Here is a 144179-nt window from a genome sequence, read left to right on the forward strand (position 1 = left end):
AAAAAATCTTGAAATTAATATGATTCATTATTTGAATATATGACAGTCTTTGTTCCTTTTATTATTATAGATTATGCAGGGGCCTCTGAATACTGACTGTATCAAAAGCACTGTCGAGCTTCTTCAGTGTTATTGGCTTCAGCTTTTCTGAAGATTAATCTAGTTCAATGTTTTTGCATGGTTAAGTTGGGAACATTGATGTGATATCCCACTCTACAGGACTCCTCATCCTTTGAACTCGGCGGGGGTCTGTTGAAGTGCAGGGGGACAATAAGCTATGAATTCAACACATTGTTCTTTTGCCTGCTGAGTCAGTCATTTGTTCTCTAGCGCAATTAACTGTTTCCAGGGGAACAGTGCAAAGGAACACACAAAAAATAACATTTGAAACATTCTGAAAATGCACGCATGTATCTTAAGTCATGCTATATATATCCTGAGTCAAAACCGTGTTGTCCATTTTTTTTTAATTATAATTTTTTTTTTATCAAATAGAACTCATGTAGTCTCTAAATTGTTATTGAATAAGGCAGTGCTTGTTGTAAAATATAATGCACACCTGTTAAACCAGTTGTTGTTCAGAAACCATGAACAGTGTAATGAACTACAATACTTAGAAGAACTGTTTAAACTTATTGTTTATTAATTATGTCTTTCATCATGCTGCTATTGAAACAGTTTTATAGAGACAATGCTGCTTTGCACTTAGAAAGATTAAAAAAAACATTGTAGTAGTAAACATATTTTATTGAAATCAATGACGCATGGACATTAAATATCATAACTTATACTGTTGGCAGAATCTGTTTGAAATGTGATGATAATACAAAACTGGGAACTTTAAATGATTTAGAAGATGATGTTTCCATTGGTTTTTGATGACAGGATATTGGCTTTTGCCATTGGTTTTCTTGTTATGGTCACATACTCAGCTATGGGGAAATACATTGTGCAAACTCAATAACTCAATTTAAAACCACCATTACTGGGTGCTTTGGAGTAAAAGGAAAACTAAATGACAATGAAAGACCAATAGACCACTTTAAACTGATGCACAATTTATAAAAATAAATCAGATAAAGCACGCAGTCATCTTTTTCACATTCTTATATTGAATGCAGAATAGTGTAGAAGGTTATTGTATTATGAATATAAAAAATAGGTGGTAACTCATCTGGAATAAGAAAGGCCTTGTGAAGTGTTTTTATTTTACCCTGTTTCTAGTTGTTCCATGTGCTTTTACTGAATGGCTAATGTTATTCAGGGTAAAAAAAACAAAAAAACATTCTGCTTCTCTAATCTATCTATAACACTCAACATATCACACATACTGCAGTCAGAAGGCAAAATACATGCGGCCAGTTCTATACAAGGCAAAATATATAATTACAAAGATTCTTATGACCTGATATTAAAATGCATTTGATTATTAGCTATAAATAAGAAACCCAGAACTATCAACTGTTAAATACCAATCGCCAATATCATACTTTCTCAGTAGCAGACACATGCGTACTTAGTTATAACAACTTAAAATTTGTTGAGATAACTAAAGTTAACTAAACTTAATATTTTAAGTCAAGCATGAATACATACTTTTTTTTTTTAAGTTAAAACAACACATTATTTCTTATTCTAATGTTGAATTTTAAGTTGTGATAATCACAGCAATCCATTTTTTACAGTGCAGAACATGCTAAATAAGCAAACATTCACGTGCGCGCACACACACACACACACACACACACACACACAGGTTCAAATCACACTAATGCAACTGCGGAAGGTTTGAGGTGACAGTTTTGTGAGTATTAAGTCTATTTGTTAGTAATTGTGCAAAGATAATGTAGGTAGCAGCACTGAACGGAAAACATTTGCAGCTCATTTTTACACATAGTATAGATAAGTTGTAAATTAGCCAATAAAAGAAACATAGAATCTGCTAACAAAACTGTTCTAATGCCAAAAATCTATCAAATATTTAAGTGCCACTTTCCATATAGGGAAGCCTATAATGTCTCACTGCTTTTTAAAGGCAGGGCACAAATCCAATGTTTTTGTAGGGAAAACTATTTTATCTAACAAACATGAAAACCTTTTTTTTTTTTCATACTTTGTAGCTGCGTCACATATTTTACCAAATGATTCCCACATTACAAGAAGGGGAACATTAATTGTAACTGTGACATCCCAATCATTTGGAAATGTTAACTTTTACAAAGAATTGTGTTGACACTGACTACATTTGTCAAGCTCAACCATTCAAACCTGTTAGTAATAAAGTTATTTTCAATAATTTATGACAATTAAAAGTTTATCAATAATTACAAGTCAACAATTGGTCCCAAACAAGCCAAATTCGCAAGCCTGTAATTTTTATTTTTTATTTAAAAATCAAATAAATTAGCCTTGTAAACAAATAAAAAATAAAATAAAAAATATGAAATAAAAAACAAAATAAAATATTTTATAAATAGTTTCAGGCCCTTTTGTCCCCTATTTGTGGAAAGTGGCATGTGAATTTTAACATTTTACATATTGTAACTATAAACAGGATTTCAGTGAATGAATGAATGTTTTATAAAAGTATAAACCCGTGGAATGCCATCATCTTTAGGGATTACAAACAGGAAATGGGAACTACTGGGCTGCGGTGACTATTAAAACAGTCAAAAGTGCTTCTGATCCACTAGTTCACGTCTTTGAAGTCAGGAAAGCCGTCGGTAAGAACGTCACACTTCACACAGGCTTTCTAATCTGATCAGCTCTAGCCGGTGCCAGCAGGGGCCACACACTCCTCACACACACACACACACATACAGCAGCCCATCTGAAGAGTCTCCAAAGAGCTCAAGACACTTGGCTACCTGCTGCTCTTGGCAATACTTCCAAAGACCGAGAGAGTGTGAAAGGGGGAGTGAAAAGAAAAAATGTGAGAAGAGAGAAATAGGTATAAGAGGGGAGTTCAGTGATTTTTCCTTTTGAGTCGAAACAAAGAGGGGATTTCATTTACGCACAGGAGCCATGGAAACGGATTTGGTGTCCAGACCATAGTCTAAGATTACAGCAGGATTCGATGTGTCTGAAACTAAATGCACAGTTCAATGCGACAGTGGAGAAGAGCAAACAGACCTCTATCAGGATTTCTGTGTTCTAGATTACGGTAATGGAGGTTAGATTCGATCTAGAACACCGAGGGCCCAATTTGACCTCAGGTTTGTTTTTCTAGATACACCAATCAGATCCATTCAGATGTACGAGTGAAACATTTTCACCCAAAATCACAAGGAAAATAAAAAATATTTTGCATAAAGAAAATAAAGCCTGCTTTATTAGGAGGATATCTTAATTTTTTCATGACATTTAAAAAAAAAAAAATCCCCCAAAATGTCATTACTGTAAACACAGTATTTACTGTTATTAGTATAAAAACAATGTAATATTATTGATGGACCAATTTGACTTTAGTTTTGTTTTTCTTCCTGGTTATACACCAATCAGATCCATTCAGATGTACGAGTGAATCTCACAAAAACAGGCCATCTCCATCCAAAATCAGAAGGAAATATTAATATATTTTGCATAAAGAAAATAAAGCATGTTATTAGGATAATTAATTTTAATGACAAATCCACCCCCCCCCCCCCCCCCCCCGTGTATTTAAAATAAATAAATAAAACAATATAGATTTAAAGTGTTACTACATATAACTGTATAAATACAATATAATATTAGTTTTTCTCATGTAGGAAATGTGCTTAATTGCCATGAAAAAACTTTCTCAAGATAATATAAAAATAGGCTTCATTTACTTTGAACAAAAAATATTTTGATCTTGGGGTGAAATAATGACATGGACATGTGCATGTCCTCATAATACATGGATCATAACACACACACACACACACACACACACACACGTATGTATAAGTGTGTGTTTGTGTGCGTTTTATTTATGAAGGTGTGTGTGTGTGTGTAATGATTGTTAGACTAGGCATAATACTATGCCATTATACCCTTTGATATTTCTTTTAAAAACAAAATTTGAAAGCATTAAACGTGTCATTTCATAGTTCATGATTGAAAGAGTAAAGCTTTCAAAAAGAACATCCAAAACTGCTGCAATGTGAATTCTCAGGACAACAAAGATTTATTAATGGCAACATGACATCAAAATTATGACCTAATTTATTTTCCTTTGCTCCTAGTCTTACTGTGATTAGGATTAGATTAGGATCATGAATAGAAAAAGAACCCCTGGTTTCACAGACAAGGCTTAAACCTAGTCCCAGATTATAATGCACGTTTGAGCTGTTTTAACTGAAATAAACTTGCACTGAGATATATTAAAATATGTCAGTACCATTATTTTGTCTCAAGATGCACATCAGTAATGTTTTTTGTTCTAAGGCACATTTAAAAAAGCTGCCCTGATTGAACAATACCTAATCTTGGATTTCAGCATGGCATAAATGTCTGTCTTTGTAATAATTCCTCAAATTAACCGACTAAATCAACGGCCCTTTTAAGCTAAAGTCACCAATGCCACTTAAATTGCATTCAAGTCTGGCTCTATTCTGCTATGGAACATCAATTCCCAATAGATAAAATTAGTCCCAGCCTAAATTTTCTCACTGAATATCCTGTTTCACTTAGGAATATGTCACATTCCACTTTAAGCAAATAGGTTGAGAATGCCATTTCATAAATATGTTATATAACTAGTAAATGAATAAAATATAAATTATGCAATATAATAATAGCTGGTAACAATAGTTTGATGCAAAGACTGCTTTAAATCTATAATGAATACAAGACTTTGCTTATGCATTAATTATCAATTTTTTTGTGTGTGTGTGTGTGTGTGTGTGTGTGTGTGCGTGTGTGTGTGTGTGTGTGTGTGTGTATATATATATATATATATATATATATATATATATATATATATATACACATACACATATAAAACAATTACATTTTAAAGCATGCCAATCTAAAATATTAAAAGCAAAAGCTATATTTGATATTTGTTGATGGTTAGCCTTGCCAATAAAATGACAAAGTGTGTTCTTAAATAAAAACAATATTAAAAGCGATAATTAAAATAAGCTTTCATATGCATGGTAAGAAGGGAAATCCATCTTCCAGTAACTTAACTACATCTCAATATATAATGCACTGATTTTGCAATAAACTATGTTCTCAGAAAGAACATAGCATCCTTAGAAATATTCAAGTTATATTTAAAATATAAGACAATGTATACAAGACAATATAAGTAATAGTGTTACTTTTCCTAAACAGCAGTTATAGTTTGGAGATCAAAATCTAACCAAACAATGAATGAGCACCATAACCCTCAAGAGAGACACCAAAGTCATGCCTTTGGAAGACAGATTTTTGAGAATAGCATTTCTTACATCACCACAAGACGTTGAAGCCATGGTGTATGTGCTGTCTCTACCCTACGACAAAGAGGTCTAGCATTTGATGTTTGACGTGTAGCTCCTGAACCCATTGAAGAGCCGGACTTCAAGTTGACATTCATTGGAGTCCCCCTTAAGCTGAAGATATGTGTCCCCGATGGGCACCGGACATTGTGCCCACTCACCCTGAGCCGCCCCACCTCTATCTGATCCTGCTCGGTCATCGCAGATTTAGAGACAGGGCAACAGCCAGGATGACGCTGGTTAAGATGCAGAACGGAAGCCAGGTCTTCAGCAAGCCAATGCAACTGTAGAAAGACAGAACAAAAAATGTCAGTGAGAGGGACACAGGAAGCGAGACAAATTAAGCAAAGATGAAAGCGCAAAAGAAACGTTTTCGTATGCTAGTGGTGTTTGTCTGTGCAAAACGTGCCGCCATGATGCGAAGGTGTTCCGGGTGGTTTCTGAATGGTTCGTAGTTTGCCAAGGCATTGATGTGCTGTTGGTGGTTGCTATGGTGTTCTGGTTGCTATGCAGTTAAGAAGGTGTTCTGACTGGTTTTAGGTGGTTTCTAACTGGATTTAAATAAAGAGCCCACCCCAAAGTCTCTGTATTATTCTGGGTCCGGATTCACGGAAATCAGCCAAGAAAGTTAAGATAAATTCAAAGAAGTTTGTAAGAATGTTCCTAAGTGCAGAAGTTCTCAAATATTTTCTTAAGAAAATAACAGGCTTTGGTGTTATTTGATTGAAAGGTGGATAATGCTGAATAACCTAAAAAAGCCTGTCTTTTTGCACTGCCTGCAGATTACCATAGTTAGCATTATAAGCATGCACACCAATAACAATAACTAAAAAGATAACTAACGATAACTATATTTGCGTCCACACCAACGGACGATAACGGTCCGTTTATTCTAAGCTTTAACCAGCAGATGTCCTCAGCATTTTCAAGTGAATCTAGCTTGTAATCAATCTAATCTAACCGTGAATTTAGCTGACGTAGTCAATATAGTGGAATAAAAACAACGGCTAGTCTTTTTCACTGCAACTTCAAAGGAAGCAAGACAATGTTGTCGAAATTAGTGCTGGATACCTGAGGTAATTTTATGTTAGGCTACACTGTTTGCTACTTGATCGCATCTCGTTAATACTTTTCAACATTAATTCAGAGAGTATGACTGATTGTTTTCCATATATCCATTTTCTTTAAAGTATCCTTGAAAAGGGGGTTTAACTTGTCAAACAGTGAGGGATTTTTCTGGACCTCTGCAATGAACTTCTCCGCAATGTCGTCTGCCATTTTAAATGCGCGAGCCCTTAAATTCGAATGGATTCTGATTGGCTGTCGTGTTTTATCATTGGGAAAAAAATCGTTCTGAAAGTGACCCCAACTATATCGTTCCTCTATATCGTTATCTTTATAGTTATTGTTCTTTGTTGTTCTTAATCACTCAGCACCTTGTTTTTGAGTTAAAATGTGCTGACAAGCATTTATGGTAAGCTAAAATATAGTTTAATGTTATTTCTTCTAAAACATGCAAGCCATTTTTTTTAAATCAATAATTACATATCGAGTTGCAATTTAGCACTTAAAGTTAAACATATTTTAACTTTAAAAGTAATATTCAATAACACACTACATACAAAAATTATATTAAAGCACTTTAGATGTTTTTTTAGTATGTTAGTAAATACATCAAAATAAGTGTACTTTAAAGTACAACAAAATATTATTAAAAAACAAAATACTAGATTTTAGTAGAATTTTTAGTTTGGCATTATTACAAAGTGCACTTTTTAAAAGTCTACTTCAGTGTGTGTTAAGAAACAGTCATGGAAGTTTAAGGTAAAATTCACGTATGCTTAACTGTTATTTCATTAATATATTATCTGCCAGTCCATTTTTTTATTATTATTTTTTAAAATATATACTTTTAAGATTTAAGACTACAAGTGCACATTCAATACAATTAAGCACACTTTTTTCACAACACTATTAAATCACATATAAAACAAACAAAACAAAACAAAGGTGAAAAACAAAAATGATTACTGTGATATCACATTACATTCCCCTAAACAGCACATACACCATTTGTTGATTTAACAATACAAGACTAGAATATGCTGCAAAATTAGAATATGTTGCAAAGTGGACCAGACTTCATACTGATAGTCAAAATTCTGTCTCTGTCTGACTTCCAATTACTCTATATTCTGATGCAACCACAACAATGTGCTTCCCCAAGTTGGAGGACAAAATAGCTGCATCATGAGTTCATACCGGCAGTTCCTTTTAGTGACTGACAGTAGAATTCTCATAATAAACAGTGATGGATGCACACTGAACACTTTTGGCCAGGAGAAACATGCACTCAACGCACCGCTTTCAATTACACCTGGGTGCCAGTGAGAGACGCCATGACAGTCTATCCTTGCGTGATTCCCTCTCAGTCCCTTGGGGCCAATGCACATGCATTGTGTTCTCAGAAAGCAACCAGTAGGCTGCAAAAAAAAAAAATTGTGTCTGAAACAATCCCTTATTAGACTTGAGTGGACAGCTTCAGGTGCCATGTAGAAATCTTTTTAGCTGACACCCAAAACAGAGCTCTGGGTCCAATCTCAGTCCTATTATTATGCAATCCTGCAGCAGATAGGATTTAAAATTGAATTTAGGATATAAAATGGCCACAAACACATATACTGGAGGAGTGATACAAACAATGAAAAGTTAAAAGAAATCTCTTCATTCTCTAGCATAGCATATAACAGATGCACGTTATTTTTTATGACCACACTTGAATCATGAATCTAGAATCAAATGACATCTCAAATGGCCTAGATATACCTGAAACGAAATCAAAGAATGAACTGGTGTGGCGTCATTTCAAACAAAATTGGGCAAACACGAAGCCTGCTTCGGGAGTTCGAAAAAGCTTGCCAAAAAGAATTTCTGGAAATGTTTGCTCCAGCTCGAACACCTTCAAACTACCATTGGCTTGAGGCGATTATGTAGGTGTGCTCTGAGGTTCTGCAATCTTCTCCAGTTCATTTCTTCTGTTCACGACACGAGTAAAAACATGAGGACAATTGAGATCTGCTTTATTATAGAAATTGAATTTGTAATTCTAATTGAAAGTGACATAAGTCTGTCTGTCTGTTTTTTCATGTTTAATACTGTAAAGCTGCTTGCTTTAAAGCAATCTATTGTATAAGTAATGGATAATCATCTGTGCATTAAACCATTTTAATGCACGACATGGAGTCAAAGAACCATCCAATGCGAAGCGGAGTACATTTAAATAGTTTAATACACAGTTAGCCGTAAATAAACCCGCTTATACACTGTAAAAAATGATTTTATGTCAAAGTAAATAAAACAGGAAAAATCATGTATCTTTTGCTAAGAATCATTTTGTAAAAATGAAAACTTTAGTATATTAAGTAAATCCTAATTATATACTCATTTTTTACTTGTAAATATTAGACCTCTAACAGACAAGTAAAATTGACTTCTGACTCTCTGGCATATTTACATGCATTAATTAAGTACTTGAAGCAAATTAAAAAAAATCAAGTAAAATTTAGTCCTTGAAGAAAGGAATCTGCGCATGCGCAGAAAGAAGAACACACGCGATGACTAAGGGATTTCAAATCTCCACTCCAACGGCTCTCGACAGGTAAGCAACAGTAAAAAACTGCATTATATTACGGATTTTTGGATTAATTCAACGATTGTCTTGTCATCACTTCATTCTATACATTTGAAAAGTTTAGTGTTGTTAAGTTTAGAGACGTGCTCCAGAAAAAAAGTTCACGGAGACGTTGTGGCAGAGGCAGAAAGCACCCTGTTTATTTTCTTTCTTTTACAAAAACACAATGTTTTATTTCGATTGAAAGTGGAAAAAGTAGACATTTAACAGTTTATTTTTTCATATTTCTTAAGTCTGTAATCTTTATGACCAAAAATGACGGAGTATTTTAAGTCTATTTTGCTGCTATGTGAAAAAAAGAGCAAAAAACGCTGGCGCGTTTGCCGACCCAAGAGGATTAATGACGAGTTAGCTTTGTAAGACGTTAGCCATATTTTTTTCCTCAGTTTTAAACTTTAAGTTTTACACGAATTATCAGTAATTACGCCTAAAAAACATGAATATGTTACTTAAATCATGATCTTTTTGTTTAATATTTGTTATTTTGTGTGCAGTTTTCTTTATAGATGACAAATATTGTCCACAAATGAACAATAGGCCTAAGTGAGAAGGTTCTCGTTCCCTCATCGTGCACAATATAATTCATTCCCTCATTCATTTGCTAAATCGTGCATACTATCTATTAAATGGTCCCTGCTTTTACTAAATCGTGACCACGTTGTAAATGACAATAATTCGTTGCCTTGCTTAAATCAAAACGAATGAAAAATTTGTACTCCCAAATTCCTAATTCGTGATATCTGCATGCTGTCACATGTTAGCATTAATGTGAGGAAATGACTATGAGAGTAAGGTCATGCAGGATGTTTTTAATGTTTTTAATGATTTGGTATAAATTAAATGAATAATGTGAATGCAAATTAATTAACTTTTAATTTAGAAGTATTTGCTGTTTACTGATTATTGTTTTTTTCTCTCTCTTAATTTCAGGATATTTCTCAAATGCATTCAGCCCTTTGTGCCTCCGTTGCTGTAAACCGGTTGAGAGGGACAAAGAGAGAGACCGAACACATCCGAATTGTTATTATTGTCATTATAGGTTTCTGTAGATGCTTATTTCTTAATAAATTACTCTTAACTGCACATTGTCACAGTATTATTTTGTCACATTATAAGAGTAACATTTAATTTAATTTAAAATAATTACCAGCACTGCATAAAACAAGTAAAATGTATTTAAAATATCAAGTGGTTTTACTTAATTATATTTTTATATCAGATTTGTAAGTAAAAATTACTCAATATAATTTAACAGGCCAAGTTATATGTACTCATTCACTTTGTGAATTTTACTCAGCTTAGTTAAGTAGATTTACTTAATTTCCATAAATGTGAAATTTACTTGAAAAATATTCGTGCAAAAACTTGCCAAATAAAAATTGAGTAAATTCTACTTATTGTTTTTCTCAGTGTACCATGGTCGTTTGTTATTGATGTTTGCAGTGCAATATTTGACCAGAAGGGTAAAAATGACAGTTATTTTTGTCAGTTACAGTTAGATGTAGCATACTGCCTCTTTAAATCAGACACAGAGATAGACTAGTGCAGTAAGATTACATTTATTTGAAAGCATTTATATGAATTAATGATCGAGAGAGAGAGAGAGAGAGAGAGAGAGAGAGAGAGAGAGAGAGAGAGAGAGATATGCTTGTGTGAATTACCTGTATCTGTGTAGCGTTTCTCTCTACTAACAATAATGTTGTGAGTTTAATTACTTCAAAAACAGCGACGTTACCCCCTCCTTGCTGAGAAATATAACGTAGCAATACACTAATAAATTTTATTAATAAAAGTTACGGGGCAGTGGTGATAATTTTCTGTGCTCTTTCATGAATATTTCTGTGTGTGAGCTGCGCAATTTCTGTGTGCGAGTGATGTGTGTGTGGGCTTCAATGAAAGCAATGCATTAATACAGAACAGTGATTCAACTGACTGGAACTACCTGTGTATTAAACAGTTTTGTTGCAAACCTTCCATCCAATCAGAATCAAATATTCAGACAGACCATGGTATAATGGTATATGCATAAACATGACATGACTGGAGTGCCGAATTGCAGAGCAGATGCAAACATATCCACATTAATATGATCAGATGCTTTCTTAACTACTGTTTTCTAACCACAGACATTTTGTTGTAATTATTATTTTTTTTGTTATTGAGTGGAAAGCGAGTAGCACATATTATCATTCATCTAAGCGCCATACTTAGTGTGGGCGACATTGGGATGTTCATTAATAGTATATTGCTGCTCACGTATTTAAAACTTCTTTTTACCCCTAAACGAAGAATGAAAAAGAACTTCGCCATGAGTATATCAGGGCCTTAAGACCTCATATCCTCACATCTGTTGACACAGTCAGTAATAATGATCAGACCTCAAGATCTGCTTGACAATTACAAGAATCCCTGTAATCCATGGAATAAATATATTCATAATATTCGTTCATGTTTGTTGCATATTCAACTCAGAGATGATGAGGTGCACCTCATAGTAACCTTATTAAAACATACTACATCTAAACTTAGAGTTGAAATGATAAAATACACTGCAGTGGTGCTCTACTTTAGGTCTGTAGGTTCCTTTTTTGAAAAGCATTACTAGTTCAAATGAGGACATTTATCACAAAGTTTTGAGCTTACATCCAGTCTACACTGTGCAGTGCTACTCATATTGCAGTAAAAGTGAAAAAAAAAAAGCCATTATCATTAGTGATTATGAGTGATATAATCAGTGTTTTTGAGGCAGATAAAAACTGCTCTAAAAAAAAAAAAAAAAAAAGGCATTATCTGATAGTTATACTTTAGAAAAGACATTTCCCCATCTAATTATGTTCAGTGTAATTATCTACTGCACAAGCGTTCAAAGTTTGGGGTCGGTAAGATTTTTTAAAAGTCTTTTATGCTCACCAAGGCTGCATTTATTCGATCAAAATACAGCACAAAAAGTAATATTGTGAAATGGCAAAGCTGAATTTTCAGCATCATTACTCCAGTCCTCGGTGTTATAGGTGTTATAGTCCTCGGTGTTGATGAATAGAAAGTTTAAAAGAACAGCATTTATTTGAAATAAATCTTCTGTAACACTATAAGACATTTGTAACAGTCTTTACTGTCACTTTTGATCAATTTAATGCGTCCTTGCTGAATAAAAGTATTAATTAATTAAAAAAAATAATGACCCAAAACTTTTGAAAGGTAGTGTACTTACATTTAGTAGCCTGGTGTGTAGCTAACTACTTTTTAAAAAGGATAACTTGTCATAAGTTGAGTCTAGTCATATATAATAATGTGTCGCTTGTAATTTGGCAGTATCCTAAGTATCCTAATCTGGACAACAGCAAGTTGAAAACCTATTTGTAAAGTTGCACAAACCAAACAAAAGATTTTCGAATGTAGAAATCTGATCAAAGCACATATAGCAAAAACATATATTTGAAAGCAACAGTGTGAATGTTCACAGCTCTATTAATCTCACCTGACGTGTTTGCCATGAATGAGTGACAGTAGGCAGAGATTCACCATATTCCATGAGGTGCTGTTGTCATATTGCATCAAGTTCAGTGCCATGGCAACATGTGAGTGACAATTGTCACAACAAAGGTTGTGCTGGAGGGAAAGCAGAGATAAATGTCAGGATATAAACAGCAGTTTTTCTGAATGGATGCTCAAAGAATTGTTTTCCCCACTAAATCATTCTGTAATAAACTGTTACATAGGATATCAACATAAAATTGCAAAGGAACATTTACTGTTTTTGATTTTCTGACTGTAGTACATTACTGTACAATATAGATTTCAACACTTTTAATGCAAAATAGGGAAGAAACACATATTACCATTCTCTGTTTATACTCTTCTGATGCATTGTGAACTGCTGTGTCCCAGGTGTTAGATCCACTACTGGCATGCACTTTACTTACATCTAACATCCAGTACCTGGGAATAAAACAGATAAATACTGCAGCAAATACATGGCCAGTATGTATCATGAAGCACATGTATCAGGAAAAGCCTAACCCCACAATGCTGTTGAACAAGCCAAGTCATTTCTTTTATAACCACTTTTGGAGGACCTTAAAAGTGATGTGTAATTTCTTGGATCATAAATACTTTCTTGTTTTCCAGCTTAATATACAGAGGGAACTAGTAGTAAGCCATTCGTAGGTTGATTCCCAACAAAAAAGTAATGTTTTATGCTGACCAACTCAACACAGCAACATTGACTCACTTTGTTGGTCTTCCAAACGCCATGTTGTCTTCCTGCAAGAGCAGCAAAATAGACTGTTAAACTCTGTATGCGTGTACAATGTGACAACTAACAACAACAAAACCCAAAGCCTAGGTGTGCGTGCTTTAAAAATAAAATAAAAATCATAACATATGTATGGAAGCTTGTTTTCACCATGGAAAACAACTTTTTATCTCAAAATTGTGAGTTTATATCTCATAATTCATACTTTTTTTGTATGATGAGTCCATGTCTCACAATTCTTAGGAAAAAAGTCAGAAATTAACTCAGTATTGTACATAAAAGTATATAAAATATAAAAGTCAGTATTGCAAGATATGAAATTTAGAATGGCAATATTTGGCAAATTTAAGTTTATATCAAACAATTCTGATGAAGAATGTCTGAATTGCAATATATAAACGCAATTCTGATAAATAAATAAATAAATAAATACTATTTTATTTTATTTTTTTATTCTGTGACAGAAACAAAGTTCCATACATATCCCTCTTTCCTGACAGATATTAGATATCACACTTCTCCCTGTGGGATCCAGTATTCCAGTGAGATTTATATTACCTGGAGCTATCCGTTAGCATGCCACTCAACTCAAGTATGTTTATTGAAATCAGCCATCTTTGCTCATGGCAGCTCAATCCTCTGCCAGGCCATGTGACTAATGACTGCAGAGCTGCAGCTGACATCATGATGACAGCACTAATTGCCTGACAGCACCACAAGACCAATGGCAACAAAAGACCCTTCAATAGCAACTGTAATAAAGTCTATTTCAGTCCATTCAAATCTATTACACGCTTTAAACGGCACTACACAATACAACAGCATCTAAAGTAACATATAATGAAATATTAGTGTTTTCAAGTTCATTGGACATTTTGGACTTAGAAATTTTGATTTTTTTTAATCTATTTTAATTTTATTTTAATACAATAATATTTTGTCTTACTGCACTGGATGATTTTTTCTCTCGTTTATACTTAAAACAAGTAAAACATTTTTTAAATCCAGTACAGAAAGACAAAATTAAATTTAAGATACATACAGTATAGATACGATTCTATGAAAATAATAATAATCTTAATATATTAGGCAGTGTTCATTCTCAAGCATATTTATCTTGTATTAAGTATATTTAAAGTGCCTCTATTATGATTTTTCGAATTTAACCTTTCATGTATTGTGTAATATAGCGTTTGTGAATGTAAAATGTCTGCAAAGTTTTAAAGACCGAAGTGGACGACAAAAAGATATTCGCTGCATCCAAATTTGCATACTGAGTATAGGTACTACATTTGAATTTATTTTGCGACAGTTTAAAAAGTATGATCTGTATAGAAAATGAAATTTGGACATACTAAATCCGCCATGTTGTTCCTGTCACGTGACCTACCAGCACCAGTTGCGTCGCTTCACTTCCATAAATCCCCTCCTGTGGCCTTATGGGATAGTAAAGTGTCCATTGTTTGAGCACTTCAGAACCTCGGTGAAAGTAGTAGGTCATCCGGGTATTTTTCAAATACTATATACAGACATACTACTCTTTTGGCGAACTGTTTTTCGCATACTATATAGTAAAGAAGTATTCAATTTTGGATGCAGCAGTTGTCTCTGAACTGCCGAAACAAGTCGTCAGTAATTCCAGTCTTACTTGTTGCAAACTAACAAGTTATTACCCGCCTGTGGCCTTCATTGGCTGCTCGTGAACAACATTTGACCCACCCTCAAACACTGTAGTTGTAGCTGAGGCCTGGAAGAGTTTGGTTTGCGTTGTTGACATGTTGAGAAGACGTGTTTTCTGCGCTGAAAAAGCAAATCCACTTGCGCTTCCTAAGGATGAATACTTGCGCTCGAATTGATACGATAAAACCGACTCCATCGTTACAGTATGTATCACTGTGTATACAAATGCTGAGGAAGCCTCCGGAACTGAAATTCAGATATGGTAATGGGTGTTTTGTTTCCGACACTCGATGTAAGTGGTAGACCAATCACAACAGACTGAGACATCTGACCAATCAGAGCAGAGGAGGCTCTCGGAAAAGAAGGAACTGGAAAGTCAAACTTACTTCAAATCAGCATGAATTTAAAATTCACCCTATTTGTGACCCTGGACCACAAAACCAGTCACAAGTCGCACGGGTATATTTGTGGCAATACCCATTGTATGGGTCAAAATTATCGATTTTTCTTTTATGCCAAAAATCATTAGGATATTAAGTAAAGATCATGTTCCATTAAGATATTTTGTATATTTCCTACCGTAAATATATAAAACATTTATTTTTGTGAATGAATGCAGCAAAATCGCAAACATAAATGGACAACTTTAAAGGCGATTTTCTCAATGTTTCAATTTTTTGGTACCCTCAGATTCCAGATGTTCAAATAGTTGTATCCTGGCCAAATATTGTCCTAACAAACCATACATCAATGGAAAGCTTATTTATTCAGCTTCCATATGATGTAGAAATATCAATTTAAAAATTGTGACCCATGTGACTGGTTTTGTGGTCCAGGGTCACATTTTCTAAATGCATATAGATCTTATTGTGAATGATTCATCCATGTATACGTTTCTTTTTTCAAATCTTTTTAAAAAAAAAACACACCAAAATGTTGGTAACCAAAGAGTTTTGGTGATCATTGGCTTACATCGTATAGACAAAAAACAATGGAACAAGATATCTACTTTTATGCTTCACTGAAGAAAAAAAAAAGTCATAGGTTTGAAATGACATGAAGATAAATACATTTTGACTTACTGTTAATTTTTGAGAAAACTATATCCTATTACTGATTTTTTGCAGTGTGCGCTCTTTTGATATAGATCAACACCCTAAAAACCAAATAGCAATGTGGTAAAAGACACAAGCAACAACAAAGCAATGTCTTAGCAACAACCTAAAACATCGAACTGTGGCAACAGATTTTGCATGTGCAAGCGTCATATACATAATCTTCTAAATTGTAATAATCAGTTTAGGAATTTCTAAAACTCTTGTGAACTCACTGTGAACTAAGCTCAACCCACTTCTCCCGCTCATTCCACATGCTAGACGTGTTTTAGTCCCTGTCAGCCACAAGCGAAGTTAAGTGCAGCAGATTGTAGTGCACTTCAATGTGCGCTGGCCCGTATCACCGCAGGTCAAATAACCACATCCTCTCATGTTACCGGCCTTGGTCTACCCAAGATATTTTACTTTTGCTCCTTTCTGACAGAGATCTGCTTAAAGGATAAATGTCCAAATCTGAAGAGAACTGCTTTTGTACTATGATAAATTTAACTTTTGTTTGAACAGCTAGTCCAAATTAGTTCAGGATTCTTATGAACAAGCGGCTGGATCTCTTTTGTGGTTCCATTTAATACTAAGTGTATTATGAGATAGAGTTGCCCTGACTGTGAACTCTAAGATACTATCATGTATTTTTTTAACAAGAAGAATCCAGAACTCTGGAAGCGGCCGAGGACATTGCAATTATCAGGACAGAAAGCCCACGGAGCAGAAGGATTGAGGTGTAGCTTTCACCACATGTCCTATTACAGACAGGATTCCTCCTCTGCTCTGCACCTTTTTTTTTGCACAGGTATAGATTTTTCTGTTGGAAATAACAGGATGTGCTTGTACAGGGTCACTGAGGAAGCTGGTGGCAAATATTGAACTTTCCAGTGATTTCTAGTGGAAGCTAAAATGATCCACTTATGAGTGGAATTTTGCAGCAAATTATAGAGACCTTTATCTAGAGGAACATTCTTCGCTGAAACCAGGAATGAACTTTATAAGGCCTTTATATGTCAACAAAAGGTTATTTGACATTGTTGAGGTCAGACAGGAGCAAAGTCTACACAGTCTACACAGGTCATTTATAACACAGCAGTAACAAGCCTCCAAGGGCTTCGAACAAGCTCATTGTTGCCAAACTGAAAGAGATCCAAACCATCTAGTGAGAGATTTAAACCTGCACAACTTGGACATTTTCCCAATTTTATACTCAATTTATGCAATCTGGCAACCGTGGGCATGCGTTCTCTCTCCACTTGTGAAAAGGTGATGGCAAACAGGTTCATTGAAGCTCAAAGAAAGTGTTTTCCTGCATGAACTTCTCAATTTAACAGCATACTCTTTTTGGAAATACTTTAAATTCAATTTTACCATGATGACTACTGTCACAACAATCAGCGTTCATTGAGGAAGCGTTAATCATTAAGGGTTGCCAGGTCTGCACAACAAAACCCAAGTGCTAATAAAACAGCCCAATCATGGCCAAAACTAGCCCAATCGCTTTCCGGAGGACTTTCAAAAGAATGAGAGAATATTAAAAATATCTTCATTTATTTTCCGAAGATGAACAGAAGTCAACAACATGAGTTGATGACAAAATTATAATTTTGGGGTGAACTAGGCCTATCCCTTTAAAACCCAAAGTATACCGGTATTTATACAAAGAGTGCACAAAGAGCGATACAAAACAGTAAACAAAAAAGCATATTTTTTTTATGCATTATGGAGAAGGCTCCATCGTTTTTTCTAAACTTAGCATGAAATCCGCAGATCCGCTACTTTTCTTCCAAGCGAATATCCTATAAATAACGACTCTGCTGCCCTCTGACGTCTAGTATAAAAAGCAATTGTACTGCGCATGTGTTAAACACGTCCAACAGCGGTTGAGTATACTATGAAAGCTGTGCGGAAAATACGGAATGAAGCAGAACGCGGAAAATTAATACTTGGGCCTTAAGAATGTGCATCTAAAAAGCTTACAACAGACAAACAACAAACAATATTTTTATCTTTCTAATGCTAACCGATAAAAGATGGAATACGGAAATAAATGAAACATTTTCATTTTCTTAAGACTATTTTAGTAATTTCTTGTACTATTTTAATGTGTTTTAATTTTTCGAGAGGCTTGAACAAAGTCAGACAGACAGACCTTAGATCATGTTATTATATCTAGGCATTGTCCTGCATTTATTCCTGTTAATTGGAGAATAGAATTGGCATTGTGCGCTTTCTCTGAAACAGGTGATGTGCAACTTGTATTTAAAATATCCAATCATGCACTTTCTCATGTATTCTTGGACAGACAAACCGTGCATGTAAACATACTTACTGAGACAAAGTATGGACCTGCAAAATCACGGATCACTCCAGTGGAAGTGCAGATGCCCATATGGCCAATGAATGGAAAAAGCCATCTGAAAGGGTAAAAACAAACAATGGGATAAATGAAAGCAATGAAAACACATTACATTCTGTTTTATTGGAAAAACATTTTTGCCCCACAGGAAGAAAAATGGTAAATGCTTAGATTTATTTGCATTTTAATAATTTTTTGGTTTTTCATAACTATATTATTTTTGTTTGTAATTTTCTATTTTATTTAAATATTTAGATTTTATATAATTTTGGTTATAAATTTAACTTTTAGGAGTACATTAGCCTACCATATAGAGACCTCAACACTAATTAGGGGCCGCTTACACAACAACGTTTTCAACTGTAAAAACGGAGATCCTTTTATGGGTTTTGGCCGTTCATTCAAACAACGACGGCGTTTTCGGGGCCTGAAAACACAAACTTTTTAAAACAGGTTTCAAAGTGCAAGTTTTTGAAAACTATACCAATGTAGGTGCATAGTGTTACTTTACACAGTGACATCGCCATCTGCTGGCTTGACATGCATATCACAGTGTTTTTAGTTTTCGCAGATTCGTATGAACGGGGATAGTTTTGACGTTGTCATCTGTACAGAGCAGGTTACTATTGGTATGAAACACTCAGCTTTCAAATTTTGTAATTTTGAAAGAAATTCAATCAATAAATACAGTTTTGTGGCTCTTTAATGTGTCGTGACAGATCGCTGTAGCAGCTCAGTTCAAGCAGCACGAACCGATCATCTCTTCCCACTAGCTATAGCACGAAATAAACATGAATGAACATCAGAAGGTATGTTTTTTTCCAACCACGGAAAGACGTCAATACACACCATTTTTTTAAGTCCACTCTCCTGTCTGGTTTGTTTGTTGGACAAAATGGCAGATTTGGAGTTATGATTGGTCAGATCGCCTGTCAATCAAACAAATGGTGAATTTCATGGGGTCTAATAAAATAAAATTATTAAAAATGAACAAAAAAATCTAAATAAAATTCTTGCATTGCACATTTTTTGCAGTGTCTGTGATGACTGCTGTTCTTTCTGTTATTTCTTTCTTCTCATATTTAATAAAGAAGAATTTAAGACTAAGGTTAAGAATTTAAATTAAGTGGGACAAAAAGACTTAAGGTCTGTGGTTAACAAGCTCAATATATTTTCACATTTTATTTTTAAATTTTTGTAAGCTGTTCCTGATGTCAGGGACATTAAACGTTGGCATGATGCAAAATAAACCCCTTAGGGGTGCTACAAGACTTGCATGGCAAGAGCAAAAATAAAAAAAGGAAATTACCTATAAAAAACCCCTGAAATTGTTCACAAGGGGTGGAATTACACATACACTTGTGTGTGTTTTGGGAAGACAGCTAAGTGAGCACAAGGCTTGATGCTGGAGAGTGCCCTTTTCAATATCATACACCTGGCCAAAATCCAGCTTCCCCTGCTGATTCATATTCATGTTATTTTGGCTTTGGAATTCAAACAAGCCGGGCAACAGAACCTGCAATCCAAAGGACAACCAGATAAGGAAGCGGATTTGACACTAGACCAAAATTTCTATCAAAGTAATTAAAAAAAGGTTTTTCGGGGTGTAATGTGAATAACGGTATGAATATCCTGGATAAAATAGCCCCAGTGGAGTTTCTGAAGTGGAGTAGGGTATACGCCGGCACCCCAGATACGGTCCTGTCCATGTGCATATTTATCACAGAGTGTCCTACAGAGCAAGCCGCTGACCCAAATACAGGACACAAACAAAACATGAGGCAAGGAACTCTCACACTGAGATAATCTGCAGTGGAAGACACCAGGGGACAGGACTAATATCAGCTGTAATCAGTGTAATCTCAACAAATTAGGAGTTTGGATTCTGATCCCAGATGAGAACATAATGGGTGCCTCCTGTTGATGTTAGTGAACTTAAGTTCCATCCAGACCAATGCATTAAAGATTCAGCAAAGGTGTCGTCTTTGCAACTAATGGTCATAAATTGTAATGCATGTTATCCAATTACTGAGATATGCATTACAAAATGGTGTCCAATCACTTTTAAATAATATGAACCATTTGAAACAAATAAAAAAGACTTAAAGACACCATGGTACTGCACTTATCAAGGTATTACTATGGTATTCTTTAAAATACCCAGGTGTAAATACCACAATACTTCAATATGGTAATCATTCAACACCATATTATGTAAAAGGCATGCTATGACCATCTGATACATCACTGTACCATGGTACTTTCTACACTACTTTTCTGTACGGAGAAGAAAAAACACTGTAATCACTTTGTTATCTGACAAACAAAAGACAGAAGCTGACCAAAAGTGTAAAATCTCATTTGATTTTACTCAAAAAAGTCTGAATTGCGAGTTTATATCTCTTTATAACTTGCAATTGTGAGTTTATGCCTCACAATTCTGAGAAATAAAGTCAACTCGAAATCGCGGGTTATAAAGAGATATAAAAGCGCAGTTGTGAGAAAAAACAAAAGGTCAGAATTGTGTACACTGTGGCGGAAACAAGCTTATGGGTTATAGTGATGGAAAGAACTACAATCCCATGAGCATGAAGCATTGCGAACAGCAAAATCAAATTATAAGAAATATAAAAATACAAAGTTAAAAATGTTGATTTTAGCCAATTAAATATTTACTGAAATTTCCATGAGTTTTAGGGATTTTTGAAATTTCCATTACTTTTGCAGGCTTGGAAATCTCAATGTAAACATGTCTTCTTATTATTGCAGAACACGAAATCCAGGGGGAGGAGTTGGATCCAGATCCAACTCCTCCCACCTTACATATACCTAAACCTACCCATCTCCACCCCCCTGATCCCTAAACCCACCCCTAAACCTACCAATCTCCACCCCTTAGATCTGGATCCAACTCCGCCCCCTGGATCTCGTGTACTGCAGTGAGGTGCTACTGTCTTATTTTCAAGTTTTCCAGGGGAACCCTGGTACATTCAAAAAGTCAGCTTAAAGGTGCATTACAGCAGGTTTGTTAAATAGAGTGCTGCAATTTTTTTTTTTTTTTTTTTTTGGAGAGATTTTTATTTAACAAGCCTTTAATTTTTTTTAATAAAGATTGAAAGAGTTGATGGAAGCTTAATGATGGTGACGTTTAAGTCTACAACCGTGGTGTAGTTTGTTTAGCTTTTTACTTCTGCAGATTGTATTTATTCATTGTGTACATTTCATTATTGATTGATCATTAGTTTATTCTGATTACCCAAAAAAAAAAAAAAAAAAAAGAAAAAAAAAAGGTCAATAGAAAAATCCTATTAGGTTTTTGTCGAGAAAGTCAGTGCGATGCTAACTTACAGGTTGGCCTATACAAAAAATATGTAATCACTGAAGAAACTAAATGATTCTTTTTTTTTTTTGACCTTCACACTCCATACTTTTATTACAAGCACATACTATTTTTAGCAAATAACAATCTAAAGTTATGTCTTTTCCTCACACAATGCTATATTCAGAATATAAAGCATGAGTTGTATGGACTACTTTTTGTCATTTTCGGAGAAGCTCCAGTCTCCATCCACTCACAATAGCGCCAGTCCCCATCCACTCTTATTGTTTCAAATTCAAGAGTGTAATAATTTTTTTAAATACTTTCAAGAACGTGTGCTCCGGTGTTCGAATTTGAATTCTGTGTTCCGGGGAAGAACTGCATGTTTGGAGCAACATTTTTATTTCATTTTAGGAACTAGGCTACTCGTTTAAACACAGCGAGCAGGGTTTTCTTGTCAGGAAAACTAGTTCAAATGCCAAATCAGTTAATGTTTAACAACACACGATTTACACTGCTGTCAACGCTACGCTACGCGACGCAACGGACCGCTGCCAAATCAACAGATCAGTCCACAGCGCAATTGCTCAATGACGCTTGCTGGTGTAATGTTTGGTGTGTAGCCTAATGCATCCATTATAAACACAAACCTCTTTTATACGGGACTGAATCGCTTTCATAACATTAACATGAAGCTGAAGCAAAAGCAACACTGGAGGCGAGAATCACTCACGATAACACGGGGATTGGCGTCCATACAATACAGTAGGGATAGCGGCTTATGCTCGGGTCTATCCTCTCAAACGCTATGTTATAATTCTTCATGGTCTCTATTTCGACAGCATCCGCCATCACCAGCTGTGAGAAATGAACTTCATTCGTTCCGCTTCCTGGAAGCTGCGGCGCGCTGGCGACACGCGCGGCGCGTTTCCGGGATCCCTTCGGCCACTGCAGACCACACACTTTATCTATGGCAAATATCAAGTGAAAACACTTCTAGTTGCCTACTAACCATTATGGGAGGACCTATTTGACAAGAATATAGAGTAAAATAAGTAATTTGACAAAGTGTGGCTGAGTAGCCTATCTGAGCATCATGTTATGTTGGCTATAGCCTTTAGGCTATTTATTACATCAATACAAAAAGAATATCAAATAAAACAATGGCAACATGTATCAAGATAAATTAGAAGATAAATTAAACATTAATACTGCTGCCAAATTATGAACTATAAATAAAAATGTATAATATTTTTTAATTGCTTCTTTAATTGTATTTTTCATTATTTGTTATCACAACTTTTTATCTTTTGTCAAATCAGCTTAGATAATTAATGTGGTTCAGATAACATAATATTGAGTTTCTATTTAATGAACCAATCTCTTTTGTTGTATCAACTTACATTTTTTTTATTTCAATGAACTCAAAATTAAGGCAACCAGGTAACTTACTTTTTTTTTAAAGTTAAACCAACAATAATGATAAAAAAATAAATAAATGTTTTTTCAGAGTTGGTTTGTTTGCACTTCATTTTGTGAATGAATCTTCCATACATAAAAAAAAAAAAAAAAAAAAAATCTAAACACTAATTGTGTTATCTTGTTATGAATTCACTTTAATAAAGAGATATATGATGATATATGAGAGAAGCTCAATTCTAACAGCCCTGAACACAATTTACTGTGTGAAAAATAGAAGCATCTATTTCTTTGGATGTGTTTAACTGTGAATATTTAAACAATGCAATTCAATATAGCCCACTTAAACTTTAGCATTTGCAGTATCTGATCCTTTTGTAAGCTATAGATCAATTAACCTCAAGTTTTCCCTCAGTGCTGTATATGGATCGCATTGTAAGAGGATCCATCTGTACTCGGGCTAGAGGAGAAGAGAGGCTCATGGGAATGCTCTGCATCCATATGTCCTCCTCACTGGCCCCCATTAGACCTGACAGGTGATATATGGTGCGCACGGCAAAAACAAACTACTCAGCAAAAGCCAGCAGACAATGATAAACGAAGGCATGGTGACACAGATACTGTAGGCTCATCATGGCCGAGCTAAGGGAGTTCTCCTGCAAAATGCCACTTCAATTTCTGCCCACATCCAACCCAATTAGGCTAGAAGATGCAGGTATAGTGTCTACGCACATCAGCTTCATAAAGTCTACTTCCAAGATGTTTCAACTATTTTTCCCTTCGAGATTATTCCTTTTCAAGGTCATTTGTATGCATGCAATTGCAATGATCTCCAAATATTCCACCTTTTCACCTCCTAGAGTGGTTGAATGTCACAAAACCATGTCCGGGTCACATTTTATACCTAATGAATGGGTGATGAATGAATGAATGAATTTGTAATTCCCATTATTCAGGATTCTTATTACTTCACAATGCAAAATAAAAATACTAAAGTAAAATGAATGAATTAACAAATGAATGTTTGAATGAATATAATTTGATTCTTAAAAGATCCTTATTACTATAATGAAAAATAAAAATAATAAAGTAAAATGAATGAATGAATGAAATTGCAATTCGATTCTTAAAAGATTTGTATTACTGTATAAAGCAAAAAAAAAACAATACTAAAGTAAAATGAATGAATGAATTTGTAATTTGATGCTTAAAATATTTTTTATTACTGTATAATGCAAAATAAAAATACTAAGTGTAACAATTTTAAAAAAAAAATCACAGTAAGGCAGAAAAACAAATACTATCATGAATAGGATAATAATTTAATGATTTTTCTGTATTATAATTAGAATGAGATTTCATTTTTTGCATTTGGTCAATGAGACATTATTATTATAATAATTATTATTATTATATTTAACATTAATAATGGAAAAAAATAAGTTTACACTTTATTTTAAGGTGATGTATTACATTGTATTTACTCAAATAGCTAAGTAATAGTACTTACTTACTATAGAGTTTTGGTTAGGGTTTGGTTTAGAGTTAGTTACTTTATTTTATTTTATTTTGTTTGGAGCGAAATAACCCAGACATGGACTTGACTAGTTTTGTGAGATAATTTTTCACCTGAGCAGTCAACGTTAATTAGCATATATTGTTGTATGTTGTTATACTATTGAAAAAATATTTTTGTTTTTTGTAGAATCTGTCATATTTTTATAGAGTTTGTAGTATTTTTGTCATGCTGAAAATAAAGCTGAGAATAATTGCAAATAGGATCATTCTGTTTCATGTGATGACCTGTCCGGCAGAACGAGTCCCTTGGAGCTGCTGCTGCCCTTTGCTTTGAGTGATTTGCTACATAGCATTTGCTCCTTGGTGGGCGACACACAGATATCTCAAGGGGAACATCCATATTTATATGGCTTAAAATAATAAGCTTCAGCTCCAAAAGTATGACATCTGGACCATATGTAACAGAGGTTAATTTAGTCTCCCTGCTGGAGCAATGCTGTTTCACACTGATGTCTGTAATGAGCGGGGTGATCTATTATAATTACATCCTTAAGTGAGAAACAACGATAAACATGAATGAGGTCTCTTGAGAAGTGGAAGGACATATTTATAAGAAAATGTCAGCACATTATCAGTGTAATGAGGGCTCATTCTTACATGAAATGAATTTAACCCGGCTTTTAGTTTTTCGTTTAGCAGTTTATTATAGTTGGTGTATAATAATTGTAAAGTAATGCAACAATTACAAGGCAATCATTACATTTATTTCAACTTTTCATTTAAATAGTACTGGATTGTAGTAATGATTGTTGTTTTATAGCATTTTGTTGCCTATATATCACACACACACACACACACACACACACACACACACACACACACACACACACACACACACACACATACACACACACACACACACACACACACACACACACACACACACACACACACACGTCGTGGGTACTCTTGTTGTGCTTGTTGTCGCTTCTATACACTGGAAGCTTCTATCACCAAGACAAATTCATTGTGTGTATAAACATACTTGGCAATAATTCATAATCATTCTGATTTTGTACTGTTATATTGCAGTTTCATACTATTATGTTGTCAATTGCTTAATCTCGTGTCTTCAGGTCTGGTGACCTTAAATAATTATGAATAATGTTTACCCTCTCGGTAAAAATAAATAAAAGTAAACATTTAAAAATGAATTGATCAGCATGATGAAAACCACCTCGCTGTACTTATGATCAGGTTTTATAAGAGAATGGCGACCTCTAGCGGATCAATCTCTCTCTCTCTCTCTCTCTCTCTCTCTCTCTCTCTCTCTCTCTCTCTCTCTCTCTCTCTATCGCTAGGACACATTTCTCAATACTTTCAAAACTCTTCATACAGTTCTCCTTATACCAACTTTCAGCTCGGCACAGCAGTAAATGTCACATTCAAAACGCGCTAAAACTACCAAAACACTTCATGCACGTCTCTAATCAAGTCATTCTTCCCTAACACTAACAAAAGTTGTCACCCAAACACACTTTGTCACCCATAAAACACTTATAGAAAAAAAAAAAACAACAACAACTAATAACAGGCCAAACAGGAAACATTACACATTTTTTTCTTTTGCAAGATGTCTTTACAAAACAGGAATGACTGTCTCTACAGTTTTGAATTTACTGCAGTATATGGTCCATGTTTACATTACAGTACAAAATTATTCCTAAGCTTCCCCTTTTGTATAGTTGGTAATGAAATTGAAAGACTAACACCTGTGTAGGATTTCAGCTACATCTAATTGTTTTGATAGCGTTTAATCTTGTGCAATTTTGCAATTAAACATTTGCAATTTGGCCTGTAGATGTTTGTCTGAGTGAGAAAGGAATTCATGTCATTTGAAAGATGTAATTTAGTCATTTGATTGAATTTTGTGCTGAAGCAATGGAAAATTATCCTCAGTTTAGCTCACTGATGTTGTGAAGAGTTTTGAAAAGATTACCTAAATATTGAGAAATGGGACCTAGTGATTGTGTATATATATATATCAAAGCTGTAATGGAGCCCTTTCTAATATTTCTGTATATCTAATCTACAGTAGATACAAATGCTATAATCAGCTCGAGGAGAAGCATGTGGGTTTATCTAGCAAGCCTTTGAGCTGTTATAAACCTTGCACTCCTTGTAGCCCCTAAACATATTGCAGGATCCCAGGGGCCTGTACCATGATGGTAGTTGAACAAACTCAGGGTTACAGGATTAGTTTTGAGTTGACAAAACCAAACCAATCCAACCAGAAGCGGCGTGATTCACTTCTCTCTTCTGCAGAGATTAAAAAAATATTACGAATTTAAACAAATGTACACAGCAAGAAGAAAATAGCTGTCTATGAAAGAGGACAACTAAAAAAAAAGTTTTGCTTTATCAGTGCAAGTGAAAGTTGTGAAGTTAGTTTATACAGTTGATAAAGGTAGAGAGAACTGAACATTTAAGCTCACATGAAGTCATTTTATAGCTTTATCTATTGATTCTAAAGCATATTTATATTACCTTTATTTATTTATTCATTTAAACTGTACGTAATAATAAATAATAAACTAAACTTTTACATGTGTGATCGATTAAAGGTTTATCTAATATCTAAATCATACAAAATTATTATTCTAAATAAGCATTGCTAAAAGCCGGACGATTTTGTCTTTAAAAATCATTTGCTATGACCTTTAATTTGGAGTAGAAACAGGTGGAGTGACTTTATCCTTTGCTTAGCCATGGAGTGTAAGTTACTATGGCAATGAACACTGCTAAAAGCCAAACCACTTTCATGATGCCTAAAACCCAGGGTTGGCTCAAACTAAACTGAAACATACCTGGCTAGCCAGCTAAACCGGCTTCATGGTATAGGCCCCAGGTGTCGTGGTCATGGACACAGATAGGTGATGGAGTGTTTTGTAGTTTTTGAGTTCGGCCTTCCCATACAGAAAAAAAAAATATTGAAATATATTTTAAAGTGTCAAAAATATATGTGGCATATATTCCAAATACATTGAAATATATTTGCATTGTTGTTCACTTATATTTATCATTTTTAAATATATTCTGAAATATAACAAAAATATATGATGTTAAGTGTGAAATATATTTACATTTATAACATGTAATGTAAAAAATATGACAAAATATATGGTCATAAAATGTTTAGCTTGCTAAAGAAGGGTTTTGATCATAGTAATTCATTTTCCCCTATACACAACAGTAGGCTACCATATTTCACTACTGTATTATGACACACAGCTATAATAAATACTGTACTTACATTTAAATGACTGCAATGTAAAATGACAGATAGTTGCTTTCCTAGGACTATTAGGCCATATTAGGTGGCATGTACCTAACACTAAGTGCAATTATTAGATTTATTGTTGTTTTATTGACATCTTTCCTGAAGTCATTTAAATATTGAAAATATGCACAATATTTATGATGCAAGTATAACAGTGACACTCCAACAGTGAAGTGCACTTAAACAATAGATAGAACTCAGTGTCTAACACTGCATACACACACTATTAAATAACTGTATTCAATTCTGTAAAAATAGGGGAAAAAAACACTGCATTCTGTGTGTTATTTCCTACATAAAATTGTTATTTTAGGCCAATAAAGTCAGTAAAGGGGCAGCTGTGGCCTACTGGTTAGGGCTTCGGGCTTCGGGCTTCGGGCTTGTAACTGAAGGGTTGCTGGTTCGATCCCTGACCAGTAGGAAAAATGTGGGTGGGGGAAGTGGTAGAGCACTGCTCTCCCATGAAGTGGTCTATCTAAAAAATAAATTGAAAATGTGTTGTTTGTTTGTGAAAATGTTAACTTTTTAAATTTCAAAATATATTTAAAATGAAAAATTTGCAAAAGTTAAAACATATATGTAAACTTATATGAAAATATATTTACATATATTGGGCCAATTTCAAATATTTGCATATATTCCAAAAAAATATTTTGAAAATATATTTCAAATATATTTCTTTTGTGTATGGGTTGTCACCTGTGGTGCTGTAAAAGGACCCCAACTCTCCAGGGCGAGGTAGCTCAGGTTTGTCTCTACCCCTACCATAGACCCCTACATGAAGAGCATTACAGATGACATTGGGGGTGAACTCCTGCATAGCTTAGCCTTAGAGAAATAAACCCCCTCAAAGACAGAAGACAGAACCAAGACATCCAAGACAGAAATGTTGATTTTATATATATATATATATATATATATATATATATATATATATATATATATATATATATATATATATATATAAATTCAAATTCAAAATTGCTTTATTGGCATGAACTTAAATAATACAATATTGCCAAAGCTTGGAATACATAGAATAATATTAAAACATCGAAATTTCTGAATAATACAATATTATAACATAGCCTAACTTAAATTTAAATTAAAATGTAACAAATTAGAACATGTGTGAACATTTAATACCACAGTGTTTTAACACACACACACACACGCACGCACGCACACACACACATTACTGAGGGTCACTGTGGTGGACAGTAGGGAAACACACTGAGGTCAGACACAATATACACACAGAGCTACCAACTCTCACGCATTCACCGTGAGACTCATGCTATTTACACTTTTCACACGCTCTCACGCCACACATCCATTTTCTCACGCACAGAAAAATCGCGAAGCAAAGAGGACACGGAGACCGACAGACTAGACAAAGCAGGTTACTTAATGATATATAAAAAATCTCAGCTCACAGATTCTGTCAATTTTATTACGAAATTCAAACAATAAAAACCATTTTGGCGCTTGTAAATGTGACGTGACAGATCCCTAGCGGCACGTGAACCGATCATCTCTACTAATAGTAAATAAACACGAATGAACAATGTTGAAAGATACAGTAGCCTAAAACGAACTTACCGAAATGTAGGCTATATTCCTCATACATATCGATCAATCAGTGTTTTTCAACCGCGGAAAGAGGTCAATAAAACAGCTGGAGAACAATGTCACATAACATTTACCTCATTTAATGACCATAACATAGGCTATAGCACGTTAGTTGGCTAGAAAAAAAGAGATACAGAGAGTATTTTGCTAAATATGTGTACTATATATTAAATATTTATTTTATTTTTTACTTATATCATTAAATAAAGTTGTTATTATAATAAATTTATTTTTAACCTTAAATAATAGGCTACTACTATTTTTTTTTCTTGAGAAAAATGAACGCCTATCTTGTGTACCTAATATTTATCCAAATGAGTCAATATTAAATCAAATCACAAGAATTGAATTGAAATCGTGAAATTTGTGTCAAGCAATAATACAACAACGTAGCTTAGGCTGCCAGAAATTGCACCATGTAAACATTGTAACATGTTGTCACTAAACCTAATAAAATTCAGTTTAGTTACTAAAATGTTTTGACAATCACAATACACTTATTGTGATGCAAGAATATATATATATATATATATATATATATATATATATATATATTATTCTTTTTTTATTTTTATTTTTTTACATCCCCCCAGTCGCATAATTCTCACTCCAAGCTAAACTCAAAAGTTGGCAGCTATGCACACATTACACACACATTTACCTGCTGTCTCTCAGGCTGTGGCACATATCTGGCAGCCAGTGCTGCTGTCTGACCCTCTCCTTGTATCATCTTTATCTGTTCTGCTTCAGTCACGGCTGTAAAGTTCTTTATTAAGTTTTAATTTAACAGAGAATTTGTTTAAGTAGAGGTCGCTGATTGAAATGTATTTGTGTAAAGGAGGAAGTGCATCTCTGTCTTGATCTCTCCTGTCCTACAGTGAACACACACCCTTTGCTCTCGAGGTAACCTGTTTCTATGTCTGCCGGTCTCGATGGCTATACTGACTCACTCAGCCATGCTCAGGATCAGTCTTTGCTTTGGGTCTCTCACACTCTGGAGATATTCTTCCAATTCATAATTTAATTTCAGAGTTCGATATAATTCTAATTTACTTTGTGTTTTAGTTTCTGCTCCCAATGTTCCAGATATGTATTTTTAGACTGTTTGATAATTTGGTTTATTTTGATGTTTGTGTGAGAAGCAGTGCTGGTCTGAGACATGGTTAGTGTAAGTACTGTAGAGTTAGCCAGGTTAGTAAGTCTCAGAACCAGCTGACTGAGGGGACTTTTTTCGGGCTTCAGTTCTTGGGTTTGTAGTGCTTTAAAATGTAGCGATTCTGCCCTACATGCATAATTGGGTGTTTTCCTTTGTAGTTTTAGAATAATTTTGCAGAATTCTGTGTGTAGAGCTTCTGTTGGATGTCTGTCCCATCTATTGTAGATCTGATCACTGAGTGGATCCCAAACCTCACTTCCATACAGCGCAATGCGCTGAATTACACTATCAAAGATTTTACACCAGATTGGAATCGGTAATTCAATGTTTTGGAATTTTTTCTTAATGGCGTTTGAACTCTTCGAGCTTTATCTTTGAGAGCATTCACTGCCATACTGACACTCCCCGATGCAGTGATGACCAGGCCGAGGTAAGTGTACTGCATCGTGTGCTCTAGGCCGGTGCTGCCTACTGAACTAATGTCTGTGGCTTCTTCTGAAAGACCATAATGTTGGTCTTTGTGAGGTTGACTGCCAGGGCCCAGTTCTGGCAGTAGTTCTCCAGCAGGTCCAGTTGCTGCTGAAGTCCCTGTCATCACCAGGTCATCTGCATACAGCAAGAGCTTGATGCTTCTGTCCTGTAGAGTGAGTCCAGGGCCCGTAGACTGTTCCAACTGCACCGCTAATTCATTAATGTAAATGTTGAACCGCGTTGGACTCAGGCTACAGCCCTGCCTCACTCCTCTTTTCTGGGTGAAGAATTCTGTATGTTTGTTGCCAATTCGTATTGCACATTTGTTGTTTGAATACATTCATTTTATAATGTCATAAACTTTACCCCCTACCACTTTGTAAAAGTTTGTAATATAATCCGTTGTGGTTAACACTTTAGAATAATGGTCCATCATTAATAAGTAACTATGCAGGAAGTAATGCAGGACTATATTATATTACTATATTCTATATTAGTTAATAGTAGTAGCTGAAGTGTTAATGTAGTACTACTCTTTAATCCTGCATTACTTCCTGCATAGTTACTTATTAATGACGGACCATTATTGTAAAGTGTTACCCCGTTGTGCCAAATAGAATCAAATGCTTTTTTGAAATCGACAAAGCATGCAAATATTTTTCCATTTTTGGCCTGTTTTACGTGTTTATTGATTAGGGTGTGTAGGGTGTAAATCTGGTCGGTATTTCTGTGATTTGGAAAGAAGCCAATCTGACTTGGGCTCAGGACATTGTATTCATTAAGGAAGCTTATTCTATTGTTTAAAATACTGCTAAATAACTTCCCCAGATTACTGCTTACACAAATGCCTCTGAAATGATTAGGGTCCCATTTATTTCCACTCTTATGAATTGGGGTAATAAGTCCTTGGCTCCAGATGTTAGGAAAACAGCCTGAACTAAGCACTATGTTGAATAATTTGAGGACCGCCGTCTGCAGCTCAGGTGTGCTGTGTTTCAACATTTCAGCATGCTGTCAGGACCACGAGATTTCTTGCATTTTTGGCTTTTGAGTTTGTTTGTCAATTCTTCATGTGTAATTAGGAAGTCAAGTGGATTTTGATTATTTTATTGTCTCTTCATAAGTTTGTAGATTTTAAGTTGGCTGATTTCTGTGTGGATGTTGTTGAGATATTCCTCGTCATGGTAATGGGATTCCGCCGGGGGAATGTAGATGGCACAGAGATACGTGTCTGTATTGAAATGCCAATTTGGTTTAGTTTTCACCAGCAATGAAATTTTCCAACTGTAATAGGAGAAATGTGTTTGGCCAGTTCCTCCCTGTACTACACCAGAATTCCTCCCGAGTCTCGTCCACGATGGACTGTACTTATTTTAACTGAGGGCACAATTACTTCATAGTAGCCTGAGGGACAGTAGGGTAAGCGCATCATTTCGACACCAGGTTTCAGTGAGGATTATAATATCAACATCTTCGATATGTTTCAGAAATTCTGGGTCTGTGCTTTAAGAACCAAATTTTGAAGAATTAAGACCCTGAATATTCCAGCAACTTATTTGAAATGAACGCATTAGTGAGAGAGAGACAATAACGTGAAGCTAGTGTACATGTGAAAACGTACATCGCAAACAAATTACATTAGTCTACTTATTTTTTTCCTTTTTTTTTTCAATAGAGCACTGTGTGTGTTCTTATCTGTTCAGAAGCTGGTTGTACAGTGGAGGTGGAGGGTGTAGCGGGAGGCCGGGCTGCATCTCTGTGCTCTCGGTTGTAGGGATTTCTCTGGGTGTGAGGGGGTTTTCGGTTTCTTCTTCCTAAATGGCCAGATGGCCAGCAGGTGGACGTGAAGTTGGTGACTGCAGGTTTACAGGTGTGTAGTGAGCCATATAGGTGGGTGTGGATGTGGTGGATGATGTGAGATGCTTGTCCAGCCAACGTCTCTCCTCACTGGGGTCGGAGGGGTGTGTCTGGGCATTTGAGGGTGAATGGGCCGGTAGTGTTCTGGAGTCGGTAGCAGATGTCTCGGTGACGATGGGGTGCGTCCCAGGGCTGCGTCTTTAAGGGTCCTTGCAAAAATGCGCACTGCATCTCTGTGCAGGTGGAGTCCATCGTACAGGTGTTGGAGGCCGATGTGGTGGTGGTGGACCAGGTGCATGTTTGGAAGTGTAGAACATCTACGGGAAATTTCAGTGTTGATGTTGTGGATGATGAATGGTGGTGTGTCACGTCGTGGGAGAAGTGTGGAGATAATAATCTGGGATTTTTGCTGGTGATTTCTGACATTTTTCTGACAGCATCAGCAGTATTGTTGCGCAGCGAGTGAGGTTCATTTGTCCCAGTGTGGATTATGACACATGAGGGGTGTCCTGTGAAGTCTCTAATAATCTGGTGGGCGTGGCCAGTTGTGCTGCATCATTTTGCAGAGACTTTCTGATGTGGGAAGAGTTTATGTGGGTCGAAGAACTTTCCATTAGAGTCCATGAGGAGAAGAGCATCTGGATCAGGTTCTGGAGGGTGGGCAGGGGAGGTTTGTGTTTCTGCATGTGTCTGTGTGTTTGTGGCAGGCTCGCTGTCTGTGTTTGCGTAGTCTGTAGTAGGAGCTGTACTGTAGTGAAGTGTGTTGTCTTCTGTGTTTTTCTGTAACTGCTCTCTCATTTCTTGCAGCTGTCTGGAGAAGTTCTTTTCTTTTCTCTCTTTGTCCTCCACTAGCTTGCATATCTGTATGCAGAGTTTGGCTTTCTCCTTGCAGTTCTCTGAGAGCTCTGTTGAGTTCAGTGATGGAGGAGTTGGTGTCTTTTTTCAGCTGCCTGAGCTTATCTTTGAGCTCTGGAATGTAAATGTTTGTGTTGCGTGTGCAGCAAACCTAAACTGTCTCTCAGTCGACGGTCCGATGGTGAAGGTGAAAGAATCGCTGGGGCTTCCTCCTCAAAGTCTGTGCCGTTTGCATGAGGCTCGTCTCTCTCCTCCTCTACTCTAAGGGGGGAAATTGTAGTATATGGTGAGAATTGGGTTGTCTATGTCCAGCATTTCATCTTTGCATATAGTTTGTCTTCCACCTCGACCGATTCCTTCTTTAAATATGTGCTTGTATTCCTCACAGATGGCTGATTTCCATGCAGTAATCAGAGTGGTGTAGAAGATGAGGTTGTTCTTGATTCTTCTCTCATTGAGTTGAATGTAGTCAGCATAGAGAAGATCAGGGTTGTCTCTGAGAGTTTTCTCTTTGTGTTTTTTTTCCGGGCCTGTACACTTCTGCACTTCTCTGGGTAAAGCACCTCCCTGCACTCTGTCTGCACCAGGGTTGCCATGGTGATCAGACTGGGCACTGAGCCAAAACTGCAGCTAACTTTGCTTGTAATAATGAGATATGTTACCAGAATAAAGTCAAAATATACCGTTTTTGTTCAAGTTTTTTTTTGCCAGATAACGCTCACCTCTCTGTTTAGTAGCTGAAGATCTAAAATTGTGTGATATTCATGTTTTTCAGCTGTAGTTCCTTTAAAAAAGCCTTTAGCGTTTTGGAGGGGAAACTCCAGTTAGCTGCTATAGTGGTGATCCAGTAGCCAGATGCTAATCCACAGGTTCAAGTCTTCTTTTTTATTAAAATGTATTTTCTATAGGGTTAAAATCAGTCTTTACCCGAATCCAAGTTGTTCCTCTGTTGTTTTTTCTTGTTTGTTGTCGTTATCTCACTCTGTCTCACTTTTTGGCTTAATCTTTTATCATTATCAGGAGCTCATCCTTAGAGTGGCTGATCAGTGGAGCCTCCCTGCTATATATATAATGTATATGTGTGTAACTTTGCAACTACATGTCAACTGACTCTCATTAGAGTATTAGTAGACTGTCTGCTTAATATCTGCTAACACTTTATTGTGATGCTCCCCCAACAGACACTCTACTAAGTAACTTTGTAACTACATGTCAACTTATTCTAACCCTAACCCAACCTAACAGTCTACAGTTACTCTAATGGGAGTTAAGTCGGGTTCACACTGGACAATTTTGGCCACAATTTGGCAATCTGAGACAAAGTTTGTGAATCCTAAAAGACTCATCTGATCCTAGGCCAAAATCTGAAGTCTTTGATCATTAGGTTGACATGTTTGCCATCAGCCGGATAATGACCACTGCGATCAAATTTTACCCCTGACAAAATTCTGGCAGACAGAAGATTTGACGCACAGTCCTGCAGTGTCACTTTGCCTACTGTCAAATCAAAAACCAGGAGCGCAAAACCAGATCACGCAATTAGTGAGAAAACAAACAAACCACTTGTTCCACATGCGCATCATCGTTTTTTCCCCAGTTTTCTTTTTAAGAAAAGCCATGATAAAAATGAATGCTAGATATTGTTTTTGTGTGCTTAATTGCCACTTGCTTTCTATCCTTAGCAGAATGTCGAAAGTTGATCATCAAAATACAGTGTAACCACACAGGCTCTTAGTTACGCAAGCTGTATTTTGTGTGGCGTTGTGTTATGAAATGTGAAACTACAACTCATTACTATACATTCTCAGCTTTTCTGCAAATGTTTGTGTTTGCGTATACTTGCCCATGTAGGCAGCAGACATCAAGTCAAAAGTTTTGAATAAGAGCTAATATATTTGAATGTTTATTTATTTAATTATTTTTGGCTAATTCTAATAATAAGCAGTGTATTTCATCGGAACTATTGGGTGTATCTGGAATAAGATAGGTTCAAAATTCTTCTTTTTAATTTTAACCACACTATTTACTTCTGAATCAGCTCACCTGCATCTCACTTTTGCATTTAGCATTCCAGTCCAACAGATAGGTTAATGTTTTGTATTACTGTAGGCATTCTTCTCAATGTCAGTCTCTTTGATATGATTGGCTGGTGATCTTAGAGTTGAAGCGAGCAGTGCCCAGCTCAGATCTGTGGCCTCATCTAAACTAGGTAGAAAAACAAAACATTTATAGGTTAACTGATGAAAAATGTTAAGCCATGACTGACGTCTTATGTTTTACGGGCATCTATTAACAAACACAAAGCATCCTGAATATGAATTTGTTAAATGTGCACTCAGTAATCCTGAAGGAACTGTTGGATGCTGGGATGCGTGAAGCAGTATGTTTTCCTTAAACCCATCAGGTTCTGTTTTCTGAAAAGTATTGGTCACTGGAAAAGTATTGTATTGGAAAAGTATTCAGTATTGGTCTCTCTCTGGTCCTTATCCATAAATGTGTCCTTTTCCAGCATATGCCAAGCTATAGTTAACCCTGAAGTAGGATATCCTGTGTTTGATTTAGTAGACCTTTCTACTTGTCTCATGAATTAGTAGGAAATAAACATTTATCTAAGGGTGAGTGGAGGATCTTTGTTGCAACTGCACTGTAAAAAATATTGTTGGTTTAACTTTAAAAAAGTATAAGTAACCTGGTTGCCTTAAAATTTTAAGTTCATGGAAATGAAAAAAATGAGTTAATACAATGGAGATTGGTTTAATCAACAGAAACTCAAAATATGATGTTATCTGAACATAAATCATCTAAGTTGATTTGACAAAAGAAAAAAATGTGATAAATCATGAAAATATTGTTTACAGTGTATTACTAAAAAACTTTTTCAAAACAGTGCAAGCCATCTGACAAAAGATCGACAAGGAGCACATGATGTGCAAGGTTCTGGATGATTTCACATATAGTCCATCTAGCTTGCTGCAACACTGTGGTAATGCACTTCACTTCTGACATGTTCCTCTTTTTGTAAGTCAAACCCATAAGGTTCAACCACCCTCTGTACATATTTGGAAGGAATTAGAGTTGCATCATTTAGCATTGAAGTGACCAAGATCTGAGCAGAGGAAAGAAGGTTCCCTTTAAAAAGGTTCAGCATTCAGTCTACAGAAACTTGGATCAGTACATGTATTGGTGTGTCTGAGATTAAAAGAGAATCTAAACACATTTAGTCTATCCCATATAAAAAGGATTTGAGATTGTTTGAGGTACTCTGGCTCCAGTAACTTTGGAAAGAGCAAATAATAAGAGCTGCAACAGGCTGAATCTCTTGTTATGTAAAATGTTGAAGATGAAAAGGAAACAAAACAATATATATATATATCGTGCAAAAGGTCATTTATTTCAGTAATTCAACTTAAAATGTGAAACTAATATATTATATAGACTCATTTCATGCAAAGTGAGATATTTCAAAATTACTCAGTACTTGGTTTGGGCCCCTTTTGCATGAATTACTGCCTCAATGCGGCGTGGCATGGATGCTATCAGCCTGTGGCAATACTGAGGTGTTATGGAAGACCAGGATGCTTCAATAGCGGCCTTCAGCTCTTCTGCATTGTTCTGTCTCATGTCTCTCATGTTTCTCTTGGCAATGCCCCATAGATTCTCTATGGTGTTAAGGTCAGGCGAGTTTGCTGGCCAATCAAGCACAGTAATCCCATGGTCATTGAACCAGATTTTGGTTATTTTGGCAGTGTGGGCAGATACCAAGTCCTGCTGGAAAATTAAGTCAGCATTTCCATAAAGCTTGTCAGCTGAAGGAAGAATGAAGTGCTCTAAAATGTCCTGATAGACAGCTGTGTTGACTCTGGACTTAATAAAGCATGGAGGACCAAAGTCCTCTTTTCTGATGAGAGCAAATTTTCATTCTCATTTGGAAACCAAGGTCCCAGAGTCTGGAGGAAGAATGGAGAGGCACACAATCCAAGATGCTTGAAGTCCAGTGTGAAGTTTCCACAGTCTGTGTTGTTTTGGGGAGCCATGTCATCTGCTGGTGTTGGTCCACTGTGCTTTATTAAGTCCAGAGTCAACGTAGCTGTCTACCAGGACATTTTAGAGCACTTCATGCTTCCTTCAGCTGACAAGCTTTATGGAAATGCTGACTTCATTTTCCAGCAGGACTTGGCACCTGCCCACACTGCCAAAAGAACCAAAACCTGGTTCAATGACCATGGGATTACTGTGCTTGATTGGCCAGCAAACTCGCCTGACCTTAACACCATAGAGAATCTATGGGGCATTGCCAAGAGAAACATGAGGGACATGAGACAGAACAATGCAGAAGAGCTGAAGGCCACTATTGAAGCATCCTGGTCTTCCATAACACCTCAGTATTGCCACAGGCTGATAGCATCCATGCCACGCCGCATTGAGGCAGTAATTCATACAAAAGGGCCCCAAACCAAGTAGGCTACTGAGTACATATGCATGATTATACTTTTCAAAGGGCTGACATTTCTGTATGTAAAATCCTTTTTTTAATTGATTTCATGTAATATTCTAATTTTCTGAGATTTTGAATTTGGGGTTTTCATAAGCTGTAACACATAATCATCAAAATTATAACAAATAAGGCTTGAAATATCTCACTTTGCATGTAATGAGTCTATATAATATATTAGTTTCACCTTTTAAGTTGAATTACTGAAATAAATTTTGCACGATATTCAAATTTTTTGAGTTTCACCTGTATGTATGTATGTATATATATATATATATATATATATATATATATATATATATATATATATATATATATATAACCTATATGCTGCATGTGTTAAGCCATAATTTGAAGTGATCTTCTGAAGAGAGGCTTACAGAGGTGAAATTCTACATTAAAACAAAGAGCACAAAATGGGACATCTAATAAACAACAATCTAATCAGTAATTCTAACTCACGTTTTTATTGCTTTAGGTTTTTTTTATATTATGTGTCATCAAAAACAAACGTTTCAGGATAGATTATCACAGCAATGTGAAGAAATATGTTCTCTGACTGACAGCGTTTTTGTTACGTCCCATCCCATTGCAGTGCCGCCGACACAAAAGGCGTGGCTAGCGAGAAACATACGAGGAAGAGAACAGCTAGTCACTTAATATCCAGTCAGTTTCCACTCGGGAATTATTTGCGCTGCCAGATTTGCGGAAGACACCAAAGAAGGTAAATACAGACATCTGTGCTTTTCTATTCTCTGTTCGTGTTAGGAGCTGCTCTGTGGCGCATCTCATGTGCTTGTTTGTGACTCACCGACACTCACCGAGTTGTCTTAAGATTTCATTTGATTGTAATTTAGTAAATTCGGCCTCTTTTTCACGCATGAATGAAATGCTGGAATACACTATTTACGGGTGTCAAATCGTTTAGTTTTTTACCGCAAGAACCTATGATTCTAGCCTATAGAACTAAATGATTTCCATCAATATGAAGAGACTTGACTACCTGTTGCTAATGTCTAGAAAATGGCATGCCAGGTCTTATCTAATGGGTAGAAATGTCATTTGCCTCCAAATGGTTTTTTTTTAATGTTTTTTTTTTTTGTCATTTTCTTAGTAACACTTTACAATAAGATGCATAAACATTAGTTGATGCAAACTTAAAAGTTTTCTTCAGCAGCAAGTGAAGAGCTGGAAATGTGTTCAATGACAAGTTAACAGACAAGACCATGACTCTATGGACTTATTATTCATTTTAGTTTGGCCTTGTTGCCAATTTTCTTTTAGGTTCAATACCATTTACTGCAAATCACAGACTCTATTTTAAATGAATCCATGGGTTCTGTAAAGTTGCTTACAATACTACACATAAAATGTCCACGCATGAGGTATTATGAACTAGCATTTATTAATTTTTCATTGTTAGTTCATGATACCTAATGCATAACTAATATTAATTAATTTAATCTTATTGTAAAGTGTTCGGTCTATGTTTATTCTTCCTTAAGTGGAACAGAAATAGCTCTTTTCCACACAGAGAACTTACAGATATAGGAAAAAAATTAAAGTTCATATTACTCGTGCTATATAAGAACGAGTATTCTGAAACCATACATATATGGACAAACACGTGTGTGTGTGTGTGTGTGTGTGTGTGTGTGTGTGTGTGTGAATGAAATTTAGAAAAGTTGTGGTAGATGAAATAACATTTTTTCGGTAAATAACAATTTTTGTTGTCAGACAAATTGTTACAATGTTTACATCAAAAGACTTGGAATAAAGTACCTGAATCAAATGTGCTATCTTTTCACAGCTTAACAGTCTATGGTTTTATTTTATAGAAAGATTAGCCTGAACAAACTTCCTCTTGTTTTGTTCGGTTTGAACAACTTGATGGTGAGCAAACGGCAGTATATTCAGTTTTGGATGAATTTGAACCGTCATTAACTCATAATAAGAGCTTTAAACTCTAAGTGAACAATTATGTAGGTGACTTAGATGTTTCCTTTCACCAAACCCCTTAGCTCTTTGACTACAGAAACTGGGAGGGATTGAGTGTCACAATGTGGTTTCCTGTGTGTTTTTATTTCACCATGACAACTCTCAAAATATTTTTATCACGTTAATGGATATGACAGTGTTAATGTATTTGGTGGACTATCTACTTTGCAGGCTGCAGCTGCAGAGCAAGTATGGACTTATACTGCCATTAGATACACTGACATGCTGCTGTGAGCATGTAAAATGCTGCTGCTGGATGAATAATATAAATCCCATAGCAGATCTAGACAGGTGGAGCTGGAGGAGGTCGAGGAGTTCAGAGGACTAGCGAAAATTATTATATTATTTGGAGATATTATTTGTCTACTATCCATTTAATATACTTTCCAAGGTCTGTTATTACCCAATAATGACCGCCGTCAATAACAACACTGTATAACACACTGCTCATCCAGGTATTTGAAGCCAGCAATTCTTTCATGTTTTTCTCATCACATTGCAAACTCGTGCTCTCTTGTTTCATTCGAACGCAGCTGGTGCCATCTCGCATTTCTGTTACAGTTAACTTCAGTATTAATAGTACTGTGTAATATTGCAGTTTTTATATTTTTGGCAGATCAATTGTTTTAAATACTGGGAACTATACGGTTATCTGGACCACACGTGTGTCTTTTAGTCCCGTATAGTCCGTATAGTCATCCCTGTTTGGTCTTAACCCCAGTGACGGGTAGGTTTAGGGGCGGGGTTAGAGGTAGGCCATCGTATGATTGGTCTTAACCCCAGTGACGGGTAGGTTTAGGGGCGGGGTTAGAGGTAGGCCATCGTATGATTGGTCTTAACCCCAGTGACGGGTAGGTTTAGGGGCGGGGTTAGGGGTAGGCCATCGTGTGGTCCGGATAACCGTATAGTACCAAATACTGTAATGGTGTAAATATTTTTTCCCCTTCACAGATATATTTTTTTTATTGATTTCCCAGATACGCCAGTGTGTCGTCAGTTCTGGCCTGGACTATTGTGTGGCTGTCGGTATCTGGAATGTAAATTTCTATTCCACGGTACTCCAGAGATTACCATGGCAACAATCGTTATGGAGCAGATTGGCCGGCTCTTCATTAACCTGCAGCAGTTGAGGCGAGTTCCCCAGATGCTCTCCGAGGCCCTGCCTTCCAAGACCGACACCCTGTGTGACACGGAGGTGCCCCAGTTTTTCCGTGAGCGCTACATTTACTCTGGCTACAGGGCGCTCCACCGGAACTGGCGCTTCTACTTCCTGTCGCTCTTACAGCGGCACAACGAGACTATAAATGTTTGGACGCACCTAGTCGGAGCACTAGTGGTCCTCATAAAAACTGTCCAGTTATCGGAGACCGTAGATTTCATAAACGATTCTCATTCCTGGCCACTTCTCATCCTTCTCTTGTCGTCAACAGTCTACATGACCTTTAGCGCCGTGGCCCACCTGTTGGCAGGAAAATCGGAACTCTGCCATTACGCCTTCTTTTACCTGGATTATGTAGGTGTGTCGCTGTATCAGTATGGAAGCGCAGTGGCACACTACTACTATGCTATTGAAGAAAGTTGGCATGCATGTGTCCGTGGATTTTTCATGCCTATTGCTAGCTTCTTGTGTTGCCTGTCTTGCTTCGGCTGCTGTTACGGGAAGTATCGCAATTACAGCCTTCCTCCCTGGGTTCGTAAGGTAGGCCAAGTGGTGCCTTCAGCCGTAGCCTACAGTTGGGATACCAGTCCTGTGTTCCATCGTTTTATGACTTGGTTTCCTTCCTGGACGAGAGGCGATTCCAGAAGCAGCCCTGCTCTGCTTTTTCACTTTGGCCAAGTGGCTTTCTTTCTTTCCAGTGCTTTTTTCTTCACTCAGCCTGTTCCCGAGCGCTGGTTCCCAGGTCACTGTGACTTCTTAGGTCAGGGTCATCAATTGTTTCATGTGCTGCTTGCTCTGTGTACAGTCTGCCAGATCCACGCTTCATTTTTGGACTACCTCGACCGCAGAGACTTCTATGTGAATCTCCATGCTGATGGCGAGGCATTGCTCTTTTTTTTGCTCTTTATTTTAACATTCGTCATGTCTGCTCTAATCGCCTTGTTTATGCTGGTGAAAGTAAAAAGATTGGTTGACTACAGGGGAAAAACTAAGTAAAGAATAGGAATAGTTAGGTTTAGAATAGGCCATCCTTTGGGCGCTATATTATGATGGAAACAAGGGCAGTTTCTGATGACAAGGTTTATGTAAGAAAGAACATATAGCTATTAGCTAACAGTGATTCTGCACGTGCCTGGATCAATATTTTTGTTGGTTCTGTAACCACATTCCTATCAACTAATCAGAAGTGTTAAAGTTAGGGATCATGCTTTCATGACCGATGCTAAACAGTGCGGACAATCACCAGATTACAGTATGTCACTTGAACTAACCCTTTAATAACGATTTTGTAGTGTAGCCTACCTTACTTCTGTTACACACCAACCAGCAAGTAAACGCCAACAAAGCCAGCATACAGTATTTGAAGAAAATATGTAAATATTTGTTACAATTGTAGACTTGTGAGCTGTGAGTCTACAATTGTAGACTTGTAGACTTGTGAGCTTAATGAGCTGTGCCGAATATGAAGCTGCTTTGATACAATCTGTATTGTGAAAAGCGCTATACAAATATACTTGGTATTGGTTTGATTTGCTTGATGTCTGATTTTACTTGAGGTATTCTAAATTGGAGATTTTGAGTAAGGTCTTTTTTTTAACAACAGCAAAGAATGTTATAATATCAATCATCATATTTGTTATCGGGTGGTATAAAAATAACAGTTTGTCTACATTTTGATATCAGTGATAATGAGATTTTTCTACAGTGCATGTTCTATAAATATGGACAGTATTCCCAATGCATTCCCAATGCTGTGCCTTAATGAACATTTTAGAAGAACCTCAGTGATTCTATCTCACACGTCTATAGTAGATAACAGTAGTACTGTATTATTGAGATTGCTTGTGTTTGTTTTGAATGGCCAGTGCACTGATTTTCTTGATAGCATTAATGCACTTACTGGCCCCTTATTTTATTGCATTTAAGTCAAACAAACCAGAGTCTAATTACAGCATAAACCAGTATACTTAAAGGGTTAGTTCACCCAAAAATGAAAATTCTGTCAGTAATTACTCACCCTCATGTTGTTCCAATCCCGTAAGACCTTCGTTCATCTTCGGAACACAAATCAAGATATTTTTGATGCAATCTAAGAGCTGGCTCGCTCCTTCATAGGCTGCAAGGTAATTGAATCTGCCAGCCCAGAAAGGTTTGTAAAAACATCGTTAAAATAGTTCAAATGACTACAGTGGCTCAACCTTTAGTTTATCAAGCGACAAGAATACTTTTTGTGCGCAAAAAACAACAAAAATAACGATAAAAATAAAAATAACACAGAAGAAAATTAATAGTTGAATGAAGTCGTAATTTTTGCACACAAAAAGTATTCTCGTCGCTTGATAAGATTAAGGTTGAGCCACTGTAGTCACTTGGACTATTTTAACAATGTTTTTACTAACTTTTCTGGGCTGGCAGATTCAATTACCTTGCAGCCTATGAAGGAGTGAGACAGCTCTCAGATTTAATCAAAAATATCTTAATTTGCATTCCGAATATGAACGAAAGTCTTACGCGGTTGGAACAACATGAGGGTGAGTAATTACTGGCAGAATTTTTATTTTTGGGTGAACTAACCCTTTAATTTGGATGTTAAAGGGAAAGCAAAACAGAAGCACATTTATGTTTTCACCAGATCAGCATTTCTAACTTTTGTTCTCTTCTCATGTAAAAGGGACACCCAGTGATTTGGCTGTCCCGATTGGGATCCTTAATTAAATCACTAAATAATGTTCCACTGTGTATACTGCCTACTGTTTTAACCAGAGGTGTAAAGAGTACCTGAAAACCATACATAAAAGTACAGGTACCTCACAGTGTAACAAGATACAAGTTACCAATTCCAGTAAAAGTTCTAGGTCTGGTTTCACAGACAGGGCTTAGATTAAGCCAGGATTAGGCCTTAGTTCAATTAGGACATTTAAGTAGCTTTTATAAACGTGCCTTAGAAAAAACATTACTGTGTGCATCTCTAGGCAAAACAATGGCAATGACATATTTTAAGATATCTCAGTGCAAGTTGCTTTCAGTTAAAACAGCTCAAACATGCATTTTAGTCTGGGACTAGCTTAAACCTTGTCTGTGAAACCGGGGGCTAGAGTATCTGATTATCTATCTGAGAAAATTGTGAACATGAAAATGTATTGTTAAATGATTGAATTACTATTAAATACAGAATTATTTGGGAATCTGTGCACTCTAGAAAAATGGGCCCTGTATGTACTGTTACTATAAGGAGATTTTCTTTCTATATTGATTTTTCACCAGTGTTTTACTTGTAAATTGTATTACGTATTGTATTGTATTAAGTTGTGTATAGGGTTAAAGGAAACTTAAACTTAACGGAACATGTCCTGTTTTCTTACAGCATGTTATACACTTTTGCTGTTACTGTTTAAAAAAATATATGTATTATGAACCAATGCACATTTTAAATAGAAGTATGCTACATACTACTGCACATTCTTAACCTATTTCTGTCAAAAGTTTTGTAAGGGATTTCATATTTTCCAAACTCTTTGGGCCTGACTAGAACATTTTATGAAAGAAAGGCCACCTTGTTTGGAGACGGTCATGTGGTTTGATTAAATATTCAAAGTGATGCTGTACTGCCCTCTTGTGTTTTCATTTGAACTGTCATCTTTATGTTATTTTAAAATAGTTTTGTTAGCACAAATGTGGAAAGATCAGAACTTGCAGAACTTGACTGTCCCATGTGGACTGTAAAACAGGAAACCGTTGACAGTTTCCTGGAAAATTTCTGCTGGGCTGCATTTGGATTTGAGCAAACTCCACTGCAAACACACTGATAAACTTTATCTGAGGGAGGAACTTCCTCTTTAAGAATTGTTACTTGGGGTATTTGGGTCATTGTACCATACGGTGGGATTTGCATTGAATTACTTTAAAAAATGAAACTCTATAATCACACATTAATGTACTATTATGAATTATTTGATCTATTTTTACTCAATTTCATACAAGGCCATTTTAAATATCTGCAAGCTGCTTACCTACTACAGAAGTTGATTGTTCACCTTTTTTCTTGATTATTTATAATGTATTTTGATAGATTATATTTAGGAATATTGTAGTTTTAAATAATCAGTTGTTTTTAGGATGGCTATTTAAAATTGCTACCCATTGACAAAACTAACAACATATAAGATGAAGTGATAAATAAGGAGACTTTAACTTCACATCCATTATGACAGATATGCTGTTTATGGAATTGGAATGGAATTAATTTTAATAAGGGGGAGGGGGATTTAACAGAGAATATTGTATATTACAAAATACAAGTCTTTATTGTCCATAATACAGCAAAGTTGGAAACACAGGGTTTGAGAACAGTATTATCTCTCATACACTCTAAAAAAAGGCTCAGACATTTTTTTCACAGTGATGACATTTTTGATTCCCTAAAGAACTAGTTAAAAGAAAAAAATAATAATCGTATTGTAAAAAACAAACAAACAAAAAAAAACATTTTAATAATATAAAGAAACATTATCCACTATAAAGAACCTTTTGTTCAATTGAAAGGTTACACATTATGTTCATGAGGAAGCCAAAATGAGACAGCATTTCCTTGTGTAGAATAAGGCGCTGTCTCTTTAAATGAGTGAATAGCGGGTGTCAGTGGTGAAACGGCGACTGTAGTGCAAGAGAACGGGAACTGATCGCCTCCAGAAACACAAAGGGACATTACGATTCAGCATCATCACTATGGGCATCAAACTGTATTACACCACCGTCACTGCATCAAGAGAGGTGAGAATAAACCTGTGACCATGTGGATTCAGAAAGTAAGCATTGTATCGGTAGAATGCAGAGTTAAATACATTTGAAATGGAGGATTAGGCTTCTAGACACACCCAACTGCTACGTTTACATACATCTAGCCACATTTAAAGGGTATTGCGACATAATAACGCTTATAAATGCCTTACTAAGACATTTTTGTTGCACTCAAACGTTTTAAGTGATTGCAAAACGTAGTTATTTGTAGATTACGGATGTGAAGCGATTGAGGAAAGATGTGCATTGCGAGCGGAAGTCATGTTGTCTGTCTGTGTTGAATGTAGTTGGTCTCGCACTAATGGTGTATGAAGTAGCAACTTGTTTTGCACGAGCGCCCATTAGATGTTGCTCATAAAAAACAAACAAACAAAAAACGTTCGCTTTAAATTGTTCACGTCATTACGGCAAATCCGATTGAAACGATGCATTGAGCTTCTGCAAGTTAGCCTACATTTCTGCTTCATTGAATGTGAATATAGAAATAATGCCAATGATTTACGGCTGATTTTGCTGCATTTTCATAATCGCGGGCCTTCAAATCACGTGAAAAGCAGAACATATTGATACTCTGTCATTTTTTTGCTTATTAAAGTTTTACAATCTATTAAATGAGCAGCACTTTTGAGAAATGTTATTAAAATGAATTAGTCTACATGGAGTGGGTCGCCCCTCATGGGTGCCACCATGTTGGGATCACATGACCTGCCATGTCATGCAAATTACTTGCTTATTACACATGCAAGATACTACTACTAATAAAAACAAAAATAATGACATGTTAGCACTTGCAGCCAGTGAGAGTGTTCTATACCAGTTGTAAATGGGGGTTCAGTGAAAGGATTGCTGGAAACATGTTTAATGTATGAGATATGCATTAAAGTCCCCTAATCAGCACTAATAGTATTTTTCCATTTTAATGTAGGTTCATGTTTAATTTTTAACTAGTGAACTGCCTAAGGTGTGGTTTCTGCAGATATGACCCAACTTCCTGAATACAGCCTCGTTACATAGTGTTTCATTATTAATAATCAACTCAGCATTTTGTAGTGAAACCACTGGCTGTTAAAAGCAAAGTACACTCTACACCTATTCATGCAATGTATGATTTGATTTGGTTGGTAAAAAGACCAGATTAGAAGAGTTTCTACTGTACCATTTTAATGCATTTCCTGAATTGGTGCAGTAAATTAACTTCCCCAATGTTCTCACATGATCATGTGACTTTTCAGGAAGTGTCATTCACTTCACAAGATGCATTCACATTTTTATCACTGTTAGACTTTTTATGTTTTAATGGGCTTGTAATTATTTTATTGAAGAGACACTTGCATTATATTAGACTGTGAATCTTGTATATATTTTGTAATTTGTTCTCTTAAAACATTCCTTGAACCTTGAGCTTTGAATAATTTGAATAATTCTAGTGGTGGCTTGAAAAATGCAAATTAGACAACAGCCTGGTTCAGTTATTTAACAAATAGGCCCAGGAAAGAGACTGTACAGTTATTTACTGCTTGACCTTGATAGTTCTCCTTGTTTCTCAGGTCAAGTCTCAGCAGGCGGAGGTTATGCGTATTCTGGACAGTAAGAGCATCAAGTATGAGTTAATTGACATCTCGGTGGGCGGTGCAGTTCGGGATGAGATGAGGAGTAAATCAGGCAACCCCACAGCAATCCCACCTCAGATATTCAATGAAGACCAGTACTGTGGGGTAAGGAGGACTGGCAACGGGGTGTTTTATGGTTTGAGTTTAGGACTTGAAAGGAATAGTTCCCTGAAAATAAAAATTCTGTCATAATTTCCTCACCCTCTTGTCAAACCCTCATGACTTTCTGCTGTGGAAATGAGGTGCGTCTTTGAACAATATTTTGGCCATTTTTCCCCATATTAAAATAAATGGGAAATGGAAACAGAAGTACCATTGTGTGACTAACTGACCAAAATTCAAGTCATTATTTACTGAAATTCTGCCAGCAAACACAAATTTGAATGTTTTTAGTGAATAGTGTCAGAATTAAAATTTTTAGATGAACTCTTCCTTTAATGTTGCCTTTCTAATGTAGTTTATTTAATAGTTTATTTGTCCACCCAAATTCTGTCATCATTTGCTCACCCTTATGTCATCATTTGCTCACCCTTATGTCGTTCCAAACCTGTATGACTTTCTTCCTCTGAACACAAAAGAAGATATTTTGAAGAATGTTGATAACCAAAAAGTTTTGGTTCGCATTGACTCCCTTCTTTTCTTTTCTTTATTTTTTAAAATCAGTGCAATGGAAGTCAATGGGAACTGAAACTATTTAGTTTTTATAAAGAGTTCTTTTAAAATATCTTCTTCTACAGAAGAAAGTCATACATGTTTGGAAACAACGTAAGAGTGAGTAAGTGATGATAGAATTTTCATTCTTGGGTGAACTATCCCTTTAAATATAATTCATTCATTTTATACAATATGTCTTATTGAGAATGAATGTGATTCAATAAATAAAATAAATAATTTTACTTAGATTAATTTAGTTCCAGAACTACATAGATACTCATACTGTGTGTGTTTCTCTTTCTTTCAGAACTACGAGATGTTTTCTGAGGCAGTGGAGGCAGATACAGTGGATCAGTTTCTGAAGATTGCATGAGAGCCAAACCTGGTAGCATCCATCATCCTCTTCTCTTCCCTGGTCCATGTCCACATTCCCAAAGGGAGGCCTGCCTGTTCCCCTCTGCTCCGCTGGCGGTGCCTGCCTTATATGTCTCAATGCCATGCCACATGCCAAAAACAATCAACAGAAAAGCACATATTCACTCTGATAATTTACCCTCAACCTGAGACACGGTCACTCATTTACACCTTTGTGCTTTTGTTTTGATTATCTTGTTTATTTCCCGTCTCGTGTCCTCTTTGGTTCCGACGCTTAAACGCCACTAATTTGTCTTAATCTTGTTTGGATCAGAGCGCTTGGATGTATAGTAATTAGGTCAACTAATCTGGGCTGCAACCCCATGTTTATTCCAGATTACACCAATTCACAGTCCAAGAAATACAAGAATCCCTTTGGGTCCAGTAATTGAATCACTTTGCCAATTTGCATAGATGGCCCATATATTCCCATCTATTGTACTGATAAATCATTTGGAAATGGTTAACTATTCGTAGGCTGAAATTTTATTGTGTTGGTACCTTAAAAACACGCCCTAATTTCCAACATGATGTGAACTGGCTTTATTGGATTCTATATTAAGCACACTGCTTTGGTTTAGCAAAGCCACATGTATGCTCTCAGATTTCCATTTAACATTCCCAAATTCAGGGATCGAAAAATTTTCCATTGCGTTAAACTGTGCCAATATATTTCTGTATGTGTTTTTCCATTTAAGCATATTCCTCTATCCTCTGACAACAGAACTTGAGCTGTGGGTACAAACATCGGTCCAGAGACTGAAATATCGAAGAATCCTAAAATCCACCGATTTACAGCAAAAGGATGAATCGCACGATAACATGTCTAGGTCATAAGAAATCCTATTTTGCATTAGGAATATGAAACGTTTTTTTTTTTTTTCACAGTTAAACTTATTTTATATAATGCATTTCTATAATGATAATTGTGCTAAATTGCTGTGAAAATGATGTCAAAATGGAAGAATAAGTAGGCTTCATGATGCAAATAATTAGCTCCTTTTGATTTTTTAGTGAAATATAACCCAGACACATTCTTGACAGATTCCTAAGATGCAACGATACTAGCAGAAAAAGGAATAATGAGAACAGTCTGCTTAACTCCAACACATTCCTGTTATACCGCAGAATTTCATCTCATTTTATACTGGTAATGCACTAAATGTTGGTGTTTCTGTGATCAGCAATGCAAACATTCCCAAAGCTTTTAATTAGCTCAGTACTTCAGCTGCAACCACGAAATTCATCATCTAGTAGCCGAATCAGTCCCTACGGCATAGTTCACATCTACATGCTCTTCCATCAAGTGTCTATCAAATGAGTTCATTGGAGGTTGTAGCATTGACATTTCCAGCAAGTTAGGCTCTAGCGTGTTATGTTGGTCATATTGGTACTTAATTTATACTGTATACTTGGCACAGTCTTACAATCTCGATGAGTCGTGGTCCCACATCTTACTAATTGATTTCATCTGGCATGCGTAATGTCTGCTGCTTCCAGTTAGTCTTATAAACCTATTTACAGTGTATGCCACTATTGTTCTTTGTGGGCAAGACAGAGGATGTGGGACCTGCTCGCACAGACAGCTGGCTCATAAGATGATTGTGAATCTTCCTCTGTCGTTATTGTTTGTAACGATTTCTTGTGGTCTCTTTGTGCTGTACTGCTTTGCTATTGGACCAACGCCCTTTTTGGCCAAAATAAAAGAATGATAATTAGGGAAAGAAATGTTGTTGTCTTCCAAGAAGATGGTGAAATTGTGATGTATGGGTCAAATAAAAAGTGCAAAAAAGGAAAAAAAAAACTTTTTTTAATATATTTTTTTCCCGTATTGCTGGCATTTTTACATTTATCTATTTGGCAGACATTTGTATCTAAAACTGCAGGAAAATAAGCAATTTTCATAATTAGCAACATTTTCATGGTAATCAAATTAACGTACAGTAGGTTAGATGAGTGTTAATTGTAATTTAGATTTAGTGTTTATGTCAGTCTTTTAGGAGATGCTATGTTATGTGAAGAGAACAGATTATGGAACAATCATCATTTTGGTTGTTTTAAATATACAGTGAATATACAGTTGGGATCAAAACAAACACTTTAAGGATTTCTAGGTCACTAATAGAAGGACATTGTAGGCATTGATCAGGTGAACTCTGTCAGATGTCCTTGCTTCCACTTGCTCTTTGAATCATTTTAAATCATGCATGATTATCATGAATGAAGAAATACCAGCATTGCTCAGTGTAGTGTATGTACCGTACCTGATAACTCATTAGAAAGACTGACATTAAAGAGTCTTATACTGCTGCACTCTACATGATTTGTTTGTACTTTTTGATATAATCTTTGAACCTGAGCCTGAAGGGAGGATATTGACACATGATCAGGGAGCTGTAGTTAATTATTCATCTCCACTATCAGCTCTGCACTCTCACTACATGAAGTCGCCTGAGAAGGCCTATAAGAATTATGTTAGATTCACATATTTGTGGATATTAAATGTAACTTTGTGATGTAAAATCTGTTACAAAATAAGAAAATGTCTTAAATTGAGCAAGGATTATATATATATATATATATATATGGTTCCTTTGTAGTTCCATAATCTGTCAACATGAAAGATGCAACGTCTAGTAAAACAGTTATCCAAAGCTATCTGGTTACTCAAAGCTACACTGCCTTTCTTCTGCTGTGTTGCTTCCTCCAGAAAATTAGATGTCAAAACGTAAACTCGAGAAATTTAGCCACATGTGGTTTAATTTCAACATGTAAAAAGTAATTTGTTGTTTGTTTTACCACTTACAATTTTAAGTCGAACTTTACAGGCCCTTTATTTTAACATGAGAATATTCATGTATTTCCAGCATGTTTTGATCCAAATAACTAACCTATATAGTTAAGTAGCCATTGTAATTTCCGAAATTTAGGTTGATAAGGGGGGTGTAGCTACATTAATCTGAATTTAAAATGAAAGCGGTGTCTGTCGCCCTCATGTGGTTCTGAAAGGAAACACAACCACTTTTCCACTTTCTTCATCCAATGGCCAGTGAGCAAATTGTATTAATGAGCCTAAAAGAGAGAGAGATAGATTATGGAATAGGACATTTTAAAGCTGAAATATGATCACATACGTCTGAAGATTGTCAGAAACATTACATTTTCAAATTGAATGTTTCTGACAATCTTCAGAAGTATTTGGCAAAACCCAAAAAAGTCTTCATGCTAGTTGTGAAGTAGGCCTAGGCCTATATGTTGGTTTCAAACACTAAATTTGTATTATTAATTATATCCTCCAAAGATTATATTTTTACTTTTAACCAGCTTTTTGCAGTCAAAATCACACAGGCTTTTTTTTTCTTTTTCTTTTTTTTATCACACAGGTGTCCTACTAGCCATGGCCGTAGCCAGCTATGAGGTCACTCACCTAGGTCTGGACCTCGGTATTTTCCCGAAGCGTATAAATGCTGTTAAGTAACTGAATAATATAGAATAACTCTACTTTAGTCCAGCAAGGATATTGTACAGCACACGATCTTCTCATCTGAGATGCCGCCCTTGCGGTCTGTCACCGCTCGTCAGTGTCAAACTAGCCTATTTGAGATGACCAATCAAATCAAAGTAGGCGGACTATGTTCACAGAAGCTGATGCTGAGCGTGAATTCGCGCGACGCACTTCAGTTAACGGTCATGAAGTGCGAGATGTAACGTTAAGTACCTAAACTAAACATTTAATTTTTGACAGCTGTTTTAGAATAGAAATGTTAAGCGACCGACAAAAATAATCAGGCAAACTAATCAAATTGTCTAATTTCGCCATTTTTAATTCAAAATAGGCTTATAATTTACGCAATGTATAGGCTAATGTAATAATTAGCAAGTTAACTGTGAATGTGAGGGGACAAAAACATTAACGAAGCCAATGTAATCAGATTAGGCATAAGATTAACAATGAATGTGTACTGTTAATTAATTTAATGAACGTAACGTTATTTACCGAGTGTTAGTAGCTTTCAGTAAATTAACTTGTATAAAAAAATATTAATTCAACATATAGGCTAAATATTAGTTGACCCTGTTTACTTTTACTGACGAAAATGAAATGACTAACAGTCAACGCATCTTTATGAAGGGAAGAGACAGGGCATGATAAGGAGACTGATAGAAAAGATGAGAGATGAAAGTGATGAGATGATGAGAGCAAGCATTGACAAATAATCTACTGCCCACTGATATGGTTTTGAAAGTTATTTAATATTCATATTTTTGGCCTTCAAACAGCTTGAAATATAGGCTACATATGTAGATAAGATAAATTAATTTACTCGGGAAAGCCCCCTAACTAACTTACATTTGGGACCTCTGTGATTTTAAAAATCTGCCAAGTGCCTATGGCCCTGGTCCTAGCAGAGCAAGCATAGGTGTATAGGTTTAAATGTGGCCTGATATTTTGGGGGCTACTGCACCAAAATGAAACATCTGTCTTTATGCATTCGTACTGAAAAAACATATATACTTATATATAACACATTTTTTAATCTTCTGGCTCAACTTACTGGGAAGCAGTATCCAACTGATTCTTTGATCTAACTCCGCCTCGGTTTGTGTGTGTGTGTGTTTTAAATGCTTTATTTGAACATTCAGTTTTTTTAATTATTAAGAATATCAAAAATATAAAGAATAGTGAAAGAAAACACTTCAACATCATAGCACAAAAAAACAAACAAACAACAGTTACAAAGTGAAATAAACAATGGGGAAAAGAAGAAAGAAAGAGGGCATTACTTAAAAAGAAATCTGAATGCATCACTTCACTTCAAAAGAACTTTATTAACCCCCGCAGAGCCGTGTCGAGCACTTTAATCATGAATAGATGCGCATTAATGGACTTCTAAAGTCAAAAAGCCAATCACTCCCATTATCAGGCTTGGAAGAGCCAGGATATTTTTTTTTAAATAACTCCGATTGTATTCGTCTGAAATAAGAATGTCATATACACCTAGGATGGCTTCAGGGTAAATCATGGGCTAATTTTCATTTTTGGGCAAACTATCCCTTTAACTGTGAAATTATTACATTATAAAATATATTAAAAATGTATAAAACACTTAGCCTAAGTGTTTTTAATCGTGATTAATCACAGAAAATGTGATTAATGTGATTAATCTAGTAAAAATATTTTAATCGATTCACAGCACTATAAATTATGTTTTCATGGCTTGAGCTGTGTACATCAAAAAAAGTATCTTAATTATTTACTCACAATATAAAAAAACCCACAACACCACACATTATAAAAAAAAAAATGGTGACTTTATTCCGTGACATGATAAATCTTTAGTTTAATGTAAAAAGTACCCCTAAATGAAGAACTGGTACAAAAAAGTGGAGGATGTTAAACCTCAAGATCAGGAAAGTCCAGTCAGTCTGAGTCACATTCGCTGAGACAGCTAGACTGTGCAGATATAACTATAATTATGTATTAATAGACCACATTTGCTGGAAATATATGCCATCAGAAATAAGATGGGGGAAGGAGGATTCGGCTCAGTCTTTGAGGGGACCCGTCATGAGGACAGCCTTCGGGTGGCTGTGAAATTCGCACCGAAGACGGAGAATGTGCCATACATCAGTCTTGTAAGTAGACTGTGTTCTCTGTGTCATCTCGTCTCAGTCACTGTCTTAGATTGATGTAAATGACAGAGTACAAATGTTTCAATAGAGCAACAGACTGGCCTAAATCCTTATTTGAGAAACTGCTTCCATCTAACCATCATAAAATCTTTCTTCTAGCCTGACCATCACAGAAAGATTCCTCTTGAGGTGTCCCTGACAGTCATGGCCAATCAAGGCCCCAGCTGTCGCCACATTATAGAGTTGCTGGACATGCAGGACAATCCAGAGCTGTACATAATGGTTAGAGCGTCCCTTACCCTGTGTGGACATGCACTGCTTTTGGCAGTATCATGGTGACCTTTTCAGTAAGGAGTTGGCAAGTCATTTCATGTGGCAGGTGACTGAAACCGTTGCCGTGTGCTGTTCCATCGGGGCATCAAGATGCCGAATATCCTAGTTAATATGGAGACCCTGGTCAAATCGATTTCAGGTGTGTGGACCTCCTGAAAAGCTCTTCCTACAACACCTACTCTGGCATGTATTATCTCTCAAATGTGTTGCATCATGACACACTAAGGCTCCAATCAGACAGAACGCGCTTTTTGCAGTGAAAAAAATTCTTTTAAACTTGCGGGTTACCCAGAGCTGTATGACTTAGGCCCAATCCCAATTCTATTTTATACCCCTTCGCCTACCCTTAACCCTTCGCCTACCCCTAACCCTTGCCCCTTGAAACAGAGTGTCAAGGCGTAGGGGTGAAAATATTCCCCTAAGAAATGGGACACCACTACTACACCGTTACATGTCATTATACATCGTCGCTAGCGCCTACGTCACAGGAGATGCGGCAATGTTTATCACAAACTTCCAAGATGCCGTCGTCAGCTGTAGTCTTGCGTGAGTTACAGCTATTTTTTGTATTTTTTTTCTGAAGTTTGCAGAAAACAACGGAGATGACGATATCTTCGATGCCTAAAGCTGCGTTCACACCAAACGCGAATAGAGCGTCTGGCGCGTGATTTCAATGTTAAGACGCGTTTACGCGCGTCTGGAGGTCTTGCGGCGCGAATGAGGCGTTTAGTGAGGCGCGGTGGACGCGAATTCGCCTCATTCGCGCGTCCACTTCGCTTCAAACTTTTGCTTTTTACACGCGTCATATTGTTAACGAACTTTAACGATTTTTTTGCAACCGTTTCTTTGAAGAACATGACCGTAAATATGAGCACAAGATTGAATGTGACAAAGAAAATGATTATTGGCAGTCATGTTGCCTCTGTAGCCGGTGTATGCAGGTACATTTCTCATAACCCTTCGTTTGAAGTGTGGTCCCGAAAAATCTTCGTTTCAAGGGCTATCTGGCCCTTCCCCTTACCCCTACCCCTCCAACCAAAAGAGAATTGAGACAGCCCTACCCCTTCACGTGCACACGCAAAACAGAGGGGAAGGGGAAAGTGAAGGGGTAAGGGGTAGAATTGGGATTGGCCCTTAATGAATCGCAACTACCACAATGTTAACAAAAGGCAGCAGGCCTGGAGGCAAGTTAGTATGGCAATAGAGATGTCAAGTAAGTTGCTTTCATTAATTTAAATTGCACTAACATTAACAGCAGTAGCAACAGTTCGTGGACTTCCAATTGTTAAGGCCTATAGACAGTCAGGATTGTACTGTTGAATCTCTTCTACTCCCTATGGTGTCGCAAGTTGAGGTAGGTGTTAAGTTTGCGGAGTCTAGGGTGATGTGGTTAGAGTAAAAATTGTGAGAATCCACAAAATGATTGCTGTGTTTAACCGTGTTTCAGTGTTTAACACTTGCATATGACATCATATTGGATGTATTGTGTCTTCAGATGGCAGATGGTGAATTAAGACACAGCTACCTGCTGCCAGGACACTTCACCAGCAGAGGAAGAGAAATAAGTGGCAAACTTCTCTCTCACAGCCAGCGCATCTCTGAAGGTGTGGTTGCTGCCAACCTGGGTGATACCCTGCATCCCAGCTGATGGCTCAGTGCATGGCTCAAGTTGTGCAAAATGCATGTTGCCTTCACCACGACTTCAGCAAGAGGTGCATCTGGTGGGAGGTCGAAAGATTCATGACGGAGTGCTTGGCCAAAGACTGATGAGGAAAGCATACCTCCATCACTGCTCTTACCATATGCTCCCACATCAATCATCCTGAAGCGATTTCTGGCATCCACCACAGCGAGGATCACAATGGAGAAGGAGCCTTTGTAGTTGTGGAACTGGGAGCCACTGTTTGCTGGGGCTTGGATTGTGACGCGTTTCCCGTCAATTGCTCCAACACAATTTGGAAAATTCCACAATTTCTGGAAGTCCTCCGCAATGGCCTTCCACTCCTCCGTTCCAGGAAGTGGCATGTATTCTCCATTCTTCTTGCCTCACACCCCTCTTTTACAATGCCTACCACGATAGAGAATCAAACCCTGTAGCTGAATGCAATTGTTCTGTACGAATCTCCAGTAGCTACAAAGCTGTAATATAAAAGGGAGTTACAGTGGGTAGTGCAAGAGCCTACACTTCATTTTCAGAATTTCCAGGTATCGGTTTATACATAGCACCAGCCCTGGGTAGACTAATAATTGCACATAATTGCAGCCTGACTTGAGGTCTAGGTGTGTCTATGCATAAATTCAGAGATAAATACTGTGCTTTTTACTTTTACTACATTTGTCTGATACTTTTAATTAGTTACTTTTCAGATTTTGAGTACTGATACAAAATATATTACTAAATATTAACTAATAAATTATGCTGTACTATCACAGGATTTACCCAGCAGGATTTAGACTAGTAATTAAAATGAACTAATGTTACATCTTTCCAACCAACAACATTACCTACCGTAAACAAATGCTCGGCAGTACCGATGGACTCCTGTAGTTGGTGGTCATTTTTGTGATGCTAGGCCTGACGATTGACAGCAGGTTGTCAAACTGGCCCCGACTCATCCTAAAATAAGCCTTGAACCAACCATCATCAAGTCGACGCTCCTGGATCAAGTGGTGGTACTCCCTGCGGTGTCTCCTCTTTCTGAGGGTCTCATGTACCCACACGGATCTCTGTTTCCCTGTCTTCTGCGTGTTTGGGCACCTCTCACCCTCGATCAAGGTCAGAGCAAGCGCCCTCTGCTTGTCAATGAAAACGCATTCTGTCTGATCGGGGCCTAAAGCTCTTTCAGATGAGTTTTTGTCATAAACTGCTGCTGTTTGCTATGATCACCAGCCTTTTCTCAGACAGCAGCAATATCAGTTTGATGGACGCTGATGTATGGTTCCAGCCAGGCTTCTCAGATGGTGAGGACTTCATTAGGACTTCAAAAGGACAATTGCAATTCTTAATCACACAAAGTTTTATAAAAGATGGCATTATGGATAATGCAGGAATCTTTCACAGTTTTACAGCTTAGAGAGCAGTGTGAAGTTGAAGGCAATACTAATCAGACATCTCTCCCATCTTTCTGCACAGAATTCTGCTGTTTTATTTGGGGTTGCCTGAAGAGTCTTCATCTGGAGGAGATGCTGTTCCATGAGTGGTTCAAGGTACTTAGTATAAGACAAGCCAACATTATTTTGAAGATATATTGGCATTTGGGTGTTTGTTTATTTTTTTTGGTTTGGTTTGATGCTCTAAATGTGGAGCTTTGAATCAGCTGAATCAGGTTCCTTGCTTTAGCATTCAATACCTGCTGCAGTGATCATATTAGTCAATCCTCATTCACTGCACAGATTTTTGTATCTTATGAAATGCAGTATGTTTGTCTAATTTCTACAATTTCAAATTCTGTTTCAGGTCCCCTGTAAAAGTCATGGAGAAGAGGGTCTGCCTTGCGTCTGGCGGGCCGACACGAGTGGCTCCTCCCTTCCCTTAGCCTTGGTTCCCTCTGGCGCCTTGGCTTGAGGTGGTAGTTTTAGCATCTTGAGGAACTACTCGCCTAGAAATGTGTATTTTAAATAGTTAGTTTAGCTTTAGTCAGTTAAGTTTGTCCCTCCATCCCTCCAGCCTTAGCGTATTGCTGGGCTGGCAGGCCTTTGGTTGCGTCTGGCGCCTTGGCTTGAGGTGGTAGTTGTAGCATCTTGTGGAACTACTTGCCTAAGGATGTGTAATGTAAATAGTTTTGTTTCATTTTTAATAATGGAGTCACCCAGAGCTCACTGTCAAGCCTCCAGAAATCCCTGTGAAGGCCACCCAAAAGGTTCCTAATGCTGCTGCTCCAGAAGAAGGTCAGAGATGTCATATAACAAGTCCCTGTCCCAACCTGGAGATTCCTGCTATGGTTCCACAGGTCAGCAGCTCCAGTTGCACAGCTTGCCAGAGGTTCCTGACATGACTGACCTGGTCACACTGATGCCATCATGTCCACCACAAAGGTTTCTCTCACGACGGCTGCCAAAGAAGTTCCAGCCAAGGCCTCGCCTCCCATTGTTCGCTGTCGCAGCCTCAGATGGTGTCCCAGAGCTCATCTCTCATCCTCCCTGGCCCATAGTTTCCTGCTAAAGCTGCTCTGATTCTTGTAGTTTCTGTCTTAACTGCTCTTGATCCTCTCTCCAAGTGTTTCTTGTTACTGTTGTGATTCCTCCATAAATATATTACACCTGTGTACCACATTAAAAATACAGTGTAAAAACATAAATACAAAATGTGTTGTTTTATTGGGAAAACATGATATTATATCTGGATCTGGAAATATTAAGCATATTATGCTTCAGTTCTAGAGAGGTAAAGACTCATTTTGGCAGTTGATATGTATCACTTTAAATGTTAAATTGAATAATAACCTCACCAGGTAAGTAACATCTTAAAGGGGAGTTACATCATGTGGCCCTCCATTTAGCTTTGAATGCAGAACTGAATTGTTTTTGAAACTATGTGTGAATTGTTGTTTGAATGTGAACTATGCCACTGTTAGAAATGTAATTGTTTACTACTGTAATTTAGTTTAGTGTTCCATTTGCTTGGGATCTTAGACATTGCATATTCATATTTAAATTTCTGATATAGCCAAGTCAGAAGTGTGAGAAATGAAAACATTTGTTAAAACGATGGCAAGCTAGAATATGAATACATAAATATTCTTAGCATAAATATGAAGATTTCATTTTAGCATTATCCATTATCCAAGCATGAAGACTAACCAATAACTCATTTCATTTTGTAGATGCATCGTTCGCAATAGCGAATATATCTTTAAAAGATCAACATCTATACTTGTCTTTCAAAACACAACAATGGTGTTCAGGGCTGCTGCTGGCCAAATGCGTGCCTTAAGCAGAAATGTATTGTTGTGAAATATATAATACAATTATATATATATATATATATATATATATATATATATATATATTATTTTTTTTATTTGCAATTGTAGCTCTACCGAACATAAAATACAAACTAAATCATATTAATCATATTATTAATTATATTAAATAAAAATTATTATTTTGGTAATCGGTTGATTATTTGGATAATCAAAAGTAATCAGATAATATTTTTTGTGGTAATAAAAATACACCTATTTTTGAACAAAACCCTTTTAAATGACTTAAAATACATATAATAACAATGAGGCAATTTAAATTAGTATAAATACATAATATAAATATTTGTAATAATATTAACTTGTGTATTACATATTATAACAAATACTGCAGAGGTCGCCATGGCGATTCAATGCAATGGCCTGGTGATTGTTGTGACACTTAACAGCATGATCAAATCCTTGTTTAATATTGGCCATACAACATTTAAAAATGTCCACTACTTTAATATTTGGCCACTTCTTTGTGGTAGAAATACTACAGCCACTGTATTTCTTGAACAAAAAGAAGTGGACATCAAAACATGCAAACTCAGAGCAAGGGGTTTACTGTACTGATGCATTCTCCTGTTTAGGCTTATAAATAATAGCACTGGTCTATATATTGATTTTTACATCGTGCCTTAGAAAACGTCTAATGCAGTTCGTGGACTCCCCTCCGTGGTCGTGACCATTGAAAAATAGGGTCGTGACTCGTGGAATGCGCCACTTCCGGTATTGCAATCCAGGATTTTTTTTTTTTTTTTTTTTTTTAATTAATCGAGTAATCGTGACAGACACACCTACAAATATTTAGTTACCATATGGTTCAAACCGCAATGGATAGCACATAACTGAAAGTACATGACATAAAATGCGTGGTAGTGACATCAAATCTCACCCATTACCCCCAATAGACAATATAAAGTTTCACATGTTTGTGAACATACCTGAAAGTGATGCACATAATTCATCTTGGTCTTTTTTTCCTTTCTTTTACGCTCCTCAGCTTTCCCGGGCTTAGTTGTTGTGAAACAGCAAGCTCCAAACAAAATGGGGCGGGGCGGGAATGTCGCATGCGCGTAAGTTACTGCGTTCAACGAAAAATGCATATTATGAAAAAAACAATCTCCAATACCTCTAACTTCAAATTAGACAATTTGTCTCAGTCTTACTTACTGGTCTGTGCTGGTTCTCGCTTCTAGATGGCGCCGTCTGACAACAGGACAACTTCTTTATAAACATTTGCACGTGCTGCGAGTAACTCAACCTGGCTTTACTTAAGAAAGAAAGAAAGAAAGAAGCGACTGTTTGGAAATAAAAATGCAATAATTCTACGGTAATGTAAACACACTTTACAAAAAATAACAACAGGAACAGCAAAAATTACACGAACGCAAAATGAACAGCCTCTGGATGGGCAACGTGAGTTCAGCAAATATAACATATCTCTCTATAAGTGTTCTATTGCGTGTTTACAGTTTGTACAAAAACGAGAATGTTACGCTAAAAGTATATGGCTGTAAAGTTCGTGGTGTCTGTGTTGATAGCTGGAGTCCTACATGGATGAAGAGTTCATACACAGAGCTTTTGCTCATATGGGAGAAACAGTGATGGGAGTCAGACTGATCCGAGACAAAAAAACTGGGTATCTATCTATCTATCTATCTATCTATCTATCTATCTATCTATCTATCTATCTATCTATCTATCTATCTATCTATCTATCTATCTATCTATCTATCATTAAGTGTCAGGATGTTGTTGATCTCTCCAGGAAAATGGCAGGATATGGCTTTGTGGAGCTGAGAGATGAGACATCAGTAGAGAGATGCCTCCGCAAAGTGAATGGAAAACCTTTACCTGGTGCCACTCCTGTAATCATTCACAATTTATTCTCACTTGAAGTGATGACCAGTTTATAGCTGTAAAATATGACACTGCAGAACATTTCATAAAAAATAAAATGTTACACTGTTCTATCATAACCATAAATTAAAATGCACTCTTTACAGCCAAAGAGGTTCAAGTTGAGTCGTTCCACTTACGGGAAACATGGTGAAAGCTGGTAAGAAATGCTTTTTTTCCCCTTTTGAGTGGACTACCATACAATATTTTGCTTCTTTTTTTTTAAATGACTGGTGCAATATAGTGCTGCAAGCAAATAACTATTCAAAGAAGATCCTGTGTGGACAGAAAGAAGGCTTGGATGAAAATATATCATTACAGACTCTGTTTGTGGAGGATGAGTATAGAGTAGTGTTCAACAAAATCAGCTTCAATAAACCTACAAACATAATTCTAAATTTCAGAATTAATAGTAATTCTGTTCAAATTTGTGCTGTTTATTATTTGCAAATTCAAAGCAAAATAATAGCTGTGTAATAGATTATATGATCCCTGAAGTATCTTGGGGTTTACAGTTAATTTACAGTTCTCAGGAATATCAAAGTCAGTCAGGGATTATCATAATGAAAATGTCCAGTGCAGGCACAAAGTGGTCAACAGTAGACTATCAATGCGTGAAAATAGAGTTCAGACAATTAAGTGAAAGTTAATAAACTGCTATAGATGTGGTTAATCAATGCTATTCATTAAAACAGATGCTCTCAGCACTGTCTTACTGCTGTTCCCTGCAGCTCTACTTTCTCCCTCTTCGTGTCGGATCTCACCCCAGACGTGGATGATGGCATGTTGTATGAGTTCTTTAATTTTCATTTTTCATCCTGCTGCAATGGGAAGATAGTTCTGGACAGCAATGGATACTCAAAGTGAGACCTGATGGATAAGTTCCTGTCAAATGTTTTCCTCTTCATTTCCTTCTGCTGATTCGTGTTGTTTTGTAGGTGCTGTGGCTTTGTGAGCTTTGAGAGTGAGAGAGAGCAGAGACAGGCTCTGGCAGAACTCCAGGGTGCTTCTGGACTCGGGAAGAAGCATTTACGCCTCAGTCTGGCTGCAAATAAACTGTGAGTATTTGTTATGATAGGAAATTACTGTATGTTAATGGGTTGGATTTTTTTTTCTTTCCTTGTTAATCTGGACACAAACTTCGCTTCTAATAAAAAAAAACACTGCCGTTTAAAAGTTTGAGTTCAGTAAGAATTTTGTTAAAAAAATTTGTTTTAATTTTTATTCAGCTTTTTTCAACACATCAAATTCCTCAAAAGTAGCAGTAAAGACACTTATAATGTTACAAAATATTTCTATTTCAAATAAATGCCGTTCTTTTGGCCTTTCTGCTCGTCAAAAATGTATCATGGTTTCCAAAAAAATAAATCTCTTTTCAACATTGATAATAGTAAGATATAATTCTTGAGCATCAAATCATCATATGATTTCTGAAGGATCATGTGCCACTGAAGACTGGAGTAATGATGCTGAAAATTCAGCTTTGCCATCATAGGAATACATTTAAATATATAATTATTATTACAATACACTTTACAATATATTAAAATAGAAAACATGAGTTTAAAATGTTTCACAATATTACTGTTTTTACTGTATTTTTGATCAAGCCTCTGTGAACGTAAGACTTCTTACCGACCACCAACTTTTGAACGGTATATGAAAAGAAGCATTACTCAATGTAAAGTGTAGCAAGGTATCGTTAATGTCCGTAGCAAAATAGGCTTGCGTGCCAACGTTTATAAGTTAGTGTTTTGATCAAATCTCAAGTACTGTATAAACAATGCTGTTATCACAAAAAAGTTCACATTAATGTTTCTAATCCTTCCCTCCTTTAGGAAGAAGAAAGTGTCGTCTGAGAACCAAAATGGGCAATTCCATGCAGACAGCTATAATATCCATAACTCATATCTCAACCAGTACTATTACCCAGGGTTCTCCAGCTACTCGTCTACATATGACTGGAACTATGATTACAACTACTTAAATCCTTCCCAAAACATCCTACAGGTACAGTAGATGTGATTTAATTTGTGCACGATTTTTCAGGACATGCCAAATGTGCCTGAACCAATCAGCAACATTTTATTAAGTGCAGATTAAATTCTATTCCTATTACTGTCAGCGGTGCTTGTTTATCAGATTGTATAAAGTTATATTCAGTATTTTGTTAGCCTTAGTGTCTAATAAATTGTTTTGTAATCACAGGGTGAAGAGATGGAAGATGATGACCTAGAGTGTAAGTTTTTATTTGCATATTGGACATGTTACCTAACTTATTTATTTTTTTACTCTTTGGATTCAGTATTCCACAAAAGCACTAATCGCAGCTTTTAATTGTAACCCGATGTCATACAAATGACAGTTTACACTATATAAAAGCCTTTATTCCACCACATGGGGTGTATTACATTTGCATCTTGTTTCTCTGTGTTGTAGATCCAGACTCTGAGATAAATGTGATGGAGGCAAATGAGAGATTTATGGACCAGAGTGAGGAACTTTACAGTGCTCTGATGGGTTGTTTCTTCCAGCCTCCTGAATCATGGGATGGGGTCACCTGTAGTGTTACCTGTTACCTACCAGAACCAATTTATCAACATGAGGATATGGACTGAGTATACTGTACATACTCTTGTTTGTTCACATTTACTGTTTGTTTATATTACAAAGAATCCATTATTAAGGTAACTGAGGACGAAGATGAATTAAAATAACATTAGGTGATTTTTTTTTCTTTCTTTTTTTAAGAATGCAGCTTTTGCAGTACTGTATGTGATTTATAATGTCACTGTAGAAGTGTATAAATTAAATGAATTCAGGTTTGTTTGTTTTGCCATGTTCTTTTGTTTGGAAATGTACAATAAACAGTAAGTTTAGTAAAATAAATAACTTGAAATAAGTTTTGTCTTAAACAGCAATGTCTGGTTTTTCCATTAAAAGATGGTTAAGGTATTACATATTTTATCCATCTAGCTTTATGCATAAACCGAATCCAAATAAATCCAATAATAACCCAATAGGGGTTTGCTAATTTGGCACCAAATGTTGATTACTGACTATATTTGAATTTAAGCTTAAGTATAGACAACAACAAAACAACAACATGTAGGCTACAAGAAAAAAAAAATACAAAGAGATTGATAAAATATCAACAATAAAGTATCAGTGGTAATAAATGATAAAATATTCAATAAAATAAGGTTGTTTATATAAATTTGAAGAGATTGAGAAAAAGACTTGTACATTGTTTTTATTAGCTTAGAGTTAAGCTATTTACTGTTTATTTATTTAAATCCCAGTCTAGTAGGATATTGGTGTGTGTTTATGTACCCAGTTGTGCTATCACGTGCGCTTGAAGGCTCTGCCCCTTAGCGGAAGTACAAAGTGCATCAGACCGGAAGTCCCGAGTAAGGAGCGGCCCTGTCGGAACTCAAGTAAGATCATTATATCTATTCCTCGGAATTAATAAAAACAACGCAATGACTGGTTTAATATATGTTCGGAATGGACATGAAAGCGTCTTTAGATGTCAGACTAGGCTAAGTGCGGATGGTATAATGCAGCATTATGATGTTTTTGTGTCAGTATATTTATGCTAATACTAGGGTGTTGTTTTGTGCTTTAACGGGTTTTTGTTTGAATTGTAGTTTTCTGTGGTGTTTAAGAGTAAACCAGTCTGTTGACTTTTTATAAATAAAACCTAATCATTTTATCATGTAACAAAAGTTTCCAGCGGTGTTTTACGTCATTAAAGGTGTTTTAGTTAGTTAGCTCACCAGCTTAGCTTTCACTGTATTGGTGTCAGTTTCTCTTTAACATAGTTTTATGTTCACCTGAAAATAAATAAACGACACATATACTAGTAAAATAACGTAAATGACCATTAATTGTTAGTACCGCCTCTTTAAGTGTTCTATGTAATATTATGCTGGTCATTTAACGTTACATATATCATGATCTTATTTAAGTATTTAATCGTTCATAAATTAACGTAACGTTACTCATCTGCCCAAAGTAACGGTAATAGTGCTATGAATGGACTTTTACTGCATGTTTAACGTTAAGTAAATTGAGTGTGATACTGGTGAAACATACTTGTCGACTGCAATTAGTAAGCAGTTTAACACTAACGTTACATTGTGTCTAAATCTGTCTAAATCTAAATGTTTTGAGATGAAACTATGAAAATTTAATATCATGATAATGGAGACAAAAACGATCACAGTATTATTGATATAATGTGCTGTTAATGTTCAGTCTTATGCAGTTTTTGTTTGCATTGAACATTAAAGTAATAACATTTACAACGACGGATGAATTTTACATTAATTAAAAATGTTGGTGGGGTGACTCTAAACATAACTTCTAACATAGTAGCCTACATCTTTAAAAAAGTGACAAAAATATATATATAAAACCATTTCACCCTTTAAACCATTTAAAATAAAAGGTATGATAAATGATTATAGGTATTTTATCTGTGCATAAAATTTCGGCCCGGTTTTCGCATTGGTCTGAACAAAAACTTTCTGAACAAACTTTTCTGAAGAAAAAAACAGAGCAAACACTAATATAATTTATTCATTCATACATTCATTCATATAATTTCCCTCAGCACTCCCTAAAGGTTTTCAAAAGTTGTAGAGGTTGTAAAACCTTTTACTCCTTCCACCATGTTTTCACACAAAACAAAACGTAAAAAGTATTACTGTGACTTTTTCAAATTGTGGAAATCAAATACAGTTTTAATGATAATTAAAATAGGAACGGATAACTGCTGGGAATTTTTTCATAGTTTTTCATCAAACCAGTAACCGTTTCATCCTTATATGTTAATGTGTTTCATGTGTGAGACTGTTCATTTAATTTTTCGAAAGTTATTCGGGTAGTATGTACTACAGTTTGTAGGCTTTAAAGTACACACTCGTACTGTGATCTGGGCTGTTTAATATCATGTTGTGTTTTATCTGGTTATCTATTCTTATCATCACTGCCACCGAGCATGTAAGGTGACATTACACACTGTTCCTTATACTAGTTAAAGGAACAAGGTGGCTGCAATGATAAGGCATTATAGCGTGTAATGTTATAATTGCTGTTTCTCTGTCCGCAGCATTTTTAGGCACTGACATATACTTCCTGCTGTAGTTTCATCCACCCTTTCTCCCGAGACATCCATCGGAGCCAGCAGAATATCCTGCAGTCATGTCGTATGGAAGGACAGAGCAGCGCGTCCCACCAAAAGACTTCATCAGCCTCATTCAGACATGCAGCTCCAACATTCAAAAGATCACACAGAACAGTGAGTGTCTGGAGATTGCTGGATCTGTGTCGCTTATTACTGTGTGATGTTGATCTGAAAGTGCTAGTTAGTAGCAATTAATCTAAAGATACCATCAGGGAGTATATCAGATAAATTTGACAACATAGTGAAAGGTTCATGATGATTAAGGTCTGCATAAAACCGTTAAAGGATGCATGTTGTGTATAAAGGTAGGGACACACCAAACCGACGGCAAAGAACTAGCGCTGATGTAAGCCGACTGTGTTGTCACCTCGCGTCACATGCGTCGGGGCAAAAAATCTGTGCTTGAACTAGGGCTGGGCGGTATATCGAGTTTGTACAATATATCGATATACTTTTTTGAAACTATGTGGAATGAGGCAATACCATTTATACTGATACAGTAGTTTGATACGAGCACATCTGAAAAATAGCAGAGGACACAGTGTGAGCTGCTGCAGTGAAAGTACATAGTACAATTTGTCCTAAACAAGCTTATATTAAGGGCTTTAAAATAACTGGTAAGATATAGTTAACGAGTCAGATGCTCTGACAGATACTGTTGCTGACTGACAGATAAATACTTGCGCTGTTTAATGCGTTTGAGATGTGGTGCTTTTCTCAGTGCTTAACTTACATTTCACAGGTATATTCTCCATCTGTAAATGTTAGAAAGTCAAACAAATATTAATTTCACTGTCAGGAGAGGATGAGCCTTCTGCAAGTGAATCTCCGCTAAAACTCAAGCTTCCGTGAATGAGCGCCGCCGAACAGACGGAGCACAATAGAATAGTAAGGCGATAATTCTGACTAAAATATACATATTGCTGAAATATTTGTTGTTGGAGACAATAAATGTGCCATATGTGGAATTTTAAACCTACAAGTATATTTTTATGAAAGTGACCTTATAATGGGGTAATCAAATGCAGGTTAATATAATTAGTTTGTGCTTTTGTTTTTATTTTCATTTTTTAGGCTTTAGTCAATTTAAACACGAAAGGATTATTTTTGTTTTTAGATTGTAATGTTAGAATGTAATGTGATTTTAACCACCTTTTTGCACATAATTGCATAGCCTACTTTACATTCATTATATTTGTTTCCAATATCATCATTTTAAATAATTACAGATTTTCTTTATCCAAATAGAAAAACGTAGAAAGTACCGAGATATATCGTATATCGCTATTTAACCAAAAAATACTGAGATATGATTTTTTTGGCCATATCGCCCAGCCCTAGTTTGAACATAACGAAAGGACTACAGCCAACTGTCAGCTTGCACGCACGTTCTGCGCCTGCGTTTAAAGGAGATAACTGTCTATTTAAGCATTTATATTGGTCTATATTCGTCATTCAAAAAGGGAAAGCGAAACTAAGACTGCAGGTATACAAAACAAACCATAAACAAAGCAGTGGTTGCTCACTCCGCTTATGTTATTATGAAAATATTTGCCCATTCGAATGCTCAGGTAAGGCGATTTAAAATGAATTAAATCAGCCTTGCGTCATGATTTCATCACTTTTTCATCACTTTTTCTGCACTGATTTGTTCACTAAACTGAACAGCCAGTCAAAAGTTCTCTCTCTCTCACTGACGCCGATTCTACATGAAAAAACCCCCGACTGCATCTGACTAGAGCCAACTGTGCAGAACACACGAAAAATCGAAGTCGGCCGATGCTCAAAAAAGGCCAGACGGCTGACCATCGGCTTGGTGTGCCTCTGGCTTAAGAATGAGAATGAAAATGAAGTGGAAAATAACAAATAACTGAAGTGGAAGACGATTATGAAGTTTTTAAGAAGTCTTATGCTTATTACCAAGGTATTTATTTAATCAAATAATAGAGAAAAAAAGTAATATTGTAAAACATTATTACAATTTCAAATGATATAATTTTCTATATGAATATATTTTAAAATGTAATTTATTCTTGCAATGTCAAAGCTGAATTCTCATCAGCCAGTCTTACAAAGTATAAATGCATTATAAATGTTACTGTCACTGTTCACTGACACAATTTAATGCATCCTTGATGATTAAAAATATTAATTAAAAAAACTCTTGCTGATCCTAAACTTTTGAATGACAGTGAATCAGTCATTCTTGATTAATCTCTGAACTCTTGATATTATTGTTTTTATTAAGAATTTCAAAATTAATTGTGATTTTTTTATTATTTTTTTATTGGGAATTAAATGGGATTTTATATGGGACTGTTGGGATTAATTTTGTATTTTGCTTTTACTTTTTTTTTTTTTTTTTTCATACACAAAATAATATTTCTTCTTGTTTTGTATTTCTGTTTTGATGTGAAATTTGATTTATACATTTGTAAAATAGATTTACACCATTGTCCCTATTTGTCTTCTGTGAGAGACCTGCATTGACTCTACACAGCCTGATTTTAGAGTAACTTTGTGTTTTCTACATTAGCGGCTCAAATCAAGAGCATGGTAAACCAACTGGGAACAAAACAAGACACCAGTGAACTGCGTGAGAGACTGTGAGTGTTTAACTCTTGATTTAATTATAGCTGTGCACTTCCTGTTCCTCTTGTGCACTTGTATTCTCAGTATTTGTGATTTGTATACAGTCAGCAGGTGCAGCACTACACAAACCAGCTGGCCAAAGAGACCAACAAACACCTGAAAGACCTTGGCGTACTCTCTCTACCTGTCTCCCTGTCTGAACAGGTGCGTTTGTATGTGCAGGCTCACATTTGAACCTTCAGACTCAGAGTAATGTTCACATGAAGCCTAAGGAAATGAAAATGAAAATTAGAAGGTCAGTTAAAGGAGTTGTTGAATAATCTATTTTCATCTTTAAACAGAGACAGCAGAAAATCCAGAAGGACCGGCTGATGAATGATTTCTCTGCTGCTCTCAACAACTTCCAAGCAGTGCAGCGTCGAGCCGCAGAGAAAGAGAAGGAGTCGGTGGCCAGAGCCCGAGCAGGGTCTCGCCTCTCTGTAAGATATACTTATCGGTCCTTTAAGAATAATGTTTCCACATTAGCTTCGATCCAAAACCTTGTGAAACGTCTCCATAGGTAGCTAGTCAGGGCAGAAACCTAAGTGACACTGTCATTCATGATCGCCATGCAAACACTGCTCCACATGTGGATCGCACAAGGCTCGACTACATTTGCATTTGTTTGCAATAGAGCCTGACGTTAGAATGTTGATAACTTGAACCCAAAAATACCTTACAACAGGGTTAGAAGTTAACAGGGACTCAGGGCAAAAAATGTCATCAAAATGAACAAGAGCAGGTACATTTAATAAGGTAATCATAAAAATTACCTTACAAAGGTAAAAAAATGGCCCTAGAAATCAATCTCAAGGGGCAAATATTGCTCCTTATTGGAAAAGCTCATTTCTTGCCCTACACACAAATATTTTATTGAAATGAATCATTTCTATAAAGTCTTTTACTAAATAAATTATAATATTTGAGATCAAACATTGTGAAATCATTCATTGTGGTATGGTACACCTACTTTACACCATTCAAACAATACCCAGTGGGAAAAAATAATTCTGCCATTTTTTGTGTGTGCAGAATATACTGACTCAGTAAAATGAGTTGCTGATGCTGACCTATGTTATTGATGTTTAAAATATTAATAAAGTATTCTTCAGTGTGTATTGTTGAGCTGAAGTGCTTTTGTGTTGTGATTTACTTTAGGCTGAAGATGGAGGTCATGAAGAGCAACTCGTCTCCTTTGATAAGTATGTCTCAGATATTCCCTGATTATGAGTTCCCAGCACTGAGTCAAAGCATAGCAGTTGAAAACATTCTGTGTGTGTGTGTGTGTGTGTGTGTGTGTGTGTGTGTGTGTGTGTGTGTGTGTGTGTGTGTGTGTGTGTGTGTGTGTGTGTGTGCGCAGTAACGATGACTGGGGTAAGACCACCATACAGACAGAAGATGTGGCCATAACAGAGGAGGACCTGGAGCTCATTAAAGAAAGAGAAACTGCCATTCGACAACTTGAGGTTAGTTTCCTCTTTTCCTGCCAGCACTACCTGTTTTTTGTTTTTTTGCCTATTCAGTGTCAGTTTAACCCTCTGGGGTCTGGGGTGTTTTTGGGGTCCTTGAGATGTTCTGACATGCCCTGACATTTGTGCTTTTTTCAGTTGCTTATAAACATATTAATGGCAAAGGTGTAAATTCACTCTATATAGCACAAACAAGACTTCCATAATATGTGAGCCACATGTATGTACATGTTTTCATTTTTGAGAGAATAATGTTTATGCAAGGTTATCGAAAAAACTAAAAATTAAAGTTTCTGAAATAAGGCCACAAAACACATACTAAATATGTGGCAATAAGACTTTTGACTAATGGATGTCATCGCCTAGAGTTTCTTCAAAATGATGTGAAAATCATCCTGCCTAATAATTCACATAAAACGATACATTGATTTTAGTTTTGTGAAACACTTTTAGTTTGGAAAGCCAATATGCGGATGGGGCGTAAACGCTCCAACAGCATCATGCATATTTAGTAGTTCACACCTGGTGAGACAATGTCCCTGCATACTTAATGAGCCATTCATTCAGGTGTGCCACCTATAGCTAACTTAAATATACAAGCTTCATAAAAATGATCATTCTAGAAGAAAATTTCAGATGGCATTTAGAGGCTTTTGCATCTGAACTCTTCATATATACACACACACATATATATATATATATGCATGCACATACATACTTTATAATCTTTTCAAAACTAGTCAACGTCTTTCAAAACTAAAGTATACATTTTATCATACGTATTTCAAAGTAAAGCATTCATTAGTTAGTTGATGACTTTATTTTTGACAAAACACATACAGTATATATTCCTCATCTCAGTATAGCAATAGAGTTTGCTAAAAGCTGTTCATTCAATACAGCAGTATTTGAAAATTGATCATATTTTGTAAATTACATTTATATTTGCATTTATGTCAAAACCTAGACACTTTTAAACATCAAAAGGACATTTATTAATATGTATTCGTGTCAAAATGACAAATAAACAGATTTTCCTATTCAATTTTGCATGGAAACGCTTCCAAGACGCTTGCGTGTCGCGTGAAAAATAGGCGTCGGTTCTATTTCTAGAATGCACGCGTTTTCCACGCGGCTCGTGCCGCGCCTGAGACGCGCGTGCGTCTCACACAGGCAGTGTACAAACTCTAAACTGTTAACATGGGAGCCGAAATAAAAACGGACACGCCACGCAGCTGAGACGCTTACGCCACGCATCCAGTGTTTCACCGGCCTTATCCAGCGGATGTGGGCGTTTCACAGGTTTGTATGGATCGCCTCACATTTGCGTTTGAATAGCGCGGTCTCCGTAGGCGGAGTCACATTAAAACTTAATTAGCTGAGATGAGAACGACTGACATCTCTCTCTTTACATACATATTATATAAACTGTGAATATTTGTTTTTTATAAAAATTACTTCATTTAAAAGAAGAGAATTCAAGCTTTATGCCTGTGTGTCTGTATGCCTGTTTGACTGAGTATTCGCTGAGTTACAGTTCATTTTCGGACGCGTTTCAGAATTGACTTCACTGACGGAGAGTAGGCAGAACTCGCATCATGTTTATTTTTCTTTATTTGGCGAAAAGCACAACACTTTGTTTTTATTATGAGCATACACAAAAAAAATACACACTAAACAGGATCGATTGATGTATAACACAAGCATATAAGATAAAAATTAATATTTTTTTATTTTTTATTTTTTGCACTCATACGGAAAAAAACGAGCCTATCGCGCCGGCGCGATAGCCGACCCCAGGGGGTTAAAACTAAAGATGCTGCACATATATATGCAAACTAACCTCTTAAGACACTTGGACAATCTGTAGCTGTCATTATACACTACATTTACCCTGTTTACACCTGCTGTTAACGTGTTATTTTGTGAAGTTATGTGTTTGTGTTGTCATCTGTAATTTTGCTCATTACCTCGTCTGTTATTGCAGTCGGACATCTTGGATGTGAATCAGATTTTCAAGGATCTTGCTGTGATGATCCATGATCAGGGTGAAATGATAGGTGAGGACAGTCTGTCTTTAATCTATACTTCTGAACACTGCTGTTATTTTAATGGGGATATTCAACCAAAAATGAAAATTCTGTAATTTATTCATGTATTAATCACACAATCTGTATGACTATTCCATGGAACCAAAAGGTGAATTTTTGATAAACGTATTGGCTGTTTTGTCCCAAGGATGCAAAAGCACCATAAAAGTGTCAGACCTAATGTCATATGGGTTTAAATGATGAAAGAACTTTTAGGATATTAGCCGTGAAATCAACAGGTTAAACCTATACATTTCTAAGGTTTTGAGTAATGTTTATTTGTACATATCTCTATCATCATTAGATTATGTTTTGACTCTTACAATAATAAAACCTTCTGAGCTATGATCATAAAACGAAGTAATTAAATAACCTCTTATTAAGACATACAGCCATGGCCAAAAGTATTGGCAGTGACATAAATTTTGTTTCGCAAAGTTTGCTTCTTCAAATTTTTTCACGTTTCTAAGGTATATCCTGGAAAACAATAAACATTTTGTAAGTTTTAAAGTTTTTTTTTTTTTTTTTTTTTTGCCAAAAACATTCAATATATGCAGAGAGTCAATATTTACAGTGTTGATCCTTCTACTTCATAACCTCTGCTATTCACTCTGGCATGCTGGAAATCAGCTTGTATGTCAAATCCTGACTGATGGTGATGCATTCTTGCCTTATTAGTGCTCAGAGTTTGTGGACTTCTGCTCGTCCACTCCCCTTTTTCAGGACTGACCACAGCTTCTCTGTGGGATTAAGATCAGGGGAGTTGCCTGGCCACGGATCCAAAATTTCAATGTAATGATCTCCAAGCCATCTGAGCCAACTCTTGCCTTGTGATATGCTCCATCATGCTGGAAAATGCATGGATCATCACAAAATTGCTCCTGGGTCGTTAGGAGAAGTTGCTCTTGAGGATGTTTTGAGACCGTTCTTTATTCATGGCAATGTTTTTGGGCAGAATTGTGAGAGCGCCCACTGTCTTGGATGAAAAGCAACCCCACACATGGATGGCCTCGGTGATGGGACTTCACTGATGGGACAACACAGGATTCATGGTATCATTCACCGATTTTCCAGATGTCCCAAACAGTAGGAAGGGGGCTTCATCAGAGAAAATAACTTTACACCAGTCCTCTGCTGTCCAATCCTTGTACTTCCTGCAGAATTTCAGTCTGTCCTTGATGTTTTTCTTGGAGAGAAGTGGCTTCTTTGCTGCCCTCCTTGATAACACACAATGAAGCTCTTTGCAATTATTTAAAATGCATTTGATCACTCTGCACAATAATCTAGAAACAGTGTTAATCAACACACAACAACTGAAGCAGCAAACTTTGTGAAACGCAAAATTTGTGTCACTGCCAATATGCACTGCCACGGCTGTATTATTGGGCGATATAGAGTGACAACTGATATTTATATGCATTTTATGCAAGTAGTTTTTTATACTTTTATAAAGATCTCATTGATTTACATAAACCACGTTTGTGCCACTGTCAAAGCATCTGAATCATGAAATACACTTATCTTTTATGTTAATTATGGAAACTGAGTATGTTTAACATCAGGTTGTCAGCTTGTAATCTCTAATCTAAATGCAAGTAAATGTGTGTCGTTACAGATAGCATAGAGGCTAATGTGGAAAGTGCAGAAGTGCATGTGGAGAGAGGAGCTGAGCAACTACAGAGAGCAGCTCAGTATCAGGTACAGTAAAAACTTCAGCATTACACTCTCTCTCACGCACACACACACATGCACACAAAGACAGCTATGTCATTTTTTAAATATCATACATGCATTCTCGGTTAGAACACCTGTGTCTTTTGAGTTTTTCAGCAAATGCACTGTCAAGTCACTTTGGGAGGACAACACAGGGCTCCACACTGTGACCAAATGGTTGCATTTTGCAACCTTTTTTCCTGCCAGTGCGACTAAATTTTAGAGGTCACACTGGTGCGACCACCACGTTGCCCAACTGAAAAGAGCTTTCATATGAGAAACGGCAAACAAAAATGAAAGCGGAACAAAACCACGCTACTCGTTTGAGCTGCGCAGCCAGTTTATCAGATTAAACCAATAATAGACAGCGCAGCAAGCTCAGAACAGGTACTCGCGGGCCGATCTCGATCACTTGACACTGTTACTACACAGTGCTGGGAGATCAAGTGAGAAAGCGTTTGAATTCTCCGCAGTATTATTAACACTGCTACTGCCAGACCTATTGAGAAGCATTCAAATTGAGTGTAAGTCTCTGTTATAAATCATAAAAATCAGATCAAATAGCACTGACGTGGAAACCATGAGAAAAATTGTCATGAATGAACAAGTTAAAGAAGGCATTTCATACTACAAATCACCAACATTCGCCATGGATTTATGTAGTAATGCCAACTGTAACCATGGTATTGTGGCAGAAATAGTCCAATGTTTTTACATTATTTATTTCAGGGTTCGTACAACCTTTTGTGAGTGAAATTCAAGCACTTTTCAGGGATTTTCAAGTGCTTCACACTTTTTCTAGCACTTCAAAGCCCTAAATTATCAAGTTTAAATGTAATTTTAATGTGATGACCAAATAAATTAGGCCTATAACCAGTAGATGGCAGCAGAGGAGCACGTATTGGCTTATTAGCCAATTTTTCCATACATTATGCTTTTAAATTTATATTTAAATATTATGAAATCTATATTATAAAATATCAAGTCATCAAGAAATAAACTTTTGATAAGGTTTGACACTTTTGTACTGAAGTATGAAGTAGGAAAAGTCACAAAGTCTCATGAAAAGCAAAAACTTCTTCAAATTGTGAAGAATTACACAGAAAGCAAGTAAAGAGTGCTCTTTTTAGTGATTAACAATCCCCCCACCCCCCTCTGCACTACCAAATCAGGTGGCTCTACCATCTGTAGAACTTAGTGGCACCAGTGCTTGTCTGGAGGCCTGGAACATCTGATACAAACTTTAATGTAAATTAGAGTTTTGATTTAGGGCGAATAGATTCACTTATTATTGACTGTTTGTTAATGTATAACAAAATATGTAGCAACATGGCAGGATCTAAAACTATGCATGTTGCATACATTCTATTTGATGATAATGACAATATTTTCTTTCCATCACTGTAGCAAAAGTCTCGTAAGAAGATGTGTATCCTGGCAGTGGTCCTTTCCGTAGTGATCATCATCATCAGCATTGTTATCTGGCAGTATTCCAAATGAAGATCCTTCCTCTACCCTTCCCCCCTTTCTCTCATTTCTTTAATTTATTTTCTTGCTTGCAAATCCAATGCCATCCACATGTGAAGGGAGGTCAGTGGCTCTCAGCAGCACCTGTAGGTCCATCTCTGTAGGTTTGCAGGGTTAGATACAGTATGAAGTGGCTAAAGCGAATGAAACATTCCCTAGCCTCTCTATTCCAGCCCTTTAGTTCGTAATGAAGAAGGAATTAGCTCATGGATGTGGTGGAAAAAAAAAGTGATATAAGATTATATTTAGATTCTTGTGATACATTTCTAGCACTAACACTACTTTACATTTCTTAATAAAACCAGGTTATTTCATTTTGAGATAAGGTGTAAAATGGCATTTAATGACTGAATTGTTTGTTTTTACATCTTACTGTAATATAATTTTGGCTTTAGATGTCTTGTATAATGTACATTTCAAATATGTGGAAGTTTTCAAGTCACTCCAAAGGTTAACAGCAAATTGCTTAGATGAGCTGCAGAATTAATTGTGCATTGTTGTTGATAACATATAACAGTAGACCAGATGAATTGCAAGTGTGAAGCAGCAATGATACCTAAAGCTCAAACATCTCTGAACTTCAGTTTCAATACTGTTACTGATGTAAAAGCATAGGTTTATTATACAGGTCTATTAATCATATAGCTGTAAATGTGTTGTATAAGCACTTGTAATCAATATTATGGCTGAAACAGATTTGTATATTTCAACATGAAAAGTCTGCACAGTACATTAAAACTATGTAAAAAGAATTGCACCCATACTTTTAGAACATGCAAAAATGAATGTCTTTTTTCTTTTTTTAAAATTGATTTATATGACTGCTATGAGTACATGAGTAAAGAAACATGTCTTAATCAAGTCTGCCTTCCTGATTCTCTTTTATAATTATTCTAGCCACATTTAGCAGTGGTGAAATGAGCACTGTTGAATGTGACCAGTCAGGACATGCTATATATTTCAGAAAGTACACAGTGTACGGTATATCAGCCCAGCTTTCACTGCAGTCTTTTGATTGGCTTTGGTTGTGTGGGCTAATTAAAGTTTAGGGCTTTTATTACCCTTTAGGCTTACCTTTAAAAATAGCAGAATATTAAACTTTGCCGGGCAACTAGAGTCCCACATTGTTTTTGCTATGGACATGAGGATAGGTTTCAATTGGATAGGACATGAGGATAGGTTTCAATTTAAAAAAAAATAAAAATTCTTTACTTTTCCTTTAATCCTCCCTTATCGGGCATATTTTGAGCACTTCTTGCGTTGTTTTTGCCTCTTCACGATGACTCGCTTAATTTAGTCCTAAATTGTAAGTCGCTTTGGACAAAAGCGTCTGCTAAATGACTAAATGTAATGGGATAATACTTAATCTGGGATATTCATCTGATGGTTAATAAGCCACCCAAAAACAACCGGTGGTATTATAGCAACTGCACAAAAAGTGCTTAAAACCACTCAGACCACCATGGTAACCTCATATCAATTCCCTGATCTTGTGACAGCAAGGTTTCACTAAAAAAAAATGTAGTTGCTATGTACAGTCAGACATGCATGCTTACAATAGAAATATTAGACTCAACAGCAGATGTCAGTGTTAAACAAGTTTTTTGGGGGGTTTAAGACATTACCTCTACTGAAGCTATATCCCGTTAGTACTGGCTAAGTCTTGTTTGTGTGTGTGTGTGTGTTGAGCACTCTTTTATTTAGAATTGGTACTTTTATGTATGTGTAGTTTGTTACAAAGTAAACTGCTACCAATGTGATGCTTTTAGAACTCCTTCCAACAAAGTTCAGCTTTCATCTGGGCCTGAAATAGTCGCATCAGCATAACTCTCAGAATTAAAAACACATGCATAAACTGTGGCATTTAACAAAATGACTAACCTTTAGTTCTCCTCATCATCTGACTCGATATTAGTCTGACTGAGCCTCTGCTTGAACCCAGAAATCATGATGGATGTGTTGCTCACATTCTGTGGTGGAACAGTCAGCGGTTAATGCCAAGGAGCAGCTTGCCCTTTGCAGACAAATAACTGATGGTTATGAAAACACTCAAGAGTTTTATTATATAAATGCTGTGTTATGCTGCTCTTTGTTGTCAGTGAATTATGACGTTCACAAAAAAGAAGTAATTAATCTGCAAACTATCAGTTTATGTATGTCCAATGTGATTATTTTGGATGAACATGATCACAGATCGAAGAGCATCGCCATATGTCAAGTCATGTAAAGTTAGCAATTATGAACGTGGTAAAACATTCAAATGAGGCAAAATACTGGGCCTGTGAAGGGACGGTACAGCAGGGGAAATTCCTTTCTTGGTTACACACCACTGTCTGCCACAGGGAAGACCTTATTCAACCTTGTCTGAGATTTCCCATCAGTACTGCTTATGTCCCTCATTTCATGCTCCCCATAGCTGGGCTGCATCCTCAAACGAGTCCTGGAAATGGCGTGGGATTCATCAGGCTGGATAATGGGTGTGGATACGGTTCAAGACTTTGATATTCGGCTCTCCTCATGTGCATCTGTTGCTTAATCTGGCTCCAAACCTCCAGCTGAGCTGTCACCATGAGCCCAGAGTGCTCACTTTTTTGATCTTTTTCAGTGAGTGGACCAAGAACATCAGTCTTGTCTTTTCTGGAAGGTCAGTACATAGTATTTAGGACCGAGTAGTTACTCTAAGGTAGTAAACAGACAAGGGCTGCTTTCTCCTTCACAATCCATTCTAGTTCAACACTGGTATCAGACTTGTCCAAATACTATGTATGATAAAAATATATTTTCTTCACGTCTGAAAAAAAGAAAAAGTGTTTGGGTTGTCGCAGTAGTCTTACCGCTTTTCCACTGGGGCTGGTACAGAAGTCGGTTCCTCTCGTACCGAGTTGTGCTTTTCTACACAAAAACCCTGGAAGGGTGCCCAAATCCTGATTCCGAACTGGCCACAAAACATTGCTGGTCTCTAACAAGGGAACCCGTGACCTAGGTGGTTAGAGCTTTCACAACAGACCAAATCAGTGGAAACATGAACCAGTAGTATGTTGTGTCAAAAAGTGGCATGAAAGAAAATGGGTTCTTCAGCATCCATGTAATTTGTCTGATCACCATCTTTCTGATTATAATAATGGCCAAGCACAACTTGCGTGAAGTTCACAACGTAATTTCGGGAGGAGTGAACCCATCTAATCTTTCAATTAACTGCCAGAGCATATAAGCAGCCGCTCACCTTGCTGTGGCATCAGCTGTTTTGGCATCCCTCCACCTGCCCAACTCCACCAACATCATTTAGGCATCTTGCTACCATACTCATCATCCGAGCATTAGTAGTCCCACTGAGGGGGTATATCTAAGCTCGAGTTGAAGCTGCTTCCTCGAGCCCCTCCACTGTGGGCAGCAAGCCAAATACGCTTAACCTTATTAGCTTAAAGATTATATGGGCAAAGGAACTCGTGAATCTGCACTTGACGTGTACCTGTAGTCTTGTGGCCTTCTTCATGCACATCTGTGAAGTCCACGAGACTGAAGTCAGGGTTCCTCGTATGTGGCCACTGCTCTGCAGAGTTTAGCTTCAGCCCTAATCAAAGTCACATGAACAAGCTAATCAAGGTCTTGATAGTTACTAGAAAATGACAGATAGGTAAGTTTGTTCAGTTGTTTGAACTAAACTCCCTGCGTCGGACCCTCTGACCCTCCAGGTTTGGATTTGAAGAACCCTGCTATAGGTTGCAGGCTGACTCTGAAGGGTGTTCAGGAGTGCCTTGTGTATGGCTGCTATGCATCCTCATTACAGCAGACATACTGATAGTCATTTCCTCAAGTTCATTTGTGTGTTTGGGTACACTGAGAAGCTAAGACAGATCAAGAAGGATATTTGGGAATCTATCTATAGTGGTTGGGATAATTGTTCTACCTGGTCGATAATGCGGCGCGATATGGCAAATATCAGCAGTATGCACGTTACAAGATTTTGATCAGTGACATCACTTTGCAGTAGAATATCTATATTAGTAGGACTGATTCTGTAATTAAATCTAGTGTATGATTAAAATGATGAGTGTGTCTAGTGATGTATTGCATGACCCCAAAAGGGGTTTAGTAAATCTGTAAACGCAACCCCTAACGCATCATTTGTATTATCTGAATGTTAAAATCTCTGACAATCAATGCTTTGTTGACGTTGTCCAATAGGTGTACTACACACGCACTTCTATCAATTAAGTGGGTAGAACAAAGACTGTGATTTGAGGTTTGACTTACTAGTCATAATGGTCTGTAGCGTCTCGGAGATATTGTCAAACAGAAGATCTGCTCCGATTCTGCTAGAGTGCAGGCCATCAGCACGATAGAGCCTAGGTCACTCCCAGAAAAGATTCCAACTATTTACAAAGAGCAGTTTCTGTTCATTACACCATGACCTTAACCATTCATTTAGAGCAAATAATCTACTGAACCTTTCTACTGAACCTTTCATGAAGCGGTCTGGACACAATGATCCTCGTCGCGAGTGATGTGCAGAATATCGTCTCGATCAGTCTCCTCCCTCTTCAGAACCTCCGTCTGCCGCAGCCTGATGTCGTTCACCCCCGTGTGCAGCACGACAGCTCCGATGCGCTCGTCACCATTCAGGATTGCAGGTACCTGCATAGTGACATGGAGAACACGAGCACCAGGAAAGCAGTGACTTACCACACCTTACCTTTAGCTTAGGGAGCGTGGACACGCCGAACTATGGAGTCACCGATGACCACAGCTTTGCGTTCCATCTCGAGAAGAGGGGCGAAGTGGTTCCGGGAAGAGATCTTGAAGATTGGGGGCGGCAGAGGGGGAGAACTTCTCGTCCAGGCCTGGCTCGCACCTTCTGCTGCTGAAGCACCCAGGGTCCATGCTGTGTCGATGCCAGAGTGAAGGACACCCGTGACCCAGGATGATCGTGTGACAGAATGGAGAAAACAAATCTTGGGAGAAATCAGGCTCAGTCGAAGGGCCAGTCATCAATATTAGTTTCACAAGGAGAAAAAAAACAACAACATGTGAATAAAAATATTTATGAGTGTTAAATAAACGGACAATGGAAATTTGGCATTGAAACTTTAATTATGTAGATTATCACAAACTGCAGCCAATCAGCAAACAAGAAGCATTCATATTAATGTTTCCAATGGAAAAAGAGAACAAGAATATAACATGTTGTGTCTGAATGCTAGAACCCCCTAAATTGTTTTCATTTAACTTCATCAGCTGCAATACAGAAAGCTGATAGAAACACTGAAGTAAATAGTCATTGCTATGGAAATGACACTGTACACTGACGATTCTCGTCGCATTGGTGTAAACTGGCAGGTTACACTCTGTCTACACCGAATGTGAATGGCTGAAAGTCACAATTCTTGCATGATTCCCTTTAATTAGGAGAGGTATATTACCTCTCCTTAGTGAAGAAGGTGCATAAATATCTGGATCCAGCAAGGGTGTGACTTTTATAGACCTGTAGCATTGCAGCATGACATCACTTCCAAATCTTAGCAATAACAATAGCAGTGTTTGAAACCTGTTTTAATAACAATCATTGCATTTCATTTTTGGATTTGAAATAACACACTTAAAGTTGCAGGTTAACCACCACAGCCAATTAATGTGTAAATTAAAGTGCTCTATATGTATAATATTTAATTATTTCTGTCTTAAAATGCGTTAAAATAACATTTATTGGGGTTTCTTCAAAGGTAGCGTGTTTTTTCAGTAACTGGTGATGACGTCATAAGAGGAACTCGCAACCCATACTCTGCTAGATTCCTACTGTATTATGGCTATTTGGAGAACGACTGAGGATGTGTGAAACCATCAAATTCTTTATGGACCACAGCCCTACAATTTTTAACCGGTCAGACGTGAGAGAGGGGAGGAAATTGCCAGGACCCATGGCACTCAAAGAGTTATTAATGCTTGGTGTGAGGAGAATGAGTGGAGGGTTGGCCAGGTGTCCTGGTGAGTAGCTACGTTAGAGCTAGTCTAGGCTAGCCTGGTGCAAACTTAACCCGGATAATATAAGGGAACAAGCCAGTCTTTTCAAAAGTTTGCCGTCATGTAGAATAGCAAGGAGGGACAACGACTGAAGACATTATTTACTTACATGGTGTCAGTCCAAATCAGAGCTGTAGAGATGCACACACTGCACAGGCACCAATCGCTAGTCTCATCGACGCCTCAAACGTCATGTAATACCCTTCCTCAATCCACGCTATTTCTCACGATTTAATTAGCGATGTTTATTGTCAGAAAAGAAAAAGAGAGATCGATGTCCCCATCACTGTGTTTGTGTGGGCTATGCCACCTAATTGAATCAGCAGAGGAGAGTATTTGCTGCCGTGAGGTGAACGCGTTTTGGAGTTTAGTGGAACAGCTCGACCTGCGACCGGCTGATCTGACGTGCCTGAACCCGGTGCCTGAACCCGGTGCCTGAACCCGTTTGTTTTGCGAATAGCTTATTCTCATTTCAGGCAGGATCACGGTCCCCTTGAAGTCAGCACACACGAGTATGTTTACAGTTGAGTTAATTTAATTAATTTAGTTAATTTTTTTATCAAATAAAACATACAACCAACTTTTCTGTAGTTATGTAAGGCATAGCTATGACTATGCCGGTAACTCTACTAGTGAGTTCCTCTTATGACGTCACGCCCCATCTAGTGGAAGGGAGCCCCAGCCGATGTCGAACACTCCTCTTGTGAATTTGGGGGTGGAGCTATCAAGATAGGGATGGGATCCTTTTGGGTAGGGGTGTGTTTGCTTTGGTGATTTCAAATATCAACAGAAGTTTCTCAGAAATTGCTTACTGCACCTTTAACCTCATTAACTTAGCATCTAGCAAGTCTCATTTAACCAACTCCATGCTTTTTTGCCTTTTCCTTAAAGACTGTTGCGATATTTTGACATTACACATTCTCTGTCATCTGTATCTTGGCCAGCAGCACATTTGTGGTTTTGTTTTGGCATTCTCTCTCTCTTTAATTGAAGTTAGTGCAGAGACTAACAGTATAGCTGCACACATCTCCTGCTGCAGTGTTACATAACCAAACCACAAGTGACTTTCAGAAGTTTGGTTTGTTGTCCAGACCTTTTCATTAGAACGTTTATGTCTTGTTTCTCCCTGCGCTTTTTATTGGCACATAAACTGGCTAAGGGCATGCATTTTTGCAGCTCTGACAGGTCTTATCATGGACCCACTGGAAGGGTGTGTGAGAGGAGAGATGAAAGACTGCAATGGGACTCCACAGAGAGCATTAGATGGGACTCCATGTTTCCTCAGTCAAGGACTTTCTGTTGTCCTCATAGCTTTTGTGAAACCAATGTGATTGGTTTTATACCAAAGCAATGAGATGTCTTGAATCAAATCACAGCTGCACACCCCTTAACTACACCATCACTGAAAAATCTGGAACTAAAGCATTACATGCACATATAGGAAATACATAACCTTCATTGAGGATTGGCACAACTGATGAAGAACTGACTTACAAATGAGGAAAAACGCATGCAATTTATCATAAAGTAGCTAAATAACAGTGTAACATTATCAAATGTCAGGAGAAGAGGTTAAATTCTCTGATATTAAAAGAAATGACAAAAAGTGTCTATATCAGAAAAAAGATCAGTCCAAACTGGATGTTTAATAGCAAACATGTTGAAGATTAGCAGACAGACTGTCAGTTAATTAAGTGATTAGTGTCACAAAAACAATTTATTTAGCATAATGAAGCATCTCCTCCATTGACATCCATAAAAAAGACCTCTTGTCTCCTCGCCAAAGTACAGCAGCATTACTCTTTTTTTGTTAACCTTGAAGGATACCCCGAGTAGAGGGGCTCTGTTCAGGATCACTAGATAGTTAGAGACAGGTGAGTTTGATCAGCATTGGAGCTAAACTCTGCAGGACAGTAGACCTTGAGAGAGTCCAAAGTCAACAAACCTTACCATAGGGTCATAGAAATATGTAAGTTGATTCACTGGGAAATATGTGAACAATTTACATTTTAAATACAAATATGAAAATAAATAAGAAAAATCTTTATTAATGAACCAGGGTTAAAAGCATTGCTAACTACCTTTCAAAATAAGTGTGAAACATTGCTTGACACAATGTTAAGACAACAATCTAAAACAGACCCTAACAATAGAAAAGATATTAACTGAGGAATAATTGTAGTACTAAAAGATTCCAGAGTGCCACATAATAATGTTTTTTTCTGTTCAGTGGATTTACTAAATTACTCTATTTAATGACTATTCTTTAATCAGTTTGTGGATTTTTCATCATTACTTTTCTCCCTTTTCCTTTCATTTAAATACCCATAATGTTAAAGGGATAGTTCGTGCAAAAATGAAAATTCTGTTATTAAAGGTGCTCTAAGCGATGTTGGGTGATGTCACTTCTTGTTGACGTTCGAAGTATTGTCAAACAAAACGGAGGCTAGCTCGACCCTCCCTCCTCCTCATCCCGTTAGTCGTTGTTAGGACATCTCTGCTCTAGCTAACTTCCCTCTTCATGCTTCTCTCTCCTCCATTCCCCACAACCCCCACACCCCCCTTCATGTGCACGCGCACTAACCCCCCAACCCCCACCTCCAAATCATTCTTGTCGGTTATTGGCTGGAACACTGTTTGTTATGTTTCGTGGTCCAGGCTGGGCCAGTTTGTTTTTCTTGCCGTTTGTGGAGCCTGGGCTGTCTACAGAGACCCCGGTTTTTTACAGTGTGTTCAGGGGACAGGCAGCTAGCGGACGTGACAAACAATGTTTTGGCCTAAAAAACACGTGACATCGCTTAGAGCACCATTAATTACTCGCCCTCATGTCGTTCCAAACCCGCAAGACTTTCGTTCATCTTCAGAACACAAATGAAGATCTTTTTGATGAAATCTGAGAGTTTTCTGTCCCTCAATTCACAGCTACGCAACTTTGATGCTTCAAAAAGTTCATAAAGAGATTGTAAAATTAATACATGTGAATTGAGTGGTTTAATCCAAACTTTTCTGAAGAGACACAATTGCTTTATATGATGAACAGGTTGAATTTTAGGCTTTTTTGAAGCATCAAAGGGATAGTTAGCTATCAATGGAGGGACAGAAAACTCTCAGATTTCATCAAAAGTAATTAATGACAGAATTTTCATTTTTGGATGAAAAAACCCTTTAACCAAAACATACTACCTGTCTGCCTAATAACATTGTTTTCTTTTTTTGGGGAATGTTAAAGGGATAGTTCACTTTAAAATGAAAATGCTGTCATCATATACTCACCCTCATGTTGTTTCAAACCTTTATGAATTTCTTTCTTCTGCTGAACACAAAGGAAGATATTTAGAAGAATGTCAGTAACCAGACAGTTTCTGGGTCCCATTGACTTCCATAGTATATTTTTTTCCTACTATGGAAGTCAATGGGACCCAGAAACTGCCTGGTTACTGACATTCTTCTAAATATCTTCCTTTCTGTTCAGCAGAAGAAAGAAATTCACACAGGTTTGAAACAACATGAGGGTGAGTAAATGATGACAGAATTTTCATTTTAAAGTGAACTATCCCTTTAATAGGTTTGTTTATTGGTTACACAACACAGTCTAGTCAAACTAAACTGATTCATGATAATTTCTCACACCCTGTCAATACACCATAATTGCTTCAGCATTTGGAATCATTAGGATTTGCAGAATCTGGTATGTGGAGTTTATTTGGATTGTTGGGATAAATCTGCCGGTGTCTGTGAGATTGGTTGGTCTTTAAAGCCTAGACCCTCACCGGAGACAGCTGGGCCGCAGACCTGTGGTGTGACTTCAGTGTGTACACAAACATGTGTTCACTGTTGTGGAGAGTTTCGATATTTTAGAGTCAATGTAGCCTGAATAGAAACACCAACGAAACATGAAAAGACTGCGTCATTTCAACTGTTGCAGTAACTGGCACTTCCTGGGAAAACAGGAGAGAGTGAATCAGGTACTGCCTGCCGAACAATGGAATGATTCTAAACATAAGATTCATACTTGAAGTATAAAATTGAAACATGATTGATAATTGCAATGGGATATGTGCTAATGAAAGGGATTTGTGCTGTCTATCTACATTAAAACGATTACAGCCAAGAGCATAATGAGGAAAGGAAGAAAAACAGAACAAAATAGAGTTTGCTGCTCACGCAAGAGAGAAAATAAATGGGAGTTCCCATTGGGTTGTGTTTACATTCCAGCTGGTTGTGTCGTATTTTCCATGAGGTTCACCCGAGGATAATTGGGGGCGCAATGGGTTGCAGATGTTGGTTACACCTTTATCCTATGGGCCCCTGGGTGCCCACTCTGGTTTTGTCACTCGGCTCCACCACGCTTCAGAGGATTTAACCGACGACCTCTGACATGTCCTTCAACTGCCCCCATGCAATCCATTCACCATATGATGATGACATAAAACACGGTTTAATCCAGTACAATATAACACTAATATGTCACAACTCAACCACCCAAACAGAAAACTGCTCATTACCTCACAATACCATATGGAATCATTTGTAAATGGTGAAGTGTTTCTTTCAGTAAGGCGTATTCACACCGAATATTAATTTTTGTTGCAAGGAAGCCGGTGAATTTTGATTGAAATTTTTTTTGTTTCAGTCTTGTCATAAATAAAAATGTCAGATGAGATTTGTCTCACATTTGGTGTAAGAAGGTCTTTGTCTTGACAAACCTCACAAGTTGAGGTATTTATCTTTGGATGTGTATCATCAGTTCAGATGTTGGAGCTGGAAGTATCCATTTTATAAAAACAGTTGAGTTTAGAGATGTTCACAAAGTTTGGTGTTAATGTTACAATGGTGCTGGTTTTAATGTAAACAGTAACATCACTCTTATAACAGTTCATGACACTGGTATATATAATATTTATTTAATTCTGTAATATAATATTTATAATATTTACTGCAATGGTTCTATAGATGTCAACTTTCATTTAAAGTTTAAGAAAGCAATAAAGCTACATATTGGTGCTTGGTGCCTGGTCTCTTATATAGGACTGTTGTAGTTAAAATATTGCTGACTATGTAAGATGCATTAGAACCACAAAAATGCTTCTTGTCCAAAGAGTTGTCATCACCAGTATTTTTAGGAGAAAGTATAAACTTGGTTGTCAGACAAACATCAGCCACTCCCATGTGTCTTTCATGAACAAATGCCAAAGAGCAATTTGATTAATTGCTGGGTGGTAAGAAGCTTGACATTGGGAGTTAATTCACTTAAGTCTCTGAATCCATTGCCTCATCAGCTGTCACGAAGTTAAGTGCTTTGTGTGAGGTTCTCAGTTTTGTGTCGGTTTGGCCCACTGCTGCAGGAACTGTATGAATTACTGTTGAAAAAAAGTGTTGTAACGGTACCATAGTCCAGTGATGGTATCAAATGGTAAGCCCATGATACTTTGATATATACCATAGTATTGAAGGATTGCAATATTCATGTACCATGGTATATGCTAGTCCAAGGTACATAAAAGAAATATGTGCAAAAAAAGTATTGCCATGGTACTTTTTGGTGCTTTCTGTTAGTGTACATTTTAGTGCTGTGAAGAGGGCAGAAGGGCATGACACAGCATATGCTGGCATTACATTGATAAAGCTTTTTTCCGAAGCGAATAATAATAGTGAGCTACTGGAATGCACTAGGGAATGCTAACCTTAGGAATAATGACATATTTGTCTGATCCCTCTATTAAAAATAAAACAAGGTGCAGACACAATGAGGCCTTTGGATCTAAGCTGTTATTAGGTCGTCTGTTGCTGTACCCGAGCATCAGTTAGGTTAGAAATCGTCATTACTGTTTCCAGCCTTTACTGTGGGGAGATCAACTGTACTGAGGTGCTGATCCTCCCAGGGTGATGCCCTTTTTATATTTGGCCTATTTTGCTATGACCCCATTCTATCTATCCATCTAGCTCTTTTCCATACCCCATTCCATGGCACTTTAACATGGATTCCCCATGGAAGCTGATCTTTGAGCTGTCATTGAATATTTTTAACCTTTTTTAACCCTGCCACAAGCTTTTTGTGGCAGGGGCAGATGGAAACCCAGCTATAATTTGAATACATGGGCAGTTGAATCATCTCTCTCTTTATTTTCTTCTACCATATAGGGAAATTGGATGTGTGGCAACATGTGTCTAATGTTTCCATCAGAAGGTCACAATTAGTCTTGCACATGTACGTTTTTGTCTGTAATGTCTAATGAAGCTTGAGTGCACATTGTGTTAAAATAGCTATGGTCTTATCCAGCAGGACATTCCCCTCCCTTTTACTGAATGTACTTTAACATGTTCACACCTAATAAGACACTAAAAAGTTGTAGAATTATAATGGCTAATGTTTGTCAATACAGTCATCAAATCAAGAACAATTCCTGTTCTGTATTAGCCTTCAATCTATTATGAACAGAATAGTGAATGCAATAGACCACAGCCTGAAATGGGTTTGGGTACAAACATATGCAAGATTGCAGAGGCATATTCAAGACCACAGCAAACAGAGCAGTTAATTCATTTCTACAGCACTTACTTGACCTTGTGTTCTCCTGAAAACATTACAGGTATCAACGTCTCATGAGGGGGCCCACAAGTGCTTTATGTAAATAAAAAAAAATAAAAAAAATAAAAACCTAGTATGACAACGAACTGACACAGGACAGAAAACACTGGGAGAAAAAATAGGAGAGCAAATTAGGAGGGTAACAACGATAGACAGGTGGGTCCAACACCCTGCTAAATATTTTCAAGAAATCCAGGACACCTTGATTACCAGGTTGAAGTGTGTTTGATTAGAGCTGGAGCTGAACTTTGGAGTATGGTAGCCCTTCAGGAGCAGTATACTGATAGCTACTTACAGAAGGCCTATCTCATGATCATTCTTCTTTACACCTGCTCAGTTCTAAGACCTAGTGAGCTACCTTCCTGTCTACTGCTTACAAATGTAGTAAATAGCTGCTTTTCACCTGTTTTTACATCATGCACACTGTAATACTTCTCCTGACCTACAGAGTTGTCATCTTTCTCGATTGCAAAGGTACTTTCTGACCTCCTGGCATATCTTTTTTGTCTTTACATCTGCTTTACATCTTTACATTTGCTTTTTGTTGAGTTTATTTGCATTTTTGACACTTTCTTTGAGTTGTTCTTTATTGCACCAGCTTTACTGTGACTGTTGCCACCTAGTGGACTCACCGTTAATTCCAGGCATGAGTGCAGACGACTCAAGTGGACAACTGAACCATACTTTTGGTTTAAGGCAGCCATGCTGAAACCACCTCCGTTGGCCACCAAGCTTGTTCCCAGTGGTCAATCTTGTTTGTTTTGATGAACTTGTCATGCTTAGAGACAACCTGTTTAAATATGCTAAGACCAGCACACCACCTCTATGTTGCCTTAGAGTTTTGCTAAGGTATCTCGATTTCAGAACTGAGAATGGTGTGCTTCATGGCCTTCTTTCCTTTGTTTCCAGATGCCGACACCCAGTCCTCACGTTTTTCAAATAACATCAGTGTTAACTTTCAGTACAAGGTCTGTGTCAATATTCTGGCAGTTGTACAGCACCGCCCCGGCTCCTCGCTGCTTATGTCAACTCCTCTGTAGACCTCACCCAGAAAATACTACAGCAGCCCAGTTCCTTTGGAAAGCTCTCAGAGAGCTGGGCCACTAACATGTAGAAGAAACCCATTAATCTTGAAGATGTTTCTGAAAAGCATTAAATGTGCTTAATCTGATCTGGCAGTCATTTTGATTGATCGAGGGCCAGCTGGCATGGGCGCCTGATATTTTGGCCCTTGATACAAAGGAAGTCTTGGGAGAAACATCAGAACGGAGAAGGTTAAGAGGTCTTCCAGCATTCACTTAATCATTAGGCTACAGTAAGCTGAACTCGAGAAGCAGATCAGTATAATTCAGGAATGATTTATTGAGACTATTTTTATTAACCAATTCATAAAATGTACCTCACAAATCCTAAAACAAACTAGGGTGAACTGTCCCTGTAATACTGATGACATCTTAATGACTACTATGTTTGACATTAGATCTAGTGTGGAAATATGTCCTCATTTTGAGAGAGTTGTTCTCCTTAAGAACAAGGGATTGGCTGTGAAGGTGGAACAGGGAGAGATGGTAACGAAAGAAGAACCTAATTCTGATGGGGTGTGTCTCCCTGACTCCGGGAAAATTGGTCCGACCATCTCGTCCACCTCCCCCACCCCTTAATTCCTTCCAGACAGGCTGAATGTTGAAGCTGGAAGGCCTTCAAGGGCCTCTCCTGTCTGGAATGTGTGAACGCACTTTGGGGGGAAACAGTGAGACGGGTTATTGGGCGCTGGAGAGAACCAGGGCAATGTGATATGCCACCTCAGCCACTGCTGAGCACCTGTGGGATTTAGTTTGGAAGGAAAAAATTCCCCTGCTTTCATCCTTGAGGGCTGTCATCTCTCTGAACACTCGCTGTCCACCGCCTCTACCCTTTCTACCCCAGCCGATATACCCCAGCCTCCCTCCCACTTTCAGCCTCCAGCCCTGGTGCAACATTTCATCCATTCGGCTCAATGGAGACCCACCCCAGAGTCAGCCTGGACTGTGCCAGAGGTATTTCCGTGCAAGAGTCTTTCCAAGTCAAACCTCTGGGGACGGAATAGTCCCTGCCAGCATGGAGCAGTCAAAACAACCCTCTATTCTGAACAACTACCCTGTGGGTCTGCACTAACAGTGCCTAACTAAACCAACTGCTCTTGCTGTTTACCAATAGAGCAATGGCTGGATTGTCTTTTCTGGGTGTTTTATAACTTTCCTCATTACCAAATGGGATAGTAAATATGTCATTTGAGAATATGTCTGTAATAAGGTACAGTATGTGATGTAGATTATTTGCTCTAGGTATCATAGGGTTGTGTAAGATGATGAATGGTAAAGTTGGTACAATTCTTATATCCTCCAAAGATACAGGAGGAATCAATGCACCCTTTGTTCACCATCAACACCTTTCAAGTCACTCACAGCATTATATAATATCTAAATTTCTTCTTGAATAACCTAACCAGTTGTAGAATGCAAAGATTTGTGATTATTATTCCAAATTTATGTTACCACATGAGTTTTGAAAGGGGGAAAAATATGATGCAAATTTTTCCACTGAGAAAAAAATCGTTAAAAGATAATGCGAGTTGCAATAGATGGTTTCTTTAGTAGATTCCTTATTGTATACTGTGTGTGTGTTTATATTTTATTAATGCATCTCACTTACATGAGGGGAAGACTATGTTGACTTAAATGTCTCAAAGTTATTAAGCATTTAAAGACTGTTTTGGGACTGATTTGACCAGTGCAACCTTTCTGTCAACTCTGGTGTTGTATACAGTGTATTCACCACAACAGTTCCTATTTTTCCCCGTCTCTCTCTCTCTCTCTCTCTCTCTCTCTCTCTCTCTCTCTCTTACACACACACACACACACACACACACACACACATAGACAGGCTTGTGGAAAACCATGTCTGCTGCAGTGCTTTGCATTCCTGTGGTTTGACTGGCTTTTCCTGCCCTGAACGCGAAGAGCGGCTGCACTGAAGAACATTCCTTGATGCTTTTTTCTCCATGTATTTTTTATTAGCTCAGTTTGTCTTTGTCAAAACGCACAAAGTCCACGCAAACCCAGAGGCAATGATTGTGTGTCCATGCAGGATGTTTTAGCTTTGCTCTGGCCATGAGAACAGCTAACACATCTTTTAGTCACCATTCACCGCTGATGCTAGACTGATAAAGATGATAACAAGAGTTGCGAGTTGACACAGACGTCCGAATGTTCTCATATCTGTCTCATATCCAGCAGTGAGAAGGAGGTCTTTTAAAACTGTACAAACAGAGAGAGGTCTTTTAAAACTGCAGCCAAGGATGCAAATTCAAGACCACATGTTTTTCTAGTTGGTACATAGTACAATGACTGAAACCGACAGGACAGTTCATTATGTTATTGAGAACTATGGTGGGATTTCGAGACATCATAATATATTTGTATCCCACCCTAAAGATCTTCCCTTAGCCTGGCGTGCCAAGAAACCATAAGTTTATTGAAAAAGCAGCATGAGTTACATATGATCTCACTGTTAAAGCACAATCCTGGGGATAACCGAAGCGCAACCCTTGGGCCTTTTACTCTGTGAACAATAGTCTGTTGTGTTTAATAATAACTTAGAGACATAACAATAATAATTACAATCAACATGAAATAAACAAAATCAACCTATTTACTTAATGCATGTTAATCAGTGCACAATATTCCAAAGAGAAAAAAAAAGGTTTTCCTCATAATCTTACATTAAGATGTAAAACCTTTCTTTGCCCTTGAAAAAACTTTTGCTCCATTTTGGTGTATGTAATGTTTTTTTTGTTTTTTGTTTTTTTTTCAATCTAGCCAGTTTCTGAAGGATAAAATCAAGTCTGGCCTACATTTCTTCATATAATATCCAGTTTTCCTCAGAAATATATCAGATTATGGAATGAAAACAGGTTGATAATGGCATTTGGTCATGTTGACCAAATTGTAACAGAGTAACAAAGCAAAAGTTACTTATTAACTTATTTACTAGTTATTGGTTGTTTTCATGACATTCTGCATCAGTTTTTGATGTCTGCAAAATGAACTTAACATAATAGCTATTTTCTACCTTCACCTGTGTCACTGAGTAAATGCTGCTTTCCTTTGTCTTACCGTGATTTTTCCGATGCGAACGTCCTTGCTCTGATCCATTCATGCAGCTCTGTGCACACTTAAATTGGCCTACCAGCTGTGCATTTCTTTGGATCCCATTTCCATTGAGCTTTAGCCAATCACTTAATGGCTAAGTTTAGTACAGTGTTCAACAGTGAATGAACAATGTAATTCCCAGCTGAAAAGTCAGAGCTGATTTGGTTGTTTTTCTTTGACTCTGCTTTTGAGAAATGAAAAATCCTCTGTCATTTTATGCTACATATCTCTGATGGAATCAAACACACCTCTTTGGTAGCAAATATTGTGGAATTTTTAGATATTCAATTTGAAAAACATTAAAATACCTCAGTCGAGTTTCGTAGTGTTAGGGTGTTGGGTGGATATAAAGAGCGCATGACAATGGAGTAGCAAACAAAACAGGGAAATGCGCAGGAGATAACTTGAAAACACAGAATAGCACAACCACTTCAACATAAATGATACAGAACAAATAACTAAGGAGAACTCAGGGCATATATACAAACAGGATAAATGAAACAGAACAGGTAACATCCATAGAAACAAACCAGTGGCAGGAAAATGAGAACAAAGGAAACAGGAACTAAATTAAACCAAAACAGAACATATATGTGACAATTAGACTGGCCACCAAGAAAAATCCTAGCAACTATATAGCAACAATGCTTAATACCATAGAATTGTGGTGGCAACTTTTAAAGGTGACATATTATGCCCCTTTTCACAAGATTATTATAAATTATATATTATATATTATAGTATTATAAATCTATGGTGTCCCCAGAATGTATCTGTGAAATTTCAGTTCAAAATACCCCCCAGATCATTTATTATAGCTTGTCAAAGTTGCCCCTTTTTGGGTGTGACCAAAATCGCACCTTTTTTGTGTGTGTGTGTGTGTGTGTGTGTGTGTCCCTTTAAATGCAAATGAGCTGCTGCTGCTCCCCGCCTTTGTTCAGAAGAGAGTCGATCCTTTACACAAGCTTCGGATACTCCAGCAATAACAAACTCGAATTTCAGTCAAATCTCAGAAATAACCCGTTGCGGAGTGCAGCCTTACAGTAAAAGGTTCAACTTTTAGACGCACATGGACGTTTCTGAATGGTTAGTGGATACATTTATGTAGTTGTTGTGGAGTTACATTAATTAATCTCATCGACTTGCATGTACTGTCATGTTTAACTTTTACACAAGTTGAGAGTTCCCTGAGGTCTTTATAAGACAGCTGTGACATTTTTTGGTCAAACATTGTTCTGTGCTTGTCTGTGCAGCAATGACAGAAAAGTTTGCATGCTTTGCTCCAACTTTTGCCATTGCGTTAGAACTGGTTACACTGTTGTACCAAATGGCGGCGCCGTGGGTGGAAACATGCAGATTAAGGGGCGGTAATATTATAATAAGATCCCCTTCCTACTTAAGAAGGGGAGCAAAATCAGATTGTCTTAATTTTTGACATGCTTGCAGAGAAAGGCTTACCAAAACCAAGTTAATGGGTTGTCACTTTTCACATTTTGAGGGTTGGTAGATGCCCAGGGGACCCAATTATAGCACTTAAAGGGATACTTCAGGATTTAGCATTAAGCTTTGTATTAGTAGAAAACCTGTAGTATTTTCGAATTACCGTGCTTTCCACCCTCATATCCCCCTGAGACAAGAGATTTATGTATTTTTTGTCTGGAAAAAATCCTCCGATGACGCAAAAATCGTCATTTTGTGTCATCGGAGGATTTTCTGGCCAGAGGCTAAAGACTACAGCCAGTAGATGGCGTTGTTCCGCATGTTTTCAGCCCGCCCATAGAGGGTGGGATCTCACTCACAGAATGTACACAGTGTCAGCCGTCTTTCTTTGGAAGCTAAGCTAGCAGGCTCTTGTAATGTGGAGAAAGCTGAATAGTAGGAGAAAGCTGAGTAAGTAGGGGTTACCATCCTCCTTTTCCCGGACTTGTCCGGCGGGCGAGATCGTTCAAAATATCCGGGATTCAGCTTTTGCGTTCTGCAGTCGCCATTCATTGTTTACATGCACACCTTTTGTTTCAATCTAGCTGAATTCATTCCGATTGGTGAATCTGAATGTAGTGTTTACATGAACGCTAAACAAGTGATCGGTTGATGTGCGTTTTACCATTGCTAAGAAAATTCCCGCTCCTCTGAGAGATGGGAGACCCGGCGCGTCTCAGTAATGACGCCACCGGCCTCGCGCCGTTCTCCCGGGTCCGTCAGCCTCGTCCTGCTCGCCACAGTAAACATGATGAATGAATGGCGACTGTAGAACGCAAAAGCCGAATCCCGGACATTTTGGGCGATCTGTAAATCCCTGGCAAACTCATCACGTAAGCTAGCCTTGTTGTTTTCAACTGCGCACTCTTACCGGTAGGCGTGGCCTCCTAAGGCAGCGAAGCAAGTGCATTCTGGGAGTTGTTGTCTTTCATCCACATAAGCCAAAAATACATTTTCTGGCTTTTCTCAGTCTAGAAAGCTCCAAATTCAAAAATTTCTTCACATTTCTTCTACTTAAATGACCTATTTTTAATACACATTCATCTTCCCAGAGGTGAAGTATCCCTTTAAACACAGAAAAAGTCCGATTTTCATGACATGTCCCCCTTTAAAATAAATAAATACACATGCTATTGTTTTTTTCCTTTTAGAAAATGTACACATCTAGTATACTTGGTTATACAGATACTTATACAAATACTCACACACGCATAAACTAACAACAGTTAATTGTTTTGTTTTTGTAAATGTTAGAGACATCTTGCCTTTATTAAACAACGGAATAATGAATAATAATAAGAGTTTGCAGAAATAACCCAAAGGGGCAAAACAGCAGAAGACTCATTTCCAGGAAACAGACCCCAAGCAAAATGTTTGACCTTCCTGTGTCTGTTATTCTAGCCTCATTACCAGGTCATTTCACAGGGTCAGCTAACAGCAGCAGATGCGTGTTACACTGGTTGTTATATTGAATATGAACTCATAGCTTTCAGATTTGGTTTGATGGTTGACCAGGCACAAAGCAAATGAAGAGGGGGGTGACTGTGGACGGATGAGGATGAAGGAGTCATGAGACTGAGATGTTGATGAGCATTCAGAAGCTGAACATCATAACATTCAGTGAGCACATGCAGCCACTCATCCTCAAGAGCAAAGTAACAATTTATTAGCATGAGAGAAGTACTTTTCACAAGTCTGGATAAACATTTTCAAGTTTAACGCTATAAACTACATTACCATTCAAAAGTTTGGGGTCAGTGTTTTAAAAAGTCTCTTATACTTACCAAAGCTGCATTTATTTGATCAAAAATAGAGTAATATCGTGAAATTATGGGACACTTGCTGCTTGTTGTGAAGAAGTTCACGTTGTCATTACTGTTGGTGGTGTAGATGCATATATATACAGGCTAACCTGAGTGATTCTCACACCCCTAGTGCATTTACCAGTCTGCAATTGAGAATGCTCTTCCACAGCCAGATTTTCCATAAATGCAACCCCCTGGGATCTCACAGCAGTGCCGTTATGTCATCAGAGTTTCCACAAACATAACTCACATAACTGTTGTGCATTTTGTCTCAGAATTGAATGAACAGTCCTGTTTGACTCATCACAGCTCCACGTCAGCAATGCTAAGATGTATTAGTGTATTATTTAATTTTAAGTCTCCAAAACCTCCCTTAAAATGTGTATGTAACCACTAATAAAAATGAGTCTTCCTCAATACAGCAAAGGCAGACCTCTGTTCAGAAAATAGCTCACAAATAGAGTCCAGTATGATAATGACAGGAAAAATTAACAGTCAAACCACAGTCGGGCTGATACTAACGTTGGATATATTTTTTTGCCTCTGAAAATACACAAGTTTGGGATGAGACATCAGACCACCCCGGAGCTTTAGTGGAGTTCCATTCTGGGATAGAATCACAAATCTTTAACTCAATATTTCATGGAGTATATAATTTTGAAACAGCAGTGCTGCATATCTCTCCCTTACCTCCCACATAAAGCGTAAAATTGTGTGGGAGAGCTGAACACATGCCAAATGAACAGCAAGAAATCAGCTTAGTTTGACATTAATCATCTCAATGTTTGTAATTAGCACATGGTAATGGTTTTCACGATGCCTATAAAGTAAATGTTTTTGATTACGTACTGAACATACTGATGAAATTCTGAGCAAATCATTTTCATTACAAATAACTTTCACACTCTTATATAAGTTGTGTTCCACTTGACATACTATACACTATGCACTATGTACTCAACAGTCTAATGTATGAATTTTATAGGGCCCTATCTTACACCCAGTGCAATGCAGCGCCAAACGCGACGCAAGTGTTTTTTTTGCTAGTTTCAGTCCGACGCAGTTATCATTTTCACGTCCTGCGCCACGTTGTTTAAATAGCAAATGTAATTGCGCCCATTTGTGCACCCATGGGCGTGCTGGTCTGAAAACGAGGTGTGTTCTGGGCGCATTGGTACCAACTGAAACCTGGTCTAAAGTCAATGGGCAATATTTTTTTGGTTATTTAATGAGTGCGTTAGTAATGTGTGCCACAACGGTCCACAACGCGGTACACTCTGCTTATTAAACTCACAGGGACGCACAGCAGCACACAAACATGCCAAATATTTAAAATAAAAGGATTACAATGTAAAAGATTATTATTGTGTACATAAAGATATGGTGGAATCCGGCTTGTCCCGTAGATGGTCTCAGCTTCGGTCTTTCCACTATCAAATTTCGTCATGTAAATAGCGAATCTGCCATGGCGCGAGCGCAACTGGCATTTAAAGGGAATGGGAGATGAGACTCTGATTGGTTTAACGCACGTAAATCCCAAAACACACCCATTACTCATTATGAGAATGGGGACAACCCTTTTAGACCATGTGCCTGGTGCGCCGACCATTTTTCCCATTGTTAAACTAGCTAAAGTGGATTCGGACACGCCCTAAGTGAACTTGCGCCGTGCGCTTTAGACCATGCGCTTAGATTGTTAACATAGGGCCCATAATGTTATTTTGTCATCTAGTATCTATAGAGTCTGAAAGCCCCTCCACCTCCATTACAGAAGCTGCAACTGCTGAGTGCACGAAGTGTCCAACGTTTTTTTTTCTTCAGTTAAATATGTGCATCATCAGGGTATTTAAAGTGCACTTCTTCATTTTGGAATTTTCAGTATCAATACACTACATTTACAAAATAGCACAAAAAAATATTGGGACACATATAGTTTTAGGGACAAAAATGCTAAATGCGAACTATTGTGGCTAATCTATCACCAGAGCTGTCAACACACTGATCCAACTTGAAATTCAAGGAGTCCATTGCATAAGACAGGAAACATTTCCATTACTCTTGCTACATTGGTCAAAATCAGCTAGACCAGCAAAAACAGTTCATGTCATATGAATAAAACCACCTGCTGTCAGGTAGCCTGCCTTCCAAGTGTATTCGCAAATAATTAATGAACGGTTTGATTGACAGCAATGGTTCTTGAGGCAAAATTGTTCATCATGTGCAGATCTATCAAATGATATTTATTGTAATACAGAACCTGCTGGGGAAAAACTTGCTTAAACCAGACTAAACTTGTTAAGATGGTCTCCCAGCCTGGCCAAGCTGGTCTTTAGCAGTTCTAGCTAGTCCCCCAGAATGGTTAAGATGGTGTTCAGCTAGTTTAAATATTGTCCCAGCCTGATCAGCTCAAAAGTACCCAAACCCCTCAAAAATACCAGCCTGACCATGCTGAGAGACCAGCTAAGTCCAGGCAGGTTTAAGATGTTTGGAATCCCTTACGAAAAATAAATTTATTCAAGTGTTCTATTAGTATACTTCTTTTAAACTAAAAATAAGAAAGTATACTTTCAGTCTACATTTGATATACTTCTCAAAAATATACTTTATGTACTTCTCAGAAATATACTTAAAATTACACTTAAGTGTACTTGAGAAAAGTACTGAAAGAGTACTTGTACTGAGAGAAAAGTCCAAGTATATTTGGCCTGTACTTGTACTCAGTCTTTTGATCGAGATATACTTAAAAGTATAATTAAGTATTCAAAGTATACTTGGCTTGTAGTTGTTAACTCTTTTCATCGAGTAGCCTATTAAATATACTTTTTTTTTTACATAGTTTTTCATATACAGTCTTATGAAACTTATATTTTTTCAAAATATTGATTAGAATATTGATATAAAACCGATATGTTTCTAATTCTGCGTATCTGAATTTTTGTGTAGGCTAGTCCACTGAAAGTGTACATATGAATTTATTTTAATTCTACTTTACTCTTTCCCCACCATTGACTGAATTTTCCAGCTATCCATGTTTTCACTGTTATACGGTAGGGGGCGCTATGACACATCTTCTAGTACAGAATCTCTGGATCAAAACACAGGAGAAGAAGAAGCTGAAACAAGTGATAGAAGATTGCTCACGCAAATGTAAAATAACGTGATCGTCAAACATTAAACAGCATGTAAATCAAAACTGCTTAACCAAATGAAATGTCGAACCCATGAAGAGAAAACGACTGTGAAGCTTTGGGGGTGTTGGACTCAATCTGCAGCAGTCAGGTGGTATAAGTAAGTGCTCTTTAAGTTGTTTGTGTTCATTATTATTATAATGTTATGTGCTTTGAGACATGAGGTGTGCTTTTGCAAACTCTATGTGATCATGTGTTTTAAAGAAAGCGTGGCTTTTGAGAGAGCTCTGAAAAAAGGGTGCGATATTATGCTTTTAAAGCTAATTTGCTATTGCTAACCCCTCCAAAAATTGCCTAACCTACCTTTAAGTCTTGTCTGTGAAAACGGGGGATAGTCTTTTGAAAATGATAGTCTTCGATAGTTGCTAGAGGGGGGTTTTACCTTCAGATTCTCTGAAGCTTTGGGCTTTTAGCTTGCGGAGATGCCCCATTTTTCTTGTTGAATTTCAATGTCTTATGATGACTTTAACCTTGTTCCTAAATGCATTTTTCAGGTGCTGCTGAACTGTTACTGCTATTTAAGAACAGGGGTCTCATTTAGAGTTCAGAAAGGGCTGCATATGGTTCATTGACCTTAGCTCAGGGATCAACTCTTAGTAGATATGTTTAGACCACCTGTAGGTTGAAATGGTTTACAGGTGTCTGTACATGCACTCTCTGTGGATTTACATGCTTTCAGTGTTTCTTATGGCAGTTAGGATTATCAGTCATGTGGCAGCTTTAAAATGTCAAATGTCTGTGTGAGATAGGCCTAGATGCTTTAGAGGCACATCTGGGCTGCAGACTTGAGATATTTCATTGGTAATATTGACATTGGTGGAATCTGGAAGCACAGGATGTTCCGGGATTAGTGGAACATTGAACATTTAAACATTCTATTTTCCTTTTCATGTTGGGGGCCGCCCGTAAAATCTCCACCTTTGTAAAAAGCAGGGCTTTCTCGAGTTCACGAGGATGCATCGATTCCATGCCAATAGCAAATCGCACCCCAGATCACCTTTACTGCAGATAATATAATATGAATGAAATAAAAGGCCACGTGAGTATGCCTTCATGACTAGAAAGTACACTTATTAAAAAGTGCACTTTATAATAATGTTTTGCACATTTTAAGTTATATTGTTTAAATTATCTTTTGTCATAGTACCTCATTATAATTTAACTGTATGTTATTGAATATTACAGTACAAAGTTAAAGTTAATTTTAAATTAATCTTGAAACCCTAGTGATCAGACATTAATAGGACACAGACTTTTGAATCTCGTGTGCGTTTCATTAGTTCATCATACAAACCATAAGCATTGACAACTACATTGAGCTCTATTATACATGATTTAACAAAGGCCCATTTCCTTCAGCAAATCTCAGATGCGAATTACAGCAGTCAGCAGTCTTGATTCTCTTCATCCTCAGTGTATTTATTGCATCATGCATCCAATATAAGATCCCAGTGCCAGAGAAAAAAAAAAAAACAGATTCCAGAAAGGGAGCAAAAAATAGAAAACATTTTAATTTGAAATAGAATCAGCTGTCTAAACTTTACTCATCACTAGACGATACAGCAGAACACCACAAAACCACAGGTATGGGACACAAAGTGCTTTTCAAAAACCATCCACGTTGAGACAGGAGGGAACGGGAAAGTGGAAAGAAAAAACAAAAAAGGATAATGATGCAGACAGGCCAAGTGTGTAAGGAATGTACCAGCAGCTTCAACAACATCCTGAGGGAAAAGAGAAAAAAACTATTTTTAGCAGAGTACGATTCACCTCATTAGAGACAAGGTGCTTTTGTCATCACAGTGGGCTACAAGAAATTGTATTACATAAAGTCCAACAACGTGGGCTGCTAAAGAAATATTTCATCCAAAAATGGAAGTTGTGTCAGCATTTTCTCAGCTTCATGTGTTTTCAAACCCATTTGATTATTACTGTGGAGCACAAAAGGTGTTATATAAAAGGTGAATATTTGAAGAATATATTGGCTATATTTTTCAATCTAATGAAAGTTAGAGTCTGTCAAGTTTCACATGCTATAGCTTGTGTTGAACAGACACTTCAAATCTTCGTGCATTCATGAGAGAAGTGATTAAGTGAATTATGAGTCACATCTTCTCAGTCTCAGAAAGATCAGTGAATAATGACTTCTAGTCAAGTTTGCATTGCAAAAATAAGGCAATCAGTTTCCAAAAATGTTTTAAGCAAACTGAACTTGTTAGAATTTACAGTACATCCATTGTGATTGCATGGAATAGAGAACCAGTACATTACACGGAGTAAATAAAGTCACATGAGTTTGGAGTGACATGGGTGACAAAACAGAGATAACAGAATTTTCATTTTTTTAGTGAACAATGCATTAATGTCCACACATTTATATGGATTTTGTCTATTGGAAATGTTCATCTACTATGAAACTTTTTAAATGGAGCCTATACGTTTTTTTCTTCTCTCTTAGACAGTGTGCTTTTACTTTCTTACTTCTTTAAGAGAAATAATTGACAGCAGTTTTTAGTGCACTTGTGTTCAGTCACAGATTGAATGGGCTCTTTATGTATGTTGGGAAATTACGTTGGTGTTGTTTTAGATGTTGAACATATACTCTCTAATATTAAATTAGCTTTGACAGAATTGTGCTTGACCATTTCAGACAGATTGACATTTCAGTTATTGATGCAATTTATTACAGCCAACCAAAACTATTTGAAAAACACCGTCATTAGAGGGAGTATTGGATTTGTACAAGGCTCTCATTGACAATGTCTTACATAAAAGTTTTGGAGTTGGATAAAAGAAAATGTTAAAAGTTGGACTCCCTCCTGTTTAAAAGAATGTGCCCAATAAAATAGCAAATTGTTGGATTTCTTTAGATGGGTTTTGGGGGGAAATTTATTTGTAATGTAACAAATCTGTTCCTTTCTTTTCAATATGTATGCTAAAGTTTACAGCAACCAATGAATCTACTGTAATGTGCATTTGGCTTATAGATCAAATAGACAATAATAATGGCTTCTATCTTCCATCATTAACATCATTATCCTCTTTAACTCTGCAAATAAATAAAGGTCCCAAAAGGGGGTTTTCATAGCGATGCAATAGGAGAATCACTTTTGGTTCCTCAAAGAACTTTCAGTGGACACTTAGTTATTTTCTTAGTTATTTTGATAGGATATTTTAACAATCTGAATAACCTTTTTCCACTATAAAGAATCTTGTACAATTGAAAGATTCCATGGATGCTAGGTTCTTCATGAATGCGTAGATGCCAATAAATAATGTTTATTTTTAAGAGTTATATGACATGCCGAGGCTCAGGCTCAGGATCACAATAGGAGTGAAAGCAGAACATGCATGGGACTTATTTTACCTCACTTCTTAAATCCACCATTATGTCTCTTTCAAGTCTCTCTTTTGGGTTTCCTCTGAATAAAAATGCCACTACTTTTTATTTATTTATTGTTTTGTACTTCCTCTACTCCCATTTACGTATAAAAGGCGTCCATTCATTATCACAGTTCTAAATCCATCAGTTTTACAGTAACTTCCTGAAAAAAAATGCTGGTATCCCCATCAGGCCTCTTAACTTGCTTAACCAGGAAGACTTCCTTGGTCAGTCAGCTTCAGAATTCCACCTTTTGCACTCTTGAAATCCCCTACCTTCAGCAAGAGGATATAGCCATATAGTAATCAGATGGAGAGTAAACCAAAGGCAGGTGTGAAATATGACATACTCATGAGAACAGGTGCTTACATCTGCATTAAATCAAAAGGGGAGATTAACTAAACCGAGAGCCGCCTAATGAAAGTACCTTTGGCGTAAGCATGAAAATACATTCAAAGCTCTGCCCTGTCTGGGCGTCTTTGAAGTTGGAGGTAATGAACTGAGTACAGGATAAGTGCACTGATGCTGAATGAGAGATCTTTACAGACATGACATTTACCCTGCTGTCACATAGCACACCACCACCAGAAAATAAACTCATGGATCTGAACACCTCTGATCGAAGAAAGAAATGCACCGTGCTTCTTTCTTTTTAATTTATTCAGATTGTTGGTTCAGTAGGTAGCTCTGTTGCCTCACAACAAAAAGGTGTAAATGTGTTTTTTCGAGGTAAATGTCCAGTAATGTTTTTCTCAAAAGCATCATAATCTTAAGTGGATTGTAGAAACTACAGGCACCAATGATATCTACATGTACATATATCTGCTGATGTCTACTTAGGCTTACAATACTTTTGGCAAACAGTAGGTTCCAGCATACCCCATAAATAGGATAATGATGTACTGAATATAGGATGGATGGATTGAATCTCATTGCGAGTGAGATGTTCTGCTCTATATTAATTTAGAGATGTAAAGGATCTAAAGGTAAGCCTTGAGGAACCCCAATATAAAACATTTTTAGCTTTAAACTGCCATTTTGTCTAATAGTGCTAAATAAACAAAGGCAAATGCAAATTTCAAACAAGGTCTTCAACTGTTTATTGTCTTTCACAGGTCAGGAAGTCTTTACAGATGCACTTTACATTATGCTAATACCCACTATAACACCCTTTTGCTACAGTGGTGATTTTGCAATGTGCTGCATTATAAATTGTAGTCAACAAAATCAAGCTTGCTTTCATAAACTTCCATAGAGAATGTTTAGGGCCTCTAAAACACATGCATGGTTTTCTATAAGGTAATTGTAAACTATCCCATTCCTACATAGAATTATAGATCCTCCATGTTTGTTGCTCTCATGATAGCAGTACTGCAAAGGTTACCTGCTGAGGCTACCAAGAGGAACCAAGATGCCAGGTCGGATCAGGGCAAACACCTCATGTAATGGAGACTGCAGAGAGGTCAGAACCCATCCTCATATCCTTCTCTCTCCACACCAAAGGGGGCCAAAACGCTTCCGTTAGACCACTGGATAGATGCATGTGATTTGGGTTGACAAAGTTAACATGTCTCTGGTGAAGGGTGTTACATCCTCCTGACAGTGCAAATGTAGTGGAATGTTTCTTTTCAAGCTGTGTAGTGTGATTACCGGAAGATTCTCCTCATAGTTAATCGGAGTGTCATGGAGTTCACAGCTACAGCAGCTCTGCTGAATCACTGAGAACCAGGAAAAGACCACAGGGCTGCATCCCAGTTTGTATACTTATTCTCTGCACAAAGTAAACACTTTAAATAACAAATATTTCATTATAGTCAATGTTTTCCCATTGAATGTTTTCACTGGGAAGGGCTGAATGAGGCTTAAAATGAATATTTTCCCTGTCTGCTGCCTTTGAGTCATTATTCACACAATATTTAAGGCTCAGAAACAACTTTGTTTCCTGGTGGACTGTTAAAGATCAACACACATTATAAAAAAAACGTGGAAAACCTGTAGAAGTCAGCCAATCAGATTCAGACTTTTGCCTTGGTGAAAGTGTTTCATAAGTGTTTTTATAAACTTCTGTGATCAGAACTGAACGCTAAAGATGAGCAAAGATGACAGCAAGCATGTTGCACACTTCCATGTGGTCCTGTACCAGCCAAGAAACTACAATTGAGATGAATGGAAATGCTAACAGATTGCTTTGTCCATCTATTAGACCTCCTTGGAACATACTACATGTCGTAAAATAGTGTATTGATACCATAAATCCCTTTTTGCATACACTTTCGAATCTCCAAGTGTCTGTAAGTAAGGTGTAATGCAACATACAACTGCACTTGTATCACATATGCAGTGCTGCAGAAACCAAAAGCAGACATTTTATGTACCCATTAAATTGTGTCATTAATCTAGGATTTGGTGTACCAAAGGCTGGCAGTAAAGTTGTCCATATCGTGAAAGCACACCACTCTGTATTCCGTAACAGTCGAGACAAGCAGATGGCAAAAGCTATTAAACCTGCGTACAACAGGTTTGACCACTACACTTTTGGTGTTATGTTTTTCAGGCAGCAGCTGTTTGTGTTCATTAATGAGCATGCAAACAAAAAACAAGGGTAAGATCAGATGCTGATGTTGGGTGTTTTTCATCAGGAGAGAATCTCACTATTTGTCATGTCCTAAGAATCAATGACAGAATTCCATACATCTTCTAGATAAACACACTAATATTATAATGCCTAGCCTGCTAAGATCACTATGGAGAACAGAATAAGATTGTAATATTTGAGATTCTACAAGCTTATCCTAATTATGGAATGTTATCATATTTGTTGCTTGGAGCATCTAATTATCACTCAACATCTGGACAACCTGAAATGCTGTGTCCTATCCTGCTGTAGTCTGACTCTGAAACCGGTAGAAAACTAGCACAGAGCAGCCACCAGTCACAGACATGACATAGACTGAGAGTACAGTTAGCAGCCTGTCCTGCAGCAACAGAGTCATGGCAACTCCACACTCACACAGCTTGAGGATATTTATGGCACTCCTTAGTTACGGTTCTGTTTTGAACTTATCATGACCATACCGGAGTATCCCGTTGTCAAAGCACAATCCCCATCCCACCACTCCGTAGGAGAGGAAAGAGTCCACGGCGCGCTGCCTGCTGTTACATTCCTGCACCTCAAGTCCCCCAGCCCTGAGAAATAAAATTCCCATGAAAACACTACATCACATTGGCCTGGCGACTGCCTATAAAAGGTCGCCTGTAGTACACATTATCCTCTTCTTTGTCTTCATGGATCGTTTGTTTGTGATGTGTTGAAGGCGAATGTGCATAGCGCTATTGTGAAGCATTTCAGGAAGTGTGTGCATATGTGTCAGCACTATCTGACACCTGATGGCTCACACGACCTGTGTGTTATTTGCATGGGCGAGGAGCATGCTCACTTAGTCCTCAGGGGAGCTGAATGTGAGCATTGCAAGAGTTTCTCCATGAAGTAACACCACTCTTGTTTGTCCCTTTACTTGAGGGAATTGGGGCAAGCATCTGTGCCTTCTGCCAAGGCGAAGAGGAAACTGTGTTCTTGGGGTTCACAGTTGGAGCTTGCCAAGGAATTTGAGAGAGGTATGGACTTTTCTTGTTCTTCGGTGGCTGATGAGGGCGATCTGCTGGACGAGGATGTGTTCTCACTCACATCCTCTGATCCAGCAGGCAGCGCACTTTTGGCTTTGAGCCAGGAAGAGAAGGATGAGGCTGATGAGGGAGAAGATAATACTGACCCCTGTCTTGCCTGCCCCCCCGTTTGATGAGCTTCTTGAGGTTATGTCCCGTGCCACAGACAGATTAGATCTGCCTTAGTGGCGCGAGAGATGTAAACTCGCTCGTGGCAGGTTAGACAAGCTTTTTTTTATCCGGACATAACCGCCATGCTCCTGTGAGCCTGCCGTTTCTACCTGATCTCCACGCTGAGGTAGAGAGATCATGGAGGAAACCATATTCTGCCGGCATCCATCCATTTCAGCATGCAAATTATGCGAATGTGGAAGGGAAGCAGGAAAGTGAAAGTGAAAAGTGAAAGTGACACGTGACGGCCAAGTATGGTAACCCATACTTGGAATTTGACCTCTGCATTTAACCCATCCAAGTTAATGCACACACATTAGGAGCAGAGTAGTGAGTAGTTAACACACACACTGCAAACGTGGATACACACACCCAGAGCAGCGGGCAGCCTTTGTGTGGCGCCCGGGGAGCGATTAGGGGTTAGGTGCCTTGCTCAAGGGCACCTCAGTCATTTCCCACTGGTTCTGGAATCGAACCAGCAATCTTTGGGTTACCAGTTCAACTCCCTAACCACTAGGCCATGACTGCCCATAAAAAAATCATCGAGCTGCGATGGGAGCATACCCGCCCAGATCAGCCGACCACCTGGCGATCAATGGGGTGGCGCCAGCCTGCTCGCTCTCAAGGAGCATGGATATGTGTCGATGCCCCCTGTGGAAGAGATGCTAGCGAGCTATCTGTAACATCTTGGTTAAATGGCAGAGCATTGGCTGGGGCTGCCCTGCACATGATGGCTGTGTTGCAGGCTTATCAGGCTGACCTGCTGATGGACCTGGACCAGGGTCAAGATTTACCCCCTGAGGCAGTGGCTATATTGTTCCACACTACAGACTTGGCTCTCCGGGCCAGCAAATAGACTGCTGCTGCGACTGGCAGGTGGCGATAGTGGCCAAGGAGTGGCATGTCTGGGTGAACTTGTCCGACCTCGGGGAGAAAGAGAAAAACTGAAGTGGGATGGGTATAATAGAGGTTTTGGCACACACACTTACATCAGGCCCTGGGGCTGGACCGATGTTTTGGCTGTGTCTCATTTTTTTATTAGTTCTTTCTGATAGGTTCAGTTCAAGTGAGTGATCTGTTTTCAAGCCTCCTTGTCACACTGTGTTTTTAGCGCAAGAGCATAGCTAGGCCTCCTCTCGTTTTAGAGATTCTTCATGCTGAGGCATCCACTCTATTGAGCTGAGTCTAGATGGTATCACCAGATGTGTGTGGCTCTCTTTGAACTCCCTTGGTGAAGTTATTTAGAATAGAGTGTTGCTAGGCCTCCTCTTACTTAGAGAGTCATCCTGCTGAGGCCTCCACTCCCCAGACGCTTCATCTTGATGAGAATATCAGGGTGTATGGCTCTCTGTAAGCTCCCTAGATAGCTTTAGCTTAGCTTGTTGTTAGGCCTCCCCTTATTTTAGAGGGTCATCATGCTGAGGCCTCTGTTCTTTATTGCTTGATCTAGACATGGATGCCAAAGATGTATGGCACTTTTTAAGGCCTCCTTGGTATGCAGTTTGTTGGAGGGAGAGTTGCCAGGTCTCCTCTCATTTTGAGAGTCATCTTACTAAGGCCTCCACTCCCCAGAGCTCCGCCCTGATGACAACATCAAGTTGTATGGCTCTTCTGAGCCTCTTTGGTGAGGTTATCCTTAGTGTAGCAGGCCTCCCCTCGCTCGAGAGGGCTGTCATGCTCAAGCTCTATTAGAGCCTAGTCCAGATAGTAGTACCACATGGTATGGCTCTCTCTGGGTCTCCTTGGTAGTTTGTCTGTTGGTTGAGTGTTGCTAGGTCTCCTTTGGTCTCACTGAGACTGCCGCTCTCCTGAGCTCCACCTTGATAATGATATCAGGTTGTATGGTTCTTTATGAGCCTCCTTGGTAGGACTATCCTCAGCATAGAGTGTATTTAGGCCTTCCCTCATTCTTGATTGCTGAGTGTGGTAAGGTGTGGTTGAGGTCCTGCTGAGGCGTCCACTCCTCAAAGCTCCACCTTAATTGTAGTATCCGGTTGTATGGCTCCTTTTGAGTCTCCTTGGTAGGCTAGTTCTTTGTGTAGAGTGTAGTTAGGCCCTCCCCTTGTTCTAGAGTAGTGGTTCTCAACAGGGGCGTTCAGAGAACAACGGGGGGCATTGGAAGCAAGATTTTTGAAAGGGGGGTGTTCAGGTGTTCGGGGCGTTCACGAGTTTACACCAAAGATCCAAGCAAGACAAGATTAAACATGTAATTACTTGCAAAATAATTGCCTACAACATTCTAAAATCTGCCAGTTTAATGCGACATGTAAAGCTATGTATCGTTTCTTTTGCAACGACTCTATTATTTATTATTATCATAGACCAGCGCTCCAGCACTGACTAGAATCAGCATTCACATGCTCAAAAATGTGTTTCGTGCTGACAACAATCCGGTAGTGGCTAGAATCCAGCGCTGGCTAGAATCACGCAGCGGAGGAATGGAAAGTGTACAAGCCTTTAAGTAATGACTTAAGAACCACTTATATATTTTCAAATATGTTCAAGAAATCATGTTCCCATTCACTCTGGCGACAAATTTTAAAATGAACTAGAAAAATGCATTTCCGGGGGAACTGCAAAGTGTGCTTGCTCGGGTGCAGTGCACTAACGTTAGCAGGTAGTGGATAAGGGTGCGTTGAAGTTTGCTTGATCTGAGAATTTCAACAATAGTACTTTTTTCAAGATTGTGCAAAAAGGTGAAAAGTTATGTGCATTAAGAGACATGTCTGCAATGTAGACTAGTGCCAATGGCATTGTTTATGTGGCTTGGTTGTTGGTTTTGAAATAATTGGTTATGAATATACAGCAGAGAGTGGGAGTGTTTTGGGTGATGAAATAGTAGCCTATTGAAAAGAAGTTGACAATCTTCATTTACTGTATCCAATAAGCCAATACAAAACTCACCCAGCTGTTCTGTGGTTGAGTGTTCCCTTTGATTAGGAACAAATTTACTATCTCAAATTAAGGTCTACCGTAATTAGCGATGCTTTGATTGCTGCTGTCAAGATGGTTGTCATCACCTACAAAGAAACGCTGATTTTTATAGCCTACCGTCAGTCCTCATATTGTAATTAAATGAAAAACGCTATCAGTTTCACTATTAGCTTATTCTAGCGATGCAATCGCAACAACATGGATAACGCTGTTTGGCCTTGCCTAACTTTATATGACATATGTGCCATATGCTAGTTACACATCCCGCTGTCATTTCAGGGCTTGAATTTTGGTGTGGGAATGTGGGGATTGCGCATAATTTAAACCATTCCCGCAAGGTTAGCTTTTATAGTGCGAGAAATTCCCGCACAAATATATTCGCTTCATCTCAGAGCAAATGATTAAAAAAGAAATTCACAGATGCGAGAAAAAAGATGTCAAACTGTCTTTTATTTTCGAATTTAATTCCTCAATCAGCGCTGGACCGGCATTTTCTGTCTTCCGCTGAGCCCTGGCCGTAGACAGATCATATGTTTCACGCTGTCAATGCAGTGGTCTGCGTTGCGCTGATCTTATTTACACTATCGAGTGTAGGTGCAGCATTATGTCATTTTAATCACTAAATTGAAACATTAAAAAACAATTTGCTCTTTATGGTGTGCGAGTGATAGAGCGCGGCAGCAACGAACCAACTGGTCAGCTTGCAGCATAACAACATTGAATGTTCAGCCGAACAGCTGATCATAGCTGTACAGGGCACCTTATTATTTTTCATCTCCATAAATATATCTAGTAGTAAAGCTAATGCAAGGGCTAGAAATCAATTAATCTTTTGCTGATACTTCCTTGTCATCATGGAGAGCGCAGTTCATGGTATCATAGCAACGACAGACGCCACGGGACAGCAAGCGCTTGTGGAAAGGAGAGAGTGGCGCGCTCGCGCTTTCCACTTGTTTTTACACATCTAAGGTGCGTTCCATTCGACAGGGTCCATACGCAGTGTTCACTGCTCCCCTACTCCCTGAGCACGATATATCAGTTGAAGTGGACTTCACTGACAATAACCGCTCATTTGAAACGCCCTGCAAACGTCATCAAAGAAAGTCAACGACGGGGTCGCGCAGATTATGATATAACATAAATATATATAGGACTACATTCATATTTTAATTTGTATTATTATATTATATATTTACAATTATATTGCACTATTTTACAACTACCTAAAATAAAATCACTTTACTTCACAAACTAGCTAAGCCGGCTGCATTCACTGAGGTAAATTATAATCATCAAAAGTAGTATATGTAATATTCACAACAATAACCGTTAAAATACTGTCATTTGTATAACAATGGCGAATTGTATGAATACTTACACACATACGTAAACTCCTCCATCGTTAGTTATGACCGTTCTGACTGGTGATGACGTGGTGCGCGAAATGACATTTGGGTGATCATCGCTCTCCACTTCCTGTGAAGTGATGTATCGATGTACCCTTATTCCCTATGCCGTGCGCAGTGCCCTTCGAACTGAACATGTTCGCTCCCTTCGGATTGGAATCTCACTTAAGATGGCGGAAAAACCCTGTGAAGTCCACTTCGCAGTCCACAACGCACCTCTAGAGCGACGTTGTTGATTGTTTGAGCATGTGACTGCGCATTTCTCCTTGTTTTCTATTGTTATGCGCAGCATATTTCCCGTGCGCACAAACACAGCCACAGACAATGAATTGTTTGTTCGGTTAGCGAAGAAGAGCATGATGTATTTTGTATACAGTTTTTTTTGTTGTTGTTATTAACTGTTTTGAGAACTGGAAATGCACAATTCATGCATACAAATCTGTATATATTAATAAATGAAGATGATTAAATTAGACCGATGCAAAAAACGAAATTCAGGCCCTGCATTTATTAAGACAAACCTAGTAAAAACGAATGCAGTCTATACACTGACTTGGCAGCTCTGTGAAATGTAATACAACAGTGCCCACCTACTGTCTAAATGCATTAACATTAAAAGTGTGAGGTGAAACTTTTGCATAGACATAGGTAAATGGGTTTGTCAATTAGCCTGAAATAAAAAAAATATATAAAAAAAAAGAAAAATCAGATCTTGTGCTTCCTCACATTGGAGTCCAGAGTTCATGTACAAAGTTTGGTTTCGATACGTGACAGCGTTCCTGAAATATGAACTACTTCCTGTTTTGGCGACTACGCTGCTGGTTTCGTTTGGCTGTGACGGGCAAACGCTTCCGAAAATCAAAAATCCTTCTAGTAACTTTTGTGAGGCTTGGTCCAAGGATCATGTACGTCCAGTTTCGTGAAGTTCGGACCAAATTTGTGACCTGTGAAAGTTTAGTTTCGCTTTCTGTTCAATCCACTATGGCGGACAAACGACATGGACTCGTGATGTCATCTTTGCGAGCAACTTACACCGGTACTGACCGTACGTTTTAAAGTTGGAACTGTCTCAAAGGGCCTAGACGCAGGAGCTGGCCAAAATTTTTCTCTGCTGCTTTCAGCAAGCACACTTAATAAGAAGAAGAAGAAAACTTAAGAAGAACAATAAGTGTGCTGCTTTCAGCAAGCACACTTAATTAAACTAAATTCAATTTATAAGGTAAAACTTTTACATTTTTAGGCATTAACTAATGCCAATGCCTAATGCCCAAATGATTTCTTTGTTCACAAAGTAATTTACTGGTCAGGTATTATTGTTAACTCGCAAGATTGTAAGGAAAAAATGACAATTTGATGGATAATTTAAATATATTCTGTAATCACATTTTTGTAATGTATTAATTCCGCCGTCACATCTGAGCGTGAAACGCTGCTTGGATAGTTTCAAGATAGTTAAAAATAATTAATAATACAATAATAATTTAATTGCTTATATGTGTTTATTCTTGTTATAAGTTTTTTTTTTTTTTTTTACTGATTATGAACACAAATTAATCATGACAAACCAAATTGTATTAATTATACCATTGATGAAAACAAGCTGATACCAAGGTATTTTAGGCCTAAAACTCTGAAAAATCATGATTGCACTTATTTTTTTTTTTTTTTTTGAAAGTAAGGTTAATGTAAGCAGCTTCTTGCAATACTCTCCTAAATGCGTAATAAAACCTAAGTGCAAACATTACCGCTTTAATGATGTATAGCCTATGGCCATTTTTACTGTCCAATGACAGCCCATCTTATATCTACTTTGAGTGGCATGGGAGAGAGTCGGAAGTTCATTTGTTGCCCCTACGAGTTTATAATAACACGAAGATTTTCAAATGGATAAAGAAAAAAAAAAACTGCCAAAATGTTTTTAAATGTTGGCTTTATTAAACTGTTTTAAACATGTGAATAAACAGTCTCATCTGTCTATTTATTTTTAATATAGGCCTACTATTCAATCATTTATTGTTCTATTTTATTTAACATTTTTACATTTAACACGAATAATCAAACATTTAACATAAAACAAGAATTGCACAACAATTTTAAATGTCTACTCATTTGTCCATTTTAAAATTATTTATTCATTTACATTTTTATGTTTTGATTAAGGAATGATTTATGCTATTCCTTATTCTTTCAGTTTATAAGGTGTCACAACAAATCCTGCATTCCTAGTCTATACATAATAGTCATTTAGTCATTTATCAGTTCAAAATGACAGTCTACAAACAGTGCATTTAAAAAAAAGAATTGTCCACTTTTGCGCAGGCAAATACACTATCATAAAAATAATTGAGCAAAATGGCACCGCCGAACAAGAAAAAATGCCATTGAATACCTTAATTATGGTTTCATACCTTCTCCCACCAATGCACAGCTTTCAATGTATTTACTATGTGAACAAGTTTTTTTCAAATGAAGCCATGAAACCTTCATGTCTGAAGGAGCACCTTATGAAGATCCAACCAGACAAGGCCTGTCTGTCCCCTGAACACACTGTAAAAAAAACGCGTCTCTGTAGACACCCCAGGCTCCACAAATGGCAAGAAAAACAAACTGGGCTAACCCGCACCACAAAACATAACAAACTGTTCCAGCCAATAACCAACAAGAAGGATTTGGGGTGGGGTTTGGGGGGGTTAGTGCACGGATGAGGAGGAGGGAGGGTTTAGCTAGCCTCTGTTTTGTTTGACAATACTTTAAACGTCAACAAGAAGTGACGTCACCCAACATCACTTAGAGCACCGTTAAAAGAGCATCACGGTATGAGAACCATCACCAGTCTCTTCGCTAAGAATACCAGCCAAAATGATAGTGTGTTAATAGCGTCATATAAAATCTCCCTGCTGATTGCCAAATGTGGACAACAGTTCACAATTGGAGAAAAGTTGGTTCTTCCTGCCATCAAAGAGGTAATCTCTACCGTGATGGAGCGCGCTCCCACACAGGTACTGAAATCCATCCCTCTCAGCAATGATACCGTGGCACGCAGGATAAATGAAATGGGTGCAGATACAGAGGAGTAGCTATGTGCCATCCTGTGGGACTCTCCATTCAGCCTTCAGCTGGACAAGACAACCACCGCTGACAACAACGCTCTGCTGATGGCCTATGTCTGTTATAGGGCCTCAAATAGTCACGAGTTGGCAGAGGAATTTTAGTTTTCTAAATATCTGGAAACCGACACCAAGAGCCAGACATTTTTAATTAACAAGCTTTCTGCTTATCTACAGGAGAAATCAATTCCCATCTTTAACATCCTCGCATTTGCCACTGATGGTGCCCCCGCTATGGTTTGCAGGTACCATGGGTTCACCGCTCTGCTGAAGGAGCAGGTGCCGCATATCCTCACAGAACACTGTGTTTTGCACCGCCACAACCTTGTTTTTATTTCTCATCTCCATAAATATATCTAGTAGTAAAGCTAATGCAGGGGCTAGAAATCAATTAATCCTTTGCCCATAAAAGGTTGAGAACCACTGTTCTAGAGGGTCGTCATGCTGAGGTCTCCGCTCATTGGTGAACAGTCATAGAGTTTAGAGCTCTGTCCAGACGGTGCTACCAGACGTGCTTGGCTCTTTCTGAGCCCCCTTGGTGACCAGTCTGTTGGGTGGAGTGTGGTTAGGTCTCCTCTCAGTCTAGAGAGTCGTCCTGCTGAGGCCTCTGCTCCCCATCGCTCCACCTTGATAGCAATATCAAGTTGTATGGCTCTAGAGAGCCTCCTTGATACCACTATACATAGAGTAGGGTGTAGTTAGGCCTCCCCTTGTTTCAGAGGTTCATAATGCTGAAGCCTCCACCCTTTTAGAGCTCGATCTAGGTATCACCAAAGGTGCATGGCTCTCTGTGAGTCTCCTCACAGAGTGGTGGACAGCCATAGGGTGGAGTGTTGCTAGGTCTCCTCTCGGTTTAGAAAGGTTGTTCTGTTGAGGCCTCTACTCCCTAGAGCTCTGCATAGATACCATTTTCAAGTTGAATGGCTCTCTTAGAACCTCCTTGATAGGGCTATACTTAATTAGAGTGTAGTCAGGTCTCCCGTCATCTTATAAGGGTCGTCATGCTGAGACCTCTGCTCTGAAGAGTGCAGTCTAGGCAAGGGGCCTTAGGATAGTGTGTGGTAGGCCTCCTCTTGGTCCAGAGAGTCATTCTGATGAGGCCTCCGTCCTCAGGGCCCTGTCTGTATAATGGTCTTGAGTTGAATGTTTCTCTCTGAGCCTCCTTGAAGACCCATCAGTAGAGTAGAATCCTTCTGCTCTTCAGCCTGTCTAGACAAGCGACGCCAAGGCATCTGGAACTTATGAGCCTCCCTGGCGAAGCTGTTTTGTAGAATAGAGTATGGTCTAGCCTCCTCTCATTCTAGAGAGTCTTCCTGTTGAGGCTGCCACTCTCCGGAGCTCTCTGAGCCACCTTTGGTGAACTGTTTATGGATTGGCATAGACTCTGGTTCCTATGTCCACTGAAAGTGACAAGCCAGGAGTGTTATTACAACAACGGCTACAGAAAAGGGCAATTGACCTCCACTGCCATGATCCTGAGTAACGCAAGGTCGCTGAGGAATAAGATGGATGAACTTTGAATTCTAACAAGGGGATACTTTGAGTATTGTGAGTCCTGTATTATGCTTTTTACAGAGATTTGGTTACACCCAGAGATACATGACGGTCTTTTTGGAATAGAGGGGTTCTCACACATTCGCTCTGATAGGAGCGAGCTGTCGGGAAAAATTCAAAGGGGGTGGGCTTTGTCTGTACATAAATGACAAGTGGTGCAGACAACACACAGTTCGGGAGAAAATCTGTAACTCTGATGTAGAACTGTTTTGTGTAAGTCTCAGGCCGTTCTATCTACCACATGAGTTTGGTAATATCCTCATCTGCTCTGTTTATGTACCCCCCAACGGTAATGCCTTAAGAGCTGCGACACAGGTGGCAGACTGTGTTCATGAACAACTACATCACAACCCAAATGCCCCTATTTTCATCATGGGAGATTTTAATCATTTAACCTGTTTAACTCTGACCATAATGTTGTTCATCTGATCCCTACATACAGGACAGCCCTTAAGAGTTGTAAACCCTCGGTTAAATCTATTGATGCATGGTCAGAAGACAGCATTAAAACACTGAAAGGTTTTTTTATGCACGGACTGGGATATTTTCTCTTGGGAGCCAAGCCTGGACAAATGCCACAGAAATTACCACAGATTACATAAAATTCTGTGTTGACACTGTGATCCCAAAACAGAAAATAAAAGTCTACCCCAACAACAAACCTAATATCATTAAGGAGATGAAGGACAATGTGGCAAGCAGGGCGGGCCTAAGAGCCGTGAGTGAACTGCGCGAGGCCATTGGCGTAACTGATGATGAGCGCCACCTTTGGCTGAACCGGTCTCGTATCTCTCAAGGAGGAGCTTCGGAAGCATAAAAGGAGGAGCGACGACAGTGAAGGATGAGAGAGGACCAGGCCTGGACTTTTTTTAATGTTATGTTTTGGATTATGTGTGTGCGGCAGTCGTCCGTGAGGGGCTGCCGCCATTACTTTCGTTTTGTGTTTGTTTATTTTATAATTAAATTGTGCACATTCGCCATTTCCCGCCTCCTTCCCATAACAACATACCTCGTTACAGACTGTATTAACAGAAAAAAACAGGCATTTAAGACCAAAGATCACTTACAACTTAAAACTGTACAAAAGGAATTGAACCAGAGGCTTAAAAAGTAAGGGAACATCATAGAGAGTCGAGAGAGGAAAGCCTCCAAACTATGAACTCTAAAAAACGATGGGACTCAATGAGAATATGAAACGACATGAAACCCACAAATAGATCTTTGCATGCTGTAGATGATCTAGCAAAAGCAAGATGAGTTTAATTATTTTTATAAGAGTTTTGACAATTATGATTTCTCAGCTGAATGTGACATGGTGCTTGATAATATTGTGATTGATGATGCTGATAGGCTAGAGATTTACCCTAAATCCATCAACAAGGTCCTTAAGCAAATCAATGTCAATAAGGCCATCTCTGCTTTTCTATTAAGAACATGTGGAGATGAGCTGACACCTGCCTGGTGCCCAATTTTTCAGAGGTCATTCTCACACTGTACCGACACAATGGAAAAAGGCAATCATCACACCTGTCCCAAAGAAACAATGTCCACAGGAGAATTATGATTTTAGACCTATAGGCTTAACTTCTGTTGTGATGAAGTTCATGGAAAAGCTCATTATGCACAAACTACAGCTGGATGTAGGCCCACAGCTAGATCTCTATCAGTTCACATACAAACACCAGAGAGGCACTGATGATGCAACCAACAGTATAGTGCACCTAGTGACTACACACCTTTAGAATCCTAGGACCTATGCTAGACTATTGTTTGTAGATTTTACTTCACCCTGCAGCCTCATGTTCTCTTGAAAACACTGCAGGGGATAAATGTCAACCTTTTCCTTATTAAGTGGTTCCACTCATTTCTGACCAATCGCAGTCAGCAGGTCAGGGTGAACAGGATGTTGTCTGAACCTTTGACCACCACCACTGGCACCCCTCAGGGGTGCGTTAGTTCCCCAGTCCTGTTCACACTGTACACTAATGAATGTACATGCAGTACAGCTAACAATTACATGATTAAGTTCTCTGATGACACCGGTATCCCAGATCTCATATTATGGCGCTTTTCCATTACCAGTACCAGCTCAACTCAACTCGACTCGACTCGACTCGCCTCGCCTCGGCTCGCTTTTCGCTCCGTTTTCCATTGCAGGTAGTACCTCCACAATAGTACCTGGTCGTCATAGTGATGCCGCAGGAAACTGCCGTGACTTAATCTTCTACGCGACACACACCCGCTACCCACACACACAGGACAATGGAGGAAATCGAGTGTATGCTGTTTTTGGATGTTTTTGTTTTTGCTGTTTTTTATTCAGGATACTCCGTCTGGCGCGTGCAATGATGACGCAGTGAATAGTGACAATTCTCTCTGACCAATCAGCAGTCTGCCGTTTTTTACGTCACATTTTAGTATCCTCAGCTCGCTTACAACCTCGCCGGAGGTGAAACGAAAAAAAGTACCTGGAAGTAGGTACAGGTACAACTTTTACACAGTGGAAAACCAAACAAAGGCGAGTCGAGTCGAGTCAAGGCGAGCCGAGGCGAGCTGGTACTGTGTAGTGGAAAAGCGCCATTAGACACATCAAATTCAGTTGCATGTAAACATGAGGTTCAGAACTTTGTCCAGTGGTGCGACAAACATTTCCTTACCATCAACATTAAGAAAACAGTGGATATGGTGTTTGACCCCAAATCCATTAGAGACCACTTACCAGTGGTCATCAATGACCAGAATATATCCCAGGTTGACTCTTACAGATATCTGTGCATACACATTGACAATAAACTGATACTCTGTCTGTACTAGGGTCTAACAGCGACTACATTTTATTCATAGGCTAAGGGTCTTTGGTGTTAACCAGAAAGTGTTGCTTCTCTTCTACCATGCTGTAATTGAGAGCATTCTGTGGTATGGCATCTCAGCCTGGTCTGACAATCTCAGTGTACAGATGAACATAGAGAGCCATTAAAATCATGGGAGTCAAGCAGCATCACACACTCCAGGCTGTCTTTGACGAAACAATCATCAGACAGGCCCAAAAAATGATCTCAGAACCCACCCATGTCCTCCACCCTGAGTACCAACTTCTTCCCTCGGGAAGACGCTTTAAAGTCCCCCTGTGCTCAATAACTTTAAGAACTCCTTTTCCCCCTTGTCCATCAAAGCCCTAAATGACAAGTACTTTTTCAGATTTACCCCTTTAAAGGAACACGCCGACTTTTTGGGACTTTAGCTTATTCACGGTATCCCCCAGAGTTAGATAAGTCCATACATACCCTTCTCATCTCCGTGCATGCCGTAACTCTGTCTGACGCACCCACCGCCAGCCTAGCTTAGCACAAATACTGGAGGTAAACGGCTCCATCTAGCATACTGCTCCCAATAAGTGACAAAATAACATTAACATTTTCCTATTTACATGTTGTGATTTGTATAGTCACAGTGTGTACAAATAACAAGGTCACATGAGACACAGCCATCTTCTAACCGTATACATACTGGGAACTATTCTCAGAGGGCGAAGCACTGCTACTTCTGTGGAGTGATTTACTCCAACTCTGAGCGAAGTCTCTGCTCCTCACCACGGGCTTCTCAGGTGCAAATCACTCCGCCCAAGTAGCAGTGCTTCGCTAAGCTAGGCTAGCGGTGGGTGCGTCAGACAGACTTACGGCACGCACGGAGATGAGAAGGGTATGTATGGACTTATCTAACTCTGGGGGATATGGTGAATAAGCTAAAGTCCCAAAAAGTCTGCGTGCTCCTTTAACGATTATAACCATGAATAAGTATATTTTATGATTTTTCTTTTTGAATTTAGAATTTTACCATTATGATAATTACAGGTGTGTTGTACGACGGGCAGTGTGCAATTGGTTGGATGATGGCAGTCTGTGTATGTACTGTAGGTATTGTGTGTGTGAGCGTGTGTATGTGTGACAATCTGTGTATGTATGTATTACATTACTTGTATTTAAACAGCAGACACTGTATTGTATGTGTCCAAGACAAATTTCCTTTGGGACAATAAAGTCTATCCTATCCTATCCTATCCTATCCTATCCTAGAACAGCGATGCTACCCTTATGAAAAGAAAATATATTTCCCATATATGAATGATCAACATATTAAATGGTTTTAACAGTATATTTGAAAATATACAGAATAATATATTGTGTTAATATATTATATATACAATATATTGAATAATACATGAGGAAGTACCACTTTTCATACATGGAAAAATATGTGACAATATATTTACTAATATATCATAATGTTTGTAATTCTATATTCAGTAATACACTTCATAATATATGGATGTATATGTGATCAGATGTGGTACTGCATGTGTAATATATTTCAGTAATATTTACTCTGCAGCATAAACACAAATATAGTGAAATATATAATGTAATAGATTTCTATATATATTTTTAAATATTTACATTAAAATTTGTTCATATTTTCAAGCTAACAAAAGCACAAGCATACCTGCATGTACTAAATCATTTAGCTGAGAAACTATCACTGCACTGAGGAGTGCATGGTCATTAATTTTCAAATATAATAATTACAGTCTTTATAGTGCTTGACCAATCATCAACCGAACCACAGGCTCTACTCTTCAGCACAATGGTGACCCCAAAAACTCAGACATACCAGAAAACCTTTTAAATTCCAAAATAATAGAACATTAAATACTAACAGATCTCCCTCTATATTAATATTGAGCAAAACACATTAAATAACACTTCATTTTAACATTTTCTCTCCTTTAACAGTCAGAAGCAAAGCATGCTGGGAACCAGAAATCTCTTGTAACTCATGTGTGTGTATGTATGTGTGTGTGTATATATATATATATATATATATATATATATATATATATATACATATGTGTGAACATACATTCACATCTAAATGGGAACATGTATTTGCAATGTACACAATAAAGGATACAACTTTGTGATTATTACATGTAATGCTATTTTTGTCTTCATTTATAAATATTTTATATGTATTAATATATAGTCATACATGGTCAATGCATATTGCAGTATATTGAAAAATATAAACACTAGTTTCCCATATATGGAAATGTATTATGTAATATATCGCATTATATGTTGCAGTATATTCCCTTATATTTTTGTTCCATAAGGGTAATGCTAGCTAAATAACTGCTGAATGCACCTTTAAACTTAGAAATTTTGAAATTCTGTCATCATTTACTTAAAATACATCAGTGTTTTTTGTGCATACAATAACAGTCAATAGTAGTCCTAGTACTGTTTGTTTTGAACCCCACTTACTTTCATTTTATAGACAATTTTTTTTTCTTCAAAATATCTTCTTTTGTGTTTCACAGAAGAAAGAATTTAAGGTTTGGAATAACATGGAGAAACAAGAATAACATCAGAATATCACCAGATTTTGGAGTTGACACTTTTTCTTCAGAAATGTGAAAGTCTATTTTGAACCACTTGCTGTTGTTGAGCACATTTTGTCTCTTTTCTTTGACTGACATGCTTCAGGAAATAGCTGCAATGCGGGAAAAATAAACAATTTCATTCTACCATGTTTCTTTCTCTGCACCTGACGGATTTCATGAGCTTGTTTTGTGTTTCCACTAAACACACTGTCTCTGTGTAATTTTGTCCCAACAAACATTAAATTGTTGGCCGTGTCATATCCTGCCCTGCAGGCCTGTCTAACATGACATCATGTGGTGGGAAATATATATATATATATATATTTTTTTTTTTACTGTTTAATGCAATACTGTTTGATGCCAGTCCAAACATGAAGCATGCATGCATAGTTTCACACGTCACTTGTATGAAGTCTAAACATTGTTGCATTACAACAGTATCTGATAAACATTCTAATATCATCTGCCAAAACATCTTTAACCATCCTGTAGATTGGCCTACATTAATTTTCCAATAAACGGCAGTCAAACCATGTGCAGAAACCAGACTTTTTCCCATGTGCACGCTCTGGAATCTGTGGTATGATTAATTGAAAGGCTGGTCGACAGCATCTCTTGCGTTTTCAAACATTATGGAAAACCATCTGGAATTGAAATATTTTCACCCCTCTGGGTCGCGTGGCATGGCTTGACTCCGGTGGGCTACACCCCATTCTGGTAGTATTTAAAGAGGGGCTCTCTACTCTCCACTTCACAACAGTCCTGCAGTCTAACCGTGATCACAGACACCCGAGAACCAAAACAAACCCGTGGAGTGTGCTTCTGTTGGGAACTCTTTGAGGAAATGGCTGGAACAGTATTCACCAGATCATGCATCGTTCTCTGCTTGCTTATACATATGGTGAGTGAACACATCAATAATATATTCAAAGTAAAAGGACCTGTACTGCTATAAGCTTTATGCAGAATTGACATGAATTAGCTGATTTGATTATGTAAGTTAATTATTTATTATTTTACTATCATTTCAAATTACATAATGAGACACATAGGAATTAAATAATCAGTGTACAAGTATATGTTTGTGCTACTATCTGCAGAGTGAGGCGATTAGTTGGGGATGTGTTTAACATCTTAACTATAGTTTTGGGTAACTGGTCTAATTAGGTTTCATTTAATGCATTATGATAATGTTTCCCATGATAACATGTGAGGGGATTATGTAAGTCACTAACTGGTTTGTGTTCACATATGATGCTCAGAACAGTGATCTCAATGCAAACTGAACCATTTGAAGGAAAATATTCTGCATACTTTTAATGTATAATATTTATATATACAAGCTGTATTTGATATGCCTAATTTATTATTATTATTTACAGTTTTATATTCAGTATAGCAGTCACTTTTTAAACCTGTGATGTTTTTTCTACACCTTTTATTATTTTAAACATGCTTCATATGATGAAGTTATTCTAGTGTAATTCCAAAACATCACTTCCCAAGTGACAAATCTACATAATCTCTAATGCATTTTATCCCCCCATGTGGCTATCAAGAGTATTGCATATGGACAGTCTATTTTTTTCCAGGCAGATAGACACATTTTAGAATAAACAGCTGTCAAACAACATAGAGAAAACAAACCTTTTGCTCTGTGCATGCTCTGGAATCTATGGTAGATTTATGAAAGAAAGCTCCTATGAGGGATTGCTAAATCTGATGCAAGTTTAAACCCTAACATTGTGTCATTGTTCTATGCAGGCGATGTGTCAGGAATGCTCTCAGCCCTGTGACTGCCCAGCTGAGAGCCCTTTATGTCCTGTAGGCACCAGTCTAGTGCTGGACGGCTGCAGCTGCTGTAAAGTCTGTGCCCGACAGGCAGGAGAGCCCTGCTCTTTCCTGGAGCCATGCGACCATCATAAAGACCTGTATTGTGACTATGGTGTGCTCAGTGACACTGAGACAGGCATCTGTATTGGTGAGTATATGGGTGCAATGTTGTGTTTTGGAATGTAATTTAGGGGTTACACATTTGTTATATAAAGAGGAGAGAATTGAAATGAAAATCAATGTTTCTGCATGTATTACACTACACTTTTTGTCCACAAGTGGGAGCCTCTCATTGTTATGAAGTTGTCTTATGTCTGTTGTATGTGTTGCAGCTCAAGAGGGTCAGACGTGCGACCTGGGGGGTGTGATTTACCGCAGCGGTGAGACCTTTCAGCCTAGCTGCAAACATCAATGTGTCTGCATGAATGGGGAGATTGGCTGCGTACCAACCTGTGCAAGCAACATACGGCTGCCCTCTCCAGACTGTCCCTACCCACGACGTGTCCAAATCCCCGGCAAGTGCTGCGAGGAGTGGGTGTGCGACCAGATCCCACAAGAAGACACCTTCCAGTCAGCAATGGCTGGTAGGTCAATCGGCAAGTCAAATTTTCTTTTCATTTTGTGTTGAAACATTATGTTGAAACAGCTGCTTCTTTATCAAATCTCCCAATCTCCCGAAAGCCCTGGGTGTGGGGCAGAAGGGGACCACCTATGAATAAAAAATAATGAAATATGGTCCTGGCGGGCCCTGTGAATTTCCACATTTCGGGTCTTTTTCCATAGCAAACTTATTTTACTAGCCGCTCTACATGACAATAATATGCTTTCCATTTTCATGTAAGTTATTGTCATTGGCACATGGATTTAACACCCACTTTCTCTTCTTTCAGCATATAGAGAAATAACTGATCAGGGTGTCCAGTCTGAGAGCGCAAGGGACAACTGCATCGTTCAGACCACTGAATGGAGTGAATGCTCTGCAACTTGTGGCATGGGTGTGTCCTCTCGTGTAACCAATGACAATGAGCAATGCCAGCTGGAACGGCAGACCCGCATGTGCATGATCCGCCCCTGCCATGCAGAGCTGGAAAAGGACATAAAGGTAAGAAGGGTTGAGAGCACAAAGTAAAGCTGAAAGTATACTTCCCTTGTCCATGTTCCACTCCGGACTGTGGACAGTCCGCATGAAATAATTTCCGTCCTCTATGTAGTGCGCATGCACTGAATGTGTCCATCCATGCACGTGATCAACAGAGTATACTTTGAAAGGCTTGTGTGATTAATTGTTAGATGGAGCGGAAGTATACAATGGGCTTTAAAGGGTTAGTTCACCCAAAAATTAAAATTCTGTCATTAATTACTCACCCTCATGTCGTTCCAAACCCGTAAGACCTTCGTTCATATTCGGAACACAAATGAAGATATTTTTGATGAAATTCGAGAGCTTTCTGACCCCCCCATTGACTGCAACATAACCACCACTTTCAAGGCCCAGAAAGGTAGTAAAGACATCGTTAAAATAGTCCATGTGACTACAGTGGTTTAACCTTAATGTTATGAAGTGATGAGAATACTTTTTGTGCGCAAAAAACAAGCAAATTCTCGTCGCTTCATAACATTAAGGTTGAACCACTGTAGTCACATGGACTATTTTAAAGATAACTTTACTACCTTTCTGTGGTAAGAAAGCTCTCGAATTTCATCAAAAATATTTTCATTTGTGTTCTGAAGATGAACGAAGGTTTTACAGGTTTGGAACGACATGAGAGTGAGTAATTAATGACAGAATTTTCATTTTTGGGAGAACTAACCCTTTAAGGCTGAAACTATGAAGTCTTTGATGACCTACATGATATGTAGGGGAAATGATATGCATATTAAGAATTCACTGCCATGACTTATTCACTTGTTCCCTTGTTTTAATTTAGTTTAATCATGGCCATGTCACAACTAATATATTGTGAAAACAAATTAATACAAGTTGCCACAATTTACTTAAAATGAGGAAAGTAATTTATGCAATGTAGCGAAAAAGTCTTAATTCGTGGCCATGATTTTGACATCACAACACATCATGTGAGGGGCTCCATACTAAAAATACTTTATGCAAGTATTTTATATGTGATTGCATTCTGAAGTGTGTCGCAAATCATAATGTGATGCAAGTATGCATTGTTCCATGGTGCATGATGGCGGCCACTAGTGTAAAATGTGTTGTTGTGCAGATCAGGTCAGCTTCTGTCTTGGTTCCTGAAGAAAATCTGAGAAATTTTGTTAATCAAAATAAACTAATGAGTTAAGGAGGTTAGTTAAACTGTCAACATGTTTATAGCTATTTAATGGCACAACATTTTAAGAGTAAAGACGAAAGTTTTGTTGTACAGCCCGTCTGCATGCGCAAGTGATTTGAGCAGGGGAAAATGCAGTAGGCCTATACCGGGCCTTTACTCTATCGCCTCCTTGAATAGGTATAAAGTTTGTTACGGTTAGAGTAATACAAAAACGCATGCCTAATGGGACCCAGTGCATGCCGAAAGTTTGTTTATGGTCTTCACTTTTTTTCAGTAAACCTATCAAAAACCATCTTAAATATTAATAGCCCACCTCTTCCCCATTACAGAGAGGGAAGAAGTGTGTGCGGACCCCAAAGAGCCAGCGCGGGATGCGTTTCGAGTTGTCTGGATGCCAGAGTATCAGGCTGTATAAGCCAAAGTTTTGCGGGGTGTGTACAGACGGCCGCTGCTGCACACCTCATGCCACCGTCACAGCCGAAGTGGAGTTCCGCTGTCCTGAGGGCGACACTTTCAGGAAGAGGATGATGTTTATTAAGACCTGCTCCTGTCATCACGATTGCCCCCGTGAGAACGATATCTTCCTTGCCTCAAACTCACGGAGAATGATTGGGGACTATGATAATGACATGTGAGGAGCTGTCCAGTGTAACACACACACACACACACACACACACACACACACACACACACACACACACACACACACACACACACACACACACACACACAGAGATAATCAAGCACATGTGCACATGAGGCAGCTCCGTGTTTTACTGAACCCTGAAATACTCACGCCCTGTGAGCATAGAATGTTTGACATGAAGTGGGCATTTTTATTGGCCCCGCAAATCTTCTCTTCTCTTGTTTGTAATTTTTGATGCTCTGAAGTCATCTGGCTGTTTGACTGGTCATGCTACAGCAGACCTGAAGCACTGAGAACTTTGTGTTAATAGGATAGTTCACTCAAAAATGATAATTCTGTCATCATTTACTCACCCTCATGTTGTTTCAAGCCTATGAGCTGTTTTCTTTTTCTTTTTGGGAACACAATAGGGGAGTTTTTGAAGGATCTTGATGCAGCTCTTTTCCATGATAAAAATTCATTGTGATCACATCTGTAAAACCACAAAGACAGGAAATCAAAAGAAATATAGGACATACAATTTTTACATTATATTCAAAATATTCTTAAGTCATAATGCAGTTCTGCATAATGAATAGACACATTTAAATCAGTAACAATTTAATCACTATAAACTGTTATTGTGTAGAGAAGGGGCGAATGAAGATTCTTTAAAAATTCTCCAAATGACATAATTTGGGTTTGGAATACTGTGAGGTTAAATAATAACATATTTTTTTTAATTAGTTGTATTATTATAATAATTTTGATTATAATTAATGATTATTTTTGGGTAAACGATTCCTTTAAGACATTGTGTACTAATGGAGTAGTTAATTTCAAGAACGTTTTCCTCAATACAGGAATAGATTGAAATGACAATAATGTAATCATACAATTGATATGTATTTTTTCTTTAATTTGTAAAATGTCATTGGGTCATCATTATTTACGATTTTGTTTTACCTTACAACAAGGAATAATATTTAACAACTGACGTAATAACTTTTAATGTTTGTATCTAATTGAACACAATCTGTCAAATATGAAAATCTAAAATGAGTCCCAAAGTATTTTGGGAAGAAAACATTCCAACAAAAGAGGCTCAGATAATGAGATACTGCCTATGTTGTTTACTGTTTATTTAATAGAAAATGAATGGAAAAGAATTGAACAATGACGAATACACCTTGTGTAAATAATGTTAGACCGTGTACAGATTGTACTAATTTATGTAACTGTCGTTTAACTCTTAAATGTAGTTTTGTACGTGTACTGTATTACTCTGTGTTCATTGTAATCACCTGGCAATGATACCAGCGAGTTATTTTCTGATGCACTTTTATTTTCCAATAAAGAAATTATATTTTTATATATACTCTGTGGATTATTGAAGTCACTTAAAGGAGAACTCCGGTCAATTTTAACATTGAGCTCATTTTTTTGTAAATTTGAAGTGCTGTCAGTACAGAGAACAACGACAAAAATCGGTGTTGCCTACACCGTGTTATCCTCTTTTTAAAATTTGCACCCTGTTGACTTAAATGGGGCAAGTTTTAAACCTGCTTTTAGCCTCTTAACATCCTTGATGTGTCATTACAAGTGCACAGCCAATGTGAGTGATTCCTTCAGAGTGAACACGGTGAATCTGACTGCAGTAGATGTGAAAGATATGAATAAAAGTGATGTTAATTCAGCCAGCGCTCATACCTGTATTTATTTCCTGTTTTCGGTCTAAGTCCATAGTAGTCGATTGTCGAGTTCACGCGCGTGATCATAGGTAACTAAGCAACAGTGGAGAACTCGACAATCGACTACAATGGACTTCTATTAAACTGCCTCATGATCAGGCTACTTTTACAATCTTGTTTCGAACTTTTGAAGCTTTACAATTTTGGTTGTGCAGATTTTCAGTGGATGGACAAAATGACGAGAATATTAAAAATAGCCTAAGCTATATATAGCATATCTTCATTTGTGAACAGAAGTCTTTGGAACAACAGGAGAGTGGATACATTTGGACAGAATTGTTACCTTTAACATCCCTTTGACTGGTATGATAAAATGTCACAATGCAAAAATTCATGAATTCTGAATGAATGAATGAATAAAGGCTTCACTTTCATTATACTTTCATTCTTTCTTTTGATACTGTTGGAAATTTCACATAGGCATACTCCCTAGAGTATCCAAAGGTTAAATGTCTTGATCAAGGGCTCAGTAGCCTACTTAGTTCATAGATTAACCCTGCTGGGATTTGAATATACAACCATTTTCCCAGTCAGATGTTTAACCACTAGGCTACATAACCCACACCACAGAAAAGGATTCGTGATTTGAACATTAAGGGGGCATCACCAGAGAAGAGCTGTGACGCTCGCCTACGAAAGAGCACAGCAGCGTCGACAACAATATTATAGGCTACTGGAAAACCACCGCACAGGGAGAAAGGACAGCGCCTTTTCTTTGCCGCAGGTAAACACTTCTGGGTTAGCCATTTAAGCCGGCTGGTCGGAATAATGAAGATAAATATCACTGACTAGTATCGCTATTTCGAGGACAGCAAGTGCGACTGGCTATTTCTGAGGTGTAAAGTGTGTGAGGCTGATTGACAGATAATGTTGCTATAGTTACAGCAGTGACCGTTAGAGCGGTTCGCGCTGTCAGCTGGATCAGCGCGTGCATTAAACGGATCTAAATAAAACACTTTCAGCTGGATTTATTACGGAAACAGATAGAGACATTCTGCTCATTGATAGCACGGTTACTGTTACTGCATTATGCTGCCGTGAGATCTGTCATTTCGAAGTCGTGCTAAATTGCTGTTGTCATTTTGTTTTATTTCGTAATATCCGACCATGCACTTTCGGTTAGTTGCAGTCGTGTAAAAAAAACCCAACAACATAATGAGGCATGTGGCTCCATTTCTGTCCGTGTCAGTATTTGTAAGTTATGTAATATGCATTAGTATGGTGTTATTTATCGTACTGCAGAGAAATGACCAATATCTCGACCCTCTCCCCAAAATGTCGTGTGGATTTAAACGTGCTCAGTGGAGAAAAAGAATAATAAGAAGAAAAAAAGTTATTGTTCATTAGATTGATTTTGTTTTACAGCTGCTTTTTGCATTTTGTACATGGATCTTCTGTTTATGACGAAAATCATTGGTTGAGGCAACCAAGAATGTTATTAGGCTACATGACATTAAAAGGTCACAGGACTTCCTGATTTTGTTTCCATAATGGTGTGAATTATGATGCTATGCTATTATAAGATGTGGCTGGCAAAAGGTATTTGAAACGAAACCCCAAATCGCAATGGCACTGACTGGCTCAACAAGCCCTGAAAATTGGGTTACATTCAAAATACAAATACAAGCTTTTACAGAACACACATAGATTGTAGGCCTATCCATACAACTTTTTAAATGCCCATAACCCTTCTGAAACATACTCTAATGTCACATCACAAAATGTAGGGAAAATCTGGAGAAGGTTGGACAAAATGTATCATTAATGACCAGGCAGTTTTTGCTTTGCATTACAGTGTAGTAAACAGCTCAGTTCCAATCAAAATGATACATACACAGAGAAACACATGACAAAATGCTTGCTATGCTTGTTCACAATGTTCAAAATGTTTAAAAAATGTGCAACAATTACATTTATGGCTACAATAGCTTATCACTGGGTCAGTACCCTTTAAGGGACAACTTTGTACCTCATGTATGTACCCTTAAAGAAATACTATGAACTTTTATGGGCAAGGCACAAAGATGCCCCTTTAAGGGTACTGCCCCAGTGACAAGCTGTTATACTGCTAAAGGTAGAAGGTTTAGTATGGCCATTTTTTTCTGAGAGTGCAGGTTATGAACATGTTATGTAATGTATTGAAGTGCAGGTGCATTGGGGTCTGGGCATACACTAACCAGGAGGTTTATTATTTTCAAAGTAGAAATTGTATTGGGGTAAAACTGTTATTAAAGAGAGATGCTCAGGTGGGCATTGTTTCATAAATTGCAGAGCTGGAGGTGGTGTTAAGTCTGTATGGTGGGTGATCTTTTAATGGGATTTTGGTGCTACAACAGATTTGAGAATAAGCTTGAAATAAACAATGTGCATGCTTTATAGTGTTTTTAATGTCTGAATGTTATCTTCGTGCTGATTTAATGATGTGCACATGCACATCATTGTTATTTATTTGTTATTTAGTCCAATAGCTGATTTTGCCAAGTAAGACATGTTCCTGGATCAACATATTTTGCTGATTCTGGAACAACATTTCAGTACAAAATTTTTTATCCTTACCCCAAAACCTAACATAACCCATAACTTATCCCTTAAATCAGAGGGAAATGATAGGTGAATAACACTGATGTAGTTATTAACCTAACCCTGGTTGTAAGTCTAAACTTGACATAAACTGTAAACTTGTCCCTCAAATTTGATTGGTTGTTTGGAATGTTGTTCCAGGATCAACAAAGATGCTGATCCAGGAACATGTTGTAGCCTACTTCATGAAATCACGTTCACCTTCGTCTGCTGCATATCTGAAGATGTTATTGAATGTAATGGGATGTGAAGTGGTTTGTCTAGAGAAAAAAAAAACTGAGATGAATAAGGCTTCTTAAGGCTGAATGCTGATTGTCATATTCACTATTTTTCAAGGTTTGACATTGTAATCATATAGTTATTGTTCTGTCCTTTCATGTCTGATATTATACACAGTCTTTCATTTTTAGCAGTGGCGGCTGGTGCTAAAAAGGGAGGTGGGAGTCGGACTGAATGTAATTGTTAAATAACCATTTAATGTGTGGTATAATAATGTATCACTACTCCTTAGCTAAAAAATGGAAGTTGAAAATTCAACTGTTAAAGCATGAAATAAGGTACCACAAATCAGTGAATTTGAGTTTAATGTGGGTATATTTTCAGTAATAAAAAATCTGTAATATTTTTTTTAAATCAATATAAATCAGCCATTTATATTGATGTGATTCAAAGATGAAGGCCATAATACTAATGTTGTCCACAAGAGGGAGCCACAGGATAACAAATCATTTTTAAGATCTCAGTTTAAAGGGGACATATCATGCCAAATGCACTTTTTTAGCCCTTAAATGCATTTTGTTGTATATTTGGAGTGTTTAGAAGTACAGAAAATATGAAATTATTCGCTTCAGGTGCTTCGTTGATATCTTTATATTCTGTGTTGGTCATATTTTTCAACCTGTTCCGATTTTTCTGTTCTCTATGACGTTTTTTGAACTATTACGTCACAGTATTTGCAGCGGAACTGCCAAATAAGGACATTGACTTCCGGCCCAACACTTCGAGCAATCCGCCATTTTTATTTCTCGCTGCACTTTTGTAGTCCAAGCTAAAGGATGCAGAAGTTACGAGAGGGTAAGTTAAAATGTTCGGTTGTTGGATGTAGTAACCCACACGCTTCATTACACCGTTTAATGTAGATGAACTGCCGCGCTTGTTACAGGACGCATGTTTAACTGAAAGAACGAGCAGAGAGAGAGAGAGAGACCCGGTCGCGCGCGCGCTCACTCTCTCTCTTCAGAGCCAGGCGAAAGTGTAAACAAGACATCACCGTCTCCAGACTAGACGCTGTCTTGCTCTCTCTCCCTCGCACATATTAATCAAAATAAATCGACACGGTGGTAAAAGGTCGGAAGACCAAAGTTTCATGTGTAAATACAGTAACACACCATTGCGATACATCCATATGAATACGTTGTTCTACAGGTTCGTCGTCTTCATTTTCATCTCGCTCCGGCTCCGACTCTGGCTCGAACATGTAAGGCTGGCTGGACAAGTCTTCCGTTGTTGACATTTTGTTAATAACGTGTGAATAAAAAGTTTCTGTGCCGCTAGATAATCGTATCTCTGCTATCAAACTACAAAAATGGCCGAACGTGGTGGAGTTGAACCGAGTGTGGGCGGGGTATGAAGTGTCTCAGTTGTATTTAAAGAGACCGCACCAAAACGAGTTGCTCTCAGACGCACATCAGAAAAGGGGTAGAAAAGGGGCCTGTGGAGCTATAATAATGAGGAATTCAGACCCAAGCATTGCAGTTCCGCTTTATATAGACTACAAATGTATGATTTATATGTAAAAAGGAACAATTTAAAAGCATGATATGTCTCCTTTAAAGACTGAAAATTGCTCAATAAATTGACTAGTAAAAAAGGACTTTGAAATTGCAAATAGGGAAACCAATAAAAGACATGACTTACATCGCATCCAGCTCCATGATTCTTACTTTTTTTTTTATTCATTTGAATGCCTTGTAAAAATATTTTTTGTAAAAAATAAAACCGAATTTACTTTCATCTCGGAAGAGATATTGCGCCTACTTGAAAGTCGAGAATGGTCCAATCACATGAATCAACAATATTGATTCGCTAAAATCAAAGGAGGGAGGGACAATCTGAAACCAGCCAATTAGAGCTCAGCCTCAAGTCACAAGTTTCAAAAGTTTACTGACCCACATAGACACCAGGAGGCCAATGTTTCAGAAAATGGCGCTGCCATTGATTAGCAGACCATCACCTGCTGTTAGCATTCCATTGACTCCCATTCATTTTGGCGTTACTTTGACAGCGAATAACTTTACATCTGAGGCGTTTAAAGACTCAATTTGTCCATTATTTATTTCTAAAGAAACACAAAAATGTATAAAAGGCTCCATTACCTTGTATCTTACGTTATGGCCCCGTAGAAGCAGTTTTTGTAAAAATAGGCTAACTATTGCGTCATAACCACTCGACTGTCTGTCGCACAGTAGAGAAATTACCGTATAGACAGGAGGAGAAGCTCGCGGGCAATGGAGGCAAAACGTGGAGGCAAAAAAAAAAAACGTGGAGGCAAAATGACAAAATAATTAATCAATACTTAGCAAAAGTTGTTCCTGCTCCTAGCTCATGGACAGCTCCTACTCACACTGTCCGTCTCTGCAAGTTTCGGAAGGGAATGATTCAGATTTCTCTTGGCACAGCTACTAGAAGACAGACAGGTTGCTCACGTCACATCTACGTCGTCAAGCTCAGTTTGAGTCTGCGCAGTACGCTCAGCCATCAGGAAGTGAGTGCTTCTAATTGACTTCACTTTTCTCCGTTGAATCCAATGGGGTCGCTGTGTCCATTTCTTTTACTGCCTATGATAGACACCCATTTGTCTGGCGCCATGCACATATAAAACGATTATTTGAAAAGTCGATGATTTTGAATAGGTGCTAACATGACTGTTATTTTGCAATAGGCCTATATATAGGCCTATATATATATATATATATATATATATATATTAAACTTATTTTTACAATTTTGAAGTAGCCTTCTTCTCTTGCTAGCACCCCCTATTGACCGGCCGCCAATGTTTAGCATAATTAACATAATTCTATGATAGTTTTCTGGTTCTTTGGTTCTAACACGTTTTTGGACAATTAAAGGAGAAGTTCACTTTCAAAAAAACTTTTGCTGATAATTTACTCACCCCCATGTCATCCAAGATGTCCATGTCTTTCTTTCTTCAGTCGCAAAGAAATTAAGGTTTTTGATGAAAACATTCCAGGATTTCCCCCCATGTAATGGATTCTATTGGGACCCAAACGGTAGAAGGTCCAAATGACAGTTTAAGTGCAGCTTCAAAGGGCTTTAAACGATACCAGACGATGAATAAGGGTCTTATCTAGCGAAACGATCGGTCATTTCCAAAATAAATAAAAAAGTTTAAGTTTTATAAGCACAAACGCTCGCCTTGCTCTGTTCTGTGATGCGCGTTAAAGACGTCACGTAATACGCAATTACGTTGAAAAGGTCACGCTTGACGTGTTTACAAATGTGCGGAAGGAGGACCATATACACATTTTCGAATGTATTTGTGTCAGTTTATCGTTTAAAATGCCCATTTCGTGTGCGTATCCTGGGTGTTTTAATATTAAAAAGCCAAAAAGAACATTTTCTTCAGGACAGAAATTTTTCAAGCGTGACCTTTTCAACGTAATTGCGTATTACGTGACGTCACGAACGCGCATCACAGAACAGAGCAAGGCGAACATTTGTGCTTATAAAACTTAAACTTTTTTATTTATTTTGGAAATGACCGATCGTTTCGCTAGATAAGACCCTTATTCATCGTCTGGTATCGTTTAAAGCCCTTTGAAGCTGCACTTAAACTGTCATTTGGACCTTCTACCGTTTGGGTCCCAATAGAATCCATTACATGGGGGGAAATCCTGGAATGTTTTCATCAAAAACCTTAATTTCTTTGCGACTGAAGAAAGAAAGACATGGACATCTTGGATGACATGGGGGTGAGTAAATTATCAGCAAAAGTTTTTTTGAAAGTGAACTTCTCCTTTAAGCCATGCATAAACACATATGGATTGCATCGGACCAAGAATATGTAAGCAATAAGGTACGAGAGGCTGTGTTGTATCGTGAATAAGTCACAGCTGAAGGGTGTTGTTAGGCACGACTTGAAGCGAATTTTCCCGCTGGAAGAAATAGTCCCATCCTGACCGTGAACAGCAACAGAAGTTACATTATATCGCCATTAGATGGCGACAAAGACTGTCTTTATGAGTGAGTCCCGGCATTAGTGACGGCCGTGGTGAAAAGTGCAGTAGCCTACTCTTACTGGAGTAGCATGCCCTTATGTGAGCTAATGCTTGAGGGCGAGTTTTCGATGGGGAAATGGCTAGTCGCTGTAAAATGATGCAACCCATTTTTATGTCGATTGCCCTCCAGTATTTCTAGTGGTGACATTGCTAAAACAGTGTTAACATATCTCCTGTGAGGTTGGGTGATTTTAGAGAATGTGCGGTGCAAGCATAGTCTACGCACCTTCAATACAATTAAGTGCACTTCTTTTACACAATGTTTATTAGAAATGTGTAATACTGTAAGCAATATTACAAATATTCCTGTACCAGAAAGTCAGTATTAACTCTCCCCTGTCTGTATGCATTCTGTGTAAATTACCAAAAAAAACAAACAAAAAAAAACAATGAAAACACAATGCCCCATAGACTTCCATTGTTTAAGTGTTCTGTCAACACATTTTGTTTTTCACAGTAAGGATTACTGTACCTTTTTTTATTCTGATGAAAAGTAGCCTTTGAAACAGAGTTTAAGTTGTTTTTAACTCTTGGTATGTCATTCATATCATGCTCTTTTGGATCAAATCATGGTCTTCATTATCTTCTGGAAATAGAATTCAGGGGAACGAGATAGGCCGTAGAGATGAGCAGCTAGCATCATGATAATGAAACATGAGCTTAATGGGAGTTTGGTTTCATTCTTGGCAACATTAAATATTGAACCTTACCATGAGTGATAAGAGCAAGAAAAAGTATTTATAGAGAGCTAGCTCATATTTTCACTCTCTCTTCTCTCTTCTGTCTTCCATTTTTTCAGTCTTCTGAGGTGGAGAGAATGGTCATTGTTGGAAATTTTATAATAAACATACATTCTTTAAGTTATGACAAGTCCTAAACTATGTTTTGGTGTAGAAATTGTTAGTAAAATATATATACATATAAAAAAATCCTTATCCAATAAATTACGAATGACTTGAAAAGTCATGTGGCCTTAGAATATCATTATGGACAATGTGCGGCCTTGACGTCAGTGATTCTTTGTACAAAAGTTAACGAAAACGTCTTTGATATCAAAATGAATGTTTTAATAATATATTACCTTGAATAGGCCCAAGAAAATTCAATATTCAAAAAATAACATGCTTGGTCTTCCAAATGTCTTTTGAATTTCAATAGTTTCATCTGCAGCCAGTAATTCAGCGCACAAAAATCTTTATACTACTCTTTGCAAGCAAACCATTAAGTTGGTGTCCTGTTTTCTTTTACATTCAGTAATTTTGTTAATGGTTCTTTAGTTTTTTTAATGAAGGCATGTCAACTTCTACTAAGTGACAGATAAATTTGATTGGACTTGTACAAAATTTAAACAAAAGTTTACTAAATACACTTTTATATCTGGCTGTATATGTATTGCTGATATGTTTTCTCTGCCTCTCTTTTTTATCTTTCGCATCCTGGATTGGATTCTCCTTCATTGGCTGATGATTTTGATGGAAATGACTCGGTGTGATTTGTGGTGAGTTTGTCATATTACTTACTTTATTTATATTGAGATTCGCAAAGCTCAGCAGAACAAAGACTGGTGATTCATTGTTTCAGGTCACATCATGATTCCCTCAATAAACTTCACATTTGCTCGCAAAGTAAAGAAATTGCTTTTAAAACAAGGATTCAGAAAGTACCAATATCAATCTTTTGTCTGAGACAGACAGATGACACTGTACTGAGAATTAGGTCAGATATCTGAGATCTGTAAATCTCTTATCTGTGCTGGCAGAGATGAGGCCTAAAACACAAAACCTCAGGCTGAAAAGGTTATCACATCACTATAAAAGCTTTTTAGACACTGACAGATGATGGTAACCGGGAACAACTGATAGATAAAAAGAGTGCAATGAGATATTTTACAAGACACTGCTCAAGAAAAAGGGTTTGTACTTTCAGAAATTTGAATTAAATTCATTATTATTATTTTAAATTAAAATAAGGCATTAAAGATTAAATTACATTCCTTTTTTGAATTTATGTTTTGCCTGACTTTATTGTGACACCTCACAGTAGGAATGAGGGTTTTATGATTGAGTCATCTATGTGTTTCATGGCTAAACACGCAGCCAAAGAACTGCATACAAGAGATTCAGTGTGTCAACCTTCAACTACCTATGCAATGATCTTTTGGCATTTACTGTATACATATTTTCTTCAGAGCATTAGTGATATGATAAATCAGTGTGTCAAGTACACACTAAGCTTTATTTTGAATGTGAATGTGTACTGCAGGTCATTAGGAAGCTATACGGTATATGAATGTTTGGGTCAATGCCAGTCATTTTGTTTTATATGGTCATTTTATATTGACAGTGTATAATATATGCAGAATTTCTGTCTTTGAAAAACTGGAAATATTGCAAATATAGGGTGAAAATAGTTTTAATCCATAGCAACGAGGAAATGGTTTTCCTTGATAAATATCAAGCACATTTCTTTATTCATTTTTCTCTCCATTTTCTAAGGAATGCATCTTTTTTATCATGCAGGATAAAGATATTTTATTTGCTTCATCTTGTGAAATAGAGATTCAAAAAATGTCATTAAAGTATTAGCTCCCATGTAGTTTTACATAATGTCAGCAGATGGCAGCAGAGAGTCTGATGGGGAAATGGAGGAACAGGTGGTCACTGGCTTGAGCTCTGGATTAACAACATGCAAACAGAAAGAAAAAAAACATCATCCCAGGAAGAAACAGTGAAACTCAAAAACACCCAGAGGAAGAGACTATTTACTGTGGATGTTTTCATCAGCCTTTTTTGTGTGTGTGTGGTACGCACTTTTGAACAACATTTCCAACAAAAAAAACACGATTTTATATTTATATAATTCATAATTAACAATATATGATGTGATAACATTTATTATACAGTTATTTGATAAATAAAATATATTTTTTTAATTAGAAAATATTTATATATTTAATATTTATTTTATTTAAGATTTTAATTTTGTATGATGCCCAACTGTTAAACTTTATATTTTGATATTGTCTTACAACTATGACTTATTCTATCTTACCTCTGAGCAATGAAATCCTCTAGTCTCTTGGAACTCCTGGAAAAGATATTAGCCTATTTAAAGGTCCCGTATTATGCCCCTTTTCACAAGATGTAAAATAAGTCTCTGATGTCCCCAGAGTGTGTATGTGAAGTTTCAGCTCAAAATACCCAACAGATGATTTTTTTACAGCATGTTTAAATTGTCATTTTTTGGGGCTCAGAAAAACGTGCTGTTTTAGTGTGTGCCCTTTAAATGCAAATAAGCTGCTGCTGGACGACCCAGGGGGCGGAGCTTCATGAGCTCACGCTCAGTCTCTCAGGACAATTTCATCTCACGGAATGATGATAATATCAGAAACTCTCAGTAACGGTGTTCATTTCGAGTCGGACAATAATGCCTACAGTACAGAGTCAGAGTGCTGTATAGTGCTGTATAGTTTAGTAGTTTAATAGTTTAATTACGGTTATTATAACGTATTTGTCATCTGCTTGTATGTATCCATTATTTATTAATAGCCTACAAGTCTGCTGTTTCGGACCAGGTCTGAATGATGATCAAACATATACTGATGAGTTTAATAAAGTTTATTGTACATCACACAAAAGATGAAGCGTCAGTTTTACTTCAGAAAATCACTGTAAGAGCTGAGTAAACACAGTAAGTTATAAGAAGTGCGCAAGTAGGCCTACATAAACGAATTTCGGTAGAGTTGAGGGAGCATTCCTGTGGGCGGAGGTTCTGTGGGCAAAAAACGGTTCTAGTGACGTCATTAAAGAAGGAAGTCGAGGGATGTAGTCCAAACAGGCCGTTCGATGTAGGCGACTTCTGTTAAATAAAATATCTCGCTTGGCATTGAACTTTGAGCTTTATAATTTTACAGATATTATTTATACTCTAACAACAACATTACACACTAACTAAAGTTTGAAACATGGGATCACGAAGAACGGGACCTTTAACAACAACTGAGCTGACAGCAGAAATGACAACAGATACAAGTCAACATGCATTGTGTCACAGTTTTAAAGTCCCCTCTGTGGTGAAAATCAAGCTTTTAATATTGTTTATATGTCTATGTAGTGTCTTTAATATGCTTTAAGACAAACCATGTGCAAATTCATAAGTCAACACCATTGCTGAGTATTTTCTCTTTAAAACTGCAGTGAACCAAATACAGTCTCAAAAACGCGGTTTGAAATCGCTGGTGTTTCTGACGTCACAAACTACTTTGTAACCAATCACGCCAACGAGTGATTGTCAACTAGTGGATCTCTGAGCTGAGTGAGTGGAGGCGGGGCTAATTTGCATATTCATAGAATTGCGTATACTAAATGAAGCAAGGGTTTTCGAGTTACATTCAAGCTATTTTAAGGTATGAATACATTTGTTTTTCAAGGAAAAAACACTTAAATATGTCATTTTGGTGATCAAAGATGAGTTTTAAGGGATAAAACTATTGACGCAGGGGGGCTTTAAGAGAAAATAATGCTTATAATATTATTAATAAATATACGTCCACATTTATTATTGTTACTTTTTATATGAACAGTTATGATGAACATTGCACAATTTACAATGCAAATAGGTCCAATCTTTGACATATAAAAACACAGCGACGTTGTACATTGTAATGCCATCAATGCTTTTATTTTGCGTAATACTCATTATATTTTTATTTTCTTTCTACTTTCTGTATTTTCATGTTATATGATAGTTATTACAAAAGTGTTATCTTCATTACTATGTGTATATGGAATGCTATGACTAAAGACCCTGTCCCTGTAATGGATTATGGGTGTAATGGGTTGTGTTTGAAACACAGCAAGTGTGTTGACAATTTTTAGCTTCACTAACGATCCCCAAAATCTCTTGGCCATATTGGTGTGAGCATGTCTGACATGACATCATTCATTCAGTTGGAGGTCTCCTATGGCCTGTCAGGTTAGAGATATTTGACTAATGCTGTGGTGGTTGACAGAGCAGTAATTAGGGGTTTCGTGCCCAGCTGGTGCCCACTATCCCAGCTGTTAATGGAGAAGATGGGGGTGGGGAGGAGATACAGAAGGTTCTAGAGGGATGGGGTGGGGTGGGATGGGATGGGGTGGGGTGGGGTGGGGTGGGGTGTGTGTGTCTCCTCTCTGTCGCGACCATCTCTGGGGACTTTGACTGTCTGGTTGGTGCTGTCACTTTGTTTTAGCAGATGTATTGCAAAGCATCTGTCCTTTACATTATCCATGGGAACTTGAAGGGCCAATGCTCCTGATGTGGGAAACCACATTAGAAAGTGACAGACAGAGATCCATATACTATTAATTATCCATGAAACCAGCCACTGATAAAGGATCAAGTTTTGTTTTAAAAAAGGTTTCAATAATGTCCTGCTACTGAATAGGTCCCTCTTAGATTTTAACAAAAACAATAATACATATTTGTGACATTTTTCAAATGTTTTATTTTATTATTATTCTTGGCTGAATGCTTACAAAACAAATAGGCCTAAATGTGAACAAACAAAAGTGCACATGCACTTTTTGTTTGTGCAGTTACTAGGGCGGCACCATCATGCATTATTTACTAGTAGTGATGGATGATGGCTTGTTTTGAGGGCAGAGGGAACACACCCAACCCTCCAGTCATGATTATTGTGTGGTTAGACAAAATGCTGAGATTTACAATCCTATGAAGACATTATATGTCCATTAATAGCAGGAGAAACCTCATATATCTGATGAATCTGAACCCGAACTACACCAGATAGGTTTTATCTGAGATGTGTGGCACTAATTCATTTAATTTTTTTCCTTAAAAAGATAAAAAATAAATACAAATAAAATATGATATATATATACACACACACACACACACACACACACACATACAATTGGTCACAATTTATATTAAGTGTCTTTAACCACTATGTACTTACATTAAAAAATTACTAGGTGTGGATGGTAACACTTTATTTTACAGTGTCCTTGTTACATATACAGTAGTCAACATTTGAAGTGGATTAACCTTTCAAAGTTATACATGCATTTTGAACAATACCCATTCTAGTCTTAGGACAACTTTGATGTACTTTTTTGATCCACTTCAAATGTTGACTACTGTTACTTTAGTAAGTAGTATAAATTGTGCATATTTACATGCAACAAACGCTAAACCACACCCTTAGCCCAACCCTGACAAGTAAGACATGTAGTTAATTATGATTACTCAGTACTTAAATGTATACTTGTATTGTAACACGGACAGCTTGTTTTTGTTTACCACTATTTATGTCACGTTAAGATGTTATAGCCTATTTAAGTTTGCAGGGACATGAATTCCCAAATAACAGAACCCTTCAACTGACCACCTAAATGGGAAACTGGGCAAGGCATTAATATTGCCAAATGCACCAAGAGACAATACTTCAGTCTTTGAACTGAAAATGTCTGTTATTGTAATAACAGCTGGCACCGACTTCTCAGGTTCTGTCAAGAAGTCGTTTTTAAAATATATATATATAAGTACAATGTAAAAACATGTAGCCTGCTATGTACACAATAACTGCATCGTATCGAATGATCAAATTGTATCAAATTTAACTTAAATGTTAGTAGGCTACATAGAAGTTAAAGACACATATAAAGTGAGACCAAATATTTACATTTTCAGTGGAAGAACAAGTTGCTTTTACTATCACAAAACAGCAGAACCTATTATGTAAGTGTCTGAGATTAAAATCATCCAGTTGAGTCAAACACTAAACACCTTTTTTCACCTGAAATTTGCAACGCATTTGATATGGGACATAAACAGTAATACGCTAAAAGCTGATCAAATGTTGTTCCTTTTTTAGTCAGTCATGCCTAATTTTGGAAACAAAGTAGCAGCTGAAATTAAACAGTTACAAAACGAATCCAGTTGATCCCGTTTCTAAGTCTCCTTGGTTACGATGCTGCTGCAGCCTTAGCGCCAAGGACCGAAGCTCAGTGATCTCACATCTGATTGGCTCATGTCTACCTCTGCTCGCCTCCCATTGGTCGCTTTTACAAATACGCTTGGCTCATTGCATAGATAGCCCCCCCTTTTTACTAGAATCTATACAGCGTTTTAAAAAAAGGTTGGATAATTTTGTACATGGTTTTGCTTGTGTGATATCTGTGGAAAAGCGGTTTCAGGATATTTTGTAGTGGATTACTTCTACCCGTTGATGAATTAAGGGAAAGGTAAGAGGGGAATCTTGCTGCTGGATTATGTATTGTGTGATGCTCGCGAGGACGGGAATATGTTGACATTTTTTTTTTCACATTCGGCGCCATTTTCAGACATTCCATTCACGCGCACCTGCTCACGCACTATGATTATCAATATCAAAGCATTTTGATAGACAGCTGTCAAAAAACTACAGACGTTTTAAAGTTGTAGTCGATTGATGAGCGCTCTGATTTATTGTTTTGTTTCGGTGCACTGTTGGCGGGCTGTCCGTATACTCGCATATGTTGGATAGTTTAACACACTCATGGCCAATGTTTTCATTTTTATGCACTTTGATTTAGTATACAACAATGTACGTCAGGAAAAGGGTTCATTTCTGTGTAACGTTAGTTTATGTCCGTTCGGTCGTGTCGTGTCGTGGGAAATTGTCCCGTGAGGCTGTATCAGAATAAAGCGTTGTGTAGGCTAACGTTACTTCATGCAGGTGTATTTACTGCAAACATTATTATATTGCTATGTCAATGTTTATTACTAAAGATGGTTGTGCATAACGCGGTTAGATAATTAGATCTATCCTCAAATTAAAAGGCGCTCAAGTTAACGTTACCTTTCTTTCTTTCTTTCTTTCTTTCTTTCTTTCTTTCTTTCTTTCTTTCTTTCTTTCTTTCTAAACTTGTTTTATTGACTGAGTCAATATTATTTAATATGACAGAATAAACCTGGCTGCATTACATCAAAAAAAAAGAAAAAGTTTCAGATCAGATTTTGCACAGTTTCACTTTATACAGTGCATTATCAGTATGTGTACTGTAAAGCTGATATTATGATATTTAGAGGCCCTGTGACACTGGATCTGTCATAAAGACTAACAGTCTTGAAGTCAACAAATCATATGCTGTGACTTCTGGATACTTTGCATTGCATTTCATTCAAACCCAGAGGCCTTGTTATTTTAATAGCTACCTTGACTTTATTGTTTCTGAGGCTTTAGCCTCAGCTTGTGCCCATTCAGAAATGTTATGCAATCAAACCCCATTTATAAATTGGATGTGCTGTAAGCCTTCCTATGTATTTGTATAAAGAAGAAAAAAAAAATGACAGAGATGTGTAATAAAAAGCGCCTTTTCCTTTTGATTGAACAATGTTCTCTCTGATGTGATTTTCTGAACGCGCATGTTCTTTGCATGGTCTTTGTTATTGTTCTGCCATGCAGCAAAGGCACTCAGGAATATCTGTTTATAAGCGAAGTAGGCACAGTTATGGTTCCTTTTAAGGTCTTTCCTGACGTGTGTTCTTGATGGCCCTACAACTTCTGCATATAATGCAATTCAGTCCAGATGGTAGTTTAACACACCACCAGGGTTCATCAGGGTGTGTGTGTTTTGCGCTGCTGGTGATGCTGAATTAGACATTCTTAGCAGAATTACATTATAAGTTATTATGTGTGTTCATTAGCCCATGCACACCTGTAGTGTTAATAGTTGAAGTGTTATTGTTCAGGGCCCTGGGTTTCTCATTGATCTGGGCTGCGTTTCTCAAAATTCTAAGTAGGCTAGATGCAACCAATGGTCTCTACGATCGAAAGCTCACAATGCTTTTGTGAAACGCAGCCCTATAAGTTGCAAACATTTTATTCCCCTAAATCAAGTTTCTTCGTACATTTTGATTTATTTTCTTCTTCTGTTATGTTTTCAGGTTCTTCTTTTTCCTGTCTTTCTGCTCTCTGTTGTGTCTTTCTGCTTCTGTATGTCTGTTTTATTCTCGCTGCCTCGAGTGACCGCCCCCATCCGTTTTGTGTCCATGGAGATCAGGTGCACTGTGGCGGCCTGTGCGACCATGTGGTCATTGATTGGTTTGATTGTTCTGAGTATATCCTCCTGAGCCCCAGTGTGTGTGCAAGTTTACGCCTCCTGAAAAGCCACTTACCCTTCGGTGGTCCCAAGAGGAACCTCT

At 37.6% G+C, this 144179-nt stretch overlaps 7 protein-coding genes and 1 long non-coding RNA gene across 20 annotated transcripts in view; 7 read left to right on the plus strand and 1 right to left on the minus strand.

Annotated features, from left to right (window-relative positions):
• Nucleotides 1–620: 620 nt before the first annotated feature.
• Nucleotides 621–22786, minus strand: tmem222b (transmembrane protein 222b). Its single transcript, XM_084131509.1, has 6 exons — nt 22588–22786; nt 18509–18593; nt 13373–13404; nt 12981–13080; nt 12620–12750; nt 621–5734 (listed from the first exon to the last, which is right to left on the minus strand). The coding sequence occupies exons 1-6, from the start codon at nt 22704–22706 to the stop codon at nt 5647–5649; spliced, it is 555 nt and encodes a 184-aa protein (XP_083987635.1). The 5' UTR covers nt 22707–22786; the 3' UTR covers nt 621–5646.
• A 16397-nt stretch (nt 22787–39183) lies between these two features.
• Nucleotides 39184–45349, plus strand: paqr7a (progestin and adipoQ receptor family member VII, a). The gene is made up of 2 exons (XM_084130999.1): nt 39184–39318; nt 41570–45349. The coding sequence occupies exon 2, from the start codon at nt 41665–41667 to the stop codon at nt 42745–42747; it is 1083 nt and encodes a 360-aa protein (XP_083987125.1). The 5' UTR covers nt 39184–39318; nt 41570–41664; the 3' UTR covers nt 42748–45349.
• A 1013-nt stretch (nt 45350–46362) lies between these two features.
• On the plus strand, nt 46363–51544 carry sh3bgrl3 (SH3 domain binding glutamate-rich protein like 3). The gene is made up of 3 exons (XM_084131002.1): nt 46363–46521; nt 48096–48263; nt 49120–51544. Exons 1-3 carry the CDS (start codon nt 46477–46479, stop codon nt 49183–49185), a joined length of 279 nt encoding a protein of 92 aa, XP_083987128.1. The 5' UTR covers nt 46363–46476; the 3' UTR covers nt 49186–51544.
• Nucleotides 51545–52943: 1399 nt separating this feature from the next.
• On the plus strand, nt 52944–58788 carry LOC311093529. Of its 2 annotated transcripts, XR_014608433.1 has the most exons (4): nt 52944–54863; nt 55020–58154; nt 58327–58400; nt 58651–58788. It is a non-coding gene; the product is annotated as an uncharacterized lncRNA (long non-coding RNA). The 2 variants fall into 2 exon arrangements; XR_014608432.1 differs by having other exon boundaries at nt 52944–58154.
• A 2412-nt stretch (nt 58789–61200) lies between these two features.
• On the plus strand, nt 61201–65179 carry trnau1apa (tRNA selenocysteine 1 associated protein 1a). Of its 2 annotated transcripts, XM_084131001.1 has the most exons (10): nt 61201–61236; nt 61360–61579; nt 61705–61802; nt 61932–62031; nt 62170–62222; nt 62794–62925; nt 63001–63120; nt 63901–64072; nt 64271–64301; nt 64502–65179. In XM_084131001.1, the coding sequence occupies exons 2-10, from the start codon at nt 61556–61558 to the stop codon at nt 64678–64680; spliced, it is 909 nt and encodes a 302-aa protein (XP_083987127.1). In that variant the 5' UTR covers nt 61201–61236; nt 61360–61555; the 3' UTR covers nt 64681–65179. The 2 variants fall into 2 exon arrangements, with proteins under 2 accessions (XP_083987127.1, XP_083987126.1); XM_084131000.1 differs by having other exon boundaries at nt 61201–61579.
• Nucleotides 65180–65444: 265 nt separating this feature from the next.
• Nucleotides 65445–77544, plus strand: stx12 (syntaxin 12). Its single transcript, XM_084130861.1, has 10 exons — nt 65445–65499; nt 67179–67367; nt 69790–69859; nt 69950–70049; nt 70187–70324; nt 71043–71086; nt 71245–71350; nt 73341–73413; nt 75059–75141; nt 76564–77544. The coding sequence occupies exons 2-10, from the start codon at nt 67271–67273 to the stop codon at nt 76654–76656; spliced, it is 804 nt and encodes a 267-aa protein (XP_083986987.1). The 5' UTR covers nt 65445–65499; nt 67179–67270; the 3' UTR covers nt 76657–77544.
• Nucleotides 77545–122367: 44823 nt separating this feature from the next.
• ccn2b (cellular communication network factor 2b) lies at nt 122368–127732 on the plus strand. Of its 2 annotated transcripts, none has more exons than XM_084131004.1 (5): nt 122368–122510; nt 123374–123590; nt 123775–124026; nt 124333–124544; nt 126063–127732. In XM_084131004.1, exons 1-5 carry the CDS (start codon nt 122454–122456, stop codon nt 126366–126368), a joined length of 1044 nt encoding a protein of 347 aa, XP_083987130.1. In that variant the 5' UTR covers nt 122368–122453; the 3' UTR covers nt 126369–127732. The 2 variants fall into 2 exon arrangements, with proteins under 2 accessions (XP_083987130.1, XP_083987129.1); XM_084131003.1 differs by having other exon boundaries at nt 122369–122510; nt 123775–124038.
• A 14361-nt stretch (nt 127733–142093) lies between these two features.
• The window catches only part of epb41a (erythrocyte membrane protein band 4.1a), a 67944-nt gene continuing 65858 nt past the window's right edge, over nt 142094–144179 (plus strand). For all 10 annotated transcript variants that reach the window (XM_084130862.1, XM_084130870.1, XM_084130867.1 and 7 more), the window contains exon 1: nt 142094–142237. The gene's annotated coding sequence lies outside the window, so the exon portion shown is untranslated. The remainder of the gene's footprint in view (nt 142238–144179) is intronic.

The sequence above is a fragment of the Abramis brama genome, assembly GCF_963993115.1.
Source record: "Abramis brama genome assembly, chromosome: 12".
Classification (NCBI taxonomy): domain Eukaryota; kingdom Metazoa; phylum Chordata; class Actinopteri; order Cypriniformes; family Leuciscidae; genus Abramis; species Abramis brama.

Bases quoted from the DNA above. Each gene is read 5' to 3' on its own strand.
- ccn2b (XM_084131003.1), top strand. From the start codon at position 122,454: ATGGCTGGAACAGTATTCACCAGATCATGCATCGTTCTCTGCTTGCTT. The intron at 122,511-123,373 runs GTGAGTGAACAC...TGTTCTATGCAG, and splicing joins TCTGCTTGCTTATACATATG to GCGATGTGTCAGGAATGCTC. The intron at 124,545-126,062 runs GTAAGAAGGGTT...TCCCCATTACAG, and splicing joins AGCTGGAAAAGGACATAAAG to AGAGGGAAGAAGTGTGTGCG.
- paqr7a (XM_084130999.1), top strand. From the start codon at position 41,665: ATGGCAACAATCGTTATGGAGCAGATTGGCCGGCTCTTCATTAACCTG.
- trnau1apa (XM_084131000.1), top strand. From the start codon at position 61,556: ATGAACAGCCTCTGGATGGGCAAC. The intron at 62,223-62,793 runs GTAAGAAATGCT...TGTTCCCTGCAG, and splicing joins GGGAAACATGGTGAAAGCTG to CTCTACTTTCTCCCTCTTCG. The intron at 64,302-64,501 runs GTAAGTTTTTAT...TCTGTGTTGTAG, and splicing joins GGAAGATGATGACCTAGAGT to ATCCAGACTCTGAGATAAAT.
- sh3bgrl3 (XM_084131002.1), top strand. From the start codon at position 46,477: ATGGGCATCAAACTGTATTACACCACCGTCACTGCATCAAGAGAG. The intron at 46,522-48,095 runs GTGAGAATAAAC...CTTGTTTCTCAG, and splicing joins CCGTCACTGCATCAAGAGAG to GTCAAGTCTCAGCAGGCGGA. The intron at 48,264-49,119 runs GTAAGGAGGACT...TCTTTCTTTCAG, and splicing joins ATGAAGACCAGTACTGTGGG to AACTACGAGATGTTTTCTGA.
- tmem222b (XM_084131509.1), bottom strand. From the start codon at position 22,706: ATGGCGGATGCTGTCGAAATAGAGACCATGAAGAATTATAACATAGCG. The intron at 18,594-22,587 runs GTGAGTGATTCT...TTACCCTTTCAG, and splicing joins ACGCCAATCCCCGTGTTATC to ATGGCTTTTTCCATTCATTG. The intron at 5,735-12,619 runs GTGAGATTAATA...GTCTTTCTACAG, and splicing joins ATTCATGGCAAACACGTCAG to TTGCATTGGCTTGCTGAAGA.
- stx12 (XM_084130861.1), top strand. From the start codon at position 67,271: ATGTCGTATGGAAGGACAGAGCAGCGCGTCCCACCAAAAGACTTCATC. The intron at 71,087-71,244 runs GTATGTCTCAGA...GTGTGTGCGCAG, and splicing joins CAACTCGTCTCCTTTGATAA to TAACGATGACTGGGGTAAGA. The intron at 75,142-76,563 runs GTACAGTAAAAA...CCATCACTGTAG, and splicing joins AGAGAGCAGCTCAGTATCAG to CAAAAGTCTCGTAAGAAGAT.